The following is a 144,179-nucleotide window of genomic DNA, read 5'->3' as shown; positions in this document are numbered from 1 at the left end:
AATAAGTTCATTCGAGAGAGTATTTTGCGAGCAAATTTTCTGGCACATCAAATACTTGATAGCTGAATGGCATAAGCTCCGAGCAAACTAGAACTGAGACCTCACAAAGAGTACATAGGAAATAGAATATGGAAAAGCTCCAAAAGCCGTGACGTATTAAACTCTTCTCTTATGCACCGAACCGGGTATACTGTCCTAGTTGGCATGGATGGAGCAAGTGACCGTAGGGACCAAACTTAGAATCTCTACTGGCAAGCCTGGAAACTCGCTCACACGCACACTCGCTTAAAAAAATTACGCAAACTATCACAGGATAAATTGGTGGGAAAGTAAGCTTAAATGGAGCAAGTCAAAATGCTAACTGAGACATATGAAGAGCGAATTACGCTATTTCGAATATATATAGTTTCACATTTCTCTCTCTATAGTTCATCACTACTTTAATGCTCTAAAAAGTAGGGGAAATAATGATAGATAAATAAATTACTGCCGGCCTCGGCGGCGGCGGATTAGAGTTCTCGCCTGCCAAGGTGAAGGTCGCGGGTTCGAGTCCCGCCTGGATAGATTACCCCTATCCAGGCCATTGATGTCAGTTATCGCCTATCGTCATTATGTTCTATTACACCGATGTAAAGGCCGAAATGCGTTGTTTTCAGGGTTAAGAAAATCAATAAAATAAATGAATTAAATACATTTTTTGTACTTCCTCCTAGGAAAACCTCCTAGGGCCCTCCACACTTCGAGTAGGTAAACAGCAAACGTGTTGCTTGGCAAAACATTATTCCCACCGTGAAAAAGTACTCATGAAGAGTAATGAAGACCTTACTTTGGACCACTAATGTCCCATGCCTCTTGAGTCGCACAGTGCATGTGCCATCCTCAATGAGCTGGAAACCAAATCATGAATGTGCTTGCCATGTAAAAATATCAGCATAAGTGCACAGCGAGGCGTATTTTTTTGCGTATGTGATCTCTTTTTACGTATGCGACGTATTTATGCGAATCTTATAAAATATAAAGATGGACGTTCGCAAATAACTTAAATTAATGCAGAATTGACATGAGTAAACAGAAAAAGTGGGATTGTAAAACGAGGACTTCACTCCATCTAAGGCCAGTAATAGCGAAAAAAAAGTGAGGATCGAAGAATTGACGACTATCAGAAGGAAGAAAATCACAAAGAGTTAAAAAAAGAGGGTATAGAAGAGGTCTTCAGCTTGAGAATTAAAAAAAAGAGGAAGCATGATATCGCTCTCTCTTTGCTCCTGCCAGGCTATTCCATCCGTTCCATCTTTTTATTGCGAGGAGCCGCGGTTGCAATCCATCTCATGATTTACGAACCCTGGCGCTGAGCCTCACTGAGAAAGAGAAGTAAAAAATAAAGGCAAGAGGTTGGAAATTCCATCTCACACTCCTCCCCACCCCATTCCCCCAACAACAGCTCCGACTGCGCTAACCAAGAAGGCAAACACACACACAGGGTAGGAAAAATAGGAGTCCGCGTGCCAGAAGGTAAACCCAAGACAAGAATATGGGCTGATGGCGGAAGGGACGGGAAAGGACTGTTGAGCGAATCATGCAATTAAATTTCCAATCATCATCGTGACGTTCCCGATACACGGAGATTTTTTTTAACTTCATTTTCAAGATAAATAAACACATACAGCAGTGTTACTATTTTAAAGTGGCCAGGTGAGCACATAAAGTTGAGAAAATTGTAAATTTCATTCTTTTTTCTACTTGTTATACAGGGTGTGCCATTTATCTTGACCACCCGAAATAACTTTTTGTCCAGATGTAAATTCAAAAATGTGTCAAGCATATGTTCAATAGCCGTCAGGGGGACATGATTCAGCATGATTGCCTTCCTTGTAGCTTTCTTATTTACAAAGATATGAACAGCGGTATGTCTTTTTTAAATGGCGCCCTATATTTTTTATTCGGAAATTAATTTTTTGTCCTAAAGACTTATTAAAAAATGTAGCACAGTGGACCATTAACATAAACACAACGTTATGAAAAAATAACAAACTCGTCCACTTACTGGAGTTAGCAGTAAACAAATGACAAGCAAGTCAAAACGTAACACAAAAGTCACTTTGAGCCCGGAACCACAACCGCGTCCACGTCTAGGGTGCCCTTTAAAAAAGACATACCGCTGCTCACATCTTTGTAAATAACAAAGCTACAAGGAAGGCAGTCATGCTGATTAATGTCCCCCTGACGGCTAATGAACATTTGCTTGACACATTTTTGAATTTACATCTGGACAAAAAGTTATTTCGGGTGGTCAAGGTAAATGGGACACCCTGTATAATACTTGTCATTATAAAGAATTAAATTTACAAAGAAAGACAAATAGAATCGGCAGAAACAAGCTAGTTAGGAGACAATTTGCAGAGCGAACGGTTTATAAAGGATTGCAATGGAAGTGCAAAGGGGTCAATGTTTGGAGGGAGCAAGGTCACTGTTCAATAGAGAAGCAACGTGGAAGAAAAATGAACGCTTAGTGAGTGAAAGTCTGGGAATGGGCAAGTGGATTAGGGAATGAGAACGGGTGGGGCGGAATTTTGAAATTGATAAAAGAGCAATCCAGGGCAGTCGATGGTGTAGTCGATAGTTAGTGGTGTGGCTTGGCTTCCCACCTTGTAGGCCGGGTCCAATTCGCCACAGGAGCTGAGTTTTATCACAGACTACCCATCTCCCTGCTCTTGAGTTCGAGCGGTTTATATTAACCCTTTCTAACTCAGAGCTGATTCTGGGAGATTTTTCAATTTGAAAACTTGAACATTTTACACTCAATGATAATTATCGTGGCAGTTTAATATTTCGTCATTAAAATTTACACTACAAAATAGTAGGTAGTTTAGATAGCTCCTAAATATAGCTGAAAGTTTAAACAATTTTGATGTTGCTTAGAAGCAACATTGGGTTGTAAAGGGTTAAACAAAAAATTGGATCTGCCAATTAAAATTTATTCTATCGCATTATCATGCGCCATACCTGGAGTGTAGCGCTTTACGATGCGGAACCATGGACACTTGGGAAGAAGGACGACAAAAGGCTGGAGGCGTTCGAGATGTGGGTATGTAGAAGAATGGAGAAGTTCAAGAGGACGCATAGGAGGAGGAACTACGAAGTGCTGGACATGGCGGGTAAGGAGAGAATGTGTGTTACGGAGAAGGCACAAAGTTTGGACGGATCCAGTTATAAGTGGAGAGGAGATGTTGAAAACAGTGTTGGAGGGTAGAATGTTGGGTAAACGAGGGAGAGGAAGGAAGAGAATAGGAAATTTTGATAGAATGAAAGGCAATAGGCCTTACATTGAAAAACCACAATAGGGTAGTTTCCTTCATCAAAGAAAACGAAAGGCATTGATTGCGATTCGTTACCCACCATTAGTGTATTCATAATAAACAAATTATTTGGTTTTTGAAATACCGGTTTAGACGAATGGCAACGGTCAAATTTTATCCTCATTTGAAAAAGGCCAGATTGGCGCCCATGCGATTCCACTCCGCATGACGTCACAGGGACCTAGTTTCTACACGAGAGGATAGGAGTTATACAACGTCTGAGGTTACCAATACATGCATGAGGCACAGAGCTCAGGGAAACATGTCTTAATAATCACCTATTAAAACTGGCTAAGTTCGGAAAGTTTTCTTCGTTTGATAAAGTATTAATAAACCTTTTTTAAGCCAAGCGCTACCATCCAGCAAGGTACTCAGCTATCCGCTAGCATCCTGCGACGTATCAGCGCTAAGCCTCGCCTCAAGGTCACCTCACCGGGCGGGAGGGGGAAGCAGAAATACGACGTACGGAGATATTTCCCGGCATTCATACTTAAGCGTCGCGTTTTAGCGCGCTTGAAAATTTTCACTTTTCATTTTATCGCGAAAAATAGATGTTGTCATTAAAAAATCTAAAAGCGTGAAATACGTACTCCAGGAGTAATAATCTTTCGATTAAAGCAATAAAAAAATTATAGGAAACCACCCTATTGTAACTTTTTTATATCATAATATGGCATTTTTACATGGGTATAATCACTTTAAATAAAATTTTCTTATACTCCGCATGTGACTTGATCATTGATTATTACGATAAAAGTAAAGACAACTCAAGATATATTTTGCGACCCCCCCCCCCCTTGAGTTTTTCCTGTATCCGCTAGTGTAAGTTCCTAGTTCATTCAGATGGAAACAAATACCACGGTAAAGTAGGATGGGAAAAGAACCTCCTTTCCAACTTCCCGATAGCATAAAAAGTATAAAAAAACTATATTGCCTTTGATGCTTTTTGAGGTCTTGCCACGTCCTCGCTTTTGAGGATCGGATGCATTGGCCGAGATCCTGTGACCTCCCTACGTGGCAGTTCTATTGAAAAACTTATTTCTCATGAACGCTCGAACGCCGAGAATAAGAGCATGGAGGAAACTCAGTATGATGCTTCACCGAACTGCATTTCCATGTCTTCCCCATTTCCTTATCATTGCAGCATTGGTTGAGGACGAAATCTGTCACAGAAGATTAGAAGGCGATAGATTTATGCTCAGCAAACTGAGCAATACTCAGTTTGCTAACTACCTGGTGCACCTCTTGGTGAGTCATAATTGAAAATTGAAAAGTCATTGCATTCTCAGGGTAAAATCACAAAGTGTCACTGTTACCATGGAAGTTCTAAAAAAAAAGATAAAATAAGAGGCATTTTTCCGATAGATTAGGCGTAGGAACTCGTTTTTCCCCAACAATTAAGGCCTTTAAATGCGTGCCACGTCGAAATCAGGCAGGTAAATTTCTCGTAAAGTGCACCTAATTATTTCTCGTTCTCGTGCAAGCTAATGGTTACCAGCATGCGAGCATAGAGTTTTACTTGAATAATGATTGTGAAAACGGAGCTAAACCTACGGGCCATGGCTTATTTATAAACGGTACCACCAAAATTTACTTACTATAATAGAATCGACAACAAACCATCCTTCTTTAAATCCAAAAATTCAGCCTTTTGAACCGGCGACTCTTTGAATAGCACGTAAGCGCTATAATCCACGACGGTCAATAATTAATACTTCGAGAAGAAATTATTGCTTAAAAATAAAAAAACGCCATTTGCAATACTTATGTAATAGTAGGGAAGGGTTTTAGCTCAGCGGATTCTATTCGGCTACTGTCCTATGTGTTAGGACACACACTATACAAATCTACGCTGAGTTTGATAGCCCATGGATAGGAACTGACCCCCTACCCCTAAATTTAAGACAAACATAGCCTGTCGGGAGTGAGCTTTACCCTCACATATCTCCACCAACTTTCGATTTGAATCACAAATGGAAATAAAATGAGCGAGAGGTGCTTCATATGCAGCTATATAAATCATTTTTACAAAATGATCCTTATGCTCCCAGAACCTTATGCTAGACGAAATTACATATACAAGTATTTGAAAAAATAAATGGAACGATGAAAAACGGAAATTGTTCGGTCTAGTTGTAGATACGCGAAAGTAAATGTATTTGGCACCTATCATCGATGTATTTGGCAGCTGGATTGAGCGCTCCTTGATAGAAACACGAGCCGCATCTACCGTCCACCCCCATATTGCTGGAAGTATGAAAAAGCGTATTCCTATGCGACACACAGCTTTAATACTATTAAATTGTTAATGCCTTCTTGCAATCATTCCTGTAGGATTGGATTTGAACTCTAGTTAGTGGTCCCAATATGAATATACTTTGGTCATATGAAGTACTTATATTGTCTAGTCCATAAAAAGTTTCACATTGTAACACACACAAATATTTTTAATTATTAATGTTAAAGTATTCTACCAATTAAGGTAGGCTTCCATGGAGTACTTAATAAGCATTCTGGCAGCCTCCCCTTCCTTCATGTACTTCCCACTTCAATTCACAATTACGCCTACTCACTTTTATTCTATCTAAAAATCCGATTTTTTTCTTTCTTCTCCATCGTTCACCTAACATTCTACCTTCTAACACTGTCTTCAATATTGTTGTGAACCTTTATTAGTCGCCCCAATGACGATGAGGCTTCTTATTAAATGAAATGACGCTCTTATTTAATAATAATCGATAGGAGCATTATTCTTAGTAATGGCAGTTTTTCTTATAGGATTTTTTATCACAGTGAATGCTTCTCGTCCGCTAAAGATTATTTAATACTTTCTACAGCTTAGGTTAGTAAGTAATTTACTTGTGAACGGTCTCTTCACCAAAAACCATTCTCGGAATTGTTTTCTATTCACCATTGACCAAAGTACCATCGATGTACACTCATGCTCTGATGATAATGATACAGGTGTGAAATTCATTGAGCACCTAATATTATACGAGAAAAATATAAAAGTGGCTTTCATTTATTTGACAATTTTGTCACCAACTCTGTTCAATATGTATGTTGAAGATATCATAAGTGTGACTTTGGAATGAAAGAGAAGAGGGAATAAGTATTGGTGGAGTAAAAATAAGATGCATTAGATTTGCTGATGATATGGTGGTTTTAGCCGAGGACACGGAGTCATTGCTGATATTGGTAACAGGGTTGGAGGAAGGAATGGAAAAATATGGAATAAAAATAAACGTTAAGAAGACTAGAGTGATAAAAGTGAGAAATGTAGATGGTATGATGGTGAAGACAAAAGAAGGTGAAATACAGAATTTGAGAACCTACAGCTACTTGGGAACTTTGATAACTGAAGACTGGAAAAGTATAGGAGAAATAAAAAAGGATAGGAATGACGAAAGAAATTTTTAAGAAGAAGAAGAGAGCCTTGTGTAAGAAGGCACTGGAATTAAAATTGAGGAAGATATTTGGTGAAATGCTGTGTTTGGATGTGTTTATGTATGGATGAGAGACTTGGACGATGGGCAAGAGAGACAGGGACAGAATTGGGGCGTTTGAGATGTGGGTTTGGAGGAAGATGGAGGGAATACGGTGGACGGATCGAATTAGGAATGAGCAAGTGTTAAATAGGATACATGAGAAAAGAACGTTGATGGACAAAATAAATCAAATGAAGGGTAACTGGCTGGGACATTTGATGAGAGGGAATGGAATTTTGACAGTAGTTTTGGTGGGAACGGTGGTAGGGATCAGAAGAAGGGGAAGGAGAAGGCTGAAGTTTATCGACAACGTAAAAATTGGAAGATATGGAGACTTCAAGGAGATGGCCGGAGACAGGAGAGAATGGAGACAGCATTGGCGCGGGAGACCTGCCGACAGACAGAACACCACAAGATGATGATAAGTCCTCTGGGGGATGTCACCGAGAAATTATAAAATTAGTATCTATGCCGTATTATACATTGGTTTTGCCTGGGAATATTTTTTCAGATGTCCCACCGATAAAAAGCGACCGCATTAATTACTAGTATTATTGAAACAAGGTCTCAACTCCTATGCAGTAAAAGCATTATCAAAAGAGGAAATTCTGAACAAAGAAATTGTTTGGTGGGCAAACTTTTCTTTTGAAATTTCCTCCGTAGATAACAGAAAATTGTCCAATTATAGGAAAAATGGAAATATTGTCTACATTCTCTGAAAATTTAAAGACGATAGCGCATTTATTAAAATGGTCACACAACACAAAATAAAGTCAGTCGCACGGGATCGATGCATCTCCTTGAATATCGATACATTCTAATACCATGTACCCTAAAGTACCGTTGTTCCTACCTGGAATATAACAAAAGATGACCCTCAAGTGAGCCTTTACAAATGTAAATGTTAAATTTTAAATGTGTTGCCAACAACCGCGCATATGAATAGTTTAGAAAAGTCGCTACTCAGTCGCTGACGGTCAAATCAATCTGAGTTTCACGGTGAAATAAAGGTTAATTAGTGATACTTACCGAAATTTATACCCATTTTAACTTGATCTATCTAATGCATTGCTTTTCAATGCTCGCATCTGCAAAGACCACATCGCAAAATATTGGAAACAAATGACTTTTATCTTGCAGCTTCAATATTACGAGCAAGTGAACGAATTCAGCTTCAGCTCAGGTGCATTCACTATTCGAGCTTTGAATACGGAATGCCCCATTACACAGGTCGATGCTGATTTTATGGGGGGATCCTGATCAAATGTGGTCGTTCATACCACGAATATTACAAAAGATGATCCTCAATTCGGCCTCAAATTACGTTGTTACCCACCTCGCATTTTATGAGTTTACAAAAGTCACCACTCGCGTCGCTGACGGACAAAGTGATACGAGTTTCTCGGGGAAATATGTTATAATTAAGGATATTAACCGAAATTTATATGCATGACGATGTGATCTATCAAATTCATAACTTTTCAATGATTTTCCTCTTAATTTCAAACATTATATTTCAAATTAACGGAAAACACTGGATCGAATTGCACTCATCACCGCGTCGCGGACATTTTTGAAAGCCGATTAAATTGCGACCGAAGTGGCTGCAGAAATCAGCCTTCCGTCGGATGGAATTGGGTCTCCTATCTGCAGTACCTTTGGTCCCTACCACTTCCTCCATTCAATCGCATCCCTGCGAAAAAACAAAAGATAATCACTTTCTTCCTCCATTGGCTCCGTCTCTTGTTCTCCGGCGCGGGAATGTAGTTCGCCTTTCATACCCAGTCGTTCCGTATTTTTTATTTGCTTTTATGAAGCTCTTATGAAAAACCTGTCCGGAAACTTTTGACAGGGCGGCAGTGGGGTTAATTACCCTACCGATTTAAAAAAAATCCTTTTTACTGCCTCCTGAGAAACTCTCCACTTAAGGAACAGAGTTGGAATGAAAAAAAAGAAAACTGTCAGGGGAATTCTTAGATGGAATTTAGCATAATTATGGAAGAATTCTACTTGAAATAAAATATCTAAAAAGAATACACTAGAATGCGGGAGTTTTTTTTAATGTAGGGAAGAGGTTTATTAGGCCTTCCGATAAACCAAATACTTTGCCAAAAGCAATCAAAGAGAGTAACAACATATCGATGGCTAAGTACAACACGTATCTCAAAATTTGGCCGGTTTGCGACAGGTATCTTAAAAAAAGTGTAATGACATTAAAAAAATAAAATTCAAGCAAAAAACAAACTCTTTGTTTGTAAATGTATGCTACTTTTTCAGTTTTATGAATTTTGGCTTTTAATTTCAGTGCACAATTAAAAATATAAATCGTTTCTTTTGATCTCCGGAAAAGTTGCTATTTTTGAGATAAGTTTTGTTAGAACTTAGGCATCTATACATATTTTCCTGAAGTATGTAAAACTCTAATACTATTTTACCAAAAATTATTATAGGGGATATCTCATAGAAGTGTTTTCGAACCAAAGTCCTTTTTTAATGTTGTTAATTTGATTTCAATGCCGTCGTTTTTTCTTAATTGTATCTTTATAGTGCATTCTATGATAGCAAAAGTTCACCTGGAAGTCATTTTTGTTATGCAGCATTATGCACAGCATTACGATTGTATTTCTGGAGGGATCCCTGCAACAGGCAACATCCTCTGAGGTCACCTAAAGCCATGCAGCCAGTGATTTTTACTGATGTATAGACAAACCCGCTAAAAGTCACCTTGATAACAACCTATCCCACTGTTGATAACTAGTGAGAGTGTAATCATACGGTTCTCTATCAATTTTTGCCCAAGACAGGATCAAAAATTTCAAATACCTGAAGTTCAGGCATTTCAAACATTCAATCCCAGTCCCAGAAATAACATTTGCCACCAAGCTATTATCAAATTTTCTGGAGATCAAAAGAAACGATTTATATTTTTAATTTTGCACTGAAATTAAAAGCCAAAATTCATAAGCTACTTCTAACTCGAAATTAAAGAATATGACAATAAAAATAGGAAAAATATGCAAATATTAACTGTGCTTATCTATTTTATTATATTTGGACGGCTATGACTATTCTTGGTAACACCCAATCGACGTAGAAATCGAAACAAAAAAGGCAATCATTCACTCTTCAGAAAGATATAAGAAAATCAATTCTTCCAATAAGGGGCATCATTAAGGAAGTTGTCGTTCGTCTTCCACCGGCTAAGGGATCAGGGGTTACGTAACAATGGCGATAATGATCGATTTCCAAGGGCTCGGCAGGGAGACAAGTTAATTGGGTCGCCATTGTGAGTCAATCGTAGGTCACGTATCTCCTCACCTCCCTACCAGGCCAACGCCACCTCACAAGCGAACTCTTCTCATCTTCCGCGACTTCTCAAGGACAAAATCCCCGTTTTCAAAAGCGGAAACCAGCCATCAAAGTCCGCGAAAATCATATTTCCCCATAAACAAACGCCTTTGGTCATTACATGAAGTACTTATTGGTACTAGCCCAGTAAACAATCCATATTGTAACGCCCACAAATATATCTAATGCAAAAATACAAAAAATTCATTTAAATTTTAACCAGTAATATATGTGTGCGAAAATTATCTCTTAAAACAATTTTTATATATTTTTTTATATCACGAGATGTGGGTCAAATGTAAATATTATTTATTTTTTCAAACTTTGCCTACGTTTCGGACATTATATTTGTCCATCCTCAGGGCTATAAAAATGATAATGTATGATACAAAATTAGTTAAATACAGGCAATTTTACAGTTGTTATACATTAAAATACATGGAAATACATATTCAAAATTTACCTTTAAGTCTGATGTTGTTTTTATTTATTTACAATTTGGTTGCTTGGATTTCTTTCTTTGTTGGTTATGTCATTTATTAAATTTTTGGGGTCGTGAAGTATAAAGTTTGAATTAAAACAATTTTTTACACTTGGCCAAAACCTCCGCATCCTGAACATTCCTCTCCCTCGTTTACCTAACATTCTACTTTCCAACTCTGTTTTCAACATCCCCTCCCCGCTAAGTACTCGCTCCATCCATACCTTCTATTTCCTCCGTATCTCATCTAAAAGCTGCCTCTCCTCACCCACCATTTCCAGAACTTCTTCGTTCCTCCTCCTTTCCGTTCACGTCGCCTTCTCCACTCCACACCCATATCTCGAATGCCTTCGGGCTTGTCTCGTCCTCCTTCCTTAGTGTCCACGTTTCCGCACCGTAAAGAGCTACACTTCAGATCAAACTCTTCTCTAACCTTTTCGTTAAACTCTTACATAACGACCGTCTCTTAAGCTCATTCCTCTTCATGAACACCTCCTTAGCCAATGCAATTCTCTTCCTGATGTATTTAGACGCAGTAATATTATAAAAAAAATACAAATGGAAGCGACGCTATTCAAAGAAAACAGCTATCGGAAAAAAGAGAACGATGCATAGATTTTATGAGAATTGGGTAAGGGACTGTTAGAAACTCGGAGGCTATGTACTATGCTCAGATTTCTTGGGTAATTAACATAGCGACATAGAGAACATCATCTTAGAAACCCATTATATTTCCAGGTCTGACAGAAATGATAAAATATGACAGATATTTAGCCAAACAGGTAAATTAGTCCATAAAAAGTTAATTAATAGAATATAGGAACTCGCTTTTCCCCCAAACAAAGAATGTATTCAGTAAATGCTTGGTCGAACTCATGCACTCGAATCTCATGCAACGTGTACCTACTTACATTGTGGAAGGTTACACGGGATTTCCACCGGTTCAGGTTCTCCAACTCCATCTCAGCCGAGGTTTCGATGGGCGAGATGGAGTTGGAGAACCTGACCCGGTGGAAATCCCGTGTAACCTTCCACAATTCTATACGCCGGGAAAGCCTACGATCATTCTCCACCTACTTACATGTTTTCACATTCTCATACCTATAGAACTAATGTCCCAAGACCTCCCTCCATACGCCCATTGAGGCGGCTTGCGGGTTAAAGTGCAAATTTAGATAGATATGCAAATGCCGTCAGTGGCGTAACTGTGAGGGGATAGATCCCCCCCATAAGCCTCATAGAAATAGAAAAAATCAAGTTATTGTCTAGTTTTGACAGATAATAACCGCATCTGCTTAAAGTTAAATTTTTAATGCCAAAATTATCTAAAATATATTTCCACGATAGTCATTTTTCAAAAATTTTCCCGATCCCTCGTTACGTGAGGGGGGAGGGAATTTTTTCCCACCCCAGGCAATCCCCCCCAAAACATATTCGTGTTTACGCCACTGATTGCCCTAGTTCGAGGCGTTCAGCTACACGTCCATATCCCAAGTTCTACCCTGGTTTACAAAGGTGTTTCGTCTTGAACGTGATCTACCTTTTCCGTGTCAGTTCATAAGCATACGGTTAAGGAATTTTATGATTTATGATGATTTACCGTCCAATAACGATAATATACGTTCACCGGCTTTGCACGAGGGATAAAAGTAAGACACGAAACGTATTAACGCAAGGCAAAAGATATATCACAAGCCTTTGGCAACGAAAAAAATATCAGCAAGGAAAAGTGGTCCCACTGCAACGCCTTTAACTGATTACCGTGAGAAAGGAAGTAATGTGATGCATGTACCTCATGGAGCAGACTCTTTAGAAATATATGGCATGAGTTCAAGGGGAGATTGCAGGATTTTTTTCTGAGGGGATGGAGGGGGGGTGGGGTCTGGGGGGGGCACAGGGGTCTGACAGGCAAACGGTCTTCTCATATTTGGGATTAAAAAACTACATACAAAAATTACGAAATATACTCTTTATTTTAATATAAAATTATAAATATAAACACATTGATAATATTAATAAGTTACATTTACAATAACGACAGTTTTCTCTTGTTTCCTGCAGATGATAACGGCACCGTATTAAAAATCTCGTCTATATTTTAAGCGTCTGGGCGGGGACGTGTCCCCCCCACTAAATCCGCCTATGCATGAGTTCATTATCCATGTCCTATTTCCTCCCCATACTATTACACCTAGTCGTCTAATTCCCTTAAACAGAGGATAATGGAACTGAAATCGAGTTCAATCACAGAGTTAAGAGGCAACCTCGCGTTTTCAAGAAGGCAAAACATCTCCTTCTGAGAAAACATGTCGAGCGTGAAATGACGTTTCTATTGTCGGGTGCAATCACGCACGTGAGGCAAATATGGAGCTCAGCGAATCTAGGGAAGTGAACCACAACGAACGAGTAGGAGGAGAGCTGTAAAATATCCTTTAGATAAGAGAACTGCACTTCCGAGGGACACGCCAGGAACTGCGCGCAATTCAAAACAAATAACTATTTCGTATGTTATTAACAAGGTTTTGCTATCACAGACAAGAGCCACGTATGTAAAATGGCAAAAGAATTTACACGGAATGTATAAAATTCAATCCTTATATTTAAAATTACCACTTTTCCCAGCTGCTTGAGCCGAACGTAGCGCACATTTCATACGACTGATGTGATTACAACATTCATTTGCTGGTAACTCAAACAGTGGGATGATGCTGCGCCCACGAATTATTTTCATTACGAATCTAATATTATAGCCCACCTTATATCAGTTTCACTTGGCCAATATCCAGACACGACGCACACACGTTTGAAGGTGACTCACACGAACATTAAAAATAGAAACTTCTTTTTGTCCAAGGTTGGGTATACAAAAACACCTAATTATACAGTATAAAATAAAAATATGGAGATTACCGTGGCGACTTTGCTTTAATTTTCAATGAGAAGTAGCCTGTCTCTCTCAATAGAGGAGAAATAGATGGGTCCCTTCCTTGGGTTGCGTAAAAAATGCCATTTCATCCAAGAAAATTATATGTTTTAATTTCTTGTAGAAAATATGAACATAAAAAATGCAAGATAAGGGCGGAAAATTTGAACGAGTGATTCGATGCAAAAAATGATAAAATACGCTCCGGCGAGAGGGAACAATGAGTCCATTTAATAATTCCTATTCTAATTGAACATGGCCATAAGAGCCTCAGTAAAAATACATAGCGATAGTTTTCCTATTGATATAGGGTGGAAAAACTATAATTTGTAAATCTGTCAATGGAGTTCAATTGGGTGAGTATACTTTGAAACTTTCACGTGAAATGGCCAACACTTTATTTTTAGGACCAAACTCCTGAAAGATGATGTTGTTTGGTGAAATGTCTTCAAGTAGCCTTCCGCAAAACTCCAATGGCGCATTGCAATTGCGCCGTAACTCACTGGCGCGACTTCTAATCAGGTAATCTCAGATGAAAGTATAGATAGACCACATTTCCACAAATGAAGAAATCAGCATCGCTATGCGTTTGTACTTGAAAGGAGAGCATGGCTGCAGCGTTTGCTGCTGCAATCGAGATAATATTAGTAAGGCTAGCCTTTCTCTTCCTCGCAAGCGTGAAATTGAAATGAATATTTTAGAATATTGCCCCCACATAATTTAGTATAATAGAAAAGGATTATAGATCTCCAATATTGCCAAATAACAAATACGCATGGCATCACTCAGAATAGGCCAGTGAAGATCCGGAAAAAATCGAAGACATTTTGTCTTTGAGAACTTATGCTTGATACCGGGTTATGATATTTTGGATATTTAATGCTTAAAATTCAAGAATTTAATACGATAAAACATTTTAACCCGTGATATCTTGAGGCATTATGTCCTGATAAAGGCAAAGAAGATTTCGGATAAAATATATGGTAATGAAGGATGTGAAAGAGATGAAAGACACCAGTACCAGTAGGTTTTGTAAAGATTAGCTGAGGTGAGAAGTTTGTGACGAGCTGCGGTAAACCAATTTTAGGATAGAAAAAATTATGAAATATTTGAACCAAAGATTGAGACGGAATTAAAAAAATAAATGAGAAATAAATAAATATATGGTATTGAAGGATGTGAAAGAGATGAAAGTAGGTTTTGTAAAGATTAGCTGAGGTGAGAAGTTTGTGACGAGCTGCGTCAAACCAATATTAGGATAGAAAATATTATGAAATATTTGAACCAAAGATTGAGATGGAATTTTTGTCACTCTATTTCTAGGCTTAGTTTCCGCTCCATCTCCTCTCCTATGCTGTTGAGCCTGACGGCTGACACCCAGCTTTCGAAGATGGCATGCGAACACAGGCGAAACCGGAGGTGGTGTGGCATGAAATACTACCGAATTAAACACTGCACGCTTTTCGGCGATAACTTAGTTATTAGTCTGCCTCTCCGTTGATGTCTCAGGTGAGGCAAACGTTTCTCGTAAGAGTTGCCGCAGGTCCCCGTCAGAAAGATATTTAGACACCGGGGGTGAGGTCGTAACCAGTACGTAAAATCTAACAAATGGAGGGAAACCTAAAAATAAAATGTTTTGCACTGATAACTTGGAGCATATGCCATAGTAATTTTTCATAAAACAATTGATTTCTTTCGCGCTAATGTCCACGGGTGCAATTATACACCAAGGTTAAAATTCGCCATGAAAACATATAAAGCTATCCTATATATTTTTCGAGCAGAACTTCACCCATGAACAATATATTATAAACCTGATAATTTATTTAATATACGATATGTAATTTTACTTACACAATTTAAGCTGAGAAAATTTTACAGCATTGATATTCTAAATCCTTGAAGAGCGAAATGGAAAGGAAATGCCCCTACCTAGAATCCCACCTAGAATCTGTGAGGTAAACACACATGCGCTCTATTTCGGGATGACCTCTACCCTCACCTAACAAAAATCAATCTTTGGGTTGAATCACTGAAGGGCTCATTGCTGCTCCCATTTATATTTTTCCAATGTTTATATCAGTATTCCTTTAAGTATAATTATTATTAACGTATTCTACCGATTAAGGTAGGTTTGCATAGGGTATTTATGACGCATTCTGGCTCCCATCCTTGTGATTCCCTCTTCAATTCACAATAATACCTACCCCCTTTCATTCCATTTAAAAATCCAATTCTCTCCTTTGAAAAAAACAACATGGCAATTAAGAGCCCTAAGACAAAAATTTCCACCGTACTGTCGTATCTTGATTCCTTCATGCCGAAAAACTGCCTCAAAGGCGACCGCCGCACGTCCCAAGCCTTCTTAACACTAACCGCGACGCGTGTTTCTTGATTCGCGCGACAAGTCCCGTGAATCTTCTCTCCTTCCCCTTACGCGCTGGCAGAGTGAATCTGGAGAGAGCAATAATGACAAGCCGGGGATAATATGATTCATTTGTCAGTGCAATTTTATTTTTAAAAAAACTTGAAGAGAAAATAAGAAAAACTAGAATTTTCACTAATTAAATATAATGAAACAACTGCTTGAGATCTCGTTTTTTCCATTCCTAACAGTCAAAGTGGACTTTTTGAAAAAATAAGCAACGGCCTAATTTAACGCCCTGTATTTCATTGCTATAAACGAAAATAATTACCAAGCACTCGAATAAGTCTAAAACTATCAACACTACTTTCAAATAAAATTCTTTCCCTCGCTGGCAGCAGTGTTGCACTTCCCATGACTTCTTCCCATAGACTACATAGTTCATTAGAGTGGAGAATTCATAGAGTGTACAGTTCATAGTGCTTTAATAACTCACTCTACCCCAAACACGTTTCCCACGCTTTGAATAATGGGAAAGTGACGCACTCGCGGCAGCTAATACAGGTACCACCTAAATTCTCTCATATATGCTGCCTAACGTGTTGGGACAGCCTTCCAAGATTGCATTCTGCCCAAATCCTGGGATTTAGGTACCTCACTTTCGAATAGGGACATAGCTTTAACATTTTCGTTTGGAATCCCCATTAGTGAAATTGGTCGTCAGCGAGTTGTTTTGGGCTGCCTGGTTCCGCCCTTGACTATACTAATTTTTAACTGCCCTGATCAGGCACTTCAGGCAGCGGTGCTTGGCTGTGAAGAGGATGGACGGCTTGAATTGTTTACTCACGGTTCCTACAATATAACCTCCGGCTTGATAGGAGGGAAACAATAAAAAGCATTATTCAACCCGAAGAATCATCAGGAATCTTTTGCTCAACAACAGAGAGCCGAGATGCAGAAATTTATCACTGCAGCCAAAAGAGAACTTCCAACATATTTAACCCTTAGATACACTAAAAAAAGATTTACTTAAATTAAGAGGAGCCCACTAATCAATCTAACTAGAAGAGGACTAATGACACTAAAACAAAAAGGCTTCCCTGATACTAATCATTCACAGATTGAAATTAAAGGTAAGTAGTTGCTCTTTTCCACAATAATTTAACACGTACGACGCGTTTCAGACACAGAGCCATCATCTGGTATTAAAAACTTCTTGGTCATGTACCAGATGATGGCTCTGTGAGCCGAAACTCGTCGCACGGATTAAATAATTGTGGAGAAGTGCAACTACCTTTCATTTCAATATGACGTATTTCCACTGCATCACGCCCGAATCCGTTGACCTTAATTATCTACAGTTTTAATTGCACAGACAGACATACAGTGACCCAGATTTCGATGGGCCTTTAGACAATGAAAATGACTTTCATCCGTCAAAAACTTGGCTGAGATGTGAGCAATTATGGATAAAGTGTGTTTAAATACTAGGGAGGCGTTTCTCTTCTACTTTGGTCAATAGATATTTATTTACCAAATAAGGCAATGGGTGCTGTTTCCAGTGGTTCAGGAATAAAAAAAAAAGTATGGAAATCTCCACATGTATAACCCTCCATTCCTACTCCAGTTTATCATTGAGTGAGCATGAACACGTCATTGTTAAAGCGAGTAACAATTGGACATTTCTTGAATCTATCGAAACCGTATGGGTAATATCTTAGACAGTGAGAGATGTTTCTATTCCATAGATTGCATCTATATTGTGGTAAATAAATAAGAGATACAAATAAATAATTATACAGCGTAAATAATATATATAACGTAAAATATATTAAACTCAAAGAGGTGTTCTTATCCTCACACGGACACCATCGTTATCAGAGACGTTGCTCAGAGCACTCTTCTTCGGACTCGAATAATAATGGAACAACAGCGATTTTAACGAGCAGTAGAACATTGAAGAACTCTTAATTGGAGCCTTTATTGACGCAAGCCGTGGAAGAATAACGAAGATAACGCAAAATGAGGGCGTTGCGTGCACTTGTTATTCTAATGTACTCGTCTGGCAGAGGACAAAGCAAAAAAAGCAACACGCAGGTCGACGGAAGATTAAAAAAAGCAATAGAAAAGACCGTGGCGAAGAATCACTCCATGCATTTCTTCTGATTTTATGGAAGAAGGAAGGAAGGAATTCCTTCTCAAACCTGGACGTTCCACCACAGTGCGCTCGCAACCCTGTACTTCCGGCCTGGCTGCATTTCACTCGAGTGCATCGCTCCAAGGAGTCCAGACAAAAGGACAACAATTTCACACATGCGGGGCAATTCGATGGAGACAGATAAGCGTACAATCAGTTTAAAAGACTTCCAGCGCACTTATTAAAAGCTGCTCCCAGATCGGCGATTATTTTCCACAGAAAAAGCGTGTCGATTGAAGCTGGTAGGTAAGTTGTACGTCTATAAGCCGGCGACACCGAAAACTGGACCACGCCACGAAGCTGACGTACAGTCGGCTTATAATAGTTCGATGATCTACCCCATATATGCTCAATCAAAGACAAACACTCTTACTTCATCTTTATTTTTTAATTGCGATAGGAACGCGATTTTCATTCGTATTTGAACAAAACACGCCCATGAGACGATAGGCTTGGAAGCCGCACGACGCAAATATTAACTCCGGACTCCGCTGAAATCGAATACAAGAAAGAGTATAGACAACACGAGCAGGTTGAAACGTCAGACGTTTGCTTTGTTCCAAATCCTTTTAACTTTCTTTAGGACGCAGTTTCTTTTTGCCTCACTACTTCGAGCAACTTTCCCTCTTTCCTTAACAATTCCTCCTCTCCTCCCGTCAGCTACTCCTCAACAACATCAATAATTAAATATCAAACGTTAAAAAGTATATTGGTAATTAATCGGCGGAGGGAACTAATATCGTTGATCATTAGCGTAATACGGAAAGGCAGCTATATTCTTCGAGGTAAACGAGAATATTAGGTGTGTCCTAACCCCTATAAATGTTCGAAGGAATATAGTTTGTCATAACTCATCATTGAAAATATTTCATGGTTTTATCTGCAATTATTAATGAGGTGCGTTGATGATTGACTGAATCCGCCAGTGCGAACATAGAACTTTATGAAATCGAATGATAAATCTACCCTTCAAACATACGCCTGCACTTATCACCTATCTCAAAGGTTGTTTACCAACTTTTGTTAACTAAGCAATCTCTTAATTAATCCATCATGAATATTTCTTTGCATATTCTACGAGCAGAATCAATTGCAATGGAAAAGTGGACAGAAATCCGGCTTCCACATTAGCCAGATTTTGATGAAATCCGGTGGACGAAGTGCTGAACGAGTGCTTGAATAACTCTCAAGCATGGCAATAATAATAATACCCCATAAAGCTCTCATGCACGAGTATTTCAAAAGAGAATCCTGAAGTCGGCCTCAAATTGTGTTGTCTCCCACCGCGCATTTAAAAGAGTTTACAGAAGTCCCCAATCGCGCCGCTGACGGACAAAATCGATCCGAGTTTCACGGTGGAGTACTTGAATAACTCTCAAGTATGACAATAAATAATGATACCCCATAAAGCTCTCATGAACGAGTATTACAAAAGAGAATCCTTAATTCGGCCTCAAATTGTGTTGCCTCCCAGCGAGTATTTAAATGGGTTTGCAGAAGTAGTCACTCGCGTCGCTCACGGACAAAATTGATCTTGATTGAGTTTCACGGTGAAATACGTTATAATTAGGGGGTATTAACCGAAATTTAAATACAAGATGATGTAATCTATCAAATTCACTACTCTTCAATGAAGTCCGTCGCAATTATAAACTTTATAACGCGAAACAACTGTGGCCTTGCCGGCTTCGGAGGCGGTGGGGTAAAGTCCTCGCCTGCCAAACCGTAGGTCGTGGGTTCGAATCCCGCCTGGGTAAGTTGATCCTCATTCAGGGCATGGATGTTTGTGTCGTACTTTGTTAATTATGGAAACCCTCGTTGTAAAAGGCCGTCATGTGCTGTTTACGGGGAACTTGGTAATAAATAAAAAAATAATAATGGAAAAAAGTGTATCACAATGTACTCATCACCGCACCGCGGAAATTTTAGAAAGCTGATTAAAATTCGACCGAAGTGGTAACAGAAATCGGCCTTCTATGGGATGGAATTGGGCCTCTTCTACTTATGCAGTCCCCTTTCTCTCGTGCATGAATGGGGAAATTTCTGATAAATATCTGCCACTGCCGAGGTTTAAACCTGGATCCACCGCATCAATACAAAGCCCTTCAATCAAAACTATTGCCACGTTGGTACCAGCATCATTTGAACACAGCATCAGACAGAAGAGGATAATTTGACTTTAATGAGACAATAATGACCCTCTGGTGGACTGAGCGCTTTAAAATCTTCGACGATATTTCCGTCCTAAAATGAAAGGGAGGTATGAAAATAAACCTCATCGATGATAATGGGACATTAAAATGTAACACACTTATCAAAGGTATTCCGAAAAATTGAATTTTAAGCCTCCTTTTTTAAATTCGTGGTTGATATAAAAAATAAACCTTCTACACGATTTTCAATTATAATTTGGCTAAAATTGACGACCGGCTAGGTCTAACAGGGAAATTTGTCAGGTACTCCGAGTATGCCTTACATTTTCCATTGCAGTCCTAAATAGATTTTGAAGTTTTTTCCATTATTGTTGGCTAGAAGTGGCTTTTATTTTTTATAAATAAAGTGATTTTTCGTCTTCATGAAATAATGATTTTTTTTAATTATTTCGTTTTTGAGCAGAAGACCGAATGGTTCCCGCTATTGGACTTAACCGGACAGAAGACAAACCTCAGATAAAATCGTGTGTAAAGTATTGGTTCCTCATACGGGAGATTAATGTGAACCTGCGATACTTTTATAATTATTCATATATGAGTGGATGTGAAGCCAATGAGTACAAATGCTTTTCTTTCTAAACAGAGTCAAAATCCATTTATCAGCGTATTTTAATTAACAACCTTCGTGTTTATCATCACTTAACAGCTTATATAAAGAATATTTGAAAGTCGTAACAGCATTTTCAGCAGCACCATAGGTTGCTGGGTGAAATGGTGCAGAAGTAACGTGTTTAATTTTATGCACAGTACAAAAATTTACAAATTCTTGCGATACAAACTGCCTTCCATTGTCACTCACAAGCAATTTCGGAAATTGGCAAAAAAATTATGCAAACACTTGGTTGCGAAGGGATACGAATGAGGCAGTTCTGTGCTAACATCGAGTGGGATATCAAATACACTACTTAAGATCTATTTCTTCTCGTATTTTTCTTTGTCTCATATTTTGTGCCTAACTCAGTTTAGAAGAAGAAATCACTTGCACCCCTTGTCTTCTCCACACCTCATATGTAATATATCCCCCGAAAATCTGGGATTAAATGGCAGTGTATCTAACAAAAAATTATTCTTCAGCTTCGCCAATACCTAGCCTCCAAAAATCCCAGCCGTAAATGTTTAACATAAAATGCCAATAAACATTTTATTCCTTTCCAGGTTGCCAAAACGATGGAACATAAATCTGGTTAAAAAAGAAAAGTACGATGCAACTTCATAAGTAGGACACATCAGCGGGTGCTGAACATTACGCCTTATGCCCTGGGCATAAAATAATGTTTAATTATACACGGTTATTGGCGAAGACGGAAGATTACCATCCACACCTTATACGCGAAGCCGTCGAAATAGCGAAAAGCCCAAATAATTTCATCTACATCTACATGTACATAATACCCTGCGAGCCACCTCTAGAGTGTTTGGCAGGGGGTGATCAATCACCAGCATGCATCATGCAATTGGATTCCAACATGCACACCACACGGTCCAAAAAACTTTACGCATACTAACAAATTATACTACCACATGCTGTTAGAAATAATAATAAAATTCAGAAAAATTCATTGAGGTATACATAAGTTAGCAGGCTACACTACAAGTAATTTAATCTATTTGTGATAATTTCAATAGGGAGGAGGAATATAACTTCAGCCGGATATGGGAAGGGTTCCTGGCCCAATCTAAAGCCCAAAGGCTATCCGTGGGCAATTACAATTGGGCCAACAATGGGATATATAATCCTATATGAAGGGGTGAGAGGCCACGGGGTAAAAGTGATTATTTTCTCGACAGAGTTAGGTAAAGTTAATTGTTCGAAGGAATACACAAAAACTTTGTTGCCAATGGATACGAGTGAGTCTCTCTTCTGTGCTGACATCCGAGTGGAAAATCAAATGCACTAATAAACTTCTAATCGATCTCGTTTATTTTCTATACCTAATTTCTGTACCTAACGCTGTGTAGAATAAGGAATCACTTGTAATTCCTTAGCTTCTCACCCACTCATATAAGATCGGGACGACAATGCTTTCCCTCTCATCCTCTTGAAAACGCTCCCATTGGGAGGAGTGAAACATCAAGCAGAAAATATTGCCAACGCAGCATTTCCCGAAAGGAACTAACAAAATATATTAAAGAAGCTGCAAAAATCTTTAGACAAAAAAATAATATAAATCTGGTTTAAAAATTTCCTCCCTCCTCAGTTCCTCCACCACCCACTTAATCTATCGAAGATTAGTTCTTGTTCCTCTTCAGCTAAAGTCGGCGTCGGTTAGTTGTGGATTGAATCCTAATTAGCTCGGCGGTTTGAGGATGCACCTTCGGTGTCGAGAAAGAGGTTTTTGAGATCCCATAAGCTTCGCCCTAGTTGATTATCGGGTTCAGTAAAGTCTTTCAGTTTTCAAATTACTTTGTAGAGGTATTTCTCGCATTAAAATCGGATAGGTTTGAAATTATCTCTTTTCTACGTAGATTCGGTGGGCATTTGTTTATTTATTCACTTCCCCTGCTCCCAAAAACAGCACATCACAGCATTTTTCATTGGGTTATTTAAAAGTTAACCTCTTTGAAAGTCCAATTTCACACTAATCAGTAACACGGCCTTAAATGTAAATGTAGTTGGCCTTACTGTGAATTAAAGAAGGATGTACATGAAGGAAGGGTTGACTACCAGAATATTTCTCAAGTACCCCATGGAAGTCGATTCTAATCCATAGAATACTTTAATGATGGTAGATAATGTAAAGGTGGAAGAAGAGAACGAAGATCTAATAAGATGTTCCCACATTAATGATTATACATAATTTTATTATTATTTCTAACAGCATAGGGTAGTATAATTTGTTAGTATACGTGACGTTTTTGGACCGTGTGGTGTGCATGTGGGAGTCCAATTGCCTGCTGCATGCTGGCGATTGATCGCCCCCTGTCAAACACCCTAGAGGTGGCTCGCAGGGTATTATGTAGATGTAGATGTACATAGAATCTTCAGCGGTTCTCTCCGGACCAACGAAATTCTCCATCTTTTCAGTTTCCATGTTCCTCCTCGCCCCTTGCAAACTAATAACTCTCTGCTTTGCATTTTGCGATTCCGTCTTTCTGTCTCACAACGTTATCTTTCCTACCGAATCGCCTCCTTGTTTAACTCCCTGGCTTCAAAATATCCTTCCCTGGACCTCTTTTCCTCTACCACTATTATCAAATCCTCCCTAAAATGCCACCTGAACATTTCACCACTGTCTAACCCCCTCTTCTTAAGTTCAAACATTTTTTTCTGTTTGCTTTTTTTTATTGTTTTTTCTTTAAGCTGTTATTTATTTATTGAGAACTGCCAATGTAAAATCCTCTCTGTCGTTTTTTTAAATAAAATAGATAAATAATAGCCTGCCATGAAGTGGTACCGTACACACGTCACCCAATAAAAGAAAATGGAGTAATTCTTTGTTGAAACTTTCGCGGGTGTCTAGTCAAGTTAAATGAAAACTTTTGGTCTATGCCACTGCGTCAATTTTTGGGTGGCCACAACGTTTCCCGACCGATGCTGGGCTCTTTTTCCGGGGAGTTTTTATTCATATATATAGGTATCCGTGTCATTTATATGAATAAAAATTCCTGCTTCATCAGATTCCCTTGAAAAAGCGAACAGCGTCGGTCGGTAAACTTTGGGGACACCGAAAAATTCACGCGGCGACGTAGCACAAAATTTTTATTTAACAAGAAATAGGGCCTTTTTCCAGCTTGTAATGAATAAAATAAAGGCGGGAAGATATGAAAAAATGAAAAGGCGGGTGTCTCATTCCCCTCACTCTTAAGATGCGTTCTTCCTCAACCGAAGGTCATTGATTTCTCCGAAAAGCTGGAAGAAATCCCTTTGTCTCGAATATCCAGTTATTTTGACCACTTTAATCTTTCCGGGAATTTTCAAAATCCCTTTTTCCACCACGAGAGAAAAAAGAGGTCTGCGTTGAAACTGCAGAATATAATGGAAACGGGATTTTTAGTTTACAAAATTCCGGCCTCGGTGGCGGCGGTGGAAAGTCCTCGCATAGCAAACCGAAGCATGGGCGTACACAGGAGGGGGTAGCTGCCCCACCTAGAAGCAAAATCAAATTTATATCAGCATGAAAGTTTTGAAAAAAAATCCTTTGAATCAAAAAAAGTGATAATAGCATAAAACACGTAATTAAAATAAAATATTTTTTCGAACAAATAATTTTAAAGACTAATGAGCGCTGTTATAATTTTTTGAAATTTTGGTTTCCTTATCCTTTTCTTTGTTACAACCACGGCTTGCCTCCCTCTAGTTTTGATCCTGGGTACGCCCTTGAACCGAATGTCGCGGGTTCGAGTCCTACGTGGGAAGAAAGCCCCTATCCAGGGCATGGATTTTTGTGAACCTTCATAGTTGTCGTTCGTTGAATATTCAGTGCTCTTTAAATGGATTTAAAAATCTTTCACGGCAATTCTTGCATGCGTACAACTATTATACAGTGATTTATAAACAGTGAGAGTGATAATGCATGCATATCGAGGTTCGAGCAAGTCAATCTTCTTGCTGCATTATCACTGAAAATGAAATCAATGAAAAAAATTCAGTGTGCATATCCAAATAATGCGCCAGCACAGGAGATAAGTATTGCTGAACGGAACGAAACTACATCAATATATGGCTTAAGTATAAAGAGCGTCGCACCCTTCTGATAATAACTCTAGCCTCGGAGATTTGCACTGGTTGCATTTGTCTGTAATTATATTTATTTACTTTTTTACTTCTATTTATCTACCAAGTTGGAAATGTAGAAAGCTGTACATTTATTTTCTCATGGGCCCCAGTGCCTACGAAAATAAGCGACATTATTATATCAATGCTGATGCAAGCAGAGGCGTAGGAAATAAGCCTGCACTATTAAAAATAATCAAATTAAAACTATACAAGCGCGCAAGGAAAAAATTTGATGTGTCAAATTCTACATCTACATCTACGTGGTACCGTGCAGGCCACCACCAGGATGTGTGGCACGAGGTGATTGTAATCCTAGCCTTATTCAGAAACGCGCTCTCTTGCTGGACACAGGCCAAGCACGACGACGCGCGGTCCGTCCAGAAATTAGGAGAAAATCAAAATAACATGGCCACACCGAGATTCGAAACTACATCTCCTTTCGACTAATTATCACTTGGTGGTGTTACTGATAGCAACCAATTAATATTGGTGAGACTGATTTAAAACCTAAAATTCTCGGTTCGTATACCGGTAAAATCAAAACGATTTCAATGCATCTCCACCTATGCTGCATTTTCATGCGAGGGCGTGTCTGCCTACATTGTCACCTGTTCATGCAGTGCTTAAACATTAAAATGAATCATTTAAATAAAATTAAATAAAAACAATGTCACCCCAAAAAATATTTTCCTGTAAAATACGCCGCTTGGCAGAAAAAATAATGATAAATTAACCTTAAGCATTTATCCTAAAGTTAAATGACCTTGGTGGCGCTCCTTTATCCCTTAGGTACAATAGCGGCTTTTATATTGTAGGAAAGCAGGAAACCTAGTTAAATGAACGAGTTGTTTGGTCGATTTTGAATTAGTGTATATTTATTTGAACGCAATTTGCCGTAGTCATGAGTTTCATGCACTGTTTTCCGAATTTTACTTAACTCTTAATTTTACTTATTATGAAGTGAATAATAGAATAAGGCATATAAATGCATGAAAACTAACATGATCACATGGATGTAATAATGGAATGGAGAAATAACCTCCCTAAAACGCATCACGGCAGCTTTAGAACACCTAATCTCAAATTTTAATACAGTGCACAATACAGTTTACTTTACTCATAATAATTAAATTTGCTGGCCTCGTTGATGGCGGAGTAAAATCCTGGCCGGCCTAATAAGAGATGGTGGGTTCGAGTTCCGAGTGGTTAGGTTCCCACTTTTCAAGGCATAGTTGTTAGCTTACGTGTAATTGTTAAAATTTGTTGAAAACCCCGATGTAAAAAGCCAATATGTGATATTTTCGGTGCCAATGCCCCCCCCCCCCCCCTTAGACATCCAATTTACATTAGATTAAATGGTACTTTGGTACTTTTGTTCGGACCCGCAATACTTCTAGGAGTTTACCCCTTACTTAGGCCCACCCTTGTCCCTATTCTGGATCCGCTGTTAGGAGGTATGGTAAAATAAATTACACAGTGAATGATAGCGTCCGATACACGTTTACTATTTTATATACGCTCCAGAGCTGTGAGTTAGTGTAACGCTATTTTTATTACGTGATTTTACGTCAATGGTTTAATTTAATATTCCGCTTATATTTTTCTTAACCCATAATTTTCAAACATATTCCCTAAATCATAAGCATGTTCATGGACGCCTAGAGAAATAGATGGATAAATGTGGGTAAAAGTAAGGACGAGAACTCACTCTAAAACGTCCTTCAACAATAATGGTGTGGAGACCCACCAAAAATGTGCACCCAAATAACGGCCGAGGCGCCCCGCTAAGCTAATCTTCACCCCTTTCGCTTCCCTACGCTCTTCACCGAAGGAAAGAATAGGGCGAGATAAGAAGGGAGCAGCATGGGTGCATGAGGAAAAAGAAACGAGACAACAGAAGCCGCCGCCGCCTTTCAACACTTAAAAATCCTCACTCGCCTCTCGTATCGGTCAGGCAATCCCCTCCCCCCTCCCCGACGGGGCAGCCATATTTCAACTCCCATTGGCCGAGAGCGAGGGCGAATCAGCGGGTGGCATGCGCCGACCCCACCCGAGCGATCACGATAGCGCGCCCGCTTCGCAGCGGGAGGGGAGGGGAGGGAACGTTCTCACTAAGAGGGGAAAAGACTGAGCGATTATAGGGAGAAGGGAGGAACGCCCTGAAGAGACAGTAAAGTGGGATGAGTGTGGAAGGCATAAAACTACTCGTGAGATGAGGAAGGAGGAGAAGGGAAGGTGGCTAAACTATACAGGACAAGAATAGAGGCGGCTTTTTCGAAAAGGGAACGGAAAAACCAGCACAGAAGGGAAGGGGTTGAGTTGAGGGGCCTTTTAGGGGGTGGAGGTGAGGGCTGTAGTGGGTTGGGTCGGTTGAGTAGAGGCGTGGGGGCGTTGTTGAGAATACGAGGGGCTTGATGGGAGGAGTATAGTGAGGGACGAGGAGGAGAATGGATATACTGGAGTAGGGGTGGAAGCAGTCGCTTTTCTCGCTCTCTCGGCACATGAGTTGGTCGGGGTAAGGTGAGCCGAAAGAGCCGGGGAGGAGTGGGGGAAGATAGGTTGGGGGCGTACCGACAGAGAAGAAAAGAAGTTTTACGGTGACTATGAGAGAGAGAGAGGGTAAAAGCAACTTTGACCACTCATTCCCGCACGGGACGCCAGTCTAGAGAGTGTACGTCGGAGAGAGCAAGAGACGGTTTTAGTGCTAAACTTGCGAGTCTAGAACCAAGAACGAAGTTGTATGTATACTGCGTTATCATACCCACGATTCGATCGATGAAATAAGGACGGAGCTGACTATTCCAGATTCTGTTCAGTGGAGACATTGATTCCCGCTAGAGTGACCTCGTTCGAGTCGACGGAAGCAGTCTCAGTGCAGCAAAACAACGAGCATCTCCTCCGGATTTTTTTTCGTGTAAAAAAACTCCACTCCAGTGTCGACGGTGGTTGGTCTAGCTTCCCCCGTCCGCTATCTTACTCGCGTGTGCCTTCATCAGTGCCATCTCTTGGTGTGTGTTCGAAGGAGAGGTTTGAAAAAAAAATAATTACATTCCACAGCCACAGTTCGCCGCTCCTATCTCAAGAATCTCTGACGTTTCCCGTGCAGCGATGATATCGAGTAGTACGTCGAGTGTTCCTCTTTCAAAGTGAACAGTACGAAAAGGTGTGACAACAAAATTATGTGGTCACCTTAGTGTCCGATGTACAGCAGGTTAGAATTTCCAAATTGTACCCTCAGTTTCGTTGAGTGTTTGAATATTTCCAGTCGATGACTTCGTAGGGAAATACCATTCCGTTGAGATGAACAAGAGCTGAAATTATTCAAAATGCTACGGAGGCGCTTCGTGAGGTAGGCTTAAAAGAACCGCGAGTGTTTGAGTGCTGTGACACTGTGATCGTGTTAAAGGATATACCGTGGAACTGTCCGTGGACTTCAGGAAGGAGGCAATTCCATTGCATTTCAGGACAATTGTAAGAAAAGCTAAGTGATACTGAGAGGGTGCAAAAGAGAAAAACTACTAAGCTAGGAGGAGGGACGTTCATGTCGATCTATATTGTTTTATATTCAAGTGACTTAGGCATTTCTTTAATACAGATATAATTTTTCCTCAAGCAAAGGAGGGGTTTTTTGAGAGTTCAATCTGATCGTGTGACTAAAAGCGAAGGGGTCTATAGATGTAAAATTCCAACCAAATTAAAGAGGGTTCTGTTATTATTTCGAAAGTATTTCATTAGATAGTTTTCTTTCGCTATCGAAAAATAATAATTCTCATTGAAGAGAAGAGCTAAAGGCTATATTAAATCATCATTCGATTAACAAAAACTTTGTAACCTCAATGAAAGTATACGGATTGATAGTTTTCTTCATTATTCGGAGTGAAGATTAAGTCTCAAAAGAGTCTGAGGGTATTGTGAAGTGAGTAAATTCATCCCACTTAGTGAACATTCGAAGTGTATCTCAGTGACTGGAGGTACTGTGGGAAGAGATATAACATGGTCTCCTATTACAATTCCCTGGCCATGTTTCCGAACGCGCGGCACGCGCCGCAGAGCAGCAGTCCGGCAGCTGCGGCGGCTGCAGCGGCCGCGGCATACCTCGGATATCACGGCTACCACCACCCTCACCACCACCACCACCTGCCGCACCACCACGTCCACCCGCAAGGGTCACCACCCGCGGCACCCGCCGCGCCGCACCACCCTCATCAGCACCACCACATGCACCACAACATGCCTCCGCACCTACACCAGTACCCTGGAGAAAACCATGAAAGTGGAGGTGGAGGAGGAAGCGTTATCGGTGGGAACCACGCCGGGATGAACCACCTGGGAGGTGGGCACCAGCACCATCAATACGCACCGCCGACGCCCCCGTCCCAATACGACCCGCACCACCACATTCCGCACCACCTCATCCAGCACCACGCCCACCAGGAGACAGAAGGCAGCCAGACAGGATCTCCGCAGCCTCTGGGGACTCCGGTATCGTGGCACAGCCCCGCGGCTTACGCCACTCAATGTTCCCGGGGAGGAACGGGCCCTGAAGCCGGGAACGCGATGACCGGCGGAGCCCCTTACGAGGGCTGGTCCCCTCAGTCCCTCCAACCCACGATGGGAACCTTGAACTCAAACGGGGGAACGACCGGGACCCCTCCGCCACCATCCTCGGTGACCCCAGACTACAAGATGACCCCGGGGCTTGATTTCCCAGGGGGAGGGTCCCCTACGATGATGGGCATGTCCCAACAGCCACAGGATCTCAGCAACGGCTCCGGTCCTCCCCCGGCCATTCCAATCTCAACGCTGCCGCCGGGTCTCGTCGGGCCGCCGCAGCACGCGTCTCCGGACTCGGGCCTCGCGGCTTCCAGCGATGGAGTGTCGAGCTCGGCCGGCTCCCCTCAGCACATCCACCAACTGGGACAGCACCACGGCCACCACGTGCAGATGGGCGGACAACAGCAACAGATGCAGATGCAAACGCTGCAGCCGGTGCAGCAGAGCGCGTTGCTGCAGACGACGGAGCTGAGGCAGTTGCCGCACCAGCAGGCTCCACAGCCGCAGGCGCAAGGTCGACACCCGGGACAGGGAGACCAGCAGCAGGGTCAACAACAACAGCAGCAACACAGGCCACAGCCCGTCAGGAGCCCGTACGAATGGATGAAGAAGCCTTCGTACCAGAGCCAGCCCAATCCAGGTAAATAGTGGAAGCCGACTATTTGATCAAGGGCCGGTTTTATATTGTCATGGTGGAATTTTGCTAACTTAGCATTGAAACCGAAGTTGATGGACGGTCGTTAGTTTTTCTTACCGTTATTATAAAGTTTACTTAGTTAGTAATGATACTAACAGCTGTAGTAATTTGTCACACTATTTTATTTGCTTAACCGGTATCAATGTTTACACGTCATTATCAAGAGCACTCTCTTAATAAAATAACTACAGCTGTTTGAATCATTACTAATTTATGAATTTCCATAAAGTGAAATTGTCAACAATCTTGTGGCTTAGTCAGATCTACTGCAACACTAAATACGTTTTCAATTTAAGAGGACACATCATTTTCGCTCAAATGATATTATTTCCTGTCGTATTGCTTTTCCCAAGCTTAAGCCATCGTCATTAAAATTTTCAGGCAAAATTAATAATAGGCTTTTAGCAAGATTCATAGTACTTTTGCTTCAAAGATGGAAATTTAACTTGAGTGAAAAAAGTGTGGTAGAATTTTCAAACTGGAGTTAAAGGTGATAAAGTTCTTCCCTAGATGCCTTCAAAGTAAAAGTTAACAGAGTAAATTTAAATTTTCTGACACAATGACCGGAATTCAGACCAGTCGGGCAGGAGTAATTAAGGACTAGATGTGTAATGCCAAGTTGAAGTTCCACCAAGGATGAAAATCAAAGTCGACGGATTCCTTTCTAATGGCCATTTTCTAAGCGGACCGCATTTGATTTCATAAAACTTTATTTTTTATTAAGGCTGCTGTTACAGCTAGGCATTAAAAACAGGCCCTTAAAGTTTACAAGGTTCTTAAATTTTTTCCGACATTGCTGTTTCCTTCTCCATTGCTACAGAAACCAATTGGATTCTTATAAAAATGGCCATTCTTGTGCATCTAGTAATGAGACTATTCTGTTTCTTTTCATTGAGAGATATTCTATACAATTCCGGTAACAAATTTTACGGTCTTTATGGTGGCGTACTTCGAAGAGCAGTTTTGAAACCATTAAAGCAAAATTCGCCACCGAAAACCACTTTCTCGAAAAAACCATACGGGCGATGGCGTCCAAGCCGTACGCCGGGATAGCATGTAGATGCAGAATATGCTGAAATGTATTCTTACATAACTATTTACTGTTCCTCCATGTCAGTGGAAAAACTTTCTTATCTATACTTGTTTCTACTTTCTTAAAAAAAACTTGTTTCGTCTATAATCTGGCGAATTGAAAAAAATAATTCTGATATTTCCCTAACCAGAGAATGAATTTACATCTCTTCGCCCTCTCTTAAAACAATTCTTCCAATCTCGTTCACATTATTCTTCCCTCTAAATGAAGCTGAAGGGAATCATCTTCCGTGCATTGAGCAAGCAATACCGCAAGTAAATTGCAATCAATTTTTTGAAACAAAAAAAAAACAAAAAAGTCTCGGAAATTTACGTAAGAGTTTGCTGAAATTATCCGGTTTCATTATGGAAGCATTGTACGGTTGATAAAATATTATCAACTGTCACTTTCGTGACACCCAATTTCGTACGAAAGTTGAAAAAGTGCACTAGCATTGCTCCTCATATCTCACGGTCACACCAAATTCGCGAGGAGCTCTTAAACCAGACGAAAATTTTCACAGCATACTGAATTTACGATGTGCTAATTAGGGATAACTTACTGATTCCTTGCCTAAATCATTCCTTAAAGTTATCGCTTTTACGTCAAAGCAGCAATTACTTCCAGTAAACAACAAGATATTTGCTTCCTTATACCCAGGTATCTACTGAAATTTCAAAATTATCATCTTCGCGATGTAGTCACATGTGCTATTGGCGAATATAAGCTGGAGTTTTTTAAAGTAAGTTATTAAACCCGATACTTAAAAAACAACAGATTGAGCTATCATAACTTCTTTATTTTCAGCAGCTAAAGAATATAATCTCCAATAGGAGTGCAATTTTCGCAAAATTTACGAGAAAGAATGCAACCGTCATAGTAGAAGCCTAGCACCTAATCAATTAGCCAACATGCACATCCAACTAAACATAGTCCTCTACCAGACACAGCTCTCGTCAACCCACGTAGGCATATTTCCTTCACGTACATTTTCATTCGTGATCGTTAACTTTGATGCTTCAGTATAATGGCCTCTAATCTGGGCATTACCTACGCATATTTTTATACTGATAGGTAAACGGCGTTATAAACTTAACCTCAAAGTTCCGCTTACATTTTCAATATTTAAACTACGTAATCAAACAACATCATTGTAACAAATCTCATGTAGTGGAAAGGAATGAATTTATTCGATGGATTTTGCGGTGACTTCTTTGAACTCGGGTGCCCAAAGTGGCTCTCTGAGTTCTCTGGTTTCCAATTTTTGATTCTTTTGATTCTGTTTTGGCAACAAGAGAACCATTTAAAATTCATAGGCATAATTGAATAAATTTCGTGCTTACATTACAAGGAATATTCGATTCCAAGCCAAAATATACATTTTAAATAATAATTCAGCATTAATGAAACATTGCAATATATACACAGGATTTATTTGAACGCGACGGTATTCGCTGCTACAACAAATTAGCCCTTGATAATGTTGTTGTTATAACGAAATGCATCGAGTTCGAATAAATTCTATGGAAATATTGTAATTTTTCATTTAACTAATCCGAACGACTCCGAAAAAATACCAACTACAAATTCGATTTCTTCCAGAAAAAGTTATATATTACGCGTTAAAACAGTAATATATTGAAAAATTAGCAAATGAAAATGTTTTGTAAAAGCGAAAGGTGTCACGATCGAATAAATCTTGCGCGTACAGTACAATTTCATTTAGCTAGTCATAAGATATTGAATGACTCCGAATAAATACCGACTAAAAATACGATTTCATCCAGAAAAAGTATTGAAATGAAACATTGTACTGTATGCGCAAGATTTATTCGAGCGCGACACCTTTCGCTTTTAAAACAACATTTTCATTTGCTATTTTTTCAATATATTACTGTTGTTACGCGAAATATATCACTTTTTCTGGAAGAAATCGAATTTGTAGTTGGTATTTTTTCGGAGTCGTTCGGATTAGTTAAATGAAAATTACAATATTTCCATAGAATTTATTCGCACTCGATGCATTTCGTAATTACATCACACGTTGTAACCCTATAGAAATTGAAAAATGGAGTCTTTGTGCAAATTCATTTCGGGTGTAGCCGCCCGAGTTACACCGGGAGCCGCTAAATCGCTTTTCCGCGGCTTGCACCGCGCACCCGCGGTCGGAATCGCTGTGCGTCGCTTGCGCTTTAAATCATTCGGTCATCTTCCATCTCATAAATTGTAACAGTCGAGCTTTCTCCCGTTATGGAGGATAAATTTTCATTCCGCCCAGGGAAACGTTTACGTTACATTATGGACTAGAAAAGTTGTAAACGAGTTATAAATGGGCTGCAATAAAGTAATTAGAACAGTTCGTTTATTGGGCCATCATATCATTCCAGCTCTGCCATGAACTTAAAGGAGTGAACCTTATGGTTTCTTAAAAGATGCTCAGGTGAGTCGAAAATTCCTTAAATGTTAGTGCTTGAAATGATTAATGATGGTGTAAAAAAGATAGCGACAAATGTGGATATAGCGATATGATTTTAGAGGACTCGATTTCAGTAGCTTTCGGCATTGTTGATTCCTTGACGGATCATAAAGGTAAAACACGGGTTATTAATGCGGTCCCAATCTCGAGGTCCTGGATTCAAATAAGCGGAATTATTTACTATTTTCTAGACGCTTACAATTAGAATGCATTTTTGATTCATCTTATGAAACAATTAACATGTTCAATATTTATGCCTTAGTTAATATTAGGCTAATGCAGCTGCTGGATTTCTCTTCACTCTTTCTAACATGTTGCGTAAAGCACCTAATATTCTACACAATGGAAAATATACAAATTATTCTGAAAATATCCACAGAAACCAACCATTTAAAAAAAATTGCAATAAGTAATTAGAGGGAATCCTCCGAAGGTGACTCTAATAATTGAAGGCTAGCATGTTTTTCTTTACTTTTATACAGCTATTTATTCTATTGCATCATGAAGCCTGAAGTTAAGAAGAGGTTACAATCACCTGCGGGAAGTAAAGGTTTCCTGAACAATGCAATTGAAAATTCATGTTTATCGTACTTAAAATTACTTGTGGCTTAGCCCGTAAAGCATTATTTTTAACTGTGGCCAAAAATGTATAATTTTCAGCGCAATTTTTCCGTTCAAATTGAATTTTGTAGCGGAAATGCGAATGTATTTGGGGCAAAAAAGCGAATGAAACCTCGCCATTTTCCGTAAAACCCATCTTTCATAAAAATATTAATGCTAGAATTATGAAAATAATACAAATTTTAGTTTTATCATGAACCAATTTCCACGATAGCTGAGGTCAAAATAAGTGAATGTGAAAGTTATTACCTTTACTTTAATGTGAATAACTAATGCACTGTATTCTTTATATTATAAATGCATCAATCAGCAATCGAACTGATGGTGGCCAGAACACTTTCAATACAATACTCCAACTCTACGGGCCACGGTAAACTGAAAAGCGAAGCTTCCGAGGGCTACAACAAATATTTAAAATCTTAAATTCCCTTTAAATCTTGACATTTATAAATTTTCAACGGAAGGTCACACAAATGATCTTTAAAATAATCCACTTGAAATTAGCATGAAACGGTATTAAGGATATTGTTCTAATATATTCGACATAGTATTGACATCACCGCAAATTACGCACTCAAATAATTGTCTCCTCGCAGGTCAGGTCAACGAGTCAATGGAACTGCAAGGAATTAAACTAATGCATCGCACAAAATCCTTTTTAGTGCCCCAATAAGAACTGACATTGGAAGCACCTGAGTTGGAGAATTGATTTTCAGTTTTAAAGAGCAGTAAATTTTATTAGTCATCCGTCAGCTTTTCATAATGCCCCCTCATTTTTGCCTGAACCAATAACCCTATTTAAAATTTATGCTTCACTTCTTCTCCTGTTTCACGAAGACGACTTCACAAATTACTTCAGTTTGAAGAATGTAGTCAGAAAGGAACTAAAAGAAATAATATTTTAAGATACTTTTGGAATAATGCTGAAATAAATAATTGGAATGACCACTCATCTCTTTTAAATCACGGCATTGATTTCTTCAAAAGATAAGTGAAATGTACTCCGCTTGTAAAACCAAAGATCCAAGCGTGATGGAATGTAATTTTTTCAAATTTTAATAAACACTTGCAATTTTCTAGGATTATATATTAGACATGATTTCTTCCCCAACTTTCTCCGACTTCCGTTAAAATTGTATAAATTGAATGCGCTGCACACCATTGAAGATGAAACTTGAAGATGAAGTAATAACATCAAAATCTAATCATCGGAATTAATTTTATAATCGTGGAAAACTGCAATTGTTTATTTCAATTCTCCGCTAGAGCCCCATTACTCATAGATAGTCCACATGAAGAGACGCTTTCGACAAAATAGCGCTTCGTTGAATTTAATGTCAACATGAATACCCTTCATTATATTCCCACCAGCCAGCACGAAGAGCTCATGTCCCAGCGATAAAAACGAACGACGAACCTCGACGGTTACATCCGCAAGTACTGGATCTCCCCAAAGCCATTGTCCGAGACGGTGCTAATGGCTCTCACAGATAGGGGAGGATTGATTTTTATCGTGAGCCGACGACGGGGGACGCAAGCCTAGGGTTTTGTGACTCACGCCAATGCCATCCGAGAAAATACCTCGATTTTTTCCAACTCGGCTTTTTGCACCTCAAAAAAAAACCAAAAAGAAAATAATAACCCTTAGCCATGATGTCTCTCGTGACATAAGCGCAAAAGACCGGTGATGATATTCAATCAAGAGATAACGCGTTACACGGGAGTAGGTTAGGTATACGATATGAAAGGAGTAGCCAGCTTGTCTTGGTAATGTTGAGTAAGTGATAGTGGAGACAGAGTGAAAAGATGAGTGCTCGTCTATGTACGAGCAATTCACGGGCACGTGGAAAGAGATAGAAGCGCGTATTAGCAGCACACCATCACCGAAGCATACGCTCACTCTTCCGACGCGATTAAATTCCAGAAAGGAACTACTAATAGTTTTATAGTTATGACCGCTTTTGCATCTATGGGACGTTACGCAGTGCCATCTCGTGGATAGCTCTCCATTTTCCGGAGCTTTGAATGTACTCCATGGCCTCGCTTCCAGCTACTTAACTTTAAGTGGGTTGCCTTGATGCTATGCCTCTATTTCCCACACCAACAAGTGATGTATCTCACCAAACGCAGGTCAGATGGTGGATAAGTCATTGAAAATCGATCGGAAAGGGTTTTTCATAGCTTTTACGACTGTGGATAGGGTTAGAATATTACTAACATTAGCGAGATTTGAAAAAAATGCTGAGAATGGAGATGAAAACATTCAATTTTTTTCTGAAGTTCGTCATTAAAGAAACCTTAACCGTGTTTTGAGGTAAGAGAGGATTTGAGAGAAGGGGAATATTCACAAAAAAGGATATTATCGATTCACCTTAGTGAAATACGAATGGAGTAAAATTCGTGCACATTCCACTCCATAACCAAATAGCAGGTATCATAAGTAGATTTTTATACCACTCAAATATTCGAGTATATTTTGAGTGTTTTTTGAATTTATAACGAACATTTCTTTGCATAAACCGCTTCTTTAAAGAACCGTCGATTTTTTATTGGATTAATCGGTATTTTGGTTCTAATTTAGTTTTCTGCTGAAAAGCCGAACTTTTCATTTTGATTAGAAATCGATTTCGACCGAAATTTTTCCATCGCTATACTTAAAATCTTACGTCAATTCCCACACTGAGGTCAGACCCAAAGGATCTTCCGAAGCACGGCCACATGCAAGAGTCCCAGCATCGCCATAATTACAGAGCCCAGCAGATATGACCAGATAAGATAGCGACTGCAGTCACGGGCAAACGCAGGTGCCGCGCCAGCACAATGGAAAAAGCACCCCCTTTACCGACACGTTGCGGCAATGGAGCCCACGATTTTCCCGGGCATCGTGTACATCGAACGATGAAGCCCACTTCACGATGCTGGGTCCCGCAGGCATTGGTACATGCAACTGCAGTGGGTGGAGGAGAAGGGCTTTTCGTCCTCTTAAAGGAATGTGACAGGATCGAAGCGCTTACGTAATTTAAGGAAAAAACCCTCAACCATAGTCACCTCTCACAAGGGAAGTCCCTCAAGTTCCACCAGATCTCGTTCAAATTTCGCTAGGTGATAGGAAATAGATACCCATGAAGTGTAGTTTTTGTTTCAGTCGCTGACTCTTAATAATTCTCGAGATACTGGCGACGGAAATTACCACGAAAATGCCTAAATGTATGCAGCACACAGTACAACAATAACTGCGCTCTTCACCCTAGCAACCGAGTATAAAGACCGTTTTCCACGGAGCACGTCATTGCACAATCTGACGTATGAGCGAAGGCGCCGTGTAAAGCGGTGAATTGCTAGAACATATGCGAGAAGGCATGAATGCGAGCGGCAAAATAGCCCCTGCTCTAATTACAAGTTCGAATTCGCAACTTCAACATGCCTCCAGAGCTGACCTGTACAGTGTACAATGACGTGCCCCGTGTAAACATGGCCGTAAGGCTCTATTGATGGGGTTTCCATAACTTTCGGCGTTTTCCTGATACTTTCCGTCGCTAATGTGTCGAAAAGCGTTGGCGGCAGAAACAAAAACTGCATCTCATAGGTATCCGTTTCCTTTCACCTAGCAAACATTTTAGCGAGATCTGGTGGTGACACTTGAAGGACTTTCCTTGCCAGTTCCTTTTGCTTGGTAATGGAGGCAAAATAACAAATTCACCGAATGTTCAGGATAATTACTAAAGAGGACGCATCTCTCCCGCTCAATCGGTCTCATTTCCTGAGCTATTATTACTTGTTTCTAGCTAGATCTTTACTCCTTGCCATTTGCAGGGTAGGCATCCACAGTAGAACCTTATCAATATATATTTACCAGTATCTCATTCATAAGAATATCACCTCAGTATTTTCTCTAAGGAAAAACTTTCACGCATGAGATACCGATAATTGTTAACCAGGTTCCTTTTTATGCACAAAGGAAATTTCAAGAAGATAGACTTGAACAAATAATTACCCAGGAATAAAAGACAAAAAACGACAGGTTTAGAGGGAAAGAGCAGTCTTTAAATAATTATCATGAACTTTCAGAGATAGGGTCATACTGCGTTTTTTTCAGATAAAACACCGATCCAATTTTTTTTGTATTTGAGGTACTGGTAAATTTTGATAAGGGTCAAATGATAATACCCTGAAAAATATTAAGATAGTAAGCATAAGTTCGAAATAAGTAATGCGTCAGGAGGCCGGTCGAGCAGGAGTGAGGTGACTTAGTAAGAAACTGGTCCGAACTTTCTGCGAAAGCTTTACATAACGTCCATTACCATGTGAAGGGAACTACGAGAGGTGACTTAGATTAAGGGACAATGCGTTACTTAAGTATTTCCCACCCCGTATACGACGAAATGCCGTATAATCGGACATGAAAAATGTTAAGGATAGCGTTATTAAAATTTAATAGTGAAAAGCGAATAATAAATTGATTTCAATGCATTAGTCATGAGTAAGTCCTTCGCTTACTTAGGATTGAAAAACGAATGGTAGGTAAGATCCAAATTTTGGATGAATTACAACAGCATGAAGACCCCAGACTTTGGAAAATAATTCATTAACTCAATACGTGTTAGAAAGAATGTGAATGTTACAATAAAATCATAATTTTATTTCGGCAATGCAGCAGATGTGAACATGTATTTCAGAGCCTTAAATGCACGAGTAAGCATTAACTGAAGAAGCTGATAAAAGCTAATAAACTAATATTGACGTGATGCAATAGTACCGACTCCTTTCGCGCAAGAAAACTGGTCACATTCGTGTTTTCAAGTACGTACATAATTTTTCTTCTTTATAGCGAGGCAGTAAATACCCAAATTGGCTAGGAAATTATTCTGCCATAATTCAAAAAGCCTTTTCAGTCATTCATTTCCTTCAGAAAATTCTGCATCACGATATCGTTTAACGGCTATAACGGGCAGCTAATATATATTCGAAGTGTGAGTTTCTCAGGCGAACCTCAACGAGGCCAAACTTAGCCTCAAAATTAGGAACATTTCATGGAATAACCTCGTCCGGTGCAATTCCTTTACTAGGACATAACATTGAAGCCATTTTCACCATGGATGAAGTTCGCCATGAAAAAGTATTTAGCTTATCCGGGATTAGAACCCGGATCTCTCGAATGCCAGTCAAGCGTGCTACCCAATTATATTACATAGCCATCTCCTCAAAGCGAACTTCAGGATGGGTTTTACCGAACAAGGTGTTATTGTCACAAGTCCACGCTATGACACATGGGATGGAGGTCGGGCTTACTCAGCAACAGTCGGTGAAATATACCCAGCTTTGTCGCTGTTCGGCGACGACGAATTCCAAAGCACTGCATGACACAACTGACTGCACGTGACTGCGTTCAAAGTCACCTCTCGTTTCATACATGTGCATTAAATCCATGGTTTCCCTCACCATTTTCCACTAAAAATGACCACTACAAAATAAACGACAATAGCTTGCCCTTCCATGATTCTTAACCCTGCTCCTCGCATGCCAGAGAACCAACAGACCCTAAATGACAACAGATAGCGATAGCCTCTGCTGTCCTATAATATAATATTTAAAAAACGGGACAACTTAGTTGGCCACATAGTGAGACATGATGGCCTGATAAAAACAATCGTAGAAGGGCAGGTGGAAGGGAAGAATGGCAAAGGACGGCCCCGAATGAGTTACATGTGACAGGTTATAAAGGATGTGAAAGAGAAGATATACGTAGCTATGAAAAGGCTAGCGGATAGGAGAGAGGAATGGAGAGCTGCGTCAAACCAATCTTAGAATTGTAGAATCTGAGTTTTTCCCGGCGTATGCTCTGCAGAAATATTTCTCGGGTTTCCCACCGGGTGTCGTATCGGGTTGTAGTTCCCAACGTTTCCAGGACTAAGTCCGTCATCGTCATTAACCCCTGATGACGATGACGGACTTAGTCATGGAAACGTTGGGAACTACAACCCGATAAGACACCCGGTGGGAAACCCGAGAAATATTTCTGCAATCTTAGAATTGTGCACTAATGATGATGACGATGAAACAACATAAAGCTTAAGATTTGAGAGATATATGTGATGCAAAATTATTCTCCACTTACTACCTACAGCATTTAACAAGTTACTTCGTACGCGGCTGCCGCACGGTTGCAAAGTTATTTGCGCCAAGGGTGGAATTCGCACTGAAAAATTCATTTGGATTTCGACCCAGGATTTCCCGGTAAAATAAAAATTATTAAAAATAAATAATAATTCTAATAATCATCATACTTGTTATTAATAACTATTATCGATCGGAAGATCAAGGTTCAAATCGCACCCCATTCAAATGATTTTTTCGTTGTGATTTCATTCTCGGTGTAAACTATTATTCTCGTCACCAAAAACGAAAATGTAATAAATTGAAATATTTGGGTATTAGAATGATCTCAGAAATGTCTTGTATGATGTGTTGAACGATGTGTTGGAAGTTCTTAATATTGGTAAAATGAGGCAATGCAATATTTCCTCTGGATTATATGTCAAAACGACGCGTTTCGTAGTTATAAACGCTTGGGACTTTATAATGTTGTTTTAACAAAGAAACGCGTCGTTTTAAAATAAAATCCAGTGGAAATATTTCAATGTCTCATTTTACCAAGAGCTCATAAATGTTGGTGCCGAAATATATACTTTTTTAATAAATGCCCACAAGATCAGGGGCGCCGACTTATAAAAAATATTGGGGGGGCCCATACCGGAGGTCTTGCCCCGGGAAGAGGTTAAATTCAAAGTGTGTCGCAGCACCGAAACACTACCATGATTCACACCACTTGATTCAGTTAACCTGCTTAACCTTATAATTATTTGTTTCAACACACATTGTTGAATTTATTTTAAAAGGTAACTATCGTCAAACAGTGAAAATAAAAATAACAAATATATTTATGTGATTTCACAAAGCATAATATAACTTAATTATTTTCTTGAATTATTGAGGGGGCTCCGCCCCCCCAAACGAATCTTTGAGGGGGCTCGGGCCCCCTCAGGCCCCATGGAGTCGGCGCCACTGCACAAGATTATAAGGAAGTTATATTTATCGCACGCTGGCTGATTGTGATAAAAAAAATAAATTGCAGGAATAGCATGACATCATATCAGACCGTGCGTCGGCGACGCAGGCAAGACGTTTTCATAATACCTACATAGGAAAAAGCATGCTGTCCGTATGATATCGTAGATTTTCGAAAGCGAAAAATTTTTAACACGAAGTGAAATCTATGCCGAAGGAAAAGTGTTGACCGGATGAAGTGGCAGAGGAAGGTAACTATCACTAGATATAAATTCTTCGAAGCGATAATAGTCACACATCGTAGAAGCACCGATAAAAGTAGCCACTTCGATGGTTGACACAGTTCGATTCACACAAAAATTGCTACCATCCCGATAGATCAGTAAGCAACATGTCATTGATTAAAAAACAATCATTATCATTCTCAAATATCCACGCATGACGACTTACTTTTAGCTCGCTGTTAATCATAGGGCAGAATCATCACTTGCCGAACACAGGCCAATCACACAGGACGCGGTCATACCAGAAACTATGGGGGTGCTAATGACACAGACATGCTACCATGAAAATAAAACTACTAGTTACAAATAGAAAATGAATATTTAGCCTAATAACTGATTCGTGCATTAGATATAACATGTCAAGAAATGCATGCAGATAGCTAGTATCGACAATTACAGTAAGTTATTAACAATACATAGAGGCTATTTTAGCTAGTCCGAGTCAAGCTATCTTAGAGCTAAATTATCGCAGGCATTATGGTCCCTTAAGATGCGCAGAAAAAACGACATCTTCAACCTATCGGTTCAACAGTCTAATTTCCTAATCTTTTCCTTGGGATTATTAAATTCATTTTCTATTGTTCTTCGAAGTTTTAACGCGATCTAGTGACGACACTTGTGCTATCCCTTGTAAGAGTATCAGGCACGAGACGTCCTTTCAAAGCCTGAAGCTGAGGAGTGAAGGAGGAGTCGATTCTCGGCCTATCCCCTTTCCATCAGGAGTACGTTGATGATTTATTGTCATGAGCTCGGCGTTCGGATGTTTTGGCAGCTCGCAGGGGGGAGCCAAGGGAGCAATTCACCTCGGCTAGACGTGGATGAGGATTAAGCGAACGACTGGAGTATCTCGATGTGCGGGTAGAATGGCTTAGTTTCTTCCAAAGTGGATGTCAAAGTCAAATCAACAACTGCGATAGTCGCTAAAAAAGAACTGGAGTAAGGGACTAAAAAATAATGTCATTTTCGCTGTAAGGAAGTGTATGGAAGGAAAGTTGGAGAGAAACCCGGCGTCGGCATTAGCCTGCTTTTAACGAAAGGCGCCAAGGGAACAACGGCTTAACGCCCTACCCGACAGACGGAGTGTTTTACTTAAAATGCCTCCCACAAAGCACTCGACCACGGATAATAATTATAATGTCGTCTTTATTACGAGCGAATTTAGGGCTAGATTATCTATTCTCACAATTTACTTGTTTGGCAGTCACATTCATCCATGCCCTGGACGGTGGTAAATCCCACCACGTGAACCAACCTATGTGACAGAAACATTAGCTTTTTATGTTTTATTATCATATGATTTGCCTTAAGTAAAACTATACGTGTTACACATAGATATTGATCCATGGGAAAGCTGACTGTTTTGAATTTATGATATCGTTATCCTACAAATGCCAAGGCATACTACCATACAGAATACGTAGGCAGATTAAAGGGCCTAATTAACACTGAAAATGCTTTCCCAATTCATACTTTTGAATACTATAATGATGCATATTGGAATCTTCTTGGAGTTGGACAAAAGTTAATTACGGTATTATAGCTGCTATATCATATTGATTTCGTCAAAAGAATGTGTTTACAGTGTATACAATTTAGTTTAATCAGAGTATAATTAATGCATTAAATGCCAAAAAAGCGCATTGGAACCTAGAAGTAAGTAATATAACTAAAATCATTCTGCCAGATCATACACTCATAGCGTTATTTATCTCTATTTAGTTCAATTAAACAGATACATTGTGCACGATTACAATTCTTCAGCCTTAGCGTTGGATGATAGGTAATCTAGACCTAAAATTAAGAGCAACCTTTTTCTTGTATTAATAATTCAGTAAGAATCAGCACTGATAAAGGCCACTCGTTCGAACTGAATTACGATCTCCATGATAAGAAGTGCCGGAATCACCCCACGATGAAAAACATTATGCTAATTATTGGAAGGAAATCAGATAACCGAAGGCGCCAGGGAGCTCAGTCCCTCGTCGTAAAAAAATGTTAATTTATTGATATTAAGCACTGATTCCAAACTACACTAAGATCGCCATGATATGAAGAGGGTTAAAATTGCATTTCTGAGAAATTCGTAAGGTAAATTAGTGGTTAAAAACAGAGTGACGACCATCGGAGGAGGGCGACAGATAATTGTGGGCATCACACGCTCGCACTGAATCCCCATTCTTTATGATGGTATTAAAACTTTGGAGAGGTAAATTTTTCCTCATACTGACGGGAAAATTGGTAGTAAGTGCAATGAAATTGAGCTCTATACATGCATATTTGAAGTAATATCCCATGATTTCTTTCCTTGATGAAATCCTGCTTCTCAGCGTACATATCTCTTATACGATAAATTCCTAAAAACTCACGATAGCTCGAGGTTATTACAATTGTAGCTAATATTTAAAGACCCAAGTAATAGGAACATAGCACGGATGCGAATGGTTTGAACGACATCTATTTGATATTAGCGCCATCCCTAAAGATAAATAAACAATCCATGAACTCACGTACTAAACATACGATTCTAAAGAAGAATAATAATTATTTAAAAACTCAATTGATTACAAGATTATTAGCACCGATAAAAATCCGGAGAAGGCAGCTAATACAATATGAAGAGACGGAGTCAAATACGTAAATATTTTAAATATCCTTGAAGCTTTCATGATAAGCCATTTACCCAACATATAGCTACAAAATATGTGATAAAAATCTTGAAGCGGTACTAACATGTATGCCGCTTGAAATGTCAGCCTGGTAGAGGAAGAAAGAGGTTAGGGTTTAGCATTTACCGTGCTGGCATTAGTACTGTAGATCAACATCCCAGTGCTGCCCATTTTCAACACATTTGTGTTATTTCTTAGCAACCAACCTTTGATGCGAGAAATAGATGTTTGTACCATTTAGAGAATGAATTTTTCTTTAATTTTTTATTTAAAGGCTAGCTTATTTTTGTTTTTTTTTGTTTACTTAGAGGTTAGTACCAATCTGTTTTTTTTAATGGCAAACTACCATTTATCAAAAGACGAATGGCGAAATATTACTCACATAGCACGCAGTGTTGTAATTAAATCGATGATGATGCGGATAACGGATGAAAATAATTGATTCTTACACGTCAAATTTCAGTATTGAACATTGAACATAATGCTTCTACAGGATTCCAAATGAATGATTTGAAATGATAACTCATTCATTTAAAGTAATAACGGTCAGCTCTCTCAAGGGAAATTCATGTCGATCAACAGACATAGTTGGTAGTAACGGGTAGTAATTTCCAATTGGTGACTCATAAATACTCATTCAAAGGAATGCTGCGCCAGCGGGGAACACTCAAAATCCTCGATTACAGGGAAGAGACTCATAGCCCGAGTAAACACAATAACATAAACAAGCACGCTTGCGCATTCTTTAAGGACTGAGGGTGGGCAGAGGTTTGGAGAAAGAGAACGAAAACAAACAACCACCCCTCCCATTTATATACATCCAAGGCGAGGTTCTCAGAGAGATGGTTAAGCGCCTTCTCATGTTGCCTTATAAATTTAAAAAGATATCCTGTTTGATCCCGTTGTTTACGTCTCGTATGAATTGAGAAGCGCCGAGGAAATTTCACAACGGCCCAGTTTTACGAAAAAAGCAGCGCAGAAAACAATCGTGGTTCGCTTTTTTTTTTTGAAAGCCACATAATAGCAGAGTATGAATTGTGCTTGAGTGTGAAGTTCAACTCAGAACGTCGGGCACTCTTCTATTGAAAGTCTTTCCAACCTGTTCATCTCCGGAAAACTTAGTGCATAACCCTTCATTTATTGTTTTTCATTTAATCCTTTGCACAATGAATAATTGCGTCAGAAAAGTTTATTTATATCTGAGACATGAGACGGTTGACAATACAAAAAATAAGAAATTTTACTTTTATGGTTTTAGACAAAAATTATCTATAAAATTATCCAAAAAAATAAATGGAGTCTGCGATACGGAATTGACAAGTGTTGCTATTTGATTCGTGGGTCGATACTGAGTCCACTATGTTTCAAAGTTTCTATTTTATAAATATTCATAAATTAAAAAAGCAGAAAACAGCTACCAGAGTGCTGCATGAAACAAGAAACTTTATCCGCACGGATGCAAAGTTATTTTCACAAAGATAACGCCACGGGATACACATCAAGGTGCGCTTACTTCCCACAAAACCCAGAGTATTTGAAATTTAAAATAGATCAGATATTTTTAACCCACACCACGATTGCAGGATTTCCCGCGAGACGTGAATTAGGTTGTTATGGTATTTGGAGGAGGCGACCGACACCCTAGGTCATTTGCGCCATGAGGGAAGGGTATGATAGTAAGGATGGAGATAAACCCGGCGTCGGCTTTAGCCTGCACTTAACGAAAGGCGCCAAGGGGACCACGGCTTAACGTACCATCCGACGGACGGAGTGTTGAGCTTGAATTATCCTCCACACAACTCTCAAGTAGGTAAAACGGAGCACATCAATGCGCTATCAGGTGTATGAACGAAGGCGCAGTCAAAACTGCGTCCTATAAAGCGGTGAATTGATAGAACACATGCGAGAATGCATGGTTGCGAGATGGCAGAATAAGCCCTTCTCTAATTCCGAGCTTGCATTCTCGCAATTTCAAAAATGTTTTCAGGACTAACTGGCTCAATTACATTATTCAATTACATGCCCCGTGTAACACTTACACGGGGCATGTAATTGCCCCGTATAAGTTTTAAACGCCGTAATTCTCGCCTTTCCTTGAGAGCAGGCGAACTACACGCCAAATATATATTGCGTAGATAAATCACAATATTAAGGCAGTGAAATCTATAATCCGCTGACATGAACACCACAGACATAATGAATATGAAATAATTTGCGACTTTAAGATGAACACCAATGGGATGATTTTTGAGTAGATTTTGTGAAATGCTACAAACATCCAACTTCCTACCCCAAGCAAGCTATCCATTCACGAATCTTTCCACTATGCCTTCGATGATCTCGAAAATTCATTTCGGTAGCCGAAATACGAGGAATGGATTGCAAAGCATCGTCACCGAGCCTATCAGCGGTGCGTAGGATTCATGTGAATGGGACTACACAGCCATTACATTACGGAATTATTTTAATGCGATTATAAAAAATTTCGACGTTTTACTCCGATTAGTAGCTTATACAGTAGGGCTCTCCATGCGTAAAACTCTCGGTAACCGAAACACGAGGAATGGATTGCAAAACATAGTCAGCGAGTCCAGCAGCGCTAGTAACGCTAACCTGCGCAATGATATTCCCCTTGTAGAACGGTCTTTAGATACATACTTATAGCGACAGACGGCAGTGACTCGGTTCTTGGGCCAGGCGTCCCGGGATCCGTCGCTCTAACACCGCAGATGGCGAACGTCATATCCCGGTCGACGCACCGGGGAATGAGCTCCGCTATGGTTTCCTACCGCCCGGCGCGAACCGCGATATATTCACTTTTTTTAACACTCTCCCAAACCGTTACAGACCTCCTTCGAGGGATATAAATTAACGCAGGTCATTCAACAACGCTCCGCTGTTCATAATCACACTCTCGAGCACGTATTTATAAATAAAAAAGTAATACTTATATTACGAGCGACAGTAAATCCTTTCACCAAAGTCAACATTCGAATAAATTTCACTCAGGGTAGTATAAACATTAAATAACACCTGTTCACACTCCTTATGACCGTAGGTTTCGATGGAATATGACACGGGTCAGAGGCACTCGCGCGCAGTTCATTAAGGATGCATAAAAATGAATTATGCAAGTCACAAGGGCAGGTATACGATGGATTGAGATATTTCTCATTCAGTAGCAGACGATTGGTTTGGAAAGTCAGGCGTTTCAAGCGCTTTTTTTGTCTTATGCTGAATACACGATTCACGATACTGACAGCGGCACAGTCTATTCACGGTAATTTTTTTTTAATCAAGCACAATTTATCTCGACGAATGCAACGTACGGAGCATAAAAGAAACTATAAAGGCAAGTATTATTTTCAATATAAAGGCTACTACCATTTTCGGACGATCGATTAGTGCAATTAATTACCATCATGACGCAAACAAATGAAAACAATGTATCTTTATAAGATGACGGCGGACTACGATTTCGTGGAAAACGTAGCGCGAGTAGCCACTCCTAAATTAACTGACCACATTCCTGAGGACTGCAATGTCCATATGCTGCTCGAAATAATTGCTTCCCAAAACACATATGTAAACGTATCAAGTAACTAGGTCATTAGAGTTGTCTCTTCGTAAAAATGATTTATTTCCATACTAAATAGCTAGAACAGGGACGGCGATGATGAACTGACGCTACAACTACTACTGCAAGTGGCAAAATCTAAGGTGCAAATATATTGAGTAACTAGGTTAATAGAGTTGTTCCTACATAAAAAGTGATTCATTTCCTGACAAAATAATTCGCTATTACAGGGACTTTGATGATGAACTGAGGCTACTGATACTACTAGACACTAAACCTAATGTGTAAATTTATCCTCTGACTAGGTCAATAGATTTGTCTCTTCATAAAAATTATTAATTTTCTGACTAATTCCGTGTTACAGGGACTTAGATGATGAACTAACGCTACTAGTACTGCTAGAAAATAAACCTAATATGTAAATAAATCGAGTAACTGGGTCAGTAGAGTTGTTCCTTCATAAACTTGATCAATTTCCTAATTCGCTATTACAGGGACATCGATAATGAACTTACGCTATTACTGATGCTAGTAATAGACAGATTGCGGTGGGGTTGTCCTTTTTTTAACCGTCGATCATCTCAGCACTCAACCCCAAACAGGTTCCACTTCCATCATGGAAGCGCTTAATCCCTGTCATCGCACCCCTAGCGACCCTTTCCCCAGGGTCCTGAAGTCAAGAGTTACGTCTCAATTTCCCCTTATACACGAGTACATAGAGCTAGTACCCCTTGCTACTCATCCTCCTACCCTATAAATTCCCTGAAGGAAACCGACCACTTGATCCTATGGTGTCGTTCGCTTGTAGCTTATGTGTCTTGTGTGCATGCGTACTCTGTGTGTGTTGTCCCCGCCCCCTCAAATGTTGTCTTTATCGCCTTTTCCACATCCCATGTCACTCACACTCTCTCCCCTTCTCTGCTTTCTGTTCTAGTTGAAGCTCGTTTGACGTATCCCTGCCTACTCGATGGCCAGACAACGGACTTACCCGGTAGGCGATCTAGTTATTTTTACCTTCTCACTCAAAAATCTCTCTATATATTTTTTTCCAAAATAACACTCTTCTCTCTTTTCCTTTTTGTGCTTTCCTTTATTAAAAAAAATCCCTTTTCATGCATCAGTTTTTAAAATATATAAATCAATTTTTCACTACTTACTTTTTTCCACTGTCTGTGAGCGAATTTGTGTGCCTGCTTTGCATCCTATTTTTTTATTACGTTCCGCTGCGTGGTCTTAGTGTTGAAATTCGCAGAGGGATGTCTTTGTTCGAACGGGCGAGATTTTAACTATGTGAGCGAAGCTTCCCGAGATCTACCAACCCCTTCAAGAGGACAGCAGAAAAGTAGTAAGCTGTGTCATAGCATAAACTACCGAATTCAATATCATTTTGTGGAATCAAAGCGGAGTATGACAAAAAATATCACACCTCAGTATCATATTTTACGCCCTAGGTTTTATCATTTAATACTGGCGGCAATAATAGCCATTAATCTTTTCGTAACTGTTATTTTACAACGCAAATACCATCTATATGATTAGTTAACCATGGAAAATCTCACCGCCGACGTGATTTTACCATCATGATTCAAAACCGACTGAAGAATGGGTCCAATTGTGACACTTTGTGTACTAGAATCAGGTCATGCGAACATATATTGTATAAAATATATACGGTTTATATAATGTCAGTTGTTTTTTATCTAACAGTTTCACACCATTTAACTGCGTTAATTTATTGATTACTCTAACTCGAGGGCAGTATCCATCTACTGATAAAATGTATCGAGGGATAATAAAAATATAAGAAGAGGATTCAAACCCAGGGCTTTTGGATAACCATCTTGGCATGGTCCTTCATGCTGAAGTCAGCGCTAAAATGCGTTACTGGCATGTGCCATCAATTATAAATAGCCTTTCCGTGGCTTTGAGTGCCAGTAAAAATCTCCTGCACGGGTTCAATGGCTAAATAAATCACCCAGACTGATCGAGAAATGCTAGGCATGCAGTTAAAGACCGCTTCAAACGGCGAAAAAGACATAGCGATGCTGAAAGTGTCTTCTCGCTAAAAATCCTCACGTTCAGTTTTATGTTTATGGCTGTCGTACCTCGTGAATATTTCTCTCTTCGTGTCACCTCCCTTTTTTATTTAATACATTCTCCTTCATTTGTCTGGTCCATCACGGTCTGTGAGTCAAACATGAGCTATTCGAGGCGGCCAATCATTGTGATTTGATCGTATTTCAGAAGTTTTTTTTCGAAAAATATTCATAAATATTTATTAAATCAGAAGTGAAATTTATCCTAAATATAGACAGAATAAGAAAGTTCCGAAAAATATACAATTAAGGCATCATTATAGGCAAGAAAGGCTTAATTATAGTAAATATTGACTTAATATTTCTACCATAAGAAAATACAAAAGCTAAAATAACTTTTTAAGCGCATAATATCTAAGGGCCTCTAGATTCAGGACGTATTACCTTAATTTTACGTTACTTCTAATAATCATACATTTTTCTATAAGAATTATAAGAAATACCTTTTTTGGAGTAACCTTAGAAGTTAATCTTTCACTTATCGTTTCGATGTACTTGTTCACCACCTATTTTTCTTATTTTCTCAATGAATTACCTAAAGTGCCCAAGGCCATTGAAAACATGACCTTAGGAACTTAACATAAACATTAAAATGCTTTGCATTAATTTTTCAATATATTTGCACGCAAAAGAACCTGCATGTGTTTCTAAATTCTACATTTTCCCAATTTTTTAAATGCTGACAGAGCATAATTTATGTATGCATCGTTCGGCGAAATCAATAGAAAAATCCATCAGCGTCATTGCGAAGATTTATCTTTTCAAGATGATTAGTTAATACAAACGGAAAAGTGAGAATCCGTATATAATTGGTCATTAAAACAGTCAAACATGTACATCTTGCGAATAAATTCAAGTGTTTTGCTAAAATGAGACGGTGCACAATTTTCCCCTGGCGGACTACGCGTTTCAATGTAATTATGTGCATTTTGTAGAACACAATATTTTAAATGCAACGAAACACGTCGAGTGCCGATAAATTGTTGCATGGAAAATTGTTCAAAGTCTCATTCAAACAAAATTAGGTATTCCCACCACATACACCATTAAACCATACATGTGAAACTGTTAATTTGTGTGATTTAGAGTAACATCTAAGAAAAATTTAGTATGGGTACTTAAAATCTAAATACTGCCCGAATGCCTTCGCTCTAAGGGTCACGATACTCAATTCACGATTTATATAGTTGCGAGCTAGGCTTCGGTTGCATGGGCAATCGACGGAGAGCATCATATTAGAGCCCCTCTACATATCCAGGTCCAACAGAAGCGATAAACCAAGAGAAATATTTTGCCTAACGGATAGGTATGCGATTGCTTTTTTCCCCACACGATAAAACACTTCAATAAAGGCCAACCGTAATGCCGCTTGAAATTTTCCTTTTATCCGTAAGGGCCTGGTGTCCTAACAGCCCCTGCCACAAGCCTATTGAGGCGGCTTGCGAGGTAGAATGTAAATGTAGACGTAATTTTGCTCTTTTAGTCTGCTGGTGATGTAGTATAATGAGTTGTATGGAGTAAATTTAAATGCATTTCACCCTGTAGTTATTTATTCGTCAAGTAATGTCGTGAGGAAGTCATGAAAGAAGTAACGTATAGAACAAATGAAAGTACAAAATGTAAGTCAGTACACGGACTGCCTTAGTTAATACCTTTAATTATTTTATTTAGAGGCGGCCTAGGCGAAGTATGTAGATGCACAAGGATGTTAACCGACTCTCAAATCATTTTTGTTGAGCGCACCATTGGATAGGATGAAATGCAGCGACTTCACAAATGCTAGAGGCGTAGGTACTGAAATTTAAACGCGCGTCATTGATTTGGTTATTATCGGGACGCTATAACCCAACATTGCAGCAACGGCTGTAATAATCCTCATATTGTCTTAGCTCTCACGTGTAATCACTCCCATTGCGGCAGTACTTTGTTCGTTTTAATGTCTCCGAGGAATGGGCGAGGCAAGTTGAAATTTCAGTGGGATGAGCTCCGTTTTATTGCACGCCGCTTGCGATCCCCGAGGTCGTCCGCGTTTTAGCGGAGCGCGACGAATGTTTGCAATTTCTTATTGCCAGGATTACGAAGGATTATAAACTCTTTCCTCAGATAAAGGTAAGAAAGGTTTGCCAGCTGAGTGTTCTGGTTCATTGACGTGGCATAAGGGGCTGGCATTTTATTCCATGCCTGAATTAATTATCCACGCCACTTTTCAATTCATTTTGTAACTTCTTCGCAAATCGTGTTCGCCCATTCGCTTGCACATGGTGAATGAATCATATAATTGACATAGTTTCCTGGCATAAAAAGCCTGTGAATTTTGCAAAGTGGCGACATTAATCAATCCTCAACAGGAAGGACTTAGCCCCCCTCAACGTAGCCCACCCGTGGCCAAGAACGATATGGAAAAATTCCAGATCACGTAATTTCCCAGCCCTCTCCCTCAGAACAACGGATGATACGTCATTGCGTGGCATAAGGGGCTGGCATTGATGGTTTTTTTTCACAATTTTTAAAACCAACTTATGAAAAAGCAAGCTAAGCGAAATAAGATAGTTTCCGGCGCGAAAATCTTTGATATTTAACATGATGAAAGCACTTGTCCACACTTCTTTCCCAGGTTTTGGCAGATAATACGATTTTCAATGCCTTGAAAATGGCATTACGTGCCGAAACCTAGGTCTGTAGGAATATAGAAGTGTGGAAATAGATCAGTGATTTTTTTTACACATTTATTATTTTTTTTACACATTTATTACATTATTTTAAGCTAGGAGGATGTCAACATCAAAGTTCAACGTGACAGAATAGGTTCTCCTCTACATCTACATATAACCCAGATAGGTGTCTGCCTATGAAGTTAGAGCATGCAAAACATGCTGTTAGAAATACCGGGAAAATTCAGGAACATGCATCAGTTAAGAGTAAGCTATAATAGCAACGGATCCAGGACAGGGACAAGAAGGGGGGATAGGGGGGCTCTCCTCCCCTGTATATATTCGACAATTGAACAAAAATACCATTTCATCCACCTCTCATAGGCTCATTTCTGGATCCACTACTGAGCTATATTACCCGTCAATTAATTCCTATAGAAATTAGAAATAGGTTATAACGCAACCGTTATAGTCTCATTTTGATCGCGGAAAAAAATACAATCTAAATCTATCCACTCTACAGTCTATCGCTCTTATTTTATTTTTATGACCCGATCTACATTAATATATTGGTGTTCGTAAGATATGCCTAGCTTCGACGAAATATAAACTGCTCTTGAATTTGCTAAAAATTTATGTAGTAATCTCGGCACCACTTTTCGGAATAGTCGTGGGACGGTTGCACAAACTGAAAAATTAGAAAGGCAGTGACAACTGGAAACTAGCAACACAAGTTCGCTCGCTGGCGCAACCCAAGCACCGCCTCGGAAAGCGGCTGAAGGATGCCGGCTAAGGCCACGCCTCCGCCCGGGCGTCGCACTTGACACACCCCCCGGGGGGTCGACGATTGCACGGGTCGACCCGCCCTCCTACCAAGCGAAACGAATCAACCAGCGATACCAATCCTAGCTTCCCCTTTCGTTTCCCTAACGAAACAAGTGGTGTTAGAAGTGGCAAGTGACCGAAGATACTACACCTACACTCACAACCCGACTTCATACGAGAATAGTACAGTAATAGAGCACTGAAAAAAGATGAAATAAAGCAGATGACTCAATGAACAATTACGAAGAAGTGTGGTCAGAATCGCTGATAAAAATTTAGCGAGAGAATAAAGCGGCGTTCACTCCTTCAGTCTGCTTCACGATGTCGGCGAGGACAGAGGAGTTGGAAAGGTTGAGAGGCCGAAATACTCCGCTCGACAGGCCTACTACTTAAGTGATATCTTACTCATTCAAAACTCACGCTATCAATTTGAAATATTATGTTATGTAGAGCAGGCCCTCATACATATTTGCTTGCATCTCAATTCAGTAGCGGATACAGAAAAAAAATCAAAAGGGGGGCGCAAAAGATACCTTGAGTTATCTTTACTTTGATCGTAATAAAAAATAATCAATTAACATACAAATTTTAAGAAGGTTTCAATTGAAGTGATTATGTAAAAATACAAGACAATGCCATCTTATGATATAAAAAAGTTACAATTGTGGTTCTGCAATGTTTGGCAATACGGGCGTGCGCCCCCCATCTGTATCCGCCACTGTCGCAATTACAAAATATCGATATCTACAAAAATCCGGGGAAAATTTTAAAAAATTGAGTTACAGTCAAATGTAGACATTGGTCTACTTTATAGGTACACTCAGGACATTCCAAGAGAGTGGAATTAGTAGTAAACGCGAAAGACGGAGCGAAACGAGTCCTCTAGACCGAATAATTTTTAACTTGAAATTCAGGTCTGTATTAGCATTAACGTGCATTAATAAAGCGCGTGTGCATTGCGTCAGGCATCACACATTTTATAATATACATAGGTACTACTCCACGCTGGACAGCCGCACGGCTAGAACATGACAAGAGCGTGAGAAGTCGACAAAATGGCAAGCCCGAAACATGAACTTTGCCAAGTGGGCATGGATTGAACGAACTTGCATTTTTCAGCTATCACAGGCTTCTCTCGAACAGAACACAAAGCCGCTGATATCATACCATTCCCTTAAACACAACGTCCTCACGGCCTATCACAAGGATCACGAAATGGAAAAAAATTAATGAATTTAACCTCTCGCGGCTGGGTTGTGAATAATTGGCCATGTCGATACATATACTGAGACTCTCTATCGGGACTTGGATAGGGCATATCGCCCGACAATGTCCCCCCTCGAGGCAAAAACACGAAGCCACAAACAAACAAAAGAAAACACACAAGGAGCGCGCACAAACACCTTTTTTCGGTGTCCTTTCATGCGTCACGCGCCGCCGACCGACCGGCCACTGGGAGAGAGGTAGGGAGGGGAAGACGAGGGAAGTGACACCACCGAAGGGAAAGACAGATGAGAAAAGATGGCTGGCAAATTATTCTTCCATTCTTTGAGCAATAAGGACACCGCTCGCGACACCGTAAAGTAAATGCCCTTTCCATTCGTTATATAAATAAAAGTGTCAGCCAGCGACGGTATCCATCAAGGTTAGAAAGCAAAATTAGGTTGTAGAGAATATGGATCATTCAATCCTGATCAGCTCAACCAATTATATTGTGAACTTTTCTTTTCTCCAGATATTCGAGCCGACCGTTGTGCCATTTCGGATAATGGATAGGAACATGGGGAACATCATATTAGAACCTCACATTATTTCCAGATCCTACAGAAATGGTAAATAAAGAGAGATATTTTGTCGAAGGGTATGGGAATTCCTCCTCCCCCGCACGATAACAGACTTCCTTGCTACATATGCTAGGCGTAATTTCGTTATAAAATGCCCTTTTTATGTGTGAACTACCTTCTCAACAATTTCATGGCGATGAAGATGATGAGGTGAAATTGAAACCGAAGGTCGTAATAAATTTTACAACCACGGAAAATTACAAGTATTTATTTCAATATGGATAAATTCCACTCCATCAAGTATGAATCTTCGGATTTTACAATTACAAGTAACTTTTCACGGAAATAAAATTCACTTTGTTCCTCAATGAATATAATCCTTACTTGAGCCAAAAACACCTCTTCCTCGCGTTCCTCACCCGCTCGGCGGTAAATACACATCACGCGGCCTACCCGCCTCCAGATCCCACCGCGAGACACTTTTGCCATTGGGCGGAGCGCAGCTCAAGTTTTTTATCTACCCCCGCCCCTTCTTTCTCTCTCACGAAGAGATAGGCGCTGTAAGAGAGACTTTTCGCTCTTGTAGGCACAAAAACACACGCATACATACGCCCTGCTTCTCGGAAACCAAGATGTCGCCTCCGAAACAATAAGCCGACGAGCATGACGGCTTTGTCACGCCATCCCTCGAGGCCAGAAGATGGAGATACCTACGCGCCGGCGCGGCACTGCGGCAAGTGGAGCGAACCACAATGGAATGAATAGGCGCGTCAACACTCACGCCAGAACGCCTTCGGCTCTAAGAATATAAAGCGCAATAACACTGAATATTTTACAATACAGGAACATCCGAATGAAGACTAAAATTGAGGAAAATTAAATAGAACAATAAATGAAATATACATATAAATGAATAAAAATCATTCCCTATAAAAAAAATAACGTATAATACGCACGAAATAGTCAAAATTAAGCTTTTCGAATGAAGAAGCTTATTAAAATAAAAATTAAAAATTTAAATAATGCTTTTCTTCCGTATGTGCACCACCATTGGTATATCCCCAAACTATGTCATGCTTTTTTCGTATCTCTTCCCGCATTACTTCCTCCCCCATTTCGTATTTCACTCTCCGATAGCCTCTTTCCCTTTTGCCTTTTCACCTTCGCAGTGCACACTGCGCATCCATACCCAAAATATCCTCACATCCATCCGTTCCTTTCTTCCACTTCCGTGCCTGACTGACACTTAGAACGACTCCTTTGCCCCGTATTCTCCATCTCCCCCCCCCCCCCCTACTCACACTTCAAAGGCCTCCATCCACTTCCGTCTGCGACAAGAACATATTTACTTTACCACCAAACTGACAAGAAATTCTGTCTCGAGACTTCTTTTTTCGAGCCGAATTCTTTCTGTTTACATTCCTTGCTTCCTTGTGTAGATGGCGCGGTAGCCTAGTGTGCTCTATTGTTTCACATAGTTCAAAACTGAATTGCATTGAATTGAGGGGACGCTGTTGCTTTTGGCCTTTAGGTTAGGTGTTACTCAAATCAAGCTATTTTTCTTTGGTGCAATGGGTGATTTTCCGGGAAAATATACAAATCAATTATGTTAATTACAAACCATCGATGTAAAAACATAGAAAAGGAACATCAATGCAAATCCAGAGTAATTCTCAAGCGAGTTGATATCTATTCGATACATTTATAAACAGAAATTGGGTATCGACAGAATTTATTATTTCGCCAACCACTAAGCTGGTTTGTAAAAGGACATCTGTGCCTTGCCTTCTGAAATGAACGGAAAACACTTCTATATTCGCAAAATAAAACTTGAATAAATGTAATTCAAATTATCATACCGATTAATCTCTGATGTCTCAGTTCCCTAGATATCAAAATTCTCCACGCATACGCTAATCATATAGTGTAGATATTCGTTGACGTAAAAGCCTAAATGATTAAGAAATTAAAGTCCTTTTAAAACTCCTCACGGTAGCATTTTTTGTTATGCCAAAAACGGCCGCTATCTAGCAAGTAAAATATTCACTCGGGGAGAACAGAAAGCCATCTGTTTCCAGCTAAATTTTATTTAGAACACTACTTAGATCATTTCTCGACCGCAAAACCGGGAATAAGCTATCCCAAGAGAACTTGTGAAGATTCGACAGAAAATTGGTACAGGGAGGGATCGGGTTAATATTTAAAGGATGAAAAATCCATTCAAAAGCAAGTCAAGATAGGTACGAAACGGGCCTTTCCACCCCGGTTTTTTGTGTCGAAGACGTCACACTTATATGGCAGAAATACAAGGATTTTCACTTCATTTTCTTTCTGGCTCCACCACGTGGCTAACGTAAGTGACCTTTCCCACAGTTCCCGATCAATAAGCTCTCTCCAGTTTTTATAGGCCCGTAAATCTTTTTGATTCCATTCCAGTTAAATCATTACAAGAACATCAATATACACGGCCGAATGTCACCTGATTCCCACAGAAAATTCTCTCACACTTTCACCCAGTTCGACTGCGTACCGAAAGTGAGATATCACCTACGCTCACATTGGGACACACTGATTTAAAGGTGGAGGCTGGATTAAATGGCAGTATACTTGATAATTCTGACATTCAAAATTATAAAGATATCTTTCCAACAGTTGTAGGAAAGGTTATGTTTTAGCCCAGTTTTTTTTCCTCGGGCGGCGCTAGAAACAAAATATTCGAGAATTGACACATGAGTTATTACATACTTGGTTAACCCTCTTAGTGCCGCGGGCCGATATATTGGTTTTGAGGTTGCAAATGGTTCACATTAATAATTATGCAGCGACTAAACTCTTGAATAAAAAATCAGGATTGATAAATCAGTTAAAAATTAATATAATGAGAGGAAAAATAATAAATAGCATATCGATGTACCAAAAAATGGCAAAGCACATTTTTTCTCTCGACGATGTCGCATTTTATTATTCTATAAAACGAGCAGAAATAACTGTGCACCAATTTTTCTCGCAAGGATTCTCATTTTTTATTTTTAAGGATCATCGTTTTGATATTTCATCGAAATTTTTGCGTTAAATATACCATTGAGAATGTATAATAAACTCTTTTGATAATATCTGCAACTTGATGTCACAAAAGCCATTGACCAGTAATTTGAGGAATAAAAAATTAAGCTCAGATGATGCCCCACCCACTAACTCGTGAAATACGAAGTTCAATGCGGTACTTACCAGACATAATAATCTTTGATGCGTTCTCTGGGAAAAGAAAAGAAAACACTCAAATTAATACACTCTATTTTTCCTAAGCGTTGAGGAATATGGTGTGCAAATAATTAAACAAAGTAGATCAATTCCATGGCGACCTATTATAAGGCAGTTAATCTGACCAATGACACTAGCGAGTGAGCATAATGCGAGAGTATACGATGAGTCGCACGTCCGACTCTTAAGTACTTGCTGGATGACTCATGTGAGCCCCTCTGACAGTAACATGTGTTACAGGGGTAGCTTCACACCTCTTATCGATGAGAGCTTGGCTTTGTCGCAGTGTTTCACGGGTTAATGAACGCACTTTCCTTAATTAAATTATTGCGAATTGCACGGAGGAGAACCAGATATTGCGGTGGTCAAGCACTCAAAAGGGGTCGCTGCCTCCGGATGAAGATCCCTCTACGATGTCGTATTTCACAGTCCACACATTTATGACGATAGAGGACTGTTTACATGCGCATTTTCCTCGATAGTCACCATAGTAATTATTACTTGAAACGATGCATTTTTCTCCGTACGCCTCCGTGTAAACAATGCCATGGAGGAGATACATTTTAAATTGTAAAATTAGTTGTAATAATCGCCATTATATCTTGTATTAATATATTTACTAAAAGCTATTATTTCGTTACAATATAAAATATATAAATATAAGTGTTATCAAAACGTAAATGTGGAAGTTATTTTCAGTATCACCTCACTTCTTTCTTATTTCACTTTAGTATCAAGGCAGCCACTTCTTACTACCAAATAATTTGAGAGCATCGTTGGTATATATTTAAATTATTCTTATCAAACAATGGTCATGGTTCTTGATATTTACCTAAAACACTAACCCTCACTCTATATACTTACCAGCCAGTTTCCCTAGATATTTATCATAAGTGATGTTATAACTAATAGGGAAAATTTATCTTTTATAAAGATTTTCGAACAAGAAAAATAATGAAAAACACTTCATCTACATAATACCCTGCGAGCCACCTCTAGGGTGTTTGGCAGGGGGTGATCAATCACCAGCATGCAGCATGCATTTGGACTCCCACATGCACAACACACCGTCCAAAAAACGTCCCGTATACTAACAAACTATACCACTATATGCTGTTAGAAATAATAATTGCATTAATTGAATTGATGAAAAGGAAGCCAACAATAGAGGATAAAATATCGATCATTGAGATAGACTACATAAAGAATGAAGGCGATAATACTTGATTTCTATAACGCGGTTTTCAACATTCCAAAATCAAGGAACATTATTTTATCTGCCCACATATCTCACTAAGGTACAGTAAAAGACTTAAAGAAGTTAGATTTGTTTCTTAAGATCCGACTGTAGCGAGTACAGAAAATAAGTTTTCTGGGTTTTATGCCTCTCTTGTCATTGGCCTGGAGATGCAATTACGTTCTGAACGGAAAAACGTGATGCTAGAAGGGCACAGAACGCTATCAATGTACATTTAGCAATTAGCAATGAAACCAGAGCGCCACATAACAACGCAGGATATTTTTTTCTGTTCCAAACGCTGCGCACAAGGTTTATCCCAATCGCAATTAGACGGAAAAGGTATTTTTTCTGCAATGATTTGGAAGGATAAGAAATCGTGGCTGACATAAGCCTCATAGCAACTATTCCATTTCAAATGGCTTTAAATCACTAGATATTGTAAGTTTAATTCACTAACCTCGTAAAAATACAAAAAAATTTCCATGAGGAGAGAGCGTTAAAAGCGCAACGAATGGATTTTGACGTCCTGACGCCCCGATTCTGGCATTGATGAAATGAATCGAATCGAGAGGCATCATGCATAAGTCGGACGATTTTTCTTTTTTTTCTTTAATTTCTTGCTAGGTGCAAGACTACGTTTCCTACTAAAAGTAAACATGTTCGCTAGGTGTTATTAGCATGCCATATTTTATTTTGGTGAATTGTTTTAGGAGTTAGGAGTCTTTCACCGCGCCACAACGTAAAGAAAAAAAAAGAAAAATCGTCCAACTTGAACATGATGCCTATCTGCAGTTAGCGATTCAAATAGACAATTGACTATTAGAGCGCGCGGAATATGATGCATTGTCTAGCTTTAGAATAGACAGCGCGTTTGCCACTAGGAATCTGACCGAAATTTAGAGGAAGAGGATAGTGGACCAGTTTTCCGCCGGAAAGAGAAGTTTCAGTCGGGGTAAAGAGACGCATGCTAGCGGGAAAGACATTCGGGCTCCCCGAATTCGAGGGGTAGGTTCTTCCGCAGGTCGCGGGGATGGAGGCAAAGCGGCGCGACCCTGCCGGGGATGCTAGAGAAGTGGGTTTTTCATTGAAGTCGTTACGGCACCCTTGAGGGCAATTCGGGTTACGTGGGAGAGGGGCCTCTCAAAACCTTGGCCCGTCAAATCTGCCCTCCATCGCCAAACCTCCCTGCCACGACAGAACACATGTGTGGGACCATACTCCATATTCTACGCTACCCACGACTCTTTTCTTTAAGATTCGTAACAAGAAAAGGATGTTTCGCGAAGGGGGAATGGCTTTATTTTTTACGTTAATCAGTGTCTATAAGAATTGAAGTGTAGGAGTTAGGAATTGGAGTGTATGTCTTTAAGAATTGAATGCAAAATGTGTGGCCAACGTTTCGATATATTTTTTACCATCATCAAAACTCAAAAGGCACATCTTGTCTTCTTGTTTAATGTGGTCGCATTTAGAGTTCCATGGACACCACAGTATTACATCAGGTTTATTTTGAACGCAGGTATGTGAAGGCTCTTTGCGATCCATATGATTTGCTAATTCATATTTGTTGCAAAAAATTTTCAATTAAAAAAAATAAATCATATTCATTGCAAAAAAAAGCCCTGATGAAAGTATAAAAATAAACCGGAACGTTAGCCAAAAAAATTGCATTAAATTCTTGTAGACCTACTCTCCAACACAATACTAACCAACGTTAAAAATTGAGTTCAAGAGAAAGAAAAAAATTCAACTTTTTAAAATTCATCGGTATGAAGGAGAATGCGGCTAACTCGGCCGTAATGATATAGTATATGCCACGAAAAAATGCGTCCTTTGCAAACGTAGAAGATTGAAATTTAAAACTCAAAAGGCACATCTCGTCTTCTCGTTTAATGTGGTAGCATTAAGAGTTCCATGGACACCACAGTATTACATCAGCTATATTTTGAACGCAGGTATATGAAGGCTCTTTGTTCATCCTTTTGCCCAGACAAGGATGGCCCTTCAAAATAATATTAGGTATATTAAATATCAGTCACATAACCTAAAAGGCAACATTAGCCTTTTCATAATAAAAATAAAATTCTAATTCAAACTCTCATTTGCAGAAAATAACCAGATACTGAATCAAAACTCGTTAAAAATACGGTTTAGAGATAAGTTCACCGTGATGTATACCTTCGAATGGCTGCTAACAGCAAAACACAGCTTCATTCATGCTGGCTCCAATCACTTTTTTTGCGTTGCCTAACAATTTATTTACATTTCTCTTTGGTGTAAGCCTGCTTCTTATCACTGTAAACTTCATATAAGTTATACATAACTCCTGTAATATCCTCTTCATTGGAACAGTGAATTTCATAATTCTTAAATACAATTTCGCTGTTAAGGAGTAACCGACCAAAGTTACCTTATTTCCTCTTTGATATTTATCTAAGATATGTAGAATTAATGGGAAGTGAAATACATACATGCCAGAAGAATATCGTAAAACACTATAAATGCGGGAACAAGCAGATTTGAGGCCCTGCGATTTCCACTATCACTTAATCACTGCAACTGCGTTATGCTTAGGCAAATAAATTTATACTAAGAGAGATATGAATAAGTAAAATTGACTCCACTCATGATTATGCCGGTGGTCAGTCTCCGCTTATGACAATGCATTCATTCGCAATAACTCCAACCCGTTACCTCATGGCGGTGAAATCTACCGCGACAGGCACGCGCTATAAGCATCGGCGTGTGCACATTCTCCTCTGGACGGCTTCGTAAAAGCTTAACATTACACTGATGGCGTTCCCCTGTACGTGAGAGTATGGTACGCCTTTAACTGCGTGCCTAATCATCATCACGACGGAAACCCGAGCCTACAAGCGAGCTGGATGCTGCTCGCGCGACGAAGATCATAAGCATGTCGGGTGTTGACCATTGATGACTTGGACGGACAAAAGGTGGCGAAGAGCCGTTACAGACGGATAGATTTATGTTGTAGCCATGAAAAGTTTTCTGTTTTTTTCCTCTCTCTCTCTCTCTTTAGTATCCGCCGTATAATTTCGCGAAGTTGTGACGTTGACGGAGCCACTACAGACCCTGGGGAATCTTCTCTCTACCCACTGAATGAGGAATTGAAAATTTATTGGCCCAAGCAGGAGACTTGCTATCACTCGGGTGATTTACGCACGAACGCGACGGGGTAAAATGTCCATTGAGAGTTTGGACCGTTCACGAGGATAAAATATCAGGCACTGGATAACTTTAATTCACATACGATGGTCGATGGCGCCAAGAAGTAATATAGTCACTAACTTGGCATTGCACTTACACTTCTGATAATTATATATAATCCACTGAAAAATAATCCCCACTAAGAACATATTAAAACATATATTAGGGTTGAATGAAGTAAACTGCGAGTTCGGTCATCACACTTTTATTTAATTCACTTTTTTTTTATAAATTTTACTTCAATTGCAGCAAGTGATGAGGACCCAAGGTCAATAAAAACATTCTGTTCAGAGTGAATTTATAAGCTAAAATGGGAATACTTCTTCATCTCATGCTCAAATGCTACTTTGAGACATTTATTTAACGCTAAAGGTGGCATTCCAATATTTTTCTGGGGCTTTCGAAATTTACAGTAATGCGTGAACCAACTTTACGCTTTTGAGTCATTGAGTATCATAGATTACGCTAGTATCGAAATATGGCGTGATGCCTTCCACGAGGCTACAGACCTAGGTAATGTTTCAAAGTCGAATTCGACACGTTAAAACCAAAAAACGACCCATTACACTTCACTGCGGCACTTAAGTTTAATTGACAGTAATTTCAGAGGATGAGAAAATATTTACATGCTTAGAGACCCAACAATTTTCCCCCTCTCAGTCACAGAAGTATACGCCCGGCCTTCCTAGAGTTAAGCAGCCTCGTGAGCAAGTAATCATAAGCACACTAGAGTAAATTATCCTAAATCTACGCAGCGTAATTAATAAAAGTGTGGATGAGCACAGGAGGTTACGGAAGGAAATACCAACAGCCACACTACCGCTCGCATTTTCCGGTCGGGGAGGAATATTTTTACGGCCGTAAGAGTAGGTATCTGCAGATCATAATCCACCGGGCACACCCTTCTCCCTTTCGCATCGATCTAATAATAGCGCCCCGCTTGATGGTTCCATAAAATTCTCTCCTATACGCCGATGACACACGCACTTGAGGACCATATACCTAACTACCCATCCTGCTGCCGATAGACCGCAGCCCCTTTAACACAGCTGGCGTGAAACACTAAGCGCCACCTGACGCCTATTATTATTATTATCATCATCAACATGATAGTATTCTGCCAGTTAAGGTAGGTTAAATGGAGCAGTTACGAATTATTCCTGCCTTCTCCCCTTCCGTTATGGACTTACCTCTTGAATTTGCAATGAGGCTTAAATTCGCTGTCATTCCATCTAAAATTCCTGTTAAACTGGGAGAGATAGGTTGTAACGAAGGAAATATCTAGTGGCGTACTGACCGAGAGGCACATGACAGTTCCAATGAATGACTGATAGGGAACGTCTATGATATACTTCCCTTTTTATTTCTATACGCCAACGCCAACTGGAGTTCACTTTTCAGAGACACTCTTACAATATTCCATGCCGAAATCTTTAATGTATTGTTTCTGGTCCATCCTGCATTCTCCAGTCTCCCCCTTCCAGCCTATGAAGCATTCTTCCCTCTGTCACGATTTTTGACACCCACTGTCAGCCCAGCAATCGCTTCTCGCTATAACAGTCTCATCATCATCATTAGTCAACAATCCTAAGATTGGTTTGACGCAGCTCTCCATTTCTCTCTCCTATCCGCTAATCTCTTCATAGCTACATATTTATTCTCTTTTACATCCTTTATAACCTGTCCGATATAACTCATTCGGGGCCGTCCCTTGCCCTTTTTCCCTTCCACTTGTCCTTCAACGATTGTCTTCATCAGACCATCGTGCCTCAAAATGTAGCCAACTAAGTTGTCCCTTCTTCTGCTTAATGTTTTTAATGGTTTTAAATTATGATGAAAGTATTCTGCCAATTAAGATAAGTTTCAATGGAGTAATTACGAAGCATTCTGGCAGTATCTCCTCCCTTCATGGACTTCCCTCTTCAATTCGCAATAATACCTACTACCTTTCATTCTATCTAAAAAAATCCTATTCTCTTCCTTTCTCTCCCTCGTTTATCCAACATTATACCCTCTAAAATTCCTGCTCAGAACTCGCCCCATCCTTACCTTCTGTCTCCCCTGTACCTCATCTTTAAGCTTTCAATTTAGTTTGGTTAGTAATATTTATCGTTTTCTTGAAATGCAACCAGTTAAGCTATAGTAAATGTCATTATATACTTACTTCAATCGTACCCAGACAGACGTCATTATAAAATATCAATGCGGCTGAAACTAACGAAAATACAAATTTAGCTAAAGCACCTTCCTTAAAACCAATGCAAATACTGCCAGTTATACGGGTTAAAGATTATGGTGAACGAGTGGATTATTTACTCTAGAGAAGTTAAACTACGTAGGCTATGGAATAGACGAGAAAAATCAAATTCAGCTGCGCATATTTCCCATTGCAATCTGTTTGTCCAAATCGCCTTGTCCGAATATAATTTACCACTCAGAACGTACCAAGACAAATAAATAATAAATATAAATAACTGAATGTCGAATGAAGCGAAACTAAGAAGGAAACAACCTCAGCTTCTAAAAATATCAGAATGTGGATATTTTTCTTTATCACGAGAAAGAATGAGTGCAAAGCGAGCTTACGGCGAAAGCGAGTCCATACTCACGGACCGCACGCACGGCGTTTATCCAGTGCGCTGGTGTACTTGCTTCCCACGGCAATACCATGAGGCGCACTTGCGGCATTACGAGAAATACCGTCGCGGTATCACCGCAGAGACGCCGGATTGAGGCGCTGAGTATTAAGAGTTGGTATACGTTTTTCTTCCATTTTCACCCGTTCGTACTTCGCTGAATGACTCGTATGCATATTCGAATATCCGATGTGATTTTAAAGTATCCTATTCCGGTCGTCAGGCCATCAGAGCGAACGTATAGAATAGAGCTCTAGGTAAAGATCATATTCTTAATTTGGAGCAGGGTTTTTTAATCTTTCCTCGGCTGAAGAATAAGTACTGTGTGTTAATATGATGTGATTCCCATAAACAAATATTGAAGATAATGTTTTTAGTGATGAAAGGTTACTTTGTTTAAAGTGGTCGCGAATAAAACTATTGACAAAAATGAAGGGCGATAATTGCGAAAATGAAACGGAGGAAAGACGACGTGTTTAAAGCATGTCTGAGAAATGAGAGTTAAGGCATCACACGCACTCACTAAGAGCTAAGACTAATAATGAAACTCCAAGTTCGGTATTATTATGGGCAATAGAAAAAGTAAATGAAGTAGGAACTTATAAATTGATTTTATTACAATCCTGACAATCTTCTGTTTTTATGTTAAAAATTTCCAGCTAAAAGATAAGCTACATGAAAAAATGCTGTCCTCGATGTCAGCCGAGCAAACCCATCACATGGTCCCTGATTACCATCTTGGTCGCACGTAAAAAAGCATTTTTCCATACTTACTCTAAGACTAGATCAAGTCGTGAGTTGGTGTAAGCCACACTCCTATTTACAACAATACGTTGATAATTTTAAAAAAAGCTTTTTACAATAAAAATCAATTAAACAATAATAAAAGTTTCAGTTTTTACACGATTGGTCCATGTGCAGGAAATTTCGAAGCTACATAAGTGAGAGTATAATCATTAAAATATTAAGGATTAAATTCTGATAATCAGGTTTCACTCAACTTTTTTCAGTAATTATCAATGCCCCACGCTTGAAACTGTCGAGAAATGTAGCTCCTTACCCCTCTAAATTCTCATGTTAGCGAATGATCCAAAATTCGTCGAAATGAGTGTTCATGAATGGTCCGCTACGTCATAAGAATTCCTCGCTAATTTGCAAGAAACTAATCCTAGAGTACATAAATCTGGTTTTTTATCACACTGAGGAATTTGTTGAAAGGGTTTGTCTGTTGTTTCTTTTTACAACCATGTGTACATTATCGGATAACCTGGTGCGAACAGAGATTAAAAGCAAGGACGAGACCGGAGTGAGTTTAAGTCGATGTCGAGGATAGATTGGAGGAATTCCATCGTTTGTTCAGGTTTTTTAATGGCGAGCAAAGACAGTTTTAGGATGCGGTGAAGGCTTTAAAAAAAGTCATTAGAGATAACGATTGGCCGTAAATTTACGGCAACGAGTGTGGGGTCACGTATCGATAGCATTTTTTTCTCTCTCGTTTCCTGTCGAAAAGTTTTTAACCCAGTTGGTTTGCATATACTTTGTCGTGGATCTTTTGAGAGAGAAATAACAACAATACCTACCCACTACGTAATTCAAAAGACGAGGATAAAAGGTGGTGAACAGGCGAAGAGGCAATTGAATATTTAATTAGCTTTTCAGCCAACAAACAGCTGTGAATGCACAAGACTATGCTCTGTGAGTTGAGGAGACGATTTATCCCGGAAAAATCCATGCCAACCGAAAGCTGGTATGCAAACCTTTTCTAAAAACACAATAATGGATGCTTATTCACTGTAATAAAAATACTAATACGTTTAATTCAAAAATTTAAAAAGTAAATTTTAAAAAGGAAAAAAAAACTTTTGGAAAAAAAACACAAGGAGTGAATATTTCATGACTCATCAGCGATAAAGATGTTAAAATAAAGATCGAAGCAAAATAGAATACTACTGCTACATTATATTGACTAAAAGCGACAAGATTTAGCAATGTCCACCTCATCATACCGCATATCATACAATACACAATAAAATGATTGATTAGGGAAACATTTTGCTCTTCCCAACGTACCTATCGATTCTCAACGAATTGCGATTTCCGGTCTGAGTGAAGGGTTCCTTTATGGAAAGAATTTGCAAAAGAGTTATCAGCAAGATACTTCCCTAGCGACCTTCGCTTTAAAAAAAAATAGGGATCCACCACCAGAATCATCATTACCCTAAGTAGACCTGCACTCAAAACACTAGATCTTTTCACATCCGAATCAAAAGGTGAAACAACCTAAAACGTCTCATAAGCTTATGATACCATTAACCAATTTTCATAAGTTGGGCTAGCCATTAGGTATATGATGTAAACACATGCGGTAATTTTTACAACACCTGCTCAAATTGGTACGTCAAAAAAATGACCTCGAAACTTTGAAGCCTCATTTATGACGTTGCTAAACTTTCCAATCGACTTACATCAACTTCGATCCCGTGGGAATCAAGAAGGCTAGCTAAAAATCTCAAGCAGAATTCAGATGGAATTCGACTGTGGGGGTGAGGAAATTCAAAAGTTGTCACCATGGATAGATAACTCGAATCCATGTGAAAGGGCTTACGACTCCATGAAAACCTGTCGACACCTTAGAGAGCCGACATTTGAACTATACAAATAAGTATACTTACGGAAAATAATGGCGAAATTTTTAATTAAGCTTTTGACGAAAAATGTTCATAATGACTGTGGAGCGTTTGTAAAAAAAATAAACGATTACTTACTCGACGCCCTCTATCAATCATCTACAGAATGATCAGCAAATTGCCGCAGACACTGTATTGACATTGAGTTGAGTTGTTTCTAAGCTGCATTGATATTTTTTCAGAGATGAATTCTCAAAATGTAGAATAAAATCACTTCAATCAACCAATTTGGGATGAAAAGACTGAAATGGCCGTAAAAGCAACGGAAGAAAATTTAAGAACTTCGCATACACATTATTAATTTGGCTAGCTTAAAAAAAATCGGATGTCCTCGGCGATTTTTCCGATTTTAGTCATCAGTAAACGATACTTATTTATCTCACGAGACTTGAATGCCGCACTAAATGGAAAACGGGGGAATTCGGCTCTACGGCTTCAAAGATGCAACATTGAATAAAAAAATCAATTGGCCACATATTGTTAAGTGCTTCGTAAAGTTCCACAAATAGTTTCCGTTATTTTTCATCTCGAGATGTCTTCTTCCATTTTAGACGGTTGAGTAAAAAAAGATAAGCGCATGAAAATATGATTACGACCCAGGGCGTTCCAAAATTTTCTTTACTTTTTATTCGAAATCGAACGAACTCCACGCTAATATTCCCTTTAATGTAGCTTGTTCTACGCGATTTTTTTTTCTACGAACACCGCCATTGACGTATGAGCAATGAGATCTCAGCTTAGTGCTGCCTAAAGTTAATCTATCGCTGATTTTATTTCTGTAAAATGTCCTTTAGCGAATGTTCTGAACTAAAACTGAGCAAAGAAAAAGCGAAGTTGCCACAGGCAACGACAGTAGAAACCAAATGAATCTGGATTGACGGACATCCGTCAGCTACCTATACCTATTTTGCCGTTTTTACGGTACACCCTCGCCTTAACGGTACCCCGAGTGTTTCCACCCTACTCACAGCTTCTTCTCATGAGCAGGAGTCGGCCGTGCACTTGACGTCAAGCTACTCTAAACCCTTGAGAAGGTACAGGAATAATTAGCCGCAAAAAGGCGACGGTGATCCTCACTTTTCGCCAAAGGGACTTTGAAGGGTTTTTGAAGGGTATGCATGTAAGTGGCCGACTGGAGTTTTAGAGGGAGGGAGAGGTTGAGAAGGCCTCTTATCCTTCCCTCACGAAGTCCTTAGGGCCCAAGAGGATGGATATCGCCAATTCCCACGACGACGCGTCGAACAAGGAAATACCCTTGTAAAGTGTTTCTTGGCTGAGATCAGTGGAGTGGAGCTCGTACGTGTATGTTAAAAAAATAAGGAAGGCTGGTAAACAAGACCGCGCGGTCAGGGTGAGACCTGAAAGTGCGTTAAAGAGAGGGGCCCAGAGCCTGGGACTCAAAGGAAATATTCCCCTTCTGGAAACTTAAGGCACAACGAAGAACTCGCGTAATCCACGTTCTGTTTCATGTTCAGTGACCGTGATATAGAAGAAGAGAATTACTGTACGGATATACTTCACAGATACTGCATTAATAAATACCCTCATTGTATTTGCTTGGCCCAAGCACATAAGCACTTGCATCTAAAAAAATAGCCCGAAACCTATCTCAGGAGTTGTCATGTTGGAAGAAACAAGGTATTTTTTTAACTAAGACATTCCACAACTTTCAACTCAATCAATTAAAGCATGGTGCGTTTATTAGCAAAATACAGCATTAAAAATTATATTGTTGTATGATACCAAGAAGCGCGTTGCCCGATAAAAAAATAAAAATGGCAAACTATGCTATCCCTCAATCAAACAATATTAACCATTTTTAACTTTATCGTGTCGCAAACCATGCGTAAAAAATGACTAAAAAACGAACATTTACCATTTAATATATTAGTATTTGATACCCGACCGGTATTGCTGCATGCAAGTAAAGAAAAAAATCTTCCTCCTAATGAAATAAAATGCAACCCTTTTACCTAACAAAATAAAAGCATGTGGTTCATGCATTTTTCTGACTTCAGGCAGGCATATTTCACTTCATTCCGTAAGCCACTAAGGCTCAAAAGATTTATCCCAGGGAGGAAGACCTCGTCTTGGTATGGAGGTACATATCTACATACATAGTTCTTTAAGAGGCTCCTTCACTTTGATTTATGCTAACGATAAAACTCTTCCTCCGATTCATACGTTGAGCGTGGATTGCATGGGCAAAGCGTGGCGAGATAGTGGATGGAAAGTAGGAAATGCAGAGGGATCTAACGCCTTGAGGAATGTGGAATGGTACTGGGAGGGTGGTCGCGAGGATATAGCAACCAGGAAAGAGGTATTTTACGGCCATGTGGATGGACCCGCGGTGATAATTTAGCTTTGAGACCATTATCCCCGTTAGAGAATCTATCTCCCTCCCTCAGTCTCTCTTTCTGGAGGGCAAAAAAATTAGCATCGAACGGCATTCTCATGATAATGCCGTTCCCTCAAGATTTGGGAGTTGCCGAATTGATGCTGCAAAACTTTCCAATCATCTTCGGCCTCGTGGGAAATACAGAGGTTCGCAAAAACCTCAAGCCGAAACACGTTTTCATCGACATTCATATTAAGGTCAAGCGAACTATTAATTAAATCGTCTCGGATTTTCCCACGGTTTGGTCGTAATAAGAAATATATCTGCTATATATTTTTTACGCTCACGAAAACATTACCAGAAGGACTCTCAAATGGTAATCGATTGATTGATGATACTGATGGGCTTACGCAACAAATATTCATTTATTAATGAAGGCAGATATGGTTTTGTGCGTTTTTAGCCAAACATTTATGGCACAGAGAATATTTTTAATATAACTTGTCCAAAATTATGCCAATGGTTTCATGGAAGGAACGAAAATGGCAGCTTTACGCATTTGGATGGTTGTTATTTCCGCAAGCAAAGAAAAAAGTTATCATCGATATTTATTGGCATAAACGATATTAGAAATTATACCATCTTAGCTTACAAGAACAATAAATACTCACAGCTTCCTATTCATGTTTATGAAGAGTTCCACTTATATGTAGCATAATACAATAATTGTCGGACTTTTAAGGTTGGCGGGCGACCGAATAAACGCCTTTAATCCGCGCCTGTGTCAATCAAAATATATTGAAATTTTCTCTTAGCGGCATTTAATATTTTCTTTACCTGTTTCGGCAACGGTAATTCATTTTTTTACACATTCAACAACTGGTACAAATATAAGAATACACAGGCTTAGTTATTTTGCCACGAACATTTGCAAGTTTTTCCCATTCTTAAAAGTAATTTTTCAAATCAAGTGATCCAATCCTCGAATACGACCCTATTCTACCAAATCTCCGTTGATAACAGTTGGCCACCAAGTAATTGCTACATGACACTCTCATCCACCACGGTGGTTAAGTGGCACTCAGTTAAAACCCATTCTCTCTCTCTCTCTCTCCTCGGATAGATCTCCCAAAACACCCATTTGCGGCTCTTCTGCGGGCGATCAAAGCGTGAAGGGGGGGGGGGGGCGAGAGAATTAAAAGTCACCCCCATGGATCGTGCGACGGGGTTACGACTCCGTAAATGCGTATCTGTCGACACTAGAAACCGAATTCTCTTTCGCGTTCATGAGCCAAACGATCCTCCTTGTAATGGGTAACGCAGGGGGAGGTTAGGGCAAAACCCTGTGATTTCTCTCTCTCTCAAACCCCACACATTCCTCCCTACACCCAACCAATTCATATAACTCAAACGTTATAGGGACCTGCCCCCCCCTTTTTCGACGAATTCCCCTACGGGAATACAGCAATTCGCGCATTATCCTATGATGTAAATGGCGACCATTGTCGTCGCTTCCCTTAACTGCCTCATCCCATAGCGGAGTAGGGGACCCTGCGCGCGCGCTCTCCAGGATGAGAGGATAGCGAAGGGGGAAAGCGAAAGCCTGCTGCTACTACGAAGCTCATGAGGGGGGGAGAATTCTAGGGTGAGGGGGAGGGTGCAGAGCTGTGCCAAAGATGGGCCGAAAAATTGTCCCCAGGGGTAAAGTTTGTGAGCTCTCCCCCTTTCCCGGGTCCGTAGCCAAAAACTCCCCTGGTCGGAGCGTAATACCCGAAATGGTCCATAGCGGAAACGGAACGAGTCCCGGATGTGACGTTAGCGTCCATCTCAACGACGCCTCTCGCTCGCCAGAGAGCCTCCCCACGCGAGAGAAGAATAAACTCCCACCGGAATATATTTCAACCCGGAACGATGTAAGAAAAAAAAGAAACAAAGAAAAATCCCCCACTCGTTTTTAGCGCGCCCATCGTGTTTCTTTTTTTCCAGTTCTTCCTTCTGTTGAGCGCGTATAAGAGACCTATGCGAGCTCGACTATGAAATCCATGGTACAGTGAGTAACAATCAAAACCGCCTCGTTGCAATTACGTAAAATATGGATCAATTTATTGATCATCATGATTTTCATCAAGTATTCACGTGATTTTGACATTCATGAGGAGATAACAAGTGAGCCGGTAATCAAAATATCGACCTTGTTAGAGGTACATATATGTGTTGATACAAGACCCAAGTAAATAATTTCTTGCAATCATACGAATATACATTACAGTATATGGCATGTTCGAAATGAAAGCGCATCATAATGTGATTGATTCCTTTTAAGCTTCCACGTGGGTCACCACGAGGTTGCTTGAACTAATCAACATTTATATCCTCAATATGTATGACTGCAGATAATTAAATTTCATCATCAAAATGATGATTTAAATTACGAAAAAATAAATCGCATAAGATGCTACTACTTATGAGGCAGAATCGTACGTAAACGGTAGATCAGCGATTATAATTTAAATTATTAAATTTCTCATCAGAAGAGATTTTATAACTTTTCCTTTAAAATTCAGGAATAAATATTTCTCGCAGCCGAAATCATGCATAGGATTAAATTTACAATTCTCATCGTCATAATACGTCAAAAATCCCACCATCGGCTTTACGCAGTTCTCCACGCCCTTCCATTAATTATTTACGGATTCCTTATATTTTAAATCCTCAATTACGTGTACTATGCAGCTCATTCATTGCCATACTTAGCTTATCTTGCCGTCCACTGGTTCTTCGACGATAGTCTTCACCAGGCCATCATGCATCATAATGTGGGCGATTAAATTGCCCCGTCTTCTTCTTAAGGCCGTTTTTCACGTGCCGCATCATTGCGAAACCTAACGTGTGTACAGTAAAAATTACGTCGTGTAACGCGGTGATTAGCTAAAACGCATGCGACAATGCATGATGGACTTGAGATGGCAAAATAGCCCCTGCTCTAATTTCGTTCGTGCATTCGCGAAAGTGGATGCCATAATGAGACATTAATACCGTTCTAACCTGCGCAGTTACGTGTCCCATGTGAAACGGCATTTAGGAATTTTAGAAGATATCTCTTTCTCCCACTCCCCATAGCACTTCTTGGTCACTTGGTCGATCCATCCATTTCCTCTTCATGATATTTCGATATTACCACGTTCAAAATGCATCCACTCTAGACTTCTAATTATGTCTAAGTATTATTAATTTTGGCAAAAATATCCATGACGAGACTATATGCATACATTATTGCGAGACAGTGTATGATGTCAAACTGAGCGCTGGTACCCGGATCACAGCTTGAACTCTTGCCTTCATTGGCCACCACAAGCCTCCATTCTCTCTCCCTCGCTCCTCCACAACCTGCTTCATCCTCTAGCTAGCCCCTCCCTTGCAAAAGAGGAGAAAAAAGACCTTCCCAAACACAAGACCGCTGACAGGAGGGGAACATCCCCTTCTACTCCTCACTCTATCCTGGAGCTACAGGTTGGAAGAGAGGTGAAGCAGAAAGATAGAGAGAGAAAAAAAAGTTGTTGGCTGGGCCGGTTGCCTTGACAACCCACGCTCCTTCCCACTCCTACCTTTTCCGTCCCTCGGACCCGATCTTCCTCTCCTGCATCTCTCCTTCTCCTCAACCCAACAACTCCTCGTCTGCGAGAATAGGGCGCGGCCATCTTGGAACTTACGGTGAGGCGGAGGACCAAGCACATTCACGAGGAAATGGTGGAGATGCACGCGCTCACATAATACAAAGCCTAAGTCAAACGCTACGTAGTCATGCAAAAACCCAATAACATCTCAATATATCGTCGATAAAAGCATCAACTGTAGATAATTATACTCATTCTCTTGTTTTCCTTCCGTAAGTAATCCCCATTACTTATCATCAATTAAACAACCATTTACACCTCGCACTGTGAAAACGATTATTTGGGGTAGAGAAAAGTGCAACCTTCCCGCAGATACGGTCGTATTCGGACGGTATGACCCTGGATAAAATGAAAGAAAAAACAACTGAAAGAGAACAACTGAGGGCTTTGATCAGAATTTAGTTTATTTAGATATCACTTTATCCACACTAACTGAGCAAAGATAGAACTCTGTAGATAATTATAATCGCAGTGGAAAAACGATTAGTTAACCGTTTATAGCCATTACAAAATGAAAATAACCACTAAAATAGCGCATCTGAGAGGATTGTTCAAGATTTAGCTTGTTCATATATCAATTTATCTACACTAACTACTTTTACCTTTCTTAGGACCTTTCGATAGTGACAGGAATTTCTCACTGATCCGGAGGGGCTAATCATCCCTTCTTTTGGGCAAGGCTGATATTGTGTTTCTTCTCCGCATATTCGCCCGCTTACCACTGATTTCCCACGCAAATTCATTCATTCGATGCCGCAACCGTTCCCCTTGGCATTAGGCATTCATCTTCCCACGGTGTACAAGGAGAGTTACGCGGCCAAGGCTCTCTCAGTGCGCTGACGAAATGCATATCCGACCCATTAATGTTACCAGGGCACTTATAAATTATCTCACTGAATTAACTTATATGGACGCGCTGTTGAATACCCGCTGGATCGGTCTTTTTTGCTGACGGATACTCCCTAAATCTTATGCTTATATTTATCTTCCAAATTTCACTGTCAACATTCACCTGTATCTCAAATTTGAAAATTTTACGTTTTGCATTTTTTTATTTTCACAGATGTATTTTTTATGGGTCTGAGATTCAGGAAAATACCGAACAGAGTGAACTCTACTTATCCAGAAAATTTCATGATTAAAAAAATACATTTTATGCGAGCTATCCGTCACTAAGAAATATCAGTTACTTAGAGGGAGATATGAGTACCCTTAATACCATTTCTTACCTCGCTCAAGTTAAGGCGAAAGTTCATGCTGCAAAGAGGTGCGACTGATGGTATGCGACAAAAAATAAGTAACTATTGTCTTTACCACCCCTTAACCATTACTACTTCTTTGCCACCAAAACTATTACAGTGCCTTAGTGTGGGTCGGCTTAGTGGACGTTCATGATCTCTTTTCGCAATTTAGAGTCATATGTTATTTCAATTTCTAATTACTATTGATAAGAATATCCTAAAGGATATATGGCCAAGCTCCAGAGGCGTTCTATAATGAATAAATCAATTCATTTATTGCTTTAGAAGTCTAAACTCTTTATAAGTACTTAAGCTTCTCGCATCCTCAACAAAAATCCTCTATAAATTTTAACTACACATTTTCCCAATAAAATATACCTCCACGGAATAATTTGTAATCATAATCTTTATAATTTCTCTGGAAGTAATTAAATAAATCCAAAGAGTAAAGATTTGCTTTAGATGAATACCGAACCAATGAATCTGGTGTCCAAAGAAAGATATGCCTCTGGAAACATTCCCGAACAACTCTGTGGATATTACTTCGCACCAAAAAAATTCCATATTTAACTTTAATTTTCTTCTGTTCTTTTACTTGCTGAACGATTAATTCGTTAAAGTTTTCTCGTTGCATTCATAAAGTAAATTGGGGGCACGAACCATTACCGGGGCGAATACAACCCTTTTTTCACTAAAGACTTATTTCACTTTTCCCTTTCAATCCGCCGATACTGGTATCCTATGAAAATATCCTTGGATAAGTATCCTTGGCCTCGAAAGACCAAATTCTAAATTATAAAACATTAGTTCCTTCCACCTCGACGGAAATAATCAGAAAAAAACTGCAGGGAATACCTACAACGATTTCGGCATATAAAGTGCACAGACCGTGAAAGTGCTAAGTACGTTTATCTTCACTATTCGAAGCGCATATCGATGTGATATTCCTTGGAAACTCACATTTCACGTCAGGAAATCACAGAATCGAACAATGGTAGGAGCTTCTAAGGAGCTCCTCTTCCGCATGAGTGTCCAGCGAGTCTGGTAACTGGCTGCTTCTCTTCCGCCGGAAGAACGGCAGTTAGGCCGAGATGATTCATGCGGTGCGGAACGTAATGCAACCACGGGATGAACCCAATCGTTCACGTAAACGATAGTTAAATATTTTTCATGAAAGGTATTCTACCGGTAGATTTAAATGCAGCATTTTGCAGATTACCCCGGCCAGTCTCCCCTATCAACTTCACTTAGCCATTACCCTCATTTACCCTTGAATTACCCTTAAAATTTCACAAGAAGTTCTAGCGCAACATAAGAGAGAGATAGAGATTATTTAATTTCGTATTCCCAGTAGAGAATTTTTAGCAAAAGTTTGAAAAATACTCTGAGACAACCCAGCCTCACACGAACATTCTATAAATTACAAGAGAATAATCGTGCGTATCGTGCAAATATTCGAGTATTAATCGGACCATTTTTTTAAGTAACACAAGCAAATTAAGAACGGAAATAGCGACATAGGCAATTCGACAAGAAATTTTATAAACTAAGACTGAAGTAAAGTTTTGTACAAGTATGCCATTAAAAATTGTATTCAATTACATTGATGCCATATAAATGCATAGATTGCCAGAGAAACAAAGTTTCGTACAAAAATGCCATACGAACAATGCAATGTAATTACATTTCCTTAAAAGCTTATTATATTTCGTATTTTACAGCGGCCGTATTACTATCAGAATAGGAACGATTTAATATTAACCTCGCTACCAGTTAGGTCATACAGTATACAACTTTTCTGCTAAATATCCGAACCGGTAGATGCATTTACCGTACAGTGGGTGGCGTAACTAGGCATATGCTTTGCGGGGGGGAGGGGGGGGAGATGGAATGGCCTGGGGTGACGACCCCCCACGCAACTGGGGTCCGGGAAAATGTTTGAGAAGCTACATGAATGGAAATATATTTTATACCATTTTAGCACTTAAAATTTAACTATAAGCAGATGCGGTCATTATATATCAAAATAAGACAATGGTTTTAAATATTTTTTATTTGTCTGAGGCTTTGGGGGGGGGGAATTTATCCCCTCATCCCCCCATAGTTACGCCACTGCTACCGTATCAATACCGAACTTCTTGGGTAGGTAGAGAATCATAAGGTATCACATACAGCGTCATTTCTTTCGCCGCGAAGCCACAACAGGGCATTCTCCTTTACCAAAAGAATCTAACTAGACTCGTATAGAGCGAAATATGGGACTGACGGCTGTCACAAAAGAATTAAATTAAAATTGAGATATTTCATTCGAGTTTAATCCGTCGTGATACAATCTCTCGGAGCCGATTTCGAAACCCATCCCACGCGTGAATCCGCTCTTCATCCGAGCTGGTGAGAACGTATGGACGCATTCCATTCTGATGAGTGCCGTCTTTTGTTATTCACATCAAAGGAGAGAGGGAAGAATAGGGCTAGCACGTCACTCGCCTCGCGATGTGCTTTTTTTTATTTAACGGCAAGGCTCACCGACCCTTTCCATCCCACGATGCTTTATGCATGCACCTCCACTCCCGAGTCTTATATTTGCATTTTTCTCCTAACATCTGACTATCTCTAAGCGTTCCCAGCGAGCGCAGTCACACAAGGGGAATCAATTAATTCGCAAATTCGCGTTGCCGCTCGTTTCACATTCAACCCCCCCGCACGGATTTCGATCCTCCAATCACCCCGTTTCCTGCACTTCGCTCGTGATCTTGAGCCATTCTTTTCACTGCTGATCGGCATTCCCACGGAATGATTTCCCAAGATTTTGCTCATTCGTTGATTCTGCGAAGAAAACTCCTATCCATTTTGATTATGCAATTGACTCCTTGCCTCTTAATCGTGTGAAGGATGAATCATGAAAGATCTTGGAATTATTGTGGACCACAAACTTCTGTTCTCTGAACACATTCATGCGATCAAATCAGAAAGCCTTGTCACTCTTAAGCCTGCTCTACCGGTTCACGGATATCACCAGTACCAGTTTTTTTTATCATCATGAGCCGCGAAAGTTTTAACCGAGAAATAAGTAAAATGTGTTTAACGGGAAAAATAAGTAAGTAAAAGGAAACATCAATTTTTACCGCGGTAAGTGAAAGGTATAATCCTCGGTAAGGCGTCTGAAACTGAGAAGAGCACGCTGATCCCCGCCTGAATCCCCCCTAGCACCACAAAAGCGATCTCCCGCGCGCCACGAGGAGCATTTCTCGAAGAAGCTCGAATGAGAGGAAAAAATATAAAAGGAATAAGAGAGTCAAGTTTTTATTGCGATCCCACCTACCTCTAGCTCCCTCTGCCTCCCTCTGAATGAGCATCTTCCCACGAAACATTCCATTCCATTTCCGGCCGAGAAAAATCCAACTTCTGAAATAGTGCGCTCGGCGCCGCTCATGTTCCCCGGCTACCGTTTTCCACAATAACATCGCCTCTCTCGCCTCTTTTTTTTTAAATCCCTCCCCTACCACTGAGCTCCGTACAGTCTTCGAGCACCCATAATGCCATGATCCCACTATCATTGCTGAGCCACACTGTTAAAAAACTAGTCTTCGTCCCAACGTTCTCCACTGCTGACCCTGATGATATTTTCATTTTTCTCGAAGACTTAACCTTAAACATTTGTTTATTCCGGCGCTAGGCTTGAGCAATTGGGAATAGAAGTCGTTAAGACAGGGGCGGATTCAGTATCAAATTTGGAGTGTCATGATCTAGGCCCAGGGGGTAGGGAATACTCGTTTTTTGCATATAGAGTCCCTTTAATCCTTAACAAGGATACGAAATCTACGAAACTGATATAAATTAAAACAAAATGATAAAATTTGGGGGGATTATGACCCCTGTCACCCCTCCCCCTAAACCTCGAAATCCACCCCTGCTTTAACCGCTTTTATTTTAAGAGAATGCAATTGTTGTTATCTGCTGGTGACTCAATTAAAGTCTTAAGGCCTTTGAGATTAACTAAAGCTGGTGCGAAGGCTTCCGCGGTGCGCTGGTAATGTAGGCTGCATTTTCCGGGTTTCACCGCGTCGTGGTTGCGTTGGGGACAACAGTTTCTCCTGCACCAATCAGGGAGAACCTACACCACTGGGCTGCCTATATAACGGGGGCCAAAACACGGCATAATCACTTCGACCTGAAGACGCCTGCTGGAATGCAGGAGAAACTGTTGTCCCCAACGCAACCACGACGCGGTGAAACCCGGAAAATGCCGCCTACATTACTAACTAAAGCTCCCTTTTCGGTGTTGTCGCGATTTTTAATAGTCACATTGGAGTAAAAATAGTAGATACTATTACTTATCACTCAATGATTCGTGAGAATCCCTTCGCAACGACCAGAACCAGCACCTCATTTCTTTTACAATGCCATTCGACTCCTGCAGACCCCTCCCTTGCTCTTCCGTTCCATAAATGCCCTCCCACAACAATGCTCAACAATGCTCCTCTACCCCGTCAAGTGTGCGCAAATTCCCATCGGCTCAAGAGATTGGACCGAAACCATTTTCACCCTATTCTCCCTTCCCCCAAAGATATGGAAGACTGCATTTCCCCAACACCCATTTCTACGCTTTCCTCAAAAATAAGAGGGGAGAGGGAGAAAGGAATATATAAGATTTTTCTTAAGATTATCCTCCCCAGTCGGACTGGCGCCGTCGGAGACGGTTCGGTGGCCTTGAGCGGGGAGAGGGGGGTTTTAAGTTTTTTTTTTTTCACGTCTGCGTGAGTCAAAACATGGATATGTGAAATTCAGTGCGGCAATAAACGACTCGCATATGCACTAAATGGGATCCTGACCTAGGCACCAGGATTAGGCCCAGCAGCCTTTCGTCAGCAGTGGGAAAGCGTAAAACCCTGGTTCGAATTCTTGGCTTAAGGTTCTTTTACACGGGGCAAGGAATTGCGCAGGTTATAACTGCGTTAATTTCTCTTCATGGCGTTGAATTGCACGAATGCAGGAACGAAATTAGAACAGGGACTATTTTGCCATCTCACGTCCACGTATTCTCGCAGGAGTCCTAGCAATCCACCGCTTTGCACGTCCCAATTTTAACTGCGCCTTCGTACACACAGGTTTTGCAAGTACGTGCCCCGTGTAAAACGGCCTTTAGATAGTAACAAAGTGTAACTCGTAGCGTATTGACAGGAAATCGGGTGATAAGGGCGAGCCAAATGATGTTTTTGGCGAATTCCAGCCATGTTTGCACCCTTGCGCTAGACTGCGTTTCCAGTTCTCACTTCCTTAGTTTTAACTCATGTCCATATGTATAATTTATTTATTTATTTATTATCAACTTCCCCTTAAACATCACATGACGGCCTTTCACAAAGAGGGTTTCCAATATTAACAAAGTAGGTACAACACAAACATCCATGCCCTGGATAGGGAGGACTTTACCCCACCGCCACCGAGGCCAGCAATCAAATATGTGCTCCACGTAGGGAGGAATACAAAATTTAAGCCGGTGTATCATAGCTTGTAATAATACTACACCTATAGAAATATTTAATGGCATGTGTGTAAGACATTAGAAAACTCTCACCCTTACACATTTCTCATGAACGAAAACAGGCAGTGAATATTTATTTCAAAGGAAGTTTCACTTTCTAAAATCATTATGTTTTCCTGAATGAGCGATGATAACCATATTCCAACAGACAATTTTTTTCTCGGTAGCTCAGCAAAAGTAGAGCAGAGAGATCTTTCGTCTTTGCAACCAGTTTACTAATTTTTTGCTATTCCGATAGCTTAATAGGCGGATTACTTCACCCTAAGTTGAGGGTGGACGGTAGGTGTAGCTTGGTATCATGGCGAAATTTCAGTCATGGTGGCATTAACCTTGTAGTAAACCCTTAGAACCTTGTTAAATTATGCTGAAATTACTTTTCATCGGACTTTCTTCGAAAGTCACAAGGTCGTTACCAGTCGTTACCTATTGACTGGTAAAAAGTACCGAGACATAAGAAGAAAGGTATCGATCAATGATTTGCGAAATTAAAATTGTTTGCGAGTTCACCTCGTGTTATAGTAACACGATAGATTCAAATACCTTTTATACTCCAAACAGTACTTATTTAAAAAAACACTAACGGTGTCGACCTTTTCAGGTTATTATTAAGAGGTATAACAATAAAAAATATTTGTTCTTTTACTTCTCGATAATGACCTGAAAAGGTCGAAACCGGTAGGTTTTTTTTTTAGTAAATAATGTGTGGAATATAGCAAAGTTTATTTTTGGAATTAATCAAAAAGAATGGCATTTTGTACGAGATTAGTTGACGAATATGTATCTCTAAATAATAACTCTTCCCGACCTGAATTACCGAGTTCAGCGTCATCAATCCATCACAAACAAGGCAAGCGTGAAAAAACGAATAATATCCATTTACGGAGAAACGTCCATAAAATGTCTACATAATAAAATGATTAGTTGAGATTACACTCAAGTCTGGCCGTCGGCGTCGGCGAGACGGCCTTGGTTTTTAAGTTGGCAACGGTGCGCGACCACTTGATTCGACTTCCGGCACCTAGATGTTGAGAACAGTGGTGCCAACACCGAAAATTTTCAGGAAGGTGCTATTACGAGCCCGACTAGCAAGCCAACATGAACTTTATGACGCACATAAATTAGAAAACGAAAGTACGTTATACTTATATGCAGGTCCAAAGGGAATAATTCTATATCGGCCAGGGCTGATGACTGGAGAGACCATGTCGAACATTCCAGCAATAAATTTTTCACTTGAATCATTGCGCATGCACACTTAAGCAACTAAGTGTCGAAAGGAGAGATAGTTAAATTCCTTCTTATTAATACTTCATTCAAGTGGAGGACTTAAAAATATGAAACCATATACCGTTGTTTGCTTCATAAAATATACATGGATTAGACTATTTTACTCAAATGTTAATTTGTATTTTAAACCTACCCTAAGCAAAATTAAATTTTAAGAGTTCTCACTTTAAATAAGTGAAAATTTTCCACTCAATCATAATTATTACGGTAGCTACATATATCGCCATTAAACTTAACTTAAAGCACAAAAGATCATGTAGCATAAATATTTCCTGAATAGAGCTGAAAATGAACACATTTTTTAATTTACTTAGAAGCAACATTGGGTAATAATGAATTAATCAAGATATACTCTTCTATGATGCATTATTAAGTTACTGCTTATTTCTGTGAGGGGCACACCAGTCAATTGGAGTCTATAGCTTCCAATGCTGAAGAAAAAATTTAAAAAGCTTTGTCGAGTGAAATTTTTTTCCTTGCAAGCCAATTTCCATCTACATCTGATGTCTGTTCCGTTATTTTCACCAGAGAAGGTTATTTTTCTGAAATGCTCACCCAGAATATCCTCCCCATTCTCTACGTTAACCGCTAGACGCTTCAGTCCCGTTTTGCAAAAATCAACTAACTGACAACATGTACCGCTTTTTTTTTCTTCTCTTCCGCTCTAGGGAAAAAAACAAGTCCTAAAAAAAGCATTTGTGTATCTTTTATACCTATTCCCTACTCCCTATTTTTGAACTGGGTGACACGGCAAGAATGTAACTGCAACTTTTTATACAGATATTTTTGTTTCCTCCTCTACCTGAGCTAGAGCATATTGCATCGATGCATTCCACTGAATTTAGGGTGTATGCCCACGAAGTACCGTGCAAGCCAACACCAGGGTGTATGGCACGGGGTGATTCCACACCAGGCATGCAGCCCTCATCCTAGTCTTAATCAGAGACGCGCTCGCTTGCCGGACACAGGCCAAGCACACCGGACAACAACACGCGGTCAGACCAGAAATTGACCAGACCAGAGAGTGCTAAGAACACTGACATATTACCATGCAAATAAAACTACTACTGTCGGGGTCAAAACGATATGCCGCTGTACTTTGCAAATTTATATCTTGGCTTGTGCGCATGCTAAAATAATGAATAATATGTCATTTTAAAGTAAATTTTATTCTAAATTCTGATTTACTTTTTTCTTTTGTGAAAATTTAAAAAAATGTGGACACGCCAGTGCAATAAACAGCAAAATTATCCGCTTTGTCAACTTCATGAACTTTGTAACTCTACCTAAGAATCTACTACGTCTATAGCATTCATCTTCCACAATAATTTGCAAAAAATTATGAAGATCAATAAAATGGCTTTGCGTATTTTTAGAACGCTACAGCAGTAGTTAGTGATAGGATCCCGTAAGGATCCCATACAATGATTAAAGTTCGCATAATACAGTATAATCAATTTTAGAAGAAAATAGTAATGGCGAGGACCGTTAAATAAAACTGCCGTTTAAATTAAATAACAGGAAGGCACAAAAAATGTGTTATCATAAAAATTACTTTATCATATTCAGTTACCGGCTTACATATGTCTTCTTCTTCTCAGAGGTGCAAAGAAACGCTATTATAAGCATTACGCCAACTAGCAAAGAAACATTCATGGCATAATTCTTTTCATTTTTACATAATTAAACTTATTATGTAGTGAGGTGGAGAGTGACGAAAGTAGACCGTGTCCTCAACCGCTGGTCATGAAAATGGTGACCTTTCGCGGTTGGTGACTGCGCTCGTTCAAAATATCCCGCATGAATTGACGCAGGCAATTTTTGACCTCTTTTCCCCATCGCGAATTCGGCGAAAATGGGCTTCAGTCCCCCATGTCTTCGAAACTTGCGCCATGATGAAAATGTATCTAATCAATACAATGCAAATGTGCCGTGAACTAAATGGGCTTTTTTCTCCTTAAAAACTGGACAAGTACGTGACGTATTTTAAAGAGGGCAATGAGATAAACAAGAGAACGTTTCAAGTTATGATTACATACCAGCTACCATTACAGGGGCTTATAATATTGAATATATGTTGAAGAGAGGGTAGAATTTTAGAATGGACGCATGGAAACAAAATCAAAAGCGTGCAATAAATATTGCAGCTCTTTAAGACAAATTCACAATCAATTTTTTAATATTTGATTTTTAAGTAAAACTTTGCAAGAGTGTTCCAGCATTGATTTACCAAATCGCAATCCGCTTAAGTTTTCAACAATCTCCCATAAAATGTTTCATGGATGAGATGAGTCTAAGTTGGACGAACGTCGAATTAGATGTAGGAATGAAATCGGAAAATTTTAGCGTTCGGCTTTGAAATATGGCAATGTTGTACACTGTGTGTAGTTGCTTTCATCTAGATGAACATTGCTGGTGGATTGCCATGAATAACTATTCTACAAGAATAATTGCAATTTTATTTTTCCTATGCCATGAAGTTTAACGTAAAAATTTTAGACAGCGTCAAATTTAAATAAAAATAATCTAATATCCGACCAGATTCGATACAGTTCGTATTATTATAGGCTCTGATCTCTCACCTGATGGCATCGAATATTGATGATCTATTATAGAAGAATAATTACAATTTTAGTTTTCTGATGCTATGAAGTCTAACGTGAAAATGTACAAACTGTAAACTTGTGAACAAACAAAATGTAAACTCATAAAAATCAGTCGGAAATTAAATTCAACTGATTCGGGCGTGATATTGTGGAAGTTCGACGTAGTGAAATGAAATGTACAACTACCTTTCATTTTAATAGGAAATTATTTTTTTGGAAAATTGCGAGTGCCTTGCATTAGTATTACAGACCGGGTTAGGTCAATTAAGATATCGAACGTAAACTAATTCATCCACATATTTTAACCCATAGAGGATAGAACCTCTATGTTTCAACCTATGTTCCGTCACGTAGGTGACATCTAGAAACTCATCACCCACAGAGTGGAGCAAAATACTTGTGTGAAGTGGAGCCTACTGACTTGAAGCCCCTTTTTGGATGAACTCGGCGACGAACCGTAGCAAAACGGTCTGCTCAAAAAACAAAAGTCTCACGAACGCCCCAAGAAAACAAGATTTGAATTTCTCCTCCCGAAAAATATTTTACCGTAAACTCTCCCCGCCCCAACGTATATGGATACCGTTAAAAAATGCCGAACTCACAGACGGTCAAACACACACCCTGGAGTGCGAAACCTTTCACTTAACGTCTCTGGACAGAGGAAGGGTGAGAAAATACGAAAGGGTTGAGGGTATCCCAAAACGGTTCCCTCGGAGAGAGAGAGAAAAAAAAACATAGTCGACGTCGTCAACAAAGGTCGTGGAATTCCGAGGATTCGCGAAAACCGCTATGTTGCTTTTGTGACGAGCAGGACAGCTAAACCCTGCAAAGCTTGGAAGTCTACTAGTAGGGAAGGCTATCACAAAGCCTGCGAATCCTGTGAGTCCCGTAGCGGAGCTTATTTGTTGGCCAAGTGGATCGTCTTCTACCGACGGAACAACGTCGGACGAGAACACAAGAGAGTTCGAACATTTTGTTGCTGATACCAGGATATAATGCAAGGGACGAGTAACGAGAAGGAAATCTGAATTCTCTGTACTCCATATACTTCCGAGTGAATGGCACTGACAATTACGGTAACCAGAGCTCTGAAGAAATTTTAAAGGGAAAAAGGATTTTGACTGATTCAGACAAAAGGTGTTCAGAAAAGAGCGTATAGTAAGCTCCCTCTATAGACGTTTGACGGGGCTGACACCAACCCTTTACCTGGGCGGGCAATTTTTTAAAAAAGTGGTGAGCACTGTAAAGGCCGTTTTACACGGAGCACGGAATTGCGCAGGTTAGAGCTGCATTTATTTCTAAAATGGCGTGGAATTGCGCGAATGCATGAACGAAATTAGAACAGGGGCTATTTTGCCGTCTCGCATCCACGCATTCTCGCATGTGTTCTAGCAATTCACCGCTTTACACGACGCAATTCTGATTGCGTCTTCGCACGTACGTCAGATTGCGCAATTCCGTGTACCGTGTAAAACAGCCAACAGAGATTTTACTACCTGAACAAGCATTCATAGCAGTCCTTTGTAGTTCGGAATGAAAACGAACTCTTATGCCTATCAGTTTGCCAAAATATCTCTCTTAATTTATCGTCTCCGTTGGACGTAAAAATATAGTGAGGCTCCCTATGAAATGTGCCTATTCTCAATTGCTCGCACTTTCTAAGCCAAGCACTTAGCCTCCGGATCTCTATAGGCTCCCAGCCTAAATCTTATGAAAGGTGTACGTTACACTCTCTGTTCGCTATGACAATTTTGACGTACCTCAATGCTTACCTTTTTCCTTTTCATCATGGAAATTTTATTTTAGCAAAAAAAATATTTGTTGTATTTTACCAAGTCGTAACTCCAGCTTTCCGTGAGCAATTCACCCGTCAGTTTCAACGGATCTTTTCATTATCGTTTAGCTAACTATAGGTGGTTTTAAAACCAAAAAATTACTATCTGCCCATATTTATCTGCGTATCTATTTTTTCGTCGTGGATGCAAAAATACTAATAGAATCACATTCCAAGGCATCTAATATCTACGCTACGATTCATAACTGGCACTAAATGATCAGACAGTGTTACAGATCGCTTAAACCGTTCCATATGGCCTAGATTTTGGTTTAAAAAATTCTCATACCTGAGCTAAAAAAAACAGATTTTTTAGGAGAGAACTTCTCTGACAGTGAGTCATGTCAAAGGAGATTTTTTCTTGATTCTTAAGTCTTACGCATGCTTACGAGACTCAGCGTGGTCTCCCAAAAGTAAACAATAACATTCACGGAACGCAAAATAATTCCAGTTGGACTGCTCTCGATAATAAGTTCATGCAATCTTTAACAACTTCCCCCCTTTAGTTAAATGGCATTTATGAATAAGTTTACAACCCAAAAACCTCCAGCACAACAGTTGAGATGACGGCGATAAATAAAGCGTTCCATTAAATATTTTCATGGCGCTGTGTCCAAGTATACCAATAAAACCAATTCAGGCGCATGAAACACAAAAGATTTCACCTGCGGTGAGTTTTATTCAGCTAACAAGACCAAAGAATAAATTACCTCCTTACAATACACCTTTACGGCATTTATTAAGGTTTAAATTAAGAGGGAAACTAAGCCAAAAGCTAATATGCATCCGCTGCCAATAAAAGGCTCTTTCGCTCCATTGAAGATCTCAATCATTGCTTATAAGTAAGACGGGTTGAGTTAATAGTTTAAACACTTAATAGCAATGATATGAATTCAACGAGTTCGCATTTTTGGTGGACGAGGGACGTCCTACACATGATGATAATCAATGCGTTCATAATCAAAATTGAGAGCATTACTGAAGATTCTACTATCTCCCCACTACTAGTAACTCCCCACTAAACTGAAGTAAATTTATTCTTAGTCTTTTTTCCATCAAAAATCTAGTGGTTCGACAGTTAATGACTAATATATCAATACAAAATCCATTTCCACTAGATGAGATCAACTTAAAATAACTCATGTGAGACAGTGACAAAGATAAATTTGCTATTAATATAATAAAATCAAAATATAATGCGATAATGTGAGGTAAACTCGGCGAATAAATTCACTGGAAGCATTTTAAAGATGAAATTAGTTCGTTGAGGGAAAATACACCTACCGAAATACCTAAGTACACCTTTCTATTATTTTTCGCACGCTACTCACTGCGATAATCCACATTAATCACTAATGGTAACAATCAGTGAAAGTTCCAATCTTGGCTAACTCCAATGAGATAATTATAAGGGAGTAGATGTATGCAGGTACATAAATTTACCCTTAGTTAAACAAATAACTGTATTTAACGAGATATCTGAGGGTATCCATCATGCTCCTTGTGCCACTAATTAACATCCAATTGCTCCTTACCAACCTGAAAGGCGATATGGTAGCAGGCGGAAAACATGTGAATCAAATCGACACTTATCTTCTTCCTCTTGGCATTACTACAAAAAGTGAAGCCTGCATTGAGAAACCATAAAAGTTTCGATATACATGTTAAAATGAGGCGAGCTTTAATATCTTTACTCGAGGTTTTCCGCAACCCGTCGTATAATCAACTAATAACGGACTGTAGACTCAATAACGACATACCTTACTCCGCGGCTCGGTGGAAATGGGCTAAACCGTCTGGACTACTTGCGGTTGCACCAAATTACTCAATCCTGGCCACCTGGACCCATTCATTCTTCCCTTGCCCATTCATCTCTTCGACAACAGGGCAAAGGTGGTGATTTGGCCTCTGCAAACACGAGCCTTCCAAACCCCGCAAAGACAACAGAACAAGGGCTTTTGACCAATTCCTCCCCCTCCCACGGAGCACCATCTACCCTTCAATGAGAGCAAATGGGAAACGAGGAAACATTTGCTGACCCGTGCGTGACCGCCAGAAAGACGACCCTTTGGACCTCCTGTCCAATTGAAAAGGTCTTTGTTTCCCCGAGTCTGGATTTATTGCATCCCATTTACCGAACGTGCACTAGCTATCGGTTCGGCCTCTTCGAAAGGACTCTCCTGTGACGGAAATGATCAGCGTTGTATTGGTTGGTCTGCTTGTTGTCTCAACTCCCTTTTTTCCGAAGGGGAAGCAAGAACTGCAAACGAATGTATGCATTCGCACCTTTGGGACTGGTACACAAACCATGTTGCACTTTTAGCTCATTTTGTTTTACCCCCTATTCAATGAAACCGAAGTACAATAAGGGACCATAACACCTGCTATAGTCTACCTCTAGGATAACTTGACTCGGACTAGAATGAATAGGTTCTGAATGTCGAGATAATAACGTACTATAATAGTCAATATTAGGTATCTTCATGCGTTTCTTGGCATTTTATAACTCATCCATGAATCAGTTACTAGCCTAACTTTTCATTTTCTATTACTTGCTAATAGTTTGATTTGCATGGTAGCATTTCCGCGTCCTTAGCACTCTCCCAGTTTCAGGTCTGACCGCGTCTTTGTCCTGAGTGCTGTATGCCTGGTGTAGAATCACCCCTTGCCACAAACCCTGGTGGTTGAGTTACCTTTACTTTTATCGTAATAAAAATAATCAAGTCACATGCAAAGTTTAAGAGAGTTTTAATTAAATTGATTATACACATACACAAGACAATGCCATCTTATGCTATAAAATAGTTACAATTCTGGTTCTGCAATGCTTGGCAGTACGAGCGGCCCCGCAAGAGAGTCCCCCCCCCCCAAATGTATCCCTCACTAGCTGAGAATATTTCGAATATACATTGATACCTAAATTAATGGCATTTTCTTAGATTTTTTTCATTATTACTTGCGACTTGCAAAAGCAAATCCCTTGCGTGTGTGTACATAAGCGAGTGATCTCCGCACATCAGCCGAGTTACTCCATTTTAAAATTATGAGGGCCAGTTTTGTGTTGCCTGGTTTGTGTAAGCCCGAACATGATACAGCCATAACCTACACTAGAGAGTATTCGAGTAAGTTACACTCATATGATCTTAAGAATTCGTCAACTCCTATTTTTATGCTCCGCAAAGATTTTATTGGTATTTATGAAACCGACCCTAAAGCCTTGTTCATAATAAATTATGCTGACTAATGTCAAGGCCATTATTATTATACGATGGAGTTAAAAACTCAAAAAGAACCCACGTTAGTTCACAGGAACTTAAAAATGGCATAATGCGGTATAGGAAAGTCATTAGTCGAGGAAAAGTCAAATTTCACTTGAAATTAAGCAGTAACAAGGAACCTAGCAACGCTTATTGAGAGTCATATAAATGATTAAAAGTTATCAGAATTATTTCAAGATGTATAGGCAAGCCTGATCTTAGATTGGTAAAATATTTCATTGACTACCTTGGCATGTTATAACTCATGCATGAATCACTTACCTACAACGCCAACTTTTCGTTTTCTATTAAGGCCTGTTTACAGGATACATTAACACGTGCGAGTTAATGTCTGTTTGCGTGAATGATTTTTGTGGACCGGAACGGAACATGTACGAATGCATGAACCAAATTAGAACAGATTCTATTTTCTGGGCATGCATTCACACCAGTTGGGTGGTTACATGTCGCATTTTGGCGTCCATTCTCGCGTTCATACATGTAGACATTAACCCGTACGTGTTAATGTACCGTGTAAACCGGCCTTTACTAACTAGTAGTTTTCATGGAATCAGATATTATCTCGTAGGTACGTGTCATTGTATCGTGTAAACAGGCCTTTAAGACTTCCTTAGCAGGCCTTGAGAAATCTTTCTTCGGCTTAAACTCCTGATCAAGGGGCTCTCAACCATTTTCGCTCCTCGACCAACTCCACGCGCCGCATTTCCACTCACGTCCGAACAAAATGGCCGACTTCTCGGAAAAGCATTCATTCCGAGCAGATGGAGGCAGAGGTCGATGGGTCGTTGATCGCTCCCTCCCCCTCCCTTCCAATATTCCTCCCCTCCTCCCTCCACCCCGTGTCCCTCGAAGCGAGCGAGAGAGAGAGAGAGAGGTCCCGACTGGTATTAAGTCTGCTACCGGTCTCACGCGAGTGCAATTAGTGTAATTGACGGGCGTCACGCGCAATCATGAAAGAGCGAGGGAGAGATAGGTCGGTCGGCATGCACATAGTCCCTTCGACCAATTCCCGTCTCGTTCGCCTAAGGCTCTCTTTTTTTTATAAAAGAGAGCTTTCAGGAAACTAGACTCTTAACCCCTGTAATGGAGCCCTTAAGACTACCATTTTATTTGCTTATAGCTTTGTTTTTACTATATTCATGGCTAATAACCAATACCTTCCATCTCGAATCCCTTTCAAAAATAGATTTTGGCCCTGCCAATATAAAAGAAATATCTAGCGAATAAATCTCCAATAGAAATAGTAAAGGTCTTTAGGAGAATGTCTGGTTATTTAAACATTTGAGTACTCAGACATTTTCCATTAGACCATTACTACTTCAACAAGATATTGTTTTTGCAGGGCCGAAGTCTATTTTTTAAATAGATTGAAGGTATGAAAAACGCCTCTATGAAAAGACTGGCATATAAGAGAGAGAGGAACGGAGAGTTGCATCGAGCCAATGTTAGGATCATTGACTAATGACAATGAAGGAGAATGTTGGTGCTACATGTTATCTCCATAGATAGTTACGAATTACACTACAATTAAAAATGCAGATTAAATTACAAATAGACTGAATTATGTTCGCCTTAATTAGTAACGGATTCATCACGAAAATTAGTCCTAAATCAGCAGTTTTGACTTGTAAAAAATTTTTCGCTCCTCTGAGCAATGAGCGTTTTGGATTTCGGAGAAGATAGTGATCCCTTCCAATATACATGCTCGACTTCCTCCAAAGAAGGCAATTTAATATGCTCAATAACAGAAACGATCAATCAACGGGGATGAGAAATGAAATATTATATGTGTCTCATTAGTATTCGAACGTTGGACGCAGTTAGGTGGCAGATATCTCTCATTGGTGGGACCTACGTATAGCCTCGGCAGTCAAAGGATTAAGTTATTGTAATAATTCTTGAGCTTTGTGGACTGCATTTTAGTCTTTTATGAGGAATGAACAGGAAAGTAATGACCGCTTCCAACTTCTAGAGCTATGTAGGTATCGCTCAATATTGATTGTCTTAACCCAACGGTTTCGTCAGAACGCTTGTGCTAAAGGGTGACTCGGACTGTGCCAGATTCGGAAGCCATACGTTTAGTTATTTTGATGATGACAATTCAGATTGCTGCAAAAAATTGGATTTTCTAAGCAAGGGCGTACCCAGGATCAAAAATAGGAGGCAAGCAATGGTTGTTCAAGTTGTAGGTAACATAAAAGCATGGAAAAGTGGAATGAAGTCAACATATTAAGGAAACTGTAACAGCTCTTCATTAGTTTTTTAACATAAATTGCGTGAAAAAATATTATTTTCCCTGAAGACATCTGCGATTTTTGCTTCTAGGGGGGGAGTAGCTGCCCCCTCCTGCCCCTCGCTGGGTTCGCCCATGTTTCTAAGCATGGTTAAGGAAGAAAGAGGTTATTTAAGAAATCTTTCAGGAAAATATACTATTTTAAGGGACGAATAAAACAGAACCCTGCGCGTGAGCTGTTTTTCAGCCTTTCAGGAGGAATGGAGAGGAAAATAAAAGTAGTTTGCAATTTGGAGATATACCAAGAAATCACTTCGTATTGATCGCCACAGCCCGTTGATTTCGTCTAAAGAATGCTTTGATCTAGGATGACTCACACGCGAGAGGCCACACGCTAGGCTAGTCTCTATCATGATATTTGGAATAGCTGAAAAAACAAAGATCGTTTGAGTCCCTAAGTCAAACGAAGGATATTATTCCCTGCCACCCCCAATTACACCGCCAGATATGAGAGTATCATCAAAACAATAGATGTTAATGGATATAGTGTCTCACAAATAACAATGAAAACGGAATTACAATGAAAATGGAATGAGGAACTTTGACACCAGGCAAGAATTTTACAAGTAGATAAGGAAAATTTTTAGTCGCTCTTAAAAAACCCTTTTCCTGTTTTCCAGAATTGCATTTTTGATTGAAACTGGAAAATGGTGTTTTGCGAGCGACTGAAACTTTAGTTTCTCTGCTTGTAAAATATCATCTCTAACATGAAAATATGGTCCGATGAAAAGCAATAAAATCATTGAATATCATTTCCATTGCAATAGTTGCCTCTATGTATTTAAGTCAGTGTTACGATTTGCATGCTACAATAACGAACAGGGTACTTACCCAGCGCCAGTATCTCTAACTCCAGGTTTCGACGGATACCAGGAGGCCAAGAGACTAAATCGATTGCAGGAAATGCATTTGGGTACGATGGATCACCAGCGAGGACTTAAGTTTGCTTTAGGCTTCGTTTCTATTCCACTTCAAATGTGCTTTTTATGATCGTTTTCCATTCAAACCACCGCCTCCTGGATTCTGCGCACAGGATGAGGTCGAAATACACCCGGACATTTGGCATCGTAATTGTGACAGCACAACGCCCACTATCGGTCACAAAAGACTGCGGCTGCAAGGAACAGGAAAACAAATTGATTGGGCACAAGTTAAGCACAGGAGAAAAAACAAAGTATACATTTTATCGCGACAAACTAAGAATCATTCTCCTAAAATGCGGAGACTATCTTGACTGTAGTAAAGAAGTATTAATTAAAATAAGCTTTCGAAGCTTCTGATTTTTATTGAAGTGACAGCCAAATTCTTAAATTCGTTGACTAATTGCTCAATCTGTCTAAATTTGTCATCGAATACGTAGCAATTCTGGGAGATTGGACAAAATGCATGAACGGATACAAAGAACCAGGGTTTTTTTTATTGTGGAATTATTTTTCGATTCCAAGGTAGAACAGTATACGTGCAAGCGAAGCAGGGCCTGGAAACCTACCTCACCCTCTGAATAATGCAGGTATTTCGTTCCAGGGTGATATATTTTTGCAGCGCTTACTTCGATTGGTCGCCGGATCAAAGCGAGCATCAATTACGTAAAAAGGCTATCACGACATGAATCATCACGGAAAATATACCACCATCCGGGGATAAGGTATCGGCCACTAAAAGAATTATCCGATGGCACGCATTGATACACAGGACACGAAATCCTCGCCTTAATTTTCCTGTTCTGCCTTACATATTTTCTCTTCCCACGGATTGCTCAGGGGCGAGGAGAGCAATGACACGGATGTTCACGACTAGTTTCACTTAAAACTCATGAGAAAACGACTTTAGCGGAACGATTTTCTATCGGCTGCGGTGTTGAAATAGATTTCCGCTATTTCAAAAGTTATATTGTTATAGCCTTCTGCGCCGGGAATGTTATTCGTTAGCGATGATGTCCATGCGTATATTTTACTGCTGTAACCGGCATAGTGTCCACAACGTCGATCTCTATGGCATTAATTTGTCACTAATGATTGAAAATTTAACACAAATAAATCTGTAACAAAAATGTTAGAAGTTGGTACTAAGGTACTTACTAATAAGTGGAATTTTGGAGCTTCATGGTCTGTAGCTACATGGTACTACTTTGGTACTTCTTTCAATGGCACAAGTTTGAGTAAACATGAAATACCCTGATTAAACCATGATAAAAATGAAATTGAACAGGAAAAAAATTACGAAGTTGTTTGTAAATATTTATAAATGGAGCGAAAATTTTCATAATTCCAAGATTGATATAAATATGCCACGTATGATAAATTATGTCTCGGCAACGTTGGCACTTGCTTTATTTCCGATCAAAGGACCAGATCGAATCAGTGCAGCAACAGCTTGTATACTTGTCGAATGTGTAAGTGTAAAGGAAAGAGAAGTTGCAAAGTAACAAATACATAGGTCAGGTAAAACGAAGAATGTAACAAATTAGTTACATATCCGCAAAGTAGGTATACCTGCAGGGAAATGAGTAGATAGCATAGAAGACTTGGGCTACAAGATTCCAAGATTTAAGCATTTATGTTCGTCAATATATATACATGTATCTGGTATGTCATTATGTACCTGTCACCTGTACCGTCTGCAGGTGGATAATGTCCCGCAGTGGAGGAAAGGGCTATTCAACACAAGTGATGAAAATTTTAAGCGTGTTTTTTTCGTAATTAATACGCGCTATAAAGAATGAAGTTTAGAGCTTAGGGCCCGGGTTTGAATCCCAGCAGAGGCCGATATTTTTCCGTCCGTCGGATGAGACGTTAAGCCGTGGACCCATTGGCGCCTTTCGCTATGAGTAGGCTAATGCCGACGCCGGGTTTCTCTATACGCTTCCTTCCTTACCCACCCCTCATGGCATTAATGACCTAAGGTGTTGATCACCTCCTCCAAATACCATATAACGAAAAAATAAGAATGTTATCATTCGTTGTCTCGGACGTAACTTCATGGAATTTGACGTATTGGACTTAAATGAATTTGGTAGTGACTATTTATTTCCTATCTTCAATTCAAATGTACCAGAAGGTAACAATCCACGTCCCAAACCTAGGTCGTACAGAGTTAAGTTGGATGAGGAATTACTAAGTTTTTTACATTTCATCAATTTTAACCGCATTTGAAAAAGTCCAGATTGGCGCCCATGCGATGCCACTCCACGTGACGTCACAGGGACCTAGTTTCTATACGAGTAGATAGGAGTTTTACATAGTCTGAGATTACTAATGCATGCATGAGGCACAGAGCTCAGGGAAACGTCTCTTAATAATCAATCGCCTATTAAACACAGAGCTCAGGGAAACATGTCTTAATAATCACCTATTATAACTGCCTAAGGTCGGAAAGTTTTCTTCGCTTGATAGGATATTTATAAGCCTTATTTAAGCCAAGCGCTACCTGCTAGCAGAGCACTCTGCAAATTGCTAGCAGCCTGCATTGTATCAGCGCTCAAAGCCTCGCCCCAAGGTCACCTCACACGGCGACAGCGGGAACTAGAATGACGTCACAGGGGTTTTCCCAGCATTCATACTTAGCCGTCGCGTTTTCGCGTGCTTGAAATTTTTCAGTTTTCATTTAATCGCGAAAAATAGATATCGTCATTAAAAAATCTAAAATCGTGATATACGTACTCCAGGAGTAATAGTATTTCGATTCAGGCAATAAAAAATAATAGGAAACAACCCTATTGCCTTCATAATAAGAATTTTCTTAAAATTTAAAATCTCTACTTTACCCCTCAATCCCACGCATTGCTTCGAAAGCAATTTGGAATTTAATTCCGAATCGCTTTCGAAACAATGCACTCGCTAATACATTCCGCCAGCGGTTGCACCACGCTATCGATCCAATCGGTCCGTCTCGCGTCGATATCTCTCCCCTCCGCCGCGAGTCCCGGGCAACATCACATGACACGCCATGAGCCAGCGTGGCGTGTCGCGGAGATATTTTTATTATTATTTTTTACCTTAAAACATTTTTCCCCCGACCATGTTCTCCATCATCTCTGAACTGAACGAGAGGGGGATATCATCATCACATGTATACATACATATACACATATATATACTGACATCTCCGTATCTCTCGCTTTCTGTTGGCCGCCGCCGCTATCTCGACGCAGAGGCCGTGGGGGATTACTTGCAGCGGCTCGACTCTCTTATCCCACGAACATGGGCTCCCTTTGAAGAACGCCGCCGGGCTTAGGTGAGAGGGATATAGAAAGAGCAGAAAAAAAACTGGGATGGAAAAATGGGAAAAACTGAGATATATCCCACTTCACCCCGCCTCTACTGCCAGCTATGTCTGCCGACCCCTTCCAACTCCTCCATTCTCTCCTATTAGTCCTCTCCCCACCCCTTCTTCCCTTCCCCAGCCAGACGCCGCAAGGGGAGAGGAGAGAGAGAACACGCCTATCCCATCCCAGGGCATTCCCTATTCCATAATACCGCCTCCTCTCCCGTCTTCCGACCGACTCCACCCCTTTTGATATTTTTTCTAACACTCCATCCCCTCTTTAGTGGAGCCTCTCCTCACGCGAGGCGGCTTCCTCTTGTTCCTATGGCGATCTCAGCGGTGGAAGGGGTGATAGCAAAAGAGGGAAGGCAATGAAGTGGGACCGCGATAGGGTAGGATGCAAACCCTCCTGTTTATAGGATTGTTTTGTTCTTTAAATTTTGCAGGAATGTCATTCGAATTCAAACAGGGTGGTCACTCAAGTGTCTAAACTAGAATCCCCACTTAATCATCGTGATCATCGTAAATAAACAATCCTATAATTTGTGAAAAATATTTGATGATCTCCCGCTGCGAATGATACGCGAAACCTGGATTCCCACCGGGTTAAATATTTCATTTAGGCCGGTTTTTTTGTGGGTAAATTCGGACTTTTATTAAATTTACTATAGTTTGATACACCAAATTAATAATTGTGACAATGATACTTAGCAACGGAAAAAACAAATAAAACGGCATTCAGCAGCCCTGAGGATGAGCCCCGAATCGGAGCTGGAAACGTCGCGTCGGCTAAAATGGAGTATTAAACCAGAGGATAGAGTTTATATTAGATAATACTATAGGAGGCTCCACTAGGGAGCAGTGTAGAGATTTTATGAACCAGAGGAAGGATTACCCACAATACTACGATTTATTTTACCCAGCTCTCCATACCGCTCTCCTATCCGCAAGCCTTTTCATAGCGACATATTTATTCTCTTTTACATCCTTTTAAATCCATCCTATGTAACTCATTCGGGGCCGTCCCTTGCCATTCTTGCCTTCCACCTGCCCTTCTACATTGTTTTGATCAGGCCATCATTCCTAATAATCTGGCCAAGTAAGTTGTCCCGTCTACTGCTTACGGTTTTTAGAAAACATCTCTTTTTTCCAATCATCTTAGCTCTTCCTCATTACTTACACAGTCGATCCATTTTATCTTCATCATTCTTCGGTAGCACCACATTTCAAATGCCCCCACCCTTGACTTCTCTGCTGCTGTCAACGTCCACGCCTCGCTTCCATAGAGAAACATGCTCCACATGTAGTATCTGATGAATTGATTCCTGAGCAATAGCCGTGCACTGGGAATTCAAGCCATGGAGGACGGCAGTAACAGAATAATTTTTAGAAAGCTCGAGTAGTAGGGCTAAGGGGATAAAAGGACGACGGCGGATTGGAAGGTAGTACTACAGTAATTTCAAGAATATCGAAAAAAAACAGTAGATACTAATCGGTGTGAAGCAAAGGGGATATTAGGAAAAAAACTGGCGTTTCAGGAGATAAACTACCGAGTAAAGAAAAAACGAATCCATCCGTTCTAAGGGCGTATCGAAAAGGAGTCACCCCACCGGCAGGAGAGCAATAGCTAGCCTAGCGAAGCAAGGATGTTGGCCTCCTGGGAGAGCTGTGATCCATAACAGCAGAGAGAAAAAACGCGTTAGATCTAAGCAGAGTAAAGGGGCAAGTAAAACTCATCCTGAGAGAGGCGATTTTAGTTAAATTAGCGGGAGAATGGCAAAATCATTTCCGTTCATCGATGAAGCGTACTCATTCTTCATAAAGAATTTTTTGAAATATTTTAGGCCAAACCTTAAGTGGTGGCACCGCATACTTATTCACCAATATTTTTAGCTATTGAGCATAGTTGTAATTAAGGACTTTATGAAAATTGTAGTACTAATTCAAGAACTCGGTTTCGGTCTTCAGCTCCTCATAGATTTAGCCGCAAGTTCTTAAAATGGCTTTAATTGAAATGTGCCTCCATTTTGTTTCTGGTATTATATACTTGGTGACCTTCTATGCACGGATCAATATCCGTTCTGGATCTGAGGGATCTTCTGACAAAAAGTAAAATATTTTTATCTGTCAACTACACGAATACATAATCACTCGTTTAAGTCATTACTGTATACAAGAACTATGTATTACGCCCCTACGAAAATTACGAATGTATATAGAGAGTTCTTACAGGTTTAATCTGGTAGAATTTTAACGTATTAGGAAATTACAAGTTAGCTGATGATAACACAGAATATATTGAAATCGATCGTGAAATAAAATTCAAGATTAAGTGGAAAATTGGCGGTTGCTTTCAATTTACTGTAACGGATGAGTAATACATTTCAGTCTAAAATTTCTTGCATTAGTGGTTTCGGCTAAAAATTAAATAACTCTGTTGCACAGATATTTGGTTGTGCGTAGAAAATTTGCCAAACTTCTTGGCATTAACAAATTTCAGGATCAAATTCTTCATTCCATTAAGTTTTGTCCCTCAATCAGCGTAGAATGACCGCGAATCAATTAGTAAGATTCCGTTGCAGAAAGTTGCTTATTTCAGAAATGTTTTTTCCATGGTGTCTATTGTGGGATAATGTAAGGGTGTGTTTCGTTCTTTACATTCGGATGCAACTTTAAAATGATCTTTAGAAGCGACTATGAAATTTTGAAAAAAATTTGGTTTAAAGTATTTTGGGAACGGGAATAGGTTAACTTCTGTAGAACCTGATTTTAATTCTAGGTCTAGAATCACTGAATCAAATAGACCAATCCTAAGTGATAATTGTCGGAAAGAAGTCACAAACTGAAGAAAAAATAATGAAAAACGAAATAAAAACAGCTGTAATAGAGAGACCCTGGACCTATAAAATTTCCATTAAGCGTTTGGATGATGACTTAGTGGAGTCCTATGTTTCACGTAGCGAAAATGAAAACGCACGATTTAAAGAATTAAGCTCCAGACCCATTCAATCCTCAATAAAGAGATAAGACGATATCGATTTGATAATGAGTCTTTCATTGATTATCGATAGCACCAAAATCACATACAAAAAACAACACATATTTATCAAAAGCAGTTTTTTCTTCTGAAAGACTTCATGAATGGAACCTATGCAAGCTATATTGATAAACTCATGAAATACAGCACACCTGCTATTCTAAAAACGGAGCAACTTTTTGGCTACGCACATACAATGGGTGATATTTATCGTTATTTCATATATCCAATATCTCTCTGTTATTATATCACGTAGTAACCAGAGCGCAGGAATACGTGTCCAGCATACGCGATAAGCTCGGGAAATTAGAGAACGTAAGTCATCGGTTAACTATGAAAATTGGAAAAGTAATTCATCATCAGTAGTTGAATGACCAAGCAATCACCCGGAAACAAAGGACACACAGCATCTTCAAAAATGGCCGTGCAAAGAGCTAACTTTTAAGGACACTCTTACATGCTTTGAGCTTAGTGTGAGCCCCGAGGGAGACTCAGAATTACGAGTGGATGCTAACGTAAATATTCAACAAACTTCATCTACATACTACCCTCAGGTCGTCTCAATAAAGGTGTGGCCGAAGTAGTTAGGACAAATGCCTGTACCAGAATGCTAAAATGTTTAGGTGCGCTTTGAAAGAGATTTGACTGGCAGACTTACGCTTAAAATTCATTGAAGACTTGTTTGTTGGTGGAAAATGAATTCCGATCCTCTATGAACTATTTTTTTACAATCAAACCGATCGATTCGGCGAAATGTCTCTCTGGTTCAATCGCCTCTGTCCTACCTGAAAATATAATACGGTTATAAGATGATGTTCATCGCTTTCTGAAAGATTCATTGTTCTTTATTCTATTCTTCATACACTGTTCACTTTGTTAATCTTTTCTTCGCTCTCAATTACTCAAGCAGTCTCAGAATAGCACGTGGTCTCCGATTTTTTTAGCTGTTCCATCCTAAATCGCATAAAAATTTATCGTATAAAGTCTCTGCACTCGTAGCGGAGGTTCTTTGAGGGAAATGCGAATGGCTTTATAAGGAATACTCAAGGGCACTCGAACCATTTGATTTTCATTTAATAACTTAACAAAGAAATTAAGAGTTCTAAATCATTCCATCATGATACCTACGTAAATATTCAACTCATCTCATCCACACAATGGCTATGCCTAATCGTCCGGCTAAGTAGTTCTCTTTATTTATTTCTTTTTTCGGCCCCGGAAATACAGTGAGGTTCTTCTGTGCCACTCTGAAAGGCATCTGATCTCATTTCATAATTACTGCAGGAATATGTACCAAGCACTTAACATCCGAGTCGCAAGCTAGAATCAATTCAATCGCAAGTAATCGCACTGCATCGTCAATGGTGGTAACCGATCCGATGTACCATTGCCATTGGACAAATTGCCATGGGAAAAACCAGGATGAATCAATTGTCAGATTGCTCTCTAACCATGAAGGATTTGAGGGGGCCGGCCAATTGTAGAAAGAAAAACAAAAGAGAGGAATTGTGGTGCTTGGGGAATTCGGAGGCGAGGGATGGGGTAAAGGCTGGTGCTGGAGGGCGTGGGTGGAAGGTAGGCGTGGAGGTGGGCATTCCTCTGGGGTTTTACGGGGGCGTGGGATGTGAGTGGGTGCCGTGAATCAGTCGGATGACGTGGACATTGCAGGCCTACCTTCCTTGGTCAGATTCCAGCTGCATTCAAACACCACCGCCTTTCAACTTCCTTCCCTTCCGTTTTCATGGATACTATTGCTTGACAAAAATACACACAGAACCGTATATCGATACCATTAACCATGGTAAGTTTTAAAATAATCTTGTTTCATCGCATTCAGCATTTTATATTCCCCGATCAATTTGAACTGGGCCTCATATTTAAAGGGAACCAACTGGAAAAACAGTTCACACAAGGCTTACGTGAATATACTCGCTTTCTCTCCATAGAGGGGATATGCTCCTCTCCAGACCCTCACCCGGAAGAGGCCTGAGGACTTCTATGGTCACTCCGTTTTTACAATTTTTGTCAGCAGTTTTTCACTGTGTTTTTATCAAATGGTTAGATTAGAAATAAGCAATATTTCCACTTTCACTGGTAAAACGAGCGTATAGTATATTTATTACAGTATAAAAATAATTTGTTTATGAAAAAACGTTTTTCAAAGAAACTAAAAAAGTAAAATGAGCTTTCTAGGAGCCTGACAGAGTCTAAATTATTTGCTTTGTACACGATGAAAAACGTTGTTCGCATGCTCCCCAACAATTTCCATGAGGAAGTGGGGGAAAGGCCGAGAAGGAGGGAGATTTTAGGAAGGGGGTTGGTGTGCTCCAATAATTTTACAATGTAATGCCTTAATTCATCAGTTTAATTCGATACCACTACTAAACTTTTTTTAATTTTAATAGTAAGTAAATGTATCACAAAGCATTTCCATAGATAATTTTTTCGAAGAAATAAACACTGACATATTCTGCTAGTAACAAAGATGCAAAATACGGCCAAGACGAAAGATGTCATACCTAATGGTGTGATGATTTGCGATAATTACTCCACGACTAGACGAATTTCCACACGTAATTTCAGACTTCAGGTGAGCTGGTGTAAATGCGATGCATGAAAGCCATTGAAAAAATATTACAGCAAGTTTTACTAGTAAAAATCGAAACAGATGGTATTTAATATTTTAATGAGTTGAATTAGAATATATATTTTTCTAGCGTATTCATAAATCTTCAAACAGAATATCTTACTGAAGATAACAGATATACTTGGTTTCCATCAGACCATTTAGAAGTTGGAGTAAGGTGTCGAATGTGAGCTTGACTTTCACCACTTTCCGACGAAGAGTTCACGATGTCCGTGGTTTATCTTCCTCCTCCAACTTAACAACGACTCATCGCTCCAGGATATATAAAACAAAAGCGGTTCTTCAAAAAACTTCGCTCTCAGCTTCCCGAAACACCTTGGGACCCCACCTAGATCTCGCACCGAAGAAGGAAGAAAGGGACGAGCGGTCACATAATAAAATACGCACATCAAGTCTCGGCGGAGATAATGAGAGATTTGGAGAGGGTTCCTGAAAAACAGATGATGCTGCCCGTGTTTATGGCGGCGTGTGCGAAATCATTATGCAAAAGCTACCTCTGCACACCCATGGATTGTGGTCACAAAAAAAATTATTTCCGTATTGGTCCTCATTGAGTCGCGAAGTCGACTCACTCATCAACCTATACTCGGAACTACACGAATCATAGTTGGGAAGAAAAACGCTCTCGGGCGTTAATCACCACGCGGAAAAAAAGATATAAGCTAGAGGGTTCCACCAAAACTTTTATCTCATCCTTCCCACTCATTCCTAGACTCCCTATTGCTATGCCGCACAAAAGGATAAGGCCTAAGGATGGGAACGTTGTGAATCAATGAATTCCCAAACGAGTTTTCCCTTCTGCCAGCATCCATATGGCATCCAAACTCCCACCCATCAATCCTTCCTTTCAAACTTAATAGGCAGGTGGCTAGGTCCTGCATAATTCTCTCTACAGGTGCTAAAATGATTTCCCAAAAGCCTTGATTTAGACCGGTATATCTCACGGTCAAAACTATTCCCACCGTGAGAAAGATTGAATTTTGACACAATGAACGGTAAGGCTATCCATTAGGTTGCAAAAATTAACATCAATAAACCACCAGGCATCGAATTTCTAAGTAAATTTGCCTTCCCTCGAGTTCGCAAGGACGGTAGACATTTGTACTATTTTAAGGCGATTAAAATCGCATCTTCGGCTGATCTCTGTTGTTCGGCTGATCTGAAGTTGCAAAAATGCTCTTTGTCTTCCGAGCTGGATTCCCTAAGAATAGATGGAAATTATATGCCATCGGAAACAATGAGGCCAAAAATCCTGAGAACCTTTTATGCTTCCTTAAATCAGGCATCGGGACCATATCTGAACGACTGCACGTTTCGGGAAATATGCCTCCTCAAGTTCGAGCAAGGTGGTAAAAAGTTATTTCAATCACATCAATCAGCTAGAAATTTTTTGGTGGCTCTCAGGAAGAACATAGCGTTGGCGAAGGTGGTGTTCATGAACCGGAATGAGTTTGAGATGATAGTTATGTAAGACCTTAAAGAAAGAGTTGTTGAAAAGTCTGATCTGAGGTGCAGCGCTTTTCGGTGCCTAAACGTGGACACTTAGGAAAGATGACGAGAGATGACTGGAGGCGTTCGAGATGTAGGTGTGGAGAAGAATGGAGAAAGTGAAGTGGACGGAGAGAAGGGAGAGCGACGAAGTGCTGGATATGGTGGGTGAGGAGAGGCAGCTTATAGATGGGATACTTATGGTGTAGACGGAAGGCATGGATGTACTTAGTAGATGGAGTAGGTATGTGGATGTACTAAGAGACACACGCAAACAGACATTATCTCGTACGGGTTGATGTACCGAGTAACCGGGCCTATACACAAGATTGCTCAAGGTGACAACAGAAACGAAACTCTACGGGGATACACTCCTGAGGCCAGACTCAAAAGCTCAAGTCTTTCAGCTCACTATGGCGATTGGAAAGATTCGTGGAAAGGTGTTGACAGCAAAAAAATTCCACTGTCATCTTCGATCTATATGTGTACTACAGCCGCCGCTTTCAGATAAGGAGAGGGAGACGATTTAAATGGGCGATTTTTCCCGAAAAAGAGCGCTCGTGGATGTGTGTGTCTCTGTCACGAGAATTCGTGTAGTCCCGGTCGGGGATCATTTTTATTTGTGTCGTTTTGGGGCCTTATCTCCGCAGACGATGCGCGCCGACTCTCTTCTCGGGCGGTCTGCACGAAATTCGTGTGTCGGCAGGTTTCCTTCCACCGTTTCATGTTCCTAGTGTTTGCTCTTTCGAGGCTCAGTTGTTTCCACTGCGATAAGGGACGCGAAAGGTGTCCTTCCTTGGCATGGGCTTGGGGATTCTGTCAATGGAGAAGACGGAACGGCGGCGGTCGACCTATCTAACACTGAGAAATATAGCCGATAACGGAAAGGTTAAAAAATGTATTCCTTCCGAGAAAAATTAAAGTAAAACACATACAAAACAGAATTCACCGCAATTATAATGACTGTGTTTATACCAGTGCATTGGAAGCTATGGACTATGAAATATAGAACGCGGTGGCCCCACAAAAATTAATTTGCGTCGATAAAAAGACTACTCCTAAAAATCTATATCTGCATGATACACTGCGATCCATTTCCTAGGGTATTTGTCAGGGCTTATCAACCACCAGCATGCCTAAAATGGCCTTATCCTTAAAAAAAAAAAAAAGGAAAATATCGCAATTTATGTTGGCGAAAACTCATAATCACTCTCAAAATGGTTTGAACTACGTCACTTTTACATTAAGATGTACGCTCCTTAGAAGTATCGGGATGGAAATGGATTAACCGTATCATGTAGTGGCTTAGAGACAGGTTTGGCCTGTAGGTCCAAGTCTACGGTTCAAACTTAATTTTCTTCCGCACTATAATATGTATTGATGAGGACCTAGAGGTAAGATTATTATAAAATTCAATAACAATGAAAAGTGGACGAAAATTCATTACATTTGACGAATTATCACTGCATATACATCACATATCATTCCTCATCAACATCGACTCTGTTTATGATATGCGTTGAGATGATGTTTACGCGTTGGTCACTGCACATGTGGTATTATTTTTTTCGATAAGAAAAAGAATCAAGGTTACTCAAGAATCAAGGAAATCGGCTGATGCAGGTAGATTTATCCCCTTCCGTTGCAACATCACCGCATTGGACCGGGGAATGGCCGCTCTCAAGATGAAAACAACTGAAAGAGCTTTTGCACTATGGCGAACCAATGCACTCTGCCATCAACAACCGCAGCTATGCAAACAGACACATACGTCACGACACGCAGTGGGCGGGTAATGGGTCCTGTGTCGCCATGGAGAGAGCCTGGCTAAGGATTCCTACGCCTCAACGGTTCGTTGGTGGAATTTCCAAAGTTTTACTGCACTTTACACTTAACGTGTCTTCAGAGACTACAAGGAGAAAAATATCATCGATGAAAAGTGGTATAAATGAATTTTCTCGAAAATTTCAATATATTGCCTTTGTGTTCATAAGCACTTTCTTAGACTTTCCACGATAAATTATCTGAAAATGGCATCATTAAAGTATAAAATCTTTATCTATGCGAAATCTAAATTTCATAAGTACCTTATCCCGACGCTTGGATGTACAAGCATGGAGAACATATTTATTGCGACTAATATATAAATGTTGTTAAGACATAAAAGTAACTGATACAATAATAATTAATAATATTTGCATTTTATTGTACGTACACATGCCGATTTTTTTAAGCATCAAATGACGTGATTTATGGAAGAAAAAAATTTAATGGCTTACTCTAGTAAAAAATATCAATTATTTCATGAATCTGGTAGTCAGGCAGTACAATATTTTGCAATTTTTTTTCCTCCGATATCTGTGAAGGAAACAACCATGAATGAAAAAAATTCAATGGTTTTTGAAAGAAAAAGGTACTGCATCTTATTTCATGCGATGCGATGCGATATCATTAGCAGCAAAGCTACCGCAAAATCAACTATGCGAACGAGAAATAGTATCATTCCCATTGTCCTTGATTGCGGTCAGCACAGAAACTGCAGTTAATTATCCAGGCCAACCCAAGACACCGCGAGAAATTCACGTGCTAGTAATCACAATGCGATTCGCAAATTGACGCAAATTCGCTATTCACATCACAAATATTCATTTAGTGCCTTACCGTGTTCCAGAATACATTATGTCAATCGGGTCAACCCCATGATTTGGATTCGGACAAAGAAAATATTTTTCTATGAAGGCTCATAAGGTTTTCTTTATTATTATTTCCGACGAGCGACTCATTCCCGGGAAATGAAAAGGGGGCAATGGCATATGCACGTCTCTTGACCCGTTCTGTGCATTTTTCATTCATTTTTTTTTAACTTCCCCTATGAAAGAAGTTTCCATGTAGTTATGACTTCCGCCCGGTCCCGCGGTCTCATTGCAGCCTTCATGAAAAGCGTTCGTCATTGAGAATGCGCATCACGATTCACACCACTTTCGCGTGCGCTAAAATTCCGGTAGCAAATCCATCAATTCCATCCCACCCCCAAACATAATTAATGGAAACGTAATCCAGTAGGATTTTATGAAATACAACAAAACTATTTGCAATCCTATCAAAAAATAAATCATAATAAGGCAACACTTTTCTTTCGATGGAATATGTTTAACAACGCAATGGACCGCCGCACAGTGGGGCCAAATCCATAAAAGGTGGCCATAATTAGAAAAATTAAAGTTCGGGGTTATGATTTATTTTTACATGGTTGGGAAGACACTTATTTGAGCTGCTGAGAAATAAGTTCGAGAAGCAGGTAAGTTTGCACCTCTTCGTAAAAATCACTTTCAAAGTGACAGCTGCGCTGCTGGTATGCATATCCTCCCTCTCGCTTCGAAATACCATCATCTTCTAGACTCCTCCTCAGCTACCCAATTGGCTAAATTTAAATTTAAAAAAATAGAATCAACGCAGCAATGTGCATAGATAAAAAATGTTGCTTTACCATAACATTGAAACAAAATTAAAATTATTATTAACATAAATATTAACCAATAAATTGCACAACTTTTATTCAAAAATAAAAATACGAACATCATTAAGTTATATTGCAGTGCTCTGCAGTGCTCTTATATAGTTATATTATTGTAGCCACAACTCTCGGCTATCAAAACAAAAAAAAATTAACCGCCCCAACCCGCCCCTTCGTGAATTAATGAAGAAATACGTAAGTAACCTCCAACCGTATGGGCGCCGAAGCGCGCAGCTCGTTGACACGCTGCATGCAAGAGGGAGCACTTACTCTATAATCGTAGAAACAAAATGAGTTCTTTTGCAATAAATTGGCGCAACAAAGACTCAAGACAAAGTATGTACAAAGTTAATGCTCTAATATCTCGTCCAGTAAAGAATGATATCCCTAATGTAGTTTAACCACGTTGCATGCATGGATTCATAATTTCGAATGCTGCTTTGCAAGTGGCTTTCAGAATGTAAGTTAAAACCTGGCAGATCTGCAATACAAACGCTAAAAAATGGGTGGAGGAGCCGAAGAAGGAGAAGGACTTAAAAAGGAGCTTAGTTTAAACCGGCCAAAGCAGGTGTATGGTAGTAGTAATGACGACAACACAGCTAGAGAACTCTGAAATTTCCGCCAATATAACAGGCCTCAATTTGGAGCTTCTTCAGAGATTTAATACTGTTTTACAAGCTGTCTTCTGGCTATAGAATAAAAAATATAGATATCTGCGAAGTGCATTCTATCTAAACAGCACGGCTATTGTTGAATTATATCACTCGTTTTGCATGCCAACAATGCTTACCCTAAATACTGTTGCACGAAAGGAATACCATACAAAATTCATTGTTACCAATCGGAAAAAATGTCAGAGGAAGCGCAGGAAGCGTACAACAAATTGTTGAGGAAATTCAGGGAAGATTTTACCCGAAAGTGCTCGAGGAAAAAAACTGTAGTGGACTTCGTCGTGAGATTGATGTTACATTCCGACTCGATTAATGAAAGTCAAATTGTGATGCGGTCCAAGTCATCAACAGTTTTATGTTCCGAAGCCATGAATATTTTGTATAAATCCTACCTGATAGAATCAGGATCTTCATCGGAATCGGTAGACGATTCTTTGGATGGAAAAAAGTCTGATTGAAATTTGTGTTTACGTTTACAAGCCTATGCGCGCAGCTCTTTTCATATTCAACGTAGAAAACCTACTATATAATAATGTGTGATGTAAATGTGTTTGTTAACTTTTTATATATTCTTAAAAAGACATTTAAGTTATTAGTTTTCATTTACTATTTAAAGTAATAAGTGGATTTATTCAATGATGCAGTTTTGTGCTTAGATAATTATTCATGGGACGAATTAGAGACGGATTTTATTTAGTGTTTGCACTTCTTTAAGTGAGTGGTCGGGGGCCTGTTCATATTTTACGCACATTGACTGTTATGTTTCAGGATGTATTTCTAAGCCATAAGTATGCATACATGCTTATAACGTGTACAAACATTAAGATACATGTAACAATATCCGAAATTAATTCGTTTAGAATGTTTGAAAATTAAAAATAGCCATAAAAAATATTTATTTAAAATAATTCATAAAATTATTAATCGATTGCCTTAAAGCTTTGAAATGTATTTCATATAATTTTCAAAATCAGTTTCATATTCGTAATATAATATAATTAAAAATATTCCCCTCTTTTTACTGGACATAAGGAACAAATACTGTCTTATTTTAGCAAAAATTCCAATTTTTTTGCAAAATATAAATTTTCTTTATATTTCAATATCATATTCGGAATTAGCGACCTCGAAAACTGTTATATTCCAAATTTCAAGCAAATTACATGATATTTAATAATTATGACCAACTTTGAAGCATTTGGCCCCACTGTGCGCCGTTTGGTCACATTCCGGCGCCAGGCTAGCCGATCAGTTTTTAGGTTTTACTACATACAGACTTTAAAATGATAACTTTAGGGTACTTTATTCCATTTTCGATTTTTTTGTAGTCTTTTAAATTGGCGCAGAAAGTTTTCTGGGATGCCCTTCATGTTGAATCATCTTCGTGACGACAGTTTCGCCAGCGTTTCAGGCGCCTTCAGGTTCGAAGTGTCAGATGCAAGTTTTCGTTCTAATTCTAGGTTGTTGATGCTAATAATTGGACTTAACAATAATAAAGTAATTGAACGTCGAAAATGCTAAACTCATTGCTTAAGAGAAGCATTACTACTCTTGATTCATACGAGAGACCAGTGGCAGAGTAACTATGAATATGCTTTGGGGGGATGAAGGGGCCTGGAGTGGGTACCCCCTCCCCCAGCCAACGGGGGTTCCGGGAAAATTATTGAAAAATAACATGACATGCCTGGAAATATATCAAATTTTACATTATTTTGGCACTTAAGATTTAACTTTAAGCAGATGCAGTTATTATGTGTCAAAACTAGACAATACTTAGTTTTAATTTTTTTTCTATTTCTCTGAGGCTTTAAGGGGGGATTTATCCCCTCATTTCCCCCCAAAGTTACGCCACTGCGAGAGACTATCGAAGTAGCCATAGCATCTACTTTCCACAGACAGGAGAGCTATTCGCTCACAAACGCCTGGAAGAGACTCTTCCTCAAGCCAACTAATCAGGACGCTCCTGGCCAAAACCAAGGCCTATATTACTATTAAAATATGTCACCGATAAAGGTAGGTTTGCATTGAGTGTTCAAGAGGTATTCTGCCTTATCCCCTCCCTTTATGGGTTTCCTTTACAATCCACAGTAGTGCCTACTCCCTTTCATTCTATGTATAAGTCCTAATCTTTTCCTTCCTCTCCCTCTTTTACTCAAAATTCTGCCCTATAACTGTTGTCAACATCCACTACCCGCTAAGTTCTACCTCCATCCATACCTTCTGTATCCTTCGTATCTCATCTAACAAGACTAATGGTATCTCATCTAAGTAAGACGGGCAGAAACCTGTATCTGACACTTCAAACCTGTCATCACGAAGATGAATCGATGCGAAGAAAAAACCGGGAAAACTTGCTGCGCCTACATTTTAGTGGCACAACTTGGCATTGATGACAAATTCAGTGGCATTTATCGTTAATTTTCTCTTTAATCCGGCAGTAACTCTCCACCCTGACGATCCACGCTCATAATGGAAAATGACTACAGCGTAGGCCCTTAAGCACGGCTTCTGTATAATAATATCATGACTCTATCACACTCGCAGTGAGCATTTCTTCTAAGGAGGCATTTTGTTCCTCCCCCTTTTAACTCTCATTTCCCACCCTTCCCACGCTTCCTACAACCCCCTTCCCTCCCTCTTTCTCGGCGGCGCTTATTTTCCGGAGTGGATTCCCTTCCAGCGGCCTCGCATTCCCTCGGGAAACCAACTCCAAACTCCGATTCCATCTCGGATCTCATTCCGGCGGTCATCTGCTGGGAAAAAAAACGACCACATTCTCCTTGCTTTTAAGTCGCCATCTTTCCTCCCCTCGAGGCCGTGATGGGGATCGGATCGCTTCAATTTCCCGCTTCCTTTCTTTGTTTTCCTGGAGGGAATTGTGGGCCCCCCCTCCCCTTTCCTTGAAGTTTTGGTGCGATGCCGGGTGATTGCATTCACGCACGTGACTCAAGGGGTCGTAGTTTTTTTTTCTTTGAATACTTTCTGAAAGATGTGTACTTTCTTATCACTAGTGCGAGCCCCCGACTGGGGGCCGCAGAGGACTCGCAGGCAACGAACTAGACTAAAATATCTTGAGAAAATTAAAACAAATGCCTATGAAAGTGCCAACGGCATCGGTAGCGACGGGGTTAAGTTCTTGCCTGCCACACGAGAGGTCGCGGGTTCGTGCCCCGCCACTCCGTAAGTTGCCCATTTCCGAGGAATGGATGCTCGTGTACGTTTACTCGCACTAAAACCGCTTAAGTTAAAAAATCCGATGTAAATGGCCAATGTTGCTGTTTCCGGTGGTACAGGAATGAATAAAATAAATAAATAAATTTAAATATCATCTTAAAAACCGTATTTCCAGGTCGTACGGAAAGGATAACTTAAGAATAACGTGCCTAGGGGTAGGTAAAGGAACTCGTTCGTCTCCATGCATGTGCAAACTTCAATTATTTTTTAACATAACTTAGTAGTCTAGACACTGTCACGTGCATCTTCTTTTCTATTTCTTTCTTTGTAAAATGTTGGTTTCTTAGTATTAGTCCCATAATGTAGGAGGCTGCCTACAAAGCTTGGATTGCTTGCGAAATTTAGAATCGGTATCTTTCAGACTTGACTTGAGTTTTATTTAACCAGGCCCAGATGAGGCCACAGTCCGGCCCCCTCTTCCCCTTGGCCTGGGCTCTTTTACATGAGATGTTTTGTAATAAGCAATACATTGGCACGCATGCCGGTAAGTCCAGAAAAATAATAATGTGATGCCAAGAGATGGATGTTCAAGGATGTTCAGAGCGACAAGGAGAACACCATCTCAGAACCGCACTATATTTCCACGTCAGACCGGATCGATAACACAAGAGAGACATTTTTACCGAAAGGATAGGCACAGGAATTCGTTTTCTACCGCATAATAAATGACTTTCATAACCATCACCTATTAAAAGAATGCATACTAAGTTTTGTTGACAAACTAAGCATATTCTTTACTAATCCCTCAGGTATATAGTCTGAGGTTTCAGGCGAGATGGAGTGGAAACGTGACATAATGAAAATGAAAAAGCAGGAGCAATTTCCACAATTTTACATTTATTAATACTACCGGTTTCGCTTTTCAGCATCATCAGGTCCGGCATCAGGTTTCAGCATCATCACCTGATGATGCTGAAAAGCGAAACCGGTAGTATTAATAAATGTAAAATTGTGGAAATTGCTCCTGCTTTTTCATTTTCATTAAATCCCTCAGGTATATATTTCTTCGTATTTTCTACCACCAGCATCAATTGTAAGCGTGCTCTTCAGACTGGGGTAATATTTCCTCATCCTCGTTAAAGTGAAGCAATTGGCATTACCTACCTAAGGTACTATTTTACACGACTTAGGCTGGAGCCGATAGAGATTAGGAGGCTACGAGCTAGGCTTGAGCTATTGAGAGCGGATGATTGTTAGACTTACACAAAGAACATCATCTAAGAACCTCACTATATATGTACGTATAGGTTCGACAGAAACAAGGACATGGGATAGATATTTTGCTCATCAGAAAGGTGTTGGAATTCATTTTACACCCATACAATAAGGGCTTCAATAAATTAAACTAATTAAGATTCGGTCGTCAAATACCTCCTAAGCTCACCTTCTTATCTTTCTTTCTTTGCAAACGGCGTGTATTCTCACACCGCCACACGCCTATGCACTGGTAAAGTCTGACGTCACGACGGTCGGTTGCCATGGATACCGCCTTCTTTTTACGAAACATATTCAACTTTGGGAAGTTTCTATCTAAAGGAATATTTGAACAGTATATTTCTTATTTCTGCGGTACTTTTAAATACTGAATTTTTTCCCGTAGCTCACCTAATTTTTATTCAGAGCCTGGAGTTAACTTTCAACACATTTTAATTTTACAATAAGTAGGTCCAAGTCCTAGTCCAAAATACAGCTCCAAGCTCACCTTTAAGAAACATGGCCAACCTGCGGAAGTATCAAAACATGGAAGCTAAATTTAGGATTCAGTATTGCCTGACAGTGCGATATGAGCACAGAAATAATTAATTTGCTTCCTAATGATACAATTTTAATTTGCTATTATGCTAAGAATTCCGCTGGATTCTGGAGAGACAGGAAAATTGAATAAACTTTCACCCAGTTGGACGAAAAAGTTTGTTTAGAAAAATAAACAAATTAGTAGCGATCTGTAAAATCACAACTTTACCAGTTCATTGAGGTGGCTTACGGGCTACTGTGTGTATGTATAGTATGCAGATGTAGATAATAGCAGAATTAAAACCATATGTTCAGGGAAGCCTCACACAAGGCGTTTTTTTTTGCTGGAGTGGTTTTGTTGTGGACGTTTGCAAAGCGAAAATCGAGTTTTTGTGAACGGAGGGTTTTCAGCTGTTTGCGGTAACAATGCAGCGAGGGTAAGCGAGATGCTGGATGAATTGGGGCTGGGGGATGCCCCGTGGGAGACACTCCATATCTGGGCTAGCTGCACGGGGAAAGGGAAGCATTTTATCGACCGGAATTTGGACGATTGGTGGAAAGAGTCGGCAGGCAGTCTTTTCATCTGGACCCAGGGGATGAAAATGGAATCGGGGAAAAGGGATCCTCGAATTTAGGTTGGATATACGCGGTTTATGGTGACCTCTATCAACATCGCATGAATGCTCAGTATGCTGCAATAATGAAACCAATAGTGATTTTTCCTTTCAAAATACTTTACTATCTAAACAAAGCAACGTTTCAGCAACTGCTGGCGTTTTTAAGGTAACTCTATCATAAATAACACTACTTACGTATAATGTAGCTATGTTTGAAAGCTATAGCACGATAATTGCAACAAGTACACAAATCATGGTCGGTTAAGATTAATATTTTGTGTGAATAAATTGCCAACTATTTGGCCAAAGGGTGTTCTACCATGGCCTTTAAAAAGGTTTCTAACATAATAGTAGTGAATATTCTCTATATCTTCACTTTATTTAGAGAAACCTCTTTCACCTTAGAGTAGTTGAGCGTTATTGCATACCACTTTGGCGCTGCGTAATATAATGAGCGTCCCTCCCCCTAAACAACGACCTCATTCTGCCCCTGAATGATCAACTCCCTTTCCCCCGTAGGTAATTTCTCCTTGATACTAAGTCTAGCAATACAGATGACTGATTGGAGGAGAGGGTTTTAGAGCACCGATGCGTGGTGCTGTTTGCGTCTAAGGACGTCATTATGGCGCTACCATGCTGGTTTTTTTTTTCAATCATCCTTTTTCCTCGTGTGTGTATGCGTATGTTTCCGGTTTAGCGCGCCGCTTGGTATCCGGCGGCGATCTCGTTTCTCAGCTGACGTCTCCCTCCCCTCCTCAATCTCCATTGGCTGTCCTATCACGCAGGTACCTCCCCTGCGCCGACATACTCCCACTAGACGCCCCACCCCCTTCTCCTTCCAAGAGACACGCCCACCAGACTGAGAGAGGAGTGGGAGTGCAAGCCTGGCGGCAGACGTTAATAACGTGGAAAAAAGATTATTTTCTCCGTTTTTTTTCTTCTTCCTCCTCCTCCCTCATTTTCCGCTGTAACTCCCTCTCTCTTTACTTCCAAGTTCCGACCGCCTTGCCCGCCTCATCAAAAAAATTGCCCCGACCGTGCATGGCTCTTCGAGGTCCACCACAACACGTAAGAGTGGGCTGCCACATAAGCCAAGTATGCATTCCCTCCCCCGGTTTACCCCAACTAGCGTGAGCGGCCAGTCTATGTCTTTTATATGACATTTTACAAGTTCAAGATACTATTACTTCTAATACAATTTTAAAAACAGATCCATGTCATGGGATAGATATTGTTTTTTAGGAAAATGACCGGAAAGTAGTCAGTGGTATAGTTTTACGGATTATATGGAAGATGGGATTTCCTAGTCTCAATCTCACCCAATAAAGGCGAATTATTACTATTGGTATATTATTAATTATTATTACAATTATTATAACAGAGTACCCAATAAGTGCAAAAAATAATTTTTCTGCTGTGAAGTCCTATTTTCTTATTTAATTGATTCTTGCCTCACTGCTTCGAATCAATTGTTCCATGCCTTGGATTGCGTATCACACCCTGTACTTTCTTCACTTAAACCACATTATGCACTCATTCTCGACCACTTTACGACCACACTACGCTCCATCTAACTCACGACGTCTATCTTCTTCACCATTACCGCGACTCAAAGCCTTTTTTACTCTCCCTCAACTTAAAATTCTTAGAGAGCAACCCTGAAGAGCTAATATGGAGCTCAAAATACGAAGGGTAATGTAACTACAGCAATTAAGTTTGAAATAAATAAATGCCGAATGAAAGGCTTGCATTCAATGGTTAAAATTCATATCATTCAAAATTTAAAATGGTGAAACATTAAACCAATATATTTTTGGCTTGTAAAAGGATCTAAAAGCGGAAAGATGAAGACAAATACCTCAAATGCATAAAGGAATTTCTACATGATATTCACGCAAGAGTAAGATCGTTGGAGCGATGCGAGGATCAAAAATGGTCGGACGCCATGAATAGTCGAACGTAATTTGGTGCGGGTGGAATTGGTACGAATAGCTATGCGTTAGCCTACAAACGAAAATACGACGTCCATGAGTCTAGTGCATTAAAGACTAGCAGAAGTAATTTGGCGGAATCTATCCATCATGCTGAGGGCACAAAATCACATCTACTTCGACTTTAACGATTCTCTAAAAACTCATTCGAAAAAATCCTGTCAGGACCATGCTTCTCTCAATTTCAATCTGTTTCCCTACCCGCTCCAACCCCTACGATTACATTAAAACCAAACCATCTCACGAAGGACATGAAATATTCTTGGAAGGCGATAGGTCCACTCCTCTTAAACTCGAGTCTTAGCGCCGACAGGAGGGCATAAAAAAGACGATCTATTACGTACGCACGTTCTTAACAACACTTTTCCCTTGCGACCATACATTTATCCCCACCTGCCGAACCTCTCTCCCACTGGAGGACCTCTTAAATCTCCCATCTACGCGGCCGGTGTTGGATCCCCAAAAAAGATAACCGAACGAATTCGACAAAAAAATAAAAAAATAAACAAAAATGATGATCTCACACTCTCTGGCGCCTCGTGTTTCGTGTTTCCATCCGCCAGGAGGCGGGCGAGACGCCTAGCACCGCGCGCGCTGTAACAGGAATGTGGTCCGGTAGGTTTGCCGCGAAGCCATATTTTTTAATGCGCTCGTAACCACATTTCATTTCTCTCCTCGAGGCTCGACGTTCCACTCCAAGCCTCACGTCTGCGATGACGACCTTAACACCACTGTGATCGATAAGAAGAAGGGCCATAACTCTCTTTTTTTAAGTGGTGCCGTAATTACGTGCCAATGAGACGGAAATGACTTCGAATTTTTACCTGAAGAGTAGTGTCCATATAAGCTTACACAGCACACGGGGTCGATGCATAAAAGTACATCTTCGTAGAACGCGATAGCTTCTAAAAATATCATTCCACGCATGAGGATAGTGATAACGCCATCTTAAACGCCATTCTAGTCTGTTCCACTGAATTAGGTTTTCAAACAAATATATTATTCAACCCCACTGGCCACTTCAAAGACCGAGGGGCAGAGATGTGTAGGGATACCAGCTACTTACCTACGTGCTTGAGAATATTTTTTTAAATATGTGTGAGTTGTGAGAGATTTGAATGTGTGAACTTCTACACAGCTTTTATTTGAGTCCTTAATTGGTCGGGGAAAAACGAATTTCTATGCCTATCCGATCCGAAAAATATCTCTCTTTATTCATCGTTATGTCGGACCTGGAAATGTAGTTGGGTTCTAATATGATTTTCTCCGAGTCGTTCTGAACGACATCTATTCTCGATTTCTCAAGCAATGCAATCCTAGCGCACAGCCTTATTCCTTTAACATCAGTGTACGCCAGTAGCGGTTTTTGAAGAATCGCGAAATGCTCCCTGAAAACCTACCTTAACCGGTAGATTGTTATAATTTTGACCCAATTTTATTTATTTATTTATTTAAGGAGTTGTTCACATACAGCATTTCTGCCAATTTATAGTGACGCAGTAGCAAACAGAAAATTTTAACATAAAAAATTTGAACAGAGAGCAGTGGCATAAGATAGTAAAGAACAAAATAGAAGGCACGAGGAAAGGGAGGTGGAGAGGGAGGTTTATTTATTAGCCGAGGAATGGGACATGGCGAGATTGAGAGCAAATGAGTTGAAGGGCAGAAAAAACGGGTCAATATTGTCTGGTAATGAATTGAGCAAGGAGCAAAGGCGGTGTTGGAGTGAGCGCTTAACGAGGGATAGTCAAGGGATAGGCGCATGGAGTAAGGAATGTGTACGAGTGGGTCGGCAAGGCACTCTGAAATTAATGGATGAAAGCAAATCAGGACAATCAATGCGTGAATTTAGAATATTGTGAATAAGTTTTAAGTCTGTTTTAATCCTTTGTTGGGAGAGATCAGTCATTAATAGGGAAGATAAGAGTGAGCTGGTGGACATGTCACGTAAGTGGGGAACTCTGCGTCTTACGATTCTGGCGAAGAAGCTTGTTATACTGTCAAGAGAGGTGACGTTAGAGGGGGCTGCGATGGACCATATGGGAGAGAAATATCCGGTGACTGGAAGGATAAATGCCGAGAAATATGATTTTAAAGCTGTGGGATCGGCTATTTCTGTGTAGCGGTAGAGGAGACCTTCCCTTCAGCTATTCGTGTTGTGGGCCACTGCTCCTTACTATTATCCTCCAAGTCACTCAATCCTGGTCATTCCTTTCAGTCAAACCCTTCTCCCGGAAATCAATCTCGACAACGTAACGTATCACCGTGTGCCTTTCGTTTGATACATTGAGGTATTTTTATATTTTTGTTGCCTTCAGAATATTCTTTCAAATTCAGAGCTCAGCAAGATGAAAAATTGTCTTGATAATACATAAACGGAATAATTGGGAGCTGGATAATTGAGTTAACTGTGTTTTAAATATAAGAGAAAATCGATAGATGAGGAAGATATTATCCTTTTCATAACTTATCTTCCCCTTCCATCCACCAAATGTTTTAATTGATTATAATGTCATGTGAGGGACTCTATTTTTTTATCTCTTTTTGATTTAGGTTTTTAATTTCATGAGGGTTTGGTCAAATGCCTAACAAGCATGCCTGACATTTGGCTTTTATTTGTTAAGTTTCAGTTCATAGTTTTTCTCTTAAAGATACGTTTTGTATCTTTGAGAGAAAATGATTACTTTGGCTTTTGATGCATCAAACGTAAATTTTTTAAAAAGAAGGCCATGATATTAGAAATTTCCACAGCCTAAATAAAACACCCTTCATATTGCCGTTGTACACATAGCTCTCGTTTCTATGAACTAATTTCTTCCTAAATTTAATACAATTCGGACATCTTTCGTTTCGGTTCTGTCTCCTGGAAAGAAAAGGGTTGGAATATCGATAAAGCCTAAAATCCATGCCAATCTCTTGATACTAGTAACACTGGCGCACAAATATCGCGAATGATCAAACCCTTTTCTGAGGCTTTGGTCAGAAGTTTAGGCGAAGAGGGGTGGGATTATATTCAAACTTTTTCCGCTGAACAAACTCGCCGACGCCTTGACCGTTTCTCCAGAGTTTGATTTCGCAATCACTCAGTCAATTCTCCATCTTATACAATTCCTCTTACGCCTTGAATTCGAGGCTTCTACTTGATGACAAAAAATGTTTATCTAACCTCTCACTCCGAATACCAGCGCCATTCTACAGGCTTCTTCATTTGAAACTACGCGTACTCTTAAACCTACATCACTTTATATTCTCCAATACTTAAAGCAGAAGGGAAACACACTCATAGGTGATACCTCCGCGTGAAACAACATAAGGTCTACTTTAATTCCCCACATTAAGAGACACATTTCCCTCTAATCCAGCACTTAATTTTTCATGGGACAATAAACGTGCATTCATATGAGCTGTGCTCCACCCAGAAACAACATAACCTTAAAATAAACTTACTCCGTGAAATGGGTGGCATATATACCCCTTAAATCATTAAGGTATATATTCTATTTGAACACAGTAGCATGTACCGCAAAGAAAATACAAGCAAGCCACGACAGTCGATACTGAGCATAACGTTTCCAGCGACTGTGATTACAATGACTGTTTACTAATTAGCGCACAGAGAGGCCCTAATTTGCTACGTAAACAATTTAGCACGGAGGCAATAAGAGTCAGTTTACAATCTTTTACACGGGTAAGGAAAGTCCGAGAAGTTAATACAGGGAGAAATTTTGCAAACTACGGTTGCAGGAAAATATTGTACGGTTTTAACCAAAATCTGGACAATAATGGACAACTATTACATGGAAAGGAATTAAAAAATGTACTCACTACGATATTATTTGGGTAATTCTTTTCTTTGAACCGTTAGCGGATATTCTATGAAAATAAATAATACTATTTAGTGGAAATACAAGAAAAAATTATCAAACACAATGTAAACACCTATATAATATAGCTCGCTGCTGAAAAGGCTAATTATTTCTTGCATAATCTACAGATCACAATTTCTTCTAAGACATTTAATCGATGTTATTTTCTTCTATTTGCAGGAAAGACTCGGACCAAGGACAAATACCGTGTAGTTTACAGCGATCGCCAAAGGCTGGAATTGGAGAAAGAGTTCCACTACAGCCGTTACATAACCATTCGACGGAAATCTGAGTTGGCAACTGCTCTGGGACTCTCAGATAGACAGGTGAGATAATAATCATGAGCATTCTTCACTTCCTTGGAAGTGATTTTGGAGATTTCCTTTGTCTTCATCTCATATTATGATACAACGCCACCCTTTTAAATTCTATCCCTTGTCTCAGCACCATTGTTTTCGACTCAAAATTATTCTTAGCACTTTCACGTTCTAAAACATGTTTGACTGGATCTTTCTCCGGCGTTCTCGTGTTTACATTCTTTTCAATATACTTCCACACCTGTTTATAAATTTCAAATGGACTCGCTTCCTCCGCCGATCAGTGACGTTTGTAAGAAAATTGATTCAACTTTCTTATATTTTTCCGATAGACAGCATTCAGTAAAATTTTTCCAATACTGAAGTCAATCATGGGGAGCACTTTCTCGCTTCTGATGACAATATAATATTCAATAATCAGGCATTTGAATTTTTTTTCCATTGTATCCTCATCAACTCACTAAATTTTCATGTGAAGAAAATAGTTTTAAATTTTCTTAAGAGATGACATTAGCTATAATCCTTTTGGCTGGGATTTATTTAACAGCTATGGTTTAATCGGTTACAAGATTCACCACTAAAAAGTAGAAAATGAAAATAACATTGGAAAACACGCTTTTTGAAAAATAGTATAAAATATACTGAAAAGTAGAAATAGATCGCTAGGAGAAGAATGCGAGGGTGTTGATTAGGTTTAAACATTAATATTGCGTGCCAATTCTTCCTCGCTCATGCGTTTTTTAATATTTTTATTTTGATTTTATTAAGAGTTCACGTCGTATACTGTTTTCCTTTCCCATGGTAAAGTTGAGGTTTCACTTGGATTTGGGTCATTTTTAAACCATCATCCGTGCTCTTCCATTGCATCAATCATCACGCCTCATTCACCGCCTCCCAATAATATTCAATACTCAGATATTTGGGATATTGTTCCATTGTGCTCTAATTCATTAGCGTAATTTTCATGCGGCAAAAATAGTCTAAAATTTTCCCATTAAAATCCGAAGATGGCGTATCCAATCGTAATGGAGTGTAATTTTTTCATGTTGAAATGACCACTACCAATTTTCCACTATTATCGTGGAGTACAAGTATCGTATTAGGTATCATATAATCGTGGGAAATTGCAAGTGTTTATTTCAATATTTTAGCCATAAATAGCGTTAGTCGTAATTGCTCCTGAGTGCCTCTCTAAAATCCCGTATCGTTATCTCCCGCGCAGGTCAAGATCTGGTTCCAGAACCGCCGGGCCAAAGAGCGCAAGCACCTGAAGAAGCGAGAGGACGTGGTGAGCAAGGAGAAGATGGTGGAACACCCGGAAGGACCACAGGGGCCGACACGAGGCGGCCCGGACCAGACCCAGGTCGCCCTCCCCGAGCAGATGCCGACCTCCGACCTCATGCCCAACCAGCTTCACATGGCCCCGCACCAGATGCACACACAGCACCACCACATGCACCACCCGCACCACGGCGACATGAGCGAGGCGCCACCCCAGGGCCAGCAGGCGCCGCCGCCCCAACAGCAGCAGCCCCAACAACAGACAGGCATGGTGATGCCCCTGACGGCCGTCACCATTGGCGGAGTCGACTTGTGACGTCAACACCAACCGTCCGTACGGGGCGAGGAACAGGTCTTGGGTGGTAGCGGACTGTCCGACGCGGACGGCGCAGTCGGCGCCGAAGCGATAGACGAGGATCACGCCTGGCTGCTCAACTGAAGGGACGCATAAATTAAGGGTGGAAATAAGCACTCCAGTCTCCACCTAAAAATAATGCTGAGATGGGCACGAGGATGGCCTGCATTTCAGATCGTGGCGAGCGAACTCTCCGAGTCTCAATAATCATCTTCTCTGACGGAATAAAAAAGGGAGAATTATCAAATTTGAGAATAAACTACGCTCCAATAGTTCTCCTGGAGCGAGCAAGCTCTCCGTGTGTTATCGAGCGGTTGAAAAAGAGGTGAACATGCAAGCACAACATCTCTACAAGTAGAATTCATTCATTGTGCTACGCTATGTCCTTCAGTTGGATTGCATATTGAGGTGTCATCAAGATTCGACGTCCTTTGTTATTAATTTTGAAAGGATATCCAGGAATCTCTCTGTGTTCAAAGGTAATTTTATATCCTTTCGTTCGAACTCTTAGAAATGATGGCTTACGCAAGGAAGGAGCTAATCACGTTGTAGAACGTGAAATGTACTCCGTCTGAGTTTTTGACCGAATAAACCTGCCGCGTTGAACGGTCGTTCAGACGTGAAACACTGATGTACTTTGAAATGTTATTTCATAGAATGATTGGTAGTTTTCGCTGCGTGCAGCCTCACCGGGATGGAAAAATTCAGCAAAAGGTGAAGGGACACAGTGAAGGCATTTCGGTCCCTTAGCTCAGGTGACCATCACCGCATCTGTGACCACTAACCTTTGCATCGAAGATTCTCATCGAGTTTTGCGAATACTAAAGTGAGACAGATACACGTTAGGGAGATGAATGAGCTAATTTATTCGCGCTAAAGACCCAAGTGTTTCTCCGATAGGTGGGACATGGATCACGTTCATAAAGAGGAGAAGAATCAAATCACCCTCTCAGCGAACGAAGCGATCTTAATTTGTGTTTCAGTTATCGATAGATCGACAACGATCGCTGCTGGTGTTGTGCTTTAATTACCTCACGAACACTTCTGTGGCAAAACACACGTGGGGAATTGAATTGACAACGAAGCTATCATTGTGCAATATAAGAAACGTTGTGGGCAGACCTAAGGAGAATGGTTTCCTCAGTTTCTCCCGCTCGGGACAAAAGAGTGATACCTATGACACACATGTGAACCGTGCCTTTTTCCAAAAATACGATTAAAAAGATAAAAGAAAAGAATTATATGTGTAACTTATATATGAGAGATTTTTGTGGAGACATCTTGGGTAGGGGGATGTGGTGCTGGGCTTGCGAAGACATTTAGTGAACGTTTGAGTGGGCCGTTAAAAAAATGTAACACCCCGTAGACTACGTCGATTTTGTTTTGTTTCCAGCTTCACCAGACATGCATAGCGTCCTTTTTTTCTTTTTTGACGGCGTGAGAGCTTTTTTCGCGCCTCATGAAAGATAGAGAAATATCGTTAAATAATTGACTGTATGTATAATTAATAGTATTATTATCATTATTAAATTTATTATAATTATTGAAATTTTGAATAGGAGTGGAGTGGAGAGAGTGTCTGAAGACGATGGATGGAAGAAAGGGTGGTGATTATGTTCACTTGGGTTGTGGCCATGCAAAATGGTGAAGTTGTCGACCAAATTCCGATGATCTGTAGTGAATATTTTGTAACTGAGGAATTAAACTTGAGAGAATGTGCAAATTATCTGAAAAAAGATGAATTGGTTCGACAGCGGATCCTGTACATTTTTGTCCGCTCTCCCGAGAGTGATAGCGAATGTCGGTGTCACAAGTGTTTACTCATATTTCCGTCACTTGTGCGAGTGTCTTTTCACATGAAATAAACATCAAGTAAATAAAAAAATATTGAGATGATGAAGTGTTTTCAATTAATTCCTCCCCTATTCTCCTTCAAGCGGAACCCTGGTAGTGATGGTCGATTGGTAGATCGCGCGGTTGGTGACTTCGTTACGTGTCCTGGTGTTCACAATCTTTTTAGACCTTTCTTGGTCCATTGTGCCAACCCCATGTTTACTCTGCCTACAACTAGCAGACAAGTTCACCATGCGTAAGATATTGGAAGAGCGCCGATGTTTCGGGTTTCGACTCGTCGTCCATTCTCAAGGCTACTCAGTGCAAGGCTCTTAAAAGTTTAAATATTCTGTTCGCCGGGAAAGTGTAGAATCATTCATAAGTTCACCACGGTTGAGGTATGAATCCGTCCAAACCAAGACCTAGCCCAATACCGCTTTAATTTCGGTGATCTTACGGGAACCGGCGTGACATTCTGGCAAGGCCTTTGGTCTAGAGATAGGCGAACAATAACGGTAAGTATTCGGTGGCACTGTCTACTCGAAGGATTTAAAATCGATAATAGCAAAATCACCAGTACTTTTTATGCCAGTACCTGAACCATGGTGATGTATTTAGCGCGAAAGATATCAACTTACGATGGCAATCATTGACTAGTGGTACATTGAAGCTTAACTATTATACCTACTACCACTAGTATACTTGTCTTTCATACGTAATATAGCAAAGTAAAATTCATGAAAGTGTGGCCGGAGGAAGATTGAAGTTATTAAGAGTTGTTTCAATATTACGGCTACAGGCCATGCCTACATCGTTACTGGAATTCGACATCTCTCGCATTCTTAATTAATTATGATTTTACAGGTTTAAAACCATTTGAAGGTTATAATACCCCGGTTGGTATTTGAGGCAAGTATTCTTGAATGGCGAATCATAAGGTCGCTCGACTGATAAAATCAACCTGAAAGATGCCATTGCGGCGGTTGAGATGTCTACCAATTTTATTGAAAGGTATATTTCCTGATTTAGAGTCGCCGTCGAGTGACGAAATGACCCCAGAGGCAACGCTAGGTCAGGGTCTGGCAAGACGAAGTTTTCTAAAAAGGGATCTTACAAAAATAAGGCATTGTATAGTAATTTGATCAAATATACCTTTACAAGATTAAGAACCTTGCATTTTACTCTGAAGGGGATTAACGAAGATCATTATCTGAATCATGAATCCCTATGGGAATTAATGCATGAAACATAGCTACCAAAACTAAAATTTATTTATTTATTATAGTATTCTACCGATTAAGGTAGGTTTGCATGGAGTATTCAAGAAGTGATCAGGGAGCCTCCCTTTCGTTCCAGCACTACATTCTTTAATTCACTGTAAGGCCTACTCTCTTTTAATCTATCTAAAAATCCTATTCTTTTCCTTCCCCTCCCTCGTTTCCCTAACATTCTACCCTCTAACACCATTTTCAACATCCCCTTCCCGCTAAGTACTCTCTCCATCCATACCTTCTGTATCCTCCGTATCTCATCTAAAAGCTGCCTCTCCTCGCCAACCATATCCAGCACTTTGCCATTCATTTTCCTCTCCGTCCCTTTCACCCTCTCCATTCTTCTCCATACCCACATCTCGAAATCTTCTCTCGTCTTCTCTCCTTAGTACCCACGTTTCCGCAAAGTAGAGAGTTACACTTCAGATCAAACTCTTCACTAACCTTTTCTTTAAACTCTTACATAACGATCCTCTCAGAAGCTCCTTCCTGTTCATGAACGCCTCCTTTGCTAGTGCAATTCGTTTCCTGATGTCCTTGCTACTGTGTCCGCTTTCCTTTAATGTGCTGCCGAAATAGTTAAATTGCTCTACCTGCTCAAGTTTTTCCCCACCTACTTTTATCTTGAGCCTCACGTTCTCGCTCGCGATACTTTACAAAACCGCATTACCTTAGTCTTCTTGTGATCGATCCTCACCCCATACTCCTCGCACCGCTCGTCTAACGCATCCACTAGAGCCTGCAGTCCCCTCGCTGACTAGCTAATAAGCGCCTGATCATCCGCGAACCTTACCGATTTCAATATCATTCCTCCCACTTTCACTCCAGCTTCCAACTCGTCCCACGCTTCTCTCACCATCTCCTCAGCGTATACGTTAAAAAGCAGCGGCGATAGAGGACAGCCTTGCCTCACACCTCGGCCACTGCTTGCTCACCCAGATTCTCCGTCCGCTATCCTCACTTGCGCAGTCTGAGCCATATACAGATTACGAATCAGTCGTATATCCCTCCAATCTACACCTATTCTCTTGAGAATATCCATTAACTTTACCCAGTTTAAAGTATACCGGGACTAGCCGCGGTGATAACTTTTACGGCAGTCACCCGCACTTTACCCAGTTCACCCTATCAAAAGCTTTTTCCGAATCCACGAAATAGGCATATACGTCCTGGTCGTATTCTAGGTTCTTCTCCTCGAGGGACCTCATTATTGTTACTGCATCACGAGTTGACTTCCCTTTTCTGAAACCAAACTGATCTTCGCCCAAATACTCGTTTGTCCTCGCCTCCTTTCGGCAGTTCAATATCCTCAGTACCACTTTCGCCGCATGCGATATTAGGCTGATAGTCCTATAATCTCCGTATTCCCAACGTCCACAGTCCACGCCTACTGCTTTCCTAGCCTTCATATCACGAAGTGCTCTCTCTATTTCTGAATCTAACATCCCCGGCCCAAGATCCTCCTCCTCCACTGCACTTTCCTCCTCTAAAGTCAATCTCTCCGGTATGTCCCTTCCTTCATAGAGATCCTCCACGTATTCCTTCCATCTACTCTTTACCTCTTCTCGCTCGCTGAGCATCCGCCCATCTTTAGCCTTAATTTTAGACATGGCTTGTCCTCTTTTGCCGCCCTATATCGACTTAACTTTGGCGTACAACGCGCCTACTTCCCCATCCTTCTGGAACTTATCCATTTCCTCACATTGTCTTTTTCACCAAGCCTCCCTTGCCCTCTTAGTTTCACGACGTAATCGATTATTTAGTTCTCTATACATTCTTTTTCCCTCCTCTGTGTCCATGCTCTTCCACTTCCTTCTCTCTTCCATTTCTTTTACCATCGCCTCCGTAACCCAAGGTTTCTTTATCCTTCTGCTGTCAACGTAGCCAATAGACTTCTCCGCCGCATTAGCTATTCCAGTTTTAATATTATCCCATCTTTCCTCAACAGTCTTCGTACTTTCAATCTCCCGTATACGAATGTCCACTATTTCCTGATATTCTCTCCTCATACTCCCCTCAGGGCTTCTACGCTCCATTACTTCGCCTTCCTAACTTTCATGAGTCTTTATAATCTTACGTTGAATTTCGTAAGTACTAGGTTGTGGTCTAAATCCGCATCTGCTGCAGGGGAGATGCGCGAGTTTTTCACACTATTCCTAATCCTCTGTCTTACCACAATGTAGTCTATTTAATATTTCCCCACCTCCCATGGACTTGTCCATGTGTACCTTCGCCCATTATGATGATTAAACCACGTGTTTGTGATGAATAATTTGTTTCTCCTGCAAAATTCTGCTGCTTCCTCACCCCTGTCGTTCCGAATTTCTAATCCAAAATCTCCTATTTCGTTTCCATCCCTCCCTTCCCCGACAGAAGCATTCCAGTCCCCCATCACTACCAGAATTTTTTTACTCGGTGTGTCTCTAATTATTTCCTCGAGCTGTTCATACACCTCATCTACTTCTTCCTCCCTATGATTGCTAGTGGGCATGTAAACTTGGACCACCACAAGGTTGGTGGGCCGCGCCTCAATTTCTACCACCAGAATACTATCGCTTACCTGGTCTATACCTACCACACGCTTACCCATCTTCCCATTTAATACGAAAGCTACCCCTTGCTGGCTTTTCTCCCCACCACTATATATTACGCTATACCCATCACTCCAATAGTCCCCCCTCACCTCCCTCCACCTCACCTCGCATAATCCTAAGATATCTATCCTCCCTTTATACATTTCCCTTTTGATATTTTCTAACTTCCCCACCCTCATAATTGTCCTCACATTCCACGTCCCTACATTTATAGCCATGTTTTCAGGGAAGAGATAGTTGGTAGAGTTTCCCATTTCCATTCCAACAGTGTTTTTCACGTGACAACAACACGTGGACTACCTTTCGTCAGGCTCCCACCCTTCGACCTATCTGGCATTAGTGGCGCTACCGGGAATAATTTAGAATTAATCCCGCCAGTGCACCTCTAGGGTTTACATAATTACAAGAGGTGAGCACGATCAAGATTAAATCAAGCAATTAGAGGGCGGAGTTCATACATTGTAAAGGCAGGAGAGAAATGAAAATCATTGCATTAACGATTCTAGCGGACCTATATTCTGACTGAAGAAGCTATTTCTATTGAAAAAAAAGAGAAAACATGACCCTAAATCATGAGTTTCTGAGAACGATCAATTTAAAAAAAACACCAATTAAAAAGTTGGAAGCCCGATAATGATTTCCTTATTTCCTTTTTTAACATTTATCCTTTGAATACTTCAGGAATTGCGAACCATCGTTCTCGATGGGGTTCTAAAAATTCAAGACCAATAGCATATTTGAGGGCGAATACAGCCACGCATAAGAAATTAAAAAAAACAATGAATGGTCAATTAAATTAATTAAACTTTCCATATCTTCTAAAAATAAAATTTAACCTTTTCTCAGTTGACGTTTTCAGATGATGGGTGAATGGCCTTCGCGACCCTAAATTAGAGTGTACCTGCGAGTCCTTTGTTTGGCGATAAAATGACAGGGTCACGAAATTTCGGAAAATACCAGGAAATAACGGCGGCAAAAATAACACAAAAAACTCTTTCCATAGCCAGACCTGAGATTTTCGACACAGATTCACCGCTGATTTTTCAAGCGATAATCTGATAAAAATGATCCAAGCAAATAAAAGCATGTGAATACTGTTACCACTACTCAGGACTGTTTTATTATTATTTTATTTATAAACACATAGGTTGGCTGTTGCCTTTGGCGAGGTATTACCTTCCGTCATGACGATATAATTGGGTAGGCTACTCGATTTAAATAGTGCTAGGCTGAAGAGGGTAATGGTTTTCCCCTTAACATGTGTATGGAATGGGTCCGTCAATTGTTTATCGTGATTTAATGTTAGCAAAAAAGGACATGATATTCTTCAACTTTAAGAAAATAAACTTCAAATTTCTCAACCATTACATAGAATTGATATCTTTCAAATAAATTTCTTTTGAATAGGTAGAGTAGTATAAAACTCCCAAGAGAGAACCAAGTAGGTTATAAAATTACTAAATCTAATGGTCCATGAACGCAAATATGATCTATTGTTGGCCAGGTATGAGAACTGTTATTCATTTTTTGAGCTTAACGGTAATAAAAGAGTAATTTGTGCTAGAAAATTTTATTATTGTGTTTTTATGAATTTAGCCCTTAATGATTTACACCCTAAAAGGCATAAATCCTATTATGCCACTATTTCTATATCACTAGTGTTTCTGAAATAAAAAAATCAGGATATCACTTGTTTCGAATATCTCTAATCATGAACTAATTTTGTAGAATGTGGTTCCTTTAGAAACACCGATACAGTTGACTGATTTTTAACCACTCAGATAATTCGCTTACATAAATGAATTGTTACTAATCACAATCATATATCCGCATTTTGAAGTACCACCATTTTGTTTCTTGAACACGAAACTCAATACAAATATCGCTCAAATTATTGAAGTTTTCTGAAGAAGATCATGGTCAAAAATATCAAACATTCCATTGTAAACCTCACAGGGAGCCGGTAAACAGTAATTCTGGTCGGAGGTAAAAAAAATAAACGCTGTCCTTTGCAGCAATTCATTCTATCTGAAAATCCTATTCTCTACCTTCCTTTCCCTCGTTTGCCCAACATTCTACTCCCTAACGCTGTTCCCAAGATCCCCTCCCCGCTCAGTACTCGCTCCATCCACACCTCTGTCTCCTCCGTGCCTGTATCTCATCTAGAAGCTGCCTCTTCTCACCCACCAATTCCAGCACTCCGTCGTTCCTCCTCCTCTCCGTCCACTTAACCTTCTACATTCTTCCGATTAAATATATGAGCTGAGAAAATTTTAAAATTTGCCCGATTTTTACACGCTTTTATTTTATGTATCTATTTAATGAAGCCCAATCTAAAAGTCCTTCCGAAGATGGCTAGATCCGCCATTTCTTCGCTAAGGGAAAGGGTATCAGTATTCCATTGTTATCAGTTCAGTGACGTCAATGGACGAGAACCTAGAGCTATCTCAAAGTTAAGATGGACAAAATAGTGAAAAATCGGTAAGTTAAGCCCAAGAAGACAGGGTTAGTTTTAACTTCACCCACAAAATATAAATTTTACCCGGCAAGCCACCCATTTGGGAGGGTAATTGCTCTGGGTTGTTTCTTAATCGACCCCGACTATTTAGTAAGGTGTTGTTGAGTCAGGAAAGAATAAAGAGAAACAGTATAGTCTTAAAGGGAAAAAGGGACGGCAGAAAATTAATTTGACAGAAAAGCGTTTTTATTAGGGGCTAAATCTATTCACATCTGACTATATTCCATTTAGTCTGTAATGTACTGAAAGAACATGAACAGTATTTAAGACATATGACTATTCATTCACAACATTGGAGATAAATGAGAGCGACACTATGAGCCACAGTCTCGGGTTCGAATGTCTGGTGTAGGTATCTATTCCGCAATTCCATTATTCTAGGCAGAAGAGCCCGGTGGGAATCCCGAGAGAAGTTAACTAGCAAAAAGGTGTTATTGAGAACTGAATAGGCAAGGCAAATTTGGGAGGGGAGACGGGATGGGGTGAATCGCAAAACAGTCCATGATAACCTTCCTCAACTGGCTATTAATTGATTTTTAAAATTCAAATGGTTCTTTTAAAAATTAGGTTCACCGTGTCCAAACCCCGATTTACACGAGGTATGTAATTGCACAACCTAATGTTCGTTAGAGCGTGAATTTCAAATACATCGTATAAAGGTGGGCATTGCAAGTGTGCATGCTCAAATGTACGAGCAAAAGTTGGCAAAACATCCCCGGCACCAACTCTAATATGTTTGCACGCCCGATTGAGAAAAATATTCAGTTTGAAGATATGCTGATTCTCCCCCGAGTAAAACAGTCATAAAACACTTCCTCCTATTTTCCCTTGCCAATTATTTTACATTTTCAGTCACCTTCACGCCGCTGTCCGAGAAATTTTGAAAATTTTTGAAAAGCTTGTAATGAGTTAAAATAAAAGCGGAAAAGAACGATGGTACTTTAATTTTTGGGCCGCTGAAGACAAATGTCGTCCAGACAGGCTATATATCCATCGTCCTAGTGGAGAAACAATCCTCAAGTTAGATACAGGGGCGGATAAAGGTCGTTGTATTTTGGATGAGCGGGTCATTACTTTCCGATGCGCCTTGCTGGTATGCAATACCTCCGGCCAAAGCGAGAATTCGTTTCTTATTGATATGCGCAGGCAAGGTGTCGGCAATCTTCTACGAAGATCCAAAAGTCGGCAATCTTCTTGGAAGAGCCAAAAGTTATAATTTTTCCACAATTCACAGTTTTTAAAGAGCCACTAAAATTTTTGTTCCAATGTTATGGTTACGATTTGGTTAGGATTAAGAAAACAAATTTGATTTTTTATTTAAAATAAATAGCTTTAAATACTAAATAATATTTATTCTAATAGAAATATAAACATCAAATAATTGATTTAGATATATCGCTACAATAGTTACTTCAATGGGGCACAGTTAATTAATATGGTATCCTCTCTCCTTCCGACAATCATGGTTTTTATCCTGCTTGCAATATTTTTTGAGTTTTGAAAATAAAATAATATATTATTATTATATTTTGCGTAAGGAACTGGAAGGCCGCTATTTGACTCTGAAAGGCCCGCAGCAGAACCGTTAGTTGCCGACCCCTGGCGCTTCGCTTTTAGATACCAATTAATTATTTTTTAACATTGTTTGTTCAGATAGTGAAATGAAAACTTTCATTTGAGAACCACCTGAAAGATCTATTCAAATTTTCCAGAAATTACGGGGAGGAGGAGATCGGCTGCCTTCAGCCTTAATCTGCAATTGGGGATGATATTGTGCCGAAATTATTCAAATACGACTAAATCTGCCAAAATACCTACCTTAATTTAGTAGCCACCTTCATAAGTGGCTACTTTTACGCAGGAACGATCGTATTTTCAGCATAAATTCTGTAAATTTCTCCTCTTTTAGGCGACCACCTCATTCAAGGGACAGTAGCCATATTTTTTTCGGCCAAAGGCTTATCATTCCGAGGACGTTTAAATTTCTCTCGGAAGGTCGTATTTATCATCTTTTCGCGACGAATTACTTGTTTAAAACTTACTTAACCATTACGATCGCCAAAAAAGAGTTGTTGAACGATACTATTGCCATGGGAATCAAGAAACCTGGATGGATGATACACAATTATTTAAGCCCTAGGACACGCTTTTCTTTGGAACGTTTACTTAGTGACATAAAGAGAAAAATATCGACATGGATATCAACAGTCTCATTGATAAAGAAAACATACAAGAGGTTAATACAATAACATTTGAAGGGTTTATATAGGTGACCAATGTAATAATTTACTCGTATATACAGGAGTGCCGACTTACAAAAAATATTGGGGGGGGGGGGCAAACCGGGGACCTTGCCACGGTAAATTTTTTAAATAGTGAATTTTAAGTTTTTTAAGCATTTTAGAAGAGTCATATGATCAACATTAGTACCCTCATCACTCGAATCTCGATATCTGGATACTCCGGGGAAAATCAACAACCCTGACATTTTTTCCTCACATCTGTGAAGAATTTTTGGGGGGGCTCGGGCCCACTCAGGCCCCATCGAGTTGGCGCCACTGCGCATATATGTTGGTATGCGAGAACATAATAATGCATTAATTGATTAAAAGTCGCGTTATTAATTTCATTTTTAAGAATTAATAATGAGACATTGTATTATACATAAATTTATGATTGTATTACGTAATGTGACTTGTGAGTTGCTTTTTGAGCTCTTTGAATTAATTTACAGAGGGCCTTATTTCTTCCTTTAGAGAATTCAATATCCAACATGAAATGACACATACCATTTATGCGGCACATAAGTACTGAAAATATTGCGGATAGCGCAGTGGTCAGTGCAAAGTCTCGGTAAACCAGGGGTTCGATTCCCGGTCAAGGGAAATTTTTCGCAGTGAAATTAATGTGAATCACTAATGGCATCTGAGGAAGCTGGACAAGAGTCGCAAACGAGAGGGGATGAAATATGGCGGCCCTATAACGCGGGCCGCGTTTCAATTTTTCCCCGCCCACTCCCACATCCCTAAGGGGAGGCTTCAACCCCTTCCCTTTCAGCCTAGCCGCGGCACCCGCCACGCCACCTAGCGCCATAGTCGAGTCGTTCCGACCCCATTCCGCGGGTGATTACAAAAGCACATAAGCCAACGGATTTACGACCCCCGCGGCGGAGAGGAGGAGATGGAGCGAGCAAACATGGCGGCGGACTGCTCCGTAGAGAAAAGAGGGACCTCGTTATGGCACAAATCACTATTTACTCGGGAGGCGGTAGGGAGTGCGACGGTCAAAGGGATTCGACGAGCCGCCAGATTGGTCTCTTACCATCTTAATTTAGAGGCGAAGGCGAAAATCCATTAATCAGAGAAAAGCCATAAATATGAGGAGCGTGATTTCCTTGCCTAATACGAGCGAGCGATGCAGAGCTTTGGTGTCGTTCACTTAGTGATGGAAAGGTCGAATCCGATTAAAATAAGTTCAACCGATTCAGGCGTGATATAGTGGAAGTTCGACATATTGAAATGAAAGGTAGTTGCATTTTTCAACAATTATTTTAGTGCATACCACGTATTTCGGCTCTAAGAGTCCTCAATCCGTCCGAATTGTACCAAATGATGCCTCTGGGAACCGAAACGCGTCATGCGCATTGAATAATTGCGGAAAAATGCGATTACCTCTCATTTTAATATTCAATTCACTTGGTCGCACTGGGATTTAACAGAATCTTAATTCCATGAGCCATTAAATATAATGCATAATGCGTTAAATATAAATTTATAAAAAGAATATAAATTATCAAGCATCGTATCAACGATAAATATCCTAAGACAGCGAATAAATTAGGTAATATAAATGTAAAATAAATGTGATACTAAATACATAAACCTTATATTCAATTCACTTGCTAACAGATCCACTTTCCACCGTCCGTCGAGCACGATATTCCCCGTGGCCAAGAGCGAGCTGCGAATTGTGCCGCACGATCGAAAAATCGATCTTAATTTCGGCGTCGCAGGTGGTCGCAATTCTCCTTTTGGATCATACTCTTTGGGTTTTGCTCTATATGTGGAGTTAATATCTCGAGGTAACTCGGTGATCCTTTCTTGTAATCCTACATTAACAGAAAATTTCTACGAAAAACAGGGTCAGCCATTTTGTATCATATCGGCCAAAAATACTACAACTGAGTATTGAAAGTTGCCGAGAATTAACAATTATTTACCGCATAATAATATTTAAAATTTTTGTTCCTGTTGAATAACTACAAAAGGTGCGGCATTAGTTTTAGCATGCTGAACTTCGAAAAAAATTCAATGGGGGCAATTAGCAATTAGCAAAATTTGTTCAACTTTGAGTCCTAGTAATTTGTTTAAAAAAGTAACCAATTAAAAACGGTTTGCGTAAAAAAATGCCCGAATGTAGAGACAACAACTGAGCAAACTTTCAGATTCCGCACTCAAAAAAATCGTTTTTGAGGTTTTGTCAAGCTTTTTTCGATTTCAGCCCACTGTGCGCCACTGCGATGCATGCTGCTACCAGGTAGTAGAGTACCCTGCTAGCAGGTAGCGCTTGGCTTGAATAAGGATTATTAATACCCTATCAAACGAAGGAAATTTTCCGATCTTGGGCAATTTTAATAGGTGATTATTAAGAGATGTTTCCCTGAGCTCTGTGCCTCATGCATGCATTGGTAATCTCAGACAATGTATAACTCCTGACTACTCGTATAGCATCTAGGTCCCTGTGACATTGCGTGGAGTGGCATCGCATGGGCCCCAATCTGGCATTTTTCAAATGAGGATAAAATTGACCCTTGCCATTCGTCTAAACCGGTATTTCTAAAACGAAATAATTTGTACATCATGAATACACTAATTGTGGGTAACGAATCGCAATCAATGTCTTGCGTTTTCTTTGATGAAGGACACTACCTTATTCATGTTAAACTCTTACACTCACATAACTCTGATACAAGGTATACACACACGTTCCCTAACCAGAAAACTGAGAGAAATACGCATTTTATGTAATGACAATTTTTACTATACTCTCAAAATTTCTAATGATTTCGTATTAGCACCTTCACAATGATGTTTTTACGTATGGGCGTACTAGGGGCAGGAGGGGGTAGCTGCCCCCCTCCCCTAGAAGCAAAAATCGCAAATGTCTTTAAGGAAAATAATATTTTTTTCGAGCAAATAATTTTAAAAACTAATAAAGAGCTGTTACAGTTTCCTTAAAATGTTTCTTTGATTCACCTTTTCCATGCTTAAATCTTACCTACAACTTGAACAACCATGCCTTCCCACCCCCCTATGTTGATCCTGGGTACGCCCTTGTTTTTACTAATCCATTTTATGTATATAATATAACACATAGTATTTCTGGTTCAAAAAATAACAGCTGTGGCCCTTCCTGTGTCCATGCTATCAGTACAAAAACCAATTTTCCCGCACCCCTAAACCCTCAATGTTAAATTTTCATATTCCTTTCTAACAACTAATAGACTACTCTAGTCCTGATTACTGGTCTTTAATTTTCAATTTCATTCTATTTCATCCTTACCTTTGAATCATAGAACAATAAAGCCTTTTCATTCGTGAATATCCCTCTGTGCCACATTTAAACATGCATGTACCGATACACATTCACGGAATTCTTAGGATGGGCTTAATTGCGGTAAAGTGCACCGCTAGTAATGCATCTCTATTAATCACAATGCACGAAGTTCACTTCTTAGCAACTGGAATCACACCTCATCATTGCTAAGGCAAGGAAAGATAGCCAAGGAGAACATGGGCTACAGACAATTAACCTCGACTTCTTTGATTTTCTTGATGATTTCAGCAGAGATTAGAAAGCCATTCCCACAGAATGGCCAATTCCAAAATCTTCCTTCAAGCATACAAAGCCCTAACACTCAATCACCGAAATCTTCACACAGCGGGTATCCCTCATCAACCCTTGGGCACGAAAACCTTCGGGCCCGAATCCAAATAGGGTAGTTTCCTTCATCAAAGAAAACGAAAGGCATTGATTGCGATTCATTACCCACCATTACTGTATTCATAATATACAAATTGTTTCATTTTAGAAATACCGGTTTAGACGAATGGCAATGGTCAATTTTTATCCTCATTTGAAAAGGGCCAGATTGGCGCCCATGCGATGTCACTCCACGTGACGCCACAGGGACCTAGTTTCTATACGATAAGATAGGAGTTATACGTCGTCTGAGATTACCAATGCATGCATGAGGCGCAGAGCTCAGGGAAACATGTCTTAATAATCACTTATTAAAACTGGCTAAGGTTGGAAAGTTTTCTTCGTTTGATAAGGTATTGATAATCCTTATTTAAGCCAAGCGCTACCAGCCAGCAGAGTACTCAGCTACCCGCTAGCAGCCTGCGTCGTATCAGCGCTAAGCCTCGCCTCAAGGTCACCTCACAAGGCGGCAGCGGGAACCAGAAATACGTCACACGGAGATATTTCCCGACATTCATACTTGCCCGTCGCGTTTTCGCGCGCTTGAAAATCTTCACTTTTCATTTAATCGCGAAAAATAGATATCGTCATTTAAAAATCTAAAAGCGTGAAATACGTACTCCAGGATAAATAATCTTTCGATTTAGGCAATAAAAAATAATAGGAAACCACCCTATTGGCGTCACGCAGTCGCGCGTCCAATATCAAAACCTAAATATATCGTGATTAAAAAACCACCACCATTATTTAAAGTATCGAGCTGTGTGGAAAGATGCATTCTGTATGATTTAACAGTTATACCGCGAATAGTATGAATGCATGTGGGGATCCTCTAACATCTACATATATATAATAACGGCCGGTAATATATAATAATTGTCAGCCTCGGTGGCGGCGGGGTAACGTCCTCGCCTGTCAAACAAGAGGTCGCGGGTTCGAGTCCCGCCTGGGTAGGTTTCACCGGTCCAGAGTGTGGTTGTTCGTGTACGTTTACTTGTTAAATTTCTTGAATACCCCGATTTAAAGCGGCCAGTATAAGCTGTGTTGGTGGTTTGAGAATAAAATAAAATATAAAAAATACCCTGCGAGCCAACTCCAGGGTGTTTGGCAGGGAGTGATCAATCACCAGCATGCAATTGGATTCCCACATGCGCACCACACGGTCCAAAAAGCGTTTCGCATACTTAAAAATTATACTACCACATCCTGTTAGAAATAATAATAAAATTCGGAAACATGCATTAGAGTATACATTAGTGATGGGCAAAATCGATCATTTTAGTGATTCAATCATTTTGACTCGAGTCACATAAGTGATTCAATCAATTGATTCAATCACTATGATCGAAAAGACTCAAATCAAGATTCAATCACTTATGATCGAAAAGACTCAAATCAAGATTCAATCACTATGATCGAAAAGACTCAAAGGAGTCATGATTGAAAAGACTCAAAAGGAATCATGATCGAAAAGACTCAAAAGGAATCAAGATCGAAAAGACTCAATCAATGGATGTAATAAATCACTTTGAATAATCGAATAAATACTGCCTCATCTGCGAAGAGCATTGGTAACGCTGATTGCTATCCATATTATCATTTCATATACTATTTTAATTGTGAATTCCTAGATGAGTAAATTAGATTGCAAAAATGAAGGAAGCAGTGTCATGAAAATATTTGGGAAGGCGAAACTGCCACAGTTTCTTAACACTAATAAAATAATTTCTAACTATAGTTGATCAAAATATAACACAAAATACACCACACACTATGCATGAATCTGATCTGCAGGATAATTTTATGAACGGCTCAATAAAATATAACCAGCTTTAACTGCTACTTCTTAACGTTCTCCTACAGGAGTCATCTTAATATTTTCCTTTTACGTGTATTGGTGTTATTAATACTGATAACTGCTGGAAAACATTTAAGAAAAAGATTACACAAGTATTCAGTTCTTCATAACATAGTATTTAATTTTATCACAACTATTTCTGCCCTGACGAAAAGAGATTAAGCATCGGTCGTTCCAAATTTTGAATCAAACCGGAAACCGAGATGATTGATATGAAACCGGAAGTCGGAGTGATTGATGATTGATGATCGACTTGTTTAACGAAATGAATCACGAGTCATTTGATTCACCTAGTGATTCAATCTTTTTGATCGAATCGTTCATGATCGACCCATCACTAGTATACATAAGTTATTAGGCTACACTACAGAGTCATCTAATCTATTTGTGAGTTCTAACGCTGCCGTTATAATCTCTTATTGATCGTGGAATAAAAGACATTCTGAATCTGTCTGTTCTACGTACTATCTCTTTTATTTTATTTACATGACCTGATCTACCGTAGTATGTTGCGTTCGTAAGATAATGTTAATTTCGTCAGAGAAGATACCGCTCTTGAATTTAATTAACATGCTGGCATCCCAGGGCAAACACCCTAGAGGTGGCTCGCAGGGTACCATATAGATGTAGATGTATATGATATTCTGCCGGGCTCGCCAACGGGTAAAAGATTTGAGCAAAAAGCAGCTTATAAGAGCAAAATGACCTTCATCGTCGAAGCAGCATATGAATAAAACCCTAGATTCTACTGAAATGTCTTTTGAAGGAGGTAAGATTTGGCCAGTGTTCCATATACACTAAAACCTAGCCCATACCGAGGCGCCAGCTCTCCCCCAAATTACATCGTGACTACTTAGTGGGGCGGATGGGGTAGACACAACAAACCCCAACCGCCCCGGCGCCACCTTCTCCCACCCCCATTCTTCCGCCCAATCCCAATTGTCCCAGACTCCCCACATGAATAGGTAGTATTTCCTACTAATTTCAGGAATATTCGGATTATGAAAAAAATTATCTTCCCTCTGCTGGTTTCGATCCTACGACCTTCCTCATCGCAGGCGGAGATGGTACCACTGGTCTACGAAGACAACTGAGTTAGGATTGTGTTTCTTAACGTATTTAACATCTTATATGAACCACAGGCTTCAGAGTTTCCATGCTCGCAGTACCAGAACTGACTGATAAATAAATTTTGGGTCTTCATTGCGATTAATGGGTGGATCATAAAGTTAACTCCTACTGATCCTCATCAGTGTGCCCTCAAATATTTGAAACATGTGATAATTTACCATTTACGCACCGTGTGTCCTATTCTTCCCCTCTTTTTGCAACCATCAACTGTCCCTCACGGAAGAACCTCATTGAGACAAGTAAGAGTGACTGACTGGCCCTAATTACCAATGCCCTCTCCCTAAGATTAAATCTGAATGCTATGTCTCATTACGGTGATGGTGTGAACCATCCAGTCCTCACAGGCGTAAGTATAACCCTCGACTATTATGACACAAGCTTTTGGGAAATAATTATCACAATTTGATTCAATGCATAATAATTAAAGTACACGCAAAACTTAAATCAGTGTAACAAAGAGAGAACTTTGTTGAGAAGAGCAAGTCTGGTTATACGGTGGTGCGATTTGAATCTTTCCCAGTCTATATTCACTCTTGATCACAACCGCGTAGCACACAATCAATAGGACTTAAGGTTATGTCACATCAAAAATAAAAGTCAAACATATGGGGTGATTTTAATTGGTTCATTTTATTTTTGTCAATTTGTACAATTATAGATATTTCACATGGAATATTTATTTCAAAATCAACTCGATTACTTTTTCATTGAAACTTGCACACATTTCAAATACAAATCTTTTGCAGACGTCCAAATCTGTTCCGTATTCAGATAGTTCGTCATCCACATTTTCAAGAAACTTAAATATGTAATCCGAAATATTTTCTATATTTTTGCACACATGAGTGGATGTTTTACCTCTGCACCCATTGCAGTTGTTTTCGATTTTTCTGCTGATAATTTTAACCAAATTATCCATAACATTTGGAAATGCCTCCCCCCAATTCAAGCACTGTTCAATGGCATGGTTGATACATTTCTCTAAACTCAGGAGACCACGCCAAGAGGCCGACCCTAGCCACACGCAATATTTCTCCATTCCGTCCACAATTTTTACTAACTTCATTAGTTTTTCACCATAAAGTTCACAAAATTGCACACTGATATCACCGACTAAAATCTTATCCATTTCACTTCCACTTTCGAAGAAGGAACCAATCTTTCTCTGCTCTTGAAGAATTTCACGCCATTGCGGTGGTCTGAGGGATATGCCTAGATTTCCGTTTTTCCCGATGAATATAGCTGCTAGAAATTCATTTTCGGGGTCCAAACCCACTGTCACCTTCTTTGACCCGGAGAAATTCAGGTCGTACGTCGTATTCATCACTGTGTTAATTTTTTCTCCCCCTGGAATAAGTCTCTCTGAAGAAGTGAATACTGTATCACTAGCAGATGATTGCCGATTATTTCCTCTGTGATTTGGGTGTGTGCCGATATTATTAGCATGATCCATCTCTTCGTTACGGTGTCTTTTGCTCCGTTTAGTGCCGGTTACTTTTCTGCTTTCCTCGTGGGTTCTGGATCTGCAGTGCCTGTTAGAGGCATAAGGATGAACTCTCTTGCCAGTTTCCATTGCGTTAACAAGATTTAACTTGTCAGTGAACAGAGGTATAACCAATGTCTATGACGATGCGACACCGCTTACAGGGCTAGACTGAACGTGTTTCTATGAAGCACGTCGCATTTTATTTATACAGTGCATGAGATAATCACTTAAAACGGTAAATACGCTGAGGGCGTCACAAATGAGAGCATGTTATTCAATCACAATGTGTGGGGAAGGAAAACATTTCGCTGAGGTGCAAAAACAACACACATTCTGAGATATATTTAAGCTACCCGACCCACTTTCAAGATAATTTTGGAAATTTAATAATCCCGATAGCATATGTTGTTTGCTTTAGATAAAGATTTTCCATCTTGGTAAGAGCAATTAGTTTGATAGATTTCAGATTGAAATTCTGAAATATTTTTACAAACACGGCGCAACATTTTTCTAACGAACGTTTTCACCATTCTATCATTTTTTTCTCTATTCTTACCGAAATATTTCAGAATAGCATTCAAAGTAAGCCCCCGACACTTATGATATAGAAAGAAAATACAATAATGGCCGCAAACTTCGGAAGAATAACTTTGAAGTGGGAAATAATTATATCTCCATGAAACTGAATTCCGCGATATAAAGTGGTGATGGCTCTTAACGGTGGGGGTCATTCCGTAGCTATCAAAATATTCTCCATGACGATTTTTATCGATGTAAAATGCCACCCAATGTTCGCCTGGCTTTCGGTGTGGATCCGTGTTCGCGATGTATGCACATGGAAACTGATTTTTCACGGGGAGTTTATCCGCAGGAGGAGGAGGAAGGAGAAAAGGAGGAGAGGGATGAGTTGGAGAAAGAGCATGAGTCTTCTAATGAGGAAGTCCATGATTCGTCACAGCGAGATGACCACAGTGAAGAGACTGACACAGCTGATGATGACATCGATAGTAAAGGTAAATTTCAACTGCAAGGAGAGAGCGAAAAGTTTTACAAAAAATTTAATATTTTTGGTAGATTGTTGAAAATTAAGTTAAAAGAAACACCCGAAAATGTTTCGCCACTGGAATGGATTGGGGAGACGATTAATGATATTTTGAAGTACATTAAATCAAAAAATGTCAAAGACCATGACCAGCTGGGACTGTCAATATTTTCAGATATTTCCCCAGAAAATGCTATTGACATATCTTTCAGGCGATCAGACCAACTACATAGTGATTTGGTCTTTGATACTTTCTCTAAGTTTGCCCAGAGTAATAATAATTATTTGATTTCTCATAACTTAAACCTAACTGTGCACCATGTTGTAATGCCTCAGGGAAGAGGAAAGAGATTCACGCACCCAACCGCGCTAACATTTCATGATTTTTGTAAATCCAAGAAAAGTATCATTGTTATCAATAATGATGATTCGTTGTGTCTAGCGAGAGCACTAGTTGTCTCTATGTCTAGATATTTAGATAGCTTGCCTGATCAAATTAGGGTAAGAAAAAATACAGGTAACCTGCAGTCACTAAAGGCCAAGGAGTTATGCAAAAGGTATAATGTAAATTTAGAAAATGGTGGAGGAATTGAGGAAATTAAAAAATTTCAAGAGCAGCTTTCAGGTTTTCAAATAACGGTTTTTTCTGATAGAAAGGGACGCGACGTTTTATTCTGCGGTCCTGATTCCACTCCTGATCACCAACGAAAGCACATTGATCTGATTTATCTCAATGGCCATTTTAATGTCATCACATCCGTAACTGGTGCATTTTCTTGCTCGTACTACTGCCGCAAATGCCGTGTTCCTTACAATCAAAAGGATGCTCATAGATGTGAAAAACGATGCAGATATTGCCACTCAAACGAGTCTTGCAGTGATGATTCGGTAGGGGCGACCAAAATCTCATGCGATTTCTGCAATAGAATATTCGTTAACCAAGACTGCTTCGAGAAGCATAAAATGTTAGGGAAAAATGGTGACATTACATCCTCAGTATGCGCCAGGTGGCGATTTTGCAAAGAATGCTCGAGAGTTTATTCTACGGAGGGGCGTTCATCTCCACATGTTTGCGGCGAGGTATACTGTGCGGCATGTAAATGTTTTCAGGTACCGCCACACTTTTGCTACATGCAACCAGACGTCCAGAAATCGATCTACAAAAGAGATGACAAAGTGATGTATGTCTTTTATGACTTAGAATGTCGTCAAGACACTATCCTCCAAAACGGTACATTTGAGCACCACCCTATTCTCTGCGTTGTACAACAGGTTTGTTCATCTTGTTGTCTCATTCACGAGTCAGTTCACACATGCCACACATGCGGATGTAGACAGTATGTTTTTGATAGCGAGGACCCCATTTCTCAATTTTTTGATTATTTAATGCTGCCAAGAAAACATTGCTGCTGTGGCAATAGCCATCATCCCAATTCAAACCGTGGTAATGTGCGGTCAGCCACAAATTCTGTTCTCTGGTACGTTTTCCAAGTTTTGATGAATGGTACGGTGGTAAAACAATCCAGTGGTCAAATACTTTCTTACTGTCATCTAATACTGCGACTTCTTTGATTACAAATTTTCCAAAGTCATCAGAGCATGCTTGAAAGTCTATGAAGAGATTCGTCATGTCTGGATGGTTTCTCGCTACAAAATAAGCCTAGCGTTCTTCTTACATCACATTTTAACTTCCATAATCCACAAATATGGTTCTATTTTTATCGATCTCGATGATGTTATCGAATTCAGCGTAAATTATGCACGTTATTGTTTCCTCGAGAGCTTCCTGAAAACGCACGTCCAGTCTTAGACTACCCTGTTTCATAAGATTCCAATGTGATCCCATGTTGGCCGATAGATCTGGGGTTAAGTCGAAAGCCGTTAAACAATAGCCATAAGGGTAGCTACTCCGTGGAATAGAATTTCCTTCATTTAAAAAATGAATTCCTGTACCGCTAAACAATGTGTGGTAAGCCATAACATATAGTCTATGTTCGGTGAAATCTGTTTGGAGTGATTTTGATGGTATTTCCATGCCATCCGCGTATAAGGATAAATGAGTTCTCTTGAAATGCTGAAAGTTAAATGGATTCTTTGTAATGTCTCCGTTGAACGCTTTGTTTGTAACCAATCCTATAATACATCGCTTAGGCAGTTGCCCAATGTATATGTTGTCAAAGACTTCGCTTTGAATTCCACCCGGAATAGTAAGAACCTTTACATCAACTCTCGTCAAAGGATATTTTGCGGTAGTCACTTCAAGAGCTTTGCTATGTGCTATCATAACTGTTGGATTGATGCGTACACGTCTTACCAAAAGAGTAGCATCAAGTATATTCACTTTTGTGTTGGAAACATCTGAAATGAGGCTGAATTGATCTCGAGACCGAACCATTTTGATCCGCATTTCAATTCCGTTGAGCAAAAATTTATCTTGATTGAATATATCGCTATGAATGCGACCCATCATATCTATTGGTTTGCTAAGAGCAGTGAGCCCTTTTCGTGTTGTGAAACCTGCATTTAAATGATCGACATTATCCATGTGTCCGGCTACGTCACCATACCATAGAGACGTGGTCAGGTGGGATTTTTTAGCAGCGGGTCCGTAGCTAAGAAGAGTTTCGAGATATGACCTATAAGGATACGTATTGCTTGGAGGCGATATCAATTTTTGGTTCAGGAAGACGTCAACTTGGGAGAAAAGAGAGTGCAAAAAATTATTTACTGGACCGACTTTGTGATCAGCGGTGATTTCCCCTCCATCCTGTTTTATAATTCGCACAGTTAGATGGATAAGAGTTTGTGTAAGATCAAGATAATCGTCACCACTTCCTGGAACAAC

General features: G+C 39.8%; 1 protein-coding gene across 2 annotated transcripts; it reads left to right on the top strand.

The window, feature by feature from the left end:
* The first annotated feature begins 27,665 nt into the window (after nucleotides 1-27,665).
* Nucleotides 27,666-123,515, top strand: LOC124162605 (homeotic protein caudal-like). 2 transcript variants are annotated; one of them, XM_046539191.1, is made up of 4 exons: nucleotides 27,666-30,282; nucleotides 49,035-49,091; nucleotides 119,847-119,992; nucleotides 121,206-123,515. In XM_046539191.1, exons 1-4 carry the CDS (start codon nucleotides 29,082-29,084, stop codon nucleotides 121,578-121,580), a joined length of 1,779 nt encoding a protein of 592 aa, XP_046395147.1. In that variant the 5' UTR covers nucleotides 27,666-29,081; the 3' UTR covers nucleotides 121,581-123,515. The 2 variants fall into 2 exon arrangements, with proteins under 2 accessions (XP_046395147.1, XP_046395149.1); XM_046539193.1 differs by lacking the exon at nucleotides 49,035-49,091 and having other exon boundaries at nucleotides 27,667-30,282.
* The last annotated feature ends 20,664 nt before the right edge of the window (nucleotides 123,516-144,179 follow it).

This window comes from Ischnura elegans, chromosome 7 (genome assembly GCF_921293095.1).
Source record: "Ischnura elegans chromosome 7, ioIscEleg1.1, whole genome shotgun sequence".
Taxonomy (NCBI): Eukaryota; Metazoa; Arthropoda; class Insecta; order Odonata; family Coenagrionidae; genus Ischnura; species Ischnura elegans.
This window is presented reverse-complemented; position numbering and strand designations above follow the sequence as displayed.

Coding starts and splice junctions, on each gene's coding strand:
- LOC124162605 (XM_046539191.1), top strand. CDS start 29,082: ATGGTCTCCTATTACAATTCCCTGGCCATGTTTCCGAACGCGCGGCAC. Junction 30,283..49,034: donor CCAGAGCCAGCCCAATCCAG/GTAAATAGTGGA, acceptor TTTCTGTTCTAG/TTGAAGCTCGTTTGACGTAT. Junction 119,993..121,205: donor TGGGACTCTCAGATAGACAG/GTGAGATAATAA, acceptor TCTCCCGCGCAG/GTCAAGATCTGGTTCCAGAA.